General features: G+C 34.4%; 1 protein-coding gene across 6 annotated transcripts; it reads right to left on the bottom strand.

Moving 5' to 3' along the window:
- Positions 1 to 27,133: 27,133 nt before the first annotated feature.
- Positions 27,134 to 136,578, bottom strand: LOC136033588 (uncharacterized). Of its 6 annotated transcripts, none has more exons than XM_065714357.1 (11): positions 91,602 to 91,732; positions 87,196 to 87,380; positions 79,015 to 79,221; positions 77,263 to 77,369; positions 75,602 to 75,807; positions 73,319 to 73,380; positions 68,553 to 68,754; positions 63,305 to 63,479; positions 45,645 to 45,768; positions 41,470 to 41,615; positions 27,134 to 27,274 (listed from the first exon to the last, which is right to left on the bottom strand). In XM_065714357.1, the coding sequence occupies exons 2-5, from the start codon at positions 87,346 to 87,348 to the stop codon at positions 75,687 to 75,689; spliced, it is 588 nt and encodes a 195-aa protein (XP_065570429.1). In that variant the 5' UTR covers positions 87,349 to 87,380; positions 91,602 to 91,732; the 3' UTR covers positions 27,134 to 27,274; positions 41,470 to 41,615; positions 45,645 to 45,768; positions 63,305 to 63,479; positions 68,553 to 68,754; positions 73,319 to 73,380; positions 75,602 to 75,686. The 6 variants fall into 6 exon arrangements, with proteins under 6 accessions (XP_065570429.1, XP_065570430.1, XP_065570433.1 ...); XM_065714358.1 differs by lacking the exons at positions 27,134 to 27,274; positions 41,470 to 41,615; positions 91,602 to 91,732 and adding exons at positions 35,674 to 36,293; positions 94,232 to 94,365; positions 100,849 to 101,255; XM_065714361.1 differs by lacking the exons at positions 27,134 to 27,274; positions 41,470 to 41,615; positions 91,602 to 91,732 and adding exons at positions 35,674 to 36,293; positions 136,349 to 136,578.
- Positions 136,579 to 144,179: the final 7,601 nt, after the last annotated feature.

Below are 144,179 nucleotides of genomic sequence, written 5' to 3'. Positions count from 1 at the left end.
TCCGGTTTCAAGGGATTTTTTGACTGAGTATCCTCCCTGTAACAAAATTTTGAAAAACTGCTATCAAGTAATGGCATAACTCCAGCTACAGTAAACGGAATATCGTAAGTTCCAGTCCCAACGTCAGTTCCAGTTCCAACATCAGTTCCAGGTTCCAGTTTCACCGTTCCATTTCCATATTCTCGCTCCAGGATCCAGTTTTAGAAAAGAAAAATTTTGGCAAGGACCACCGCTAAGCCGTCCTCATTGTTCAAACACGGAAAAATAAACTAGCCTATTGAAATGAACCCTAACAAAGCCTATATGTTTCAATTTTTATGTTTTGTCTAAGATAACCAGGACGATTTCAGCTAGTTGAAAAGACAGAAGCGAATATTTTGAAAAGATCTCCTTCAAGCCCTCCTCAGTGCTCAAACCCCAAAAAATCTAGCTTTTTCAAGTGAAATTTAACAAAATCTCTCTGTTTTTGTCTTTTCGCTTCGTTTTTTCAACTGGCAGGAAAATTACCCTGTTTTTTTTTTACTTTCTCAATTTTTTTCATGTTTGAATCGTTTTTCATCAAATGTAATTTTTTTATAATTGTTGCTTACATCTACAACAAGTGCAATCAGCCAAATTGTTGACTAAACTTGGTGCAAATGCATGATATGATGATTTGTTTATGTATTTGTTCTGAATATATATTCATCCTAAGTAGTTGACGATTACGCTGGCCGTAGACAAATATGCCCGTAGCTGAATATACGTAACTGTATTAATATTTTCTAATTAATCAGCTGAATACTAAGCTGGCTTTTACTAGATTAATTTAGGAAAAAAGACAGTTTTTGATGAAAATAAAGAGCGCAGTTTTTATAATAGATTTTTGAGAAAATGTTTCTAATTAACTGATTCGTGATATTTCTCTAAATTTATAAAATTCTGAAAACTTTTTCGCTTCTCAGTTCTTTTAAAGACGTATTTTTAAACTGTTGGTTACTTTGGGCCTTGGTTCGCTCTTTACTAGGTTGCCGCCATTGCGGTATCCATGATATGCAAATGCTTGCGGAATTCATGGATAAGATTAGAGTTGAGGCCAGCTTTTGTAGTTCTCTGGGAGGCTGGGAAAATTCACTTATGTGCCCCTTGTCTTTAAGACAGTCATTGGAACCTGAGGCTCGCAAAAGGATTTTTAAGGGATCGAATGGCCTTATCAGTTGTCAATCTGTCAGCTACCAATGCTCTATTGAACAGATCATTAGAATGGGGATGCATTTTTATCGTCAATTAGATGTGATTCAGAGTTAAGTAGGTTGTACGTTATGATTGTTTGTTGTTGAAATGTGATGTTATGAACCAAGTGATCGATAGGTTTTCAAGTGATCTCTGCTGACAATGATTAAACGTCAAAAATGAGTATAATCATTCTATTTATTATTGGTACATGTTATATGTTACAGCTCATCTTTAAACAAGAGAGAATAGTGGAGACTATTCTCCACTATTGGAGAATAGTGGAGAATTCCTAGCTCTTGAAAAGTTGAAAAATATTGGCCTTAAAATGTGAATCTTTTGTTTTGATCTTTTGTCTGCTTACTAATTTTTTTTTTACCAGAAAATGAATCCAGTTAAATTATTAAAGCTGTATAGTTGTTTATAAACGGCCATATAATGTATATATATGTTTTTCCAAGAATTGGAAGTATTTTCTTCTTAGATGGATATCGTTGAACAAATAAAAAAAAAATTCTGAATAAGCTTTCAGTTTCTTTTAGAAATTTTTTTGTGTTTTATTCAAAATATATAAGAATTTTTACTGATGAGCTCGGAAATTTTTCCAAGCATGCTTCTTTATCTTTGTTTTTATGGCACTTGGTATCTACCAAGTGACATATAGCGATCGCAAATTCTGTCGGTCTGTCTCTCTGTCCCGATTTTGCTAGTTTAGGCACTTTCAGGTAAGCTAGGACAATGAAATTTGGCAGGCGTATCAGGAACCAGACCAGATTAAATTAGAAATTATTGTTTCCTCAAAAAATTTAGAAAAAAATAGGTATTTTTAACTTACGAACGGGTGATCGGATCTTAATGAAATTTGATATTTAGATGAGCTCATAGCTCTTGTTTACTTTTATCAAAAAATAATATAGAAGAGTTTAGGAATTTAAAATTTTGTTTTTTTATCCTCGGTTAGCGTTATTGCTGCCTGGAAGCAGTTGCAGCTTTTTGATGTATTTTCTCACGATTTTTTTTATAGCTGATTTAATTGATTTATCAATAGGACTCATACTAGCGTTGTATACTAGCTAGTGTTTGACACTCTTCAACCGTCATGTTTGCCTTGACCGACATGATTCTTTTGGTCAGCTTTGGTTCAGGATGATCGATTCGGAGTGAACGTTTATCCTTCTCATCCCTGCCTTCGTTTGCATAGCAGTCCTTAGCGAGATGAATGAGAGACGATTCCAAGAATCAGTTTTGATGTTTTTTAGGACAATAAAAAAAGGTTCAACGACGGCGTATAAGAATGGTAGCGAAAGAAAATACCTAATCACGACCATGCCGTTTGCAAACCTTGGACTTCCATTGGGAGTATTGATATCGGAAATAGAAGGGATCTTAGAAGGGACGCAAGGGGCTCCTCTAGATTTTTTTTTCACTGAGAAAGTTAAGAAAAAGAGCAAATTGCTGTACGATTTAAAAATAAACCTTTTGTGGGGTTTTTGCATTGATAAATGCCTTTTTTGTGTATTTTCAATGAAAATTATTTTAAAAGATAAATTTACCCCCCCCCCCCGCTAAATTTCCAAAAACACATTTTCCTTTCATTTTCTCACAAAAACACAATCTCCCACCATCAGATTCAGCGTATTAGAGAAACCCTACAATACAAATTTCAAGCTCTTATCTACAAAAATGAGGAATTTTGTATTTAAGAAGGCAGATCCCGAATGCGTGTTTATTTTATTTTTTATTTTTTCAGTGTTGATCTTATCAACCCAATGGTCCTAGAATTTCGCGAGAGGGCTCATTCTAACGTCAATTAAAAGTTCTAGACCCTTTTTTAAGTGACCAAAAAATTGGAGGGTACCTAGGCCCCCTCCCACTCTCATTTTTTCCCCAAAGTCATTGGATGAAAATTTTGAGATAGACATTCTGTTCAACTTAGACGAAAACCTAACAACTATGTCTTTGGGGACGACTTCATCCCCCACAGTACCCGCGGGAGGGGCTGCAAGGTACAAACTTTGACCATTGTTTACTTACAGTAATGGTTATTATGAAGTGTACAGACGTTTCAGGGCTATTTTTCGTGTTGGATGGGGGTGGATCAGGGAAGGGGGTTACGTGGGAGGATATTTCCATGGAGGAATTCATCATGAGGGAAGATAATTTCCATGAAGGGGTGCAGGATTTTCTATCATTATTTTAAAAAAATATTTTTTTTCAACTGGAAGTAGTGAACAGTATTAAAACTTAAAGCGAACATAAAATATTACATATAAAGGGCTTTGTCTCCTCCACAATACCTTGCTCTTTACGCTAAAGTAATTTTAGTAATTTTAGATATTTATTGTACGGCCTTTGTGATTTGGGACAAAATTCAAGCTTTATTGTCAAGAGTGAGGTATTCGTGAGGGTGCAAACCCCCTCATATACGTAATAAAAATACACAAATATAGAAGTTTGTTACGTAAGTTAATTCATAAGGTACGTTTGTTTATTAATAACAAAAACGTTTGTACAAAAAAAACGATATATACTGTAAATACTAATATATAAAAAATCTAATTGCATTTTTAAGTAACAAAAAATTGGAGGGCAACTAGGCCTCCTCCCCTCTTTTGTTTATCAAATCGTCCTATCAAAACTATGAGAAAGTCACTTGGCAAAAAAAATAATATGCAAATTTCTATTTAAGTATTCATGTGTGGTGAGCCAAAATCAAAACATGCATTAATTGAAAAACGTTCAGAAATTAAATATTCAAAAACAAGTTTTTTTAACTGCAAGCACGGAGTGACATTAAAACTCAAAACGAACAGAAATTATTCCGTATATGAAAGGGGTTGTCTCATCCGTAACGCCTCGCTCTTTGAGTCAAGTTTTTTTTTATTGTTTTAAAAAGTAAGTTGTTACAAAAAGTCAAACTTTAGCGTAAAGAGCGGCACTAAGTTAGATATAGTTTAGTTCTGATCGTACATTTAGAAAATAAACTCATATGAAATATGTCAGGTACTATGAGCTCACCATAGAAGCTTACCCATGTTTTTTTTTTCAAAAATAGGTTTGTCAAAATCTAAGGAGGGTAATTTTGGTTATATTTTAATGAAAATACCAAAGCAATATTTTCTTTAATTTACGCAGGTGATTGCTTATAGCGAAAGAGGTGCAGAGACTGGATGAACAGTCTACCCCCCTCTTCCCTCCGCCATTGCTCATGCCGGACCTTCCGTAGATTTAGCTATTTTTCACTACATTTAGCCGGAGTTTCTTCCAGCCCCAATTAGTTTTCTGGGTTTTCATTCCTTTCATTTGGAGAAGTCAATAGATGGCTTAGGTGGAATAATGTACACAGGAATTTACTCATAACTATCAATTTTGTTAGTGTGTAAGTGGTTTTTAAGCTCTGATTCCATGTTTAGAAAATGAACTCAGATGAAATATGTGAAGCAGGAAGAATCATTTAATTTTATTAATCAACTTTCAGGGTATGGACTCTATAGCGGCTAGTGGCTTCTCAGCCATCATTACCTTATCAAATATTATTGGAAGTTATATGATTGGCCATTTGAAAGAATCAGCCTCTGTGAATATCATCCTGTTGACAGCTATTTGTAGGGCCTTGAGTGCCATATTCATTTTCTGGCTTGTCTACATCAATATCTATTCCGGAGTGTTTACACCTGCTGTCCTTTTTGGCATTTTTTCAGGTAAACTTGTTTTTTTATGTTTCTTCCTCAATTAGAGTTGGCAGGATGCCAGGGGTGATGGTGGTGGTCAGGTGCCAAGATGATACCAGGGCAAGCTGCCATTTTTTATGGCACTTGGTATTAACCAAGTGACATATAGCAATCGCAAATTCTGTCGGTCTGTCTGTCTGTCGGTCCCGGTTTCGCTGGGAGGGGAAACCTAAAATATTGGAAAACACTTAGAGTGGAGGGATCGGGATGAAACTTGGTGGGAAATATAAGCACTAGTCCTAGATACATGATTGATGTAACCGGAATGGATCCGCTCTCTTTGGGGTAGTTCGGGAAGGGGGTTAATTTTGAAAAATTAGAAAAAATGAGGTATTTCTAACTTACGAATGGGTGATCGCATCTAATTGAAATTTGATTTTTAGAAGGATATCGTGTCTCAAAGCTCTTATTTTAAATCCCGACCGGATCTGGTGACATTGGGTGGCGTTTGGGGTGGGGGAACCTAAAATCATGAAAAACGTTTTGATTTGAGGGATCGGGATGAAACTTGGTGGGAAAAATAAACAGAAGTCTTAGATACGTGATTTACATAATTGGAACGGATCCGCTCTATGGGGGGGGGGATAATTATGAAAATTAGAAAAAATGATGTATTTTTAACTTACGAAGGAGTGATCTTCATGAAACTTCATATTTAGAAGGACCTCGTAACTCAGATCTCTTATTTTATATCTCAACCGGATCCAGCGTCATTGGGGGGGGGGGACCGGAAATCTTAGAAAATACTTAAAGCGGAGAGATCATGATGAAACTGGATGGGAAGAATAAAAACCTGTCTAAGATACGTGACTGACATAACCGTACCGGATCTGCTCTCTTTGGTGGAGTTGGGGGGGGGATAATTTTGAAAATTGAGGTATTTATAACTTACTAAAGGGTGACCAGATCTTAATGAAATTTGATATTTAGAAGGATCTTCGGCTTTAAAGCTCTAATTTTAAATTCTGACCAGATCCTGTGACATTGGGGGGGGAGTTGGAGGGGGAAACCGGAATTCTTGGAAAACGTGAAAATCGGGGTATTTTTATCATACGAATAGGTGATCGGATCTTAATGAAATTTGGTATTTAGAAGAAATTCATGTCTCAGAGCTCTTATTTCAAATCCCAACCAGATCTTTTGACATTGGGGGGAGTTGGAGGAGGAAATCTCGGAAAACACTTGGAGTGGAGGAATCGGGATGAAGCTTGGTGGATAGAATAAGCAAATGTCCTTGATACGTGATTGACGTAATCGTACTGGCTTCGCTCTCTTTGCGGGAGTTGGGGGGAGGGGTTCAATGATTTGGTGAGTTTGGTGCTTCTGGACGTGCTAGGACGATGAAAATCGGTTGGCGTGTCAGGGAGCGGCACAAATTGACTTGATAAAGTCGTTTTCCCCGATTCAACCATCTGGGGGGCTAAAGGGAGAGGACAAATTAGAAAATATTAAGTATTTATAACTTAAGAGTGGGTTATCGGATCTCACTGAATTTAGCCTCTGATTTTCCTTTAAATCAGTCTATTGATTCTAAGAATTTTGTTAGAGTTCATGGCTCTTGGCTCTTAGCTCTTCTTGCCTTGTCACAAGAGCCATATGAGCTCTTAGCTCTTGTTCTTTTTGTATATGATTTTTTTTCAGGCGCTTTTAACACACTGACATGGGTTGTCATTTCCGACGTGTTTGATCCCGACAAATTAATAAGATGCCTGGGAATAAATAGCCTTTCACGTGGTTTCGCTTTCATAGTTGGACCACCTATAGCTCGTTTTCTATTCGACACAACGTTTTCATGTGATACTCCGTTTATTGTAGCAGGAATGATTTTAGTTTTGTCTGTGATATGTCATTGCTTCATAGAAGTTTTTCGATAAAATGTGAATTTTATGAAATGTGAAATGTGATTTTATGAACCAAGTGATTGATAGGTTTTCAAGTGATCTCTGCTGACAATGGTTAAATGTCAACAAACAAGTATGCATCATCTATTTATTATTGGTATATTTTATATGTTGCAGCTCATCTGTAAACAAGAGAGAATATTGGAGACTTCCCCTTTCCTTAGATTGGTCATAAGAGCCTAGCTCTTGAAAAGTTGAAATATATTTACCTTAAAATGTGAATCTTTTCTTTTGATCTTTTGTCTGCTTATTAATTTTTTTTGTTGTTGAAATGGGATTTTATACACCAAGTGATTGATAGTTTTTCAAGTGATATCTGCTGACAATAGTTAAACATTAAAAAATAAGTATGCATCTTCTATTTATTATTGATATATGTTATGTGGCTCATATAGTTAATTACATATATGCTCATATATTTTATATAGGCTCAGATTAGAAAATATTTTCGTAAATTCAATCAACATAAAGATTCCTTTTATCTCTTTATTGTTGCAAAATCTGAAAAAAAGAATTTTTATGTCGTTAGAAATAGGAGTAGAATCTATCCCGCTCAGAATGAACTGAATGGGAGGGGGAGATCCGCAAGGCCAGAGGAGAGTTGAGATTTTTGGTGGTTTTTATTTCTATATTAAAGTTTCAGAGCTGCCCATAGCATAAACATTATACAGTATAGAAAATTTTTGTATTCTCCATTAAAGATTTTTGAGACAGATCTGTTGCACCCATTTCTTTGTAACTCCGTTTTCGCATGTGCGCAATGACAAATTTTTAGCATATTGAGATGAAAATATAGGGGACCTGTTGTTTGGTATTCTCCGCATGTCTCAAATAGTAAAATTACAATTAAAATTTAATAACGAAAAATTTTGCAGCATTCTCCTGTTACCATTATTCACTAATTACAATCTAATAGCTATCTTTAAAATATTTAATTTTTATCTGATTCAAAGCGTATTTGCTATATGCAGTGTCTCAAAAGCTGCTATACTGAGCTTACCAAAGTTTTATTTAAAAACAAAACCAAGAAGGCAGCAGTTGTCACAACACACTTTTTCAATGGCTTCAAAACGGATTTGAAATTCAAATAGTATGGACACCAGGACATGTAGATATACAAGGCAACGGAATGGCTGATAAACATGTATAACTAGCTGCAGCACAGCCCTTGAATTGTGCAGAGGGAGAAGAATATAAGGAATTGAAAGCATTCAGAGTAGGATTGAGACAAAGGAAATTTAGAATTTGGAGGATATAATCCACAATCAGCTTGTAGCCCCGAAAAAACATAACCACTTTGAAAGTAAAATCTAAAGTAAGTTTGATAAAAGAAATTGTAAATTGTTATTCTGTTTTCTATCAGGTCCTGTAAGTACTAATATAAGACTATTTAGGATTGGGAAAATTGATAGCTCTATTTTTAAAGCTCGTAATTTGTAGAATGAGACTGTACATCACAATTACAATGATTACACAACAATGATTGTTAGCTTCCGTTTGACTATTAGAGACTTTATCCAATAATGGTGAAAGGTTGAAGATCCAATGAGCTAAGTATAATCGGAAAAAAAAATTTTATCTGTTGAGTCTACCGTTATATTCTTAGTGAATTTCAAACTTCGTGTTTTTTATACTTTCTTTATATTTGGGGAAGCCTTTTGTAGTTAATAGAGAAATGAAAATAATTTGCAAGTTTAAGGGATGATTTTGGGGGAAAGTTATAAAGATAAAAATAAAGCGAAAGAAGGATTTTAGGGAATTTTCTGAAGTTAGAAAAACTGCTAGGATTTGGGCTGAACCTTAGAGCTCTTTTTGTGAAGGTGGAGAATGGGAATAAGTAAAGTTGAAGAGGTTGTGCTGGGTAACGAGAAGATGGATCACTATTTGTCACTTGGTAGATACCAAGTGCCATAAAAATAAAACGCCACAAATTTGATAATGAAAGTGTAAAGTCTTACCCATCAAAATTAAGAATAAAATCTGGATAGCCGTTAGAAAATTTTTGAGTTTGATTGCACCAATTGTTCTTCTGAATGCAAAGATTTACAAACAGAATGGTAAAACTCTGAGAATAAAAAAAAAGAAAAATAGAGAATAAAAAAAGAAATAGCAAAATATAAAATATACAAAAGGAGGCTAAGACGATGCGGTATCTTAAAGAATCACCCTATCTCGTCCATCACAATTTTTGTTGGGTCGGTGTTGCCAAACTAATTAGAATTGATTGGGTGGTATGCCACAACTTGTAGAGCTTTGATCACGGAAAACTAAAAGCTTTACCTATAAAAAACTTTACCTATGGTATTATGGGAGGTGAGTAAGCAGTTTGGTAATTTCTAGCATGTTTGACGAGATTTGAGTTTAATCTAAAAGCAAACCTTTCATATATAGGAAAGATGAAACGTTATTAAATTTTAAAAGGTGACAATAACAAATTAAAGAATACTCTTTTGAACCTACGGTATTATGGAAGTTAAGTTAGCAGTTTGGCAATTTCGAGTATTTTTGCTAACAAAATAATGGGTTATACTACGATAGAAGATATGAAACTATGGTCTTTTTGACGAATAATTACCCGTTTTGATATTTGAATCAATATGAAAACACTAATTATTTCAAAATAAACATAAAAAGTGTAGCCATACCTGAAAAAAATATAATATATTTTAAGAGATATCTCCCCACTTTTTACGCTATTATACTCTACTGAAGACGTTTTTAAGTACGACAAATATACTAAGTGTGTAATTGCAAGTAGGGGGAGGGGGCTGGATGCCAAGATAATCCGAAAGCGTAAAACCACCTAAATTTGTTGGTTCTTCTTATTCAAATTATAAAATAAAACTTGTAGTTTAATATTGAACCCCCTCGCAAAAAATCCCTTAGTACCTGCTTATTTGCATGTGTCTTAATTACCAATTATAATTAAGTCTATTATTATAATTAAGTCTATTAAGTCTACCACCTATAGCTCGTTTTCTATTCGATACAACATTTTCATGCGATACTCCGTTTTATGTAGCAGGAGCGTTTTTAGTTTTGTCTGTGATATGTCATTGCTTCATAGAAGTTTTTCGATAATGTTTTAAAATTTGGGAAAAAGGTATGATTATTCTCAGACTCGAGCAGTCCCCGATGACAATAAAAAAAAATAAACTTTGGAAATAATACAGGAATACGAAAGTAATTAATACTGATAAATAATATAATCTAAACATTGACAAATTATATATATTTTTTTCTAAGAAGTTTCTGGTTTCAAGGGATTTTTTGACTGAGTATCATCACTGTAACAAAATTTTTGAAAAACTGCTATTAAGTAATGGTATAACTCCAGATACAGTAAACGGAATATTGTAAGTTCCAGTCCCAACGTCAGTTCCAGTTCCAACATCAGTTCCAGGTTCCAGTTTCACCGTTCCATTTCCATATTCTCGCTCCAGGATCCAGTTTTAGAAAAGAAAAATTTCAGCAAGGACCACCGCTAAGCCGTCCTCATTGCTCAAACACGGAAAAATAAACTAGCCTATTGAAATGAACCCTAACAAAGCCTATATGTTTAAATTTTTATGTTTTGTCTTAGATAACCAGGACGATTTCAGCTAGTTGAAAAGACAGAAACGAATATTTTGAAAAGATCTCCTTCAAGCCCTCCTCAGTGCTCAAATCCAAAAAAAATCGACCTTTTTCAAGTGAAATTTAACAAAATCTCTCTGTTTTTGTCTTTTCGCTTCGTTTTTTCAACTGGCAGGAAAATTACCCTGTTTTTTTTTACTTTCTTATTTTTTCATGTTTGAATCGTTTTTCATCAAATGTAATTTTTTTATAATTGTTGCTTACATCTACAACAAGTGCAATCAGCCAAATTGTTGACTAAACTTGGTGCAAATGCATGATATGATAATTTGTTTATGTATTTGTTCTGAATATATATATTCATCCTAAGTAGTTGACGATTACGCTGGCCGTAGACAAATATGCCCGTAGCTGAATATGCGTAACTCTATTAATATTTTCTAATTAATCAGCTGAATACTAAGCTGGCTTTTACTTGATTAATTTAGGAAAAAACAGTTTTTGATGAAAATAAAGAGCGCGGTTTTTATAATAGATTTTTGAGAAAATGTTTCTAATTAACTGATTCGTGATATTTCTCTAAATTTATAAAATTCTTAAAACTTTCTCGCTTGTCAGCTCTTTTAAAGACGTATTTTTAAACTGTTGGTTACTTTGGGCCTTGGTTCGCTCTTTACTAGGTTGCCGCCATTGCTGTATCCATGATATTCAAATGCTTGCGGAATTAATGGATAAAATTAGAGTTGAGGCCAACTTTTGTTGTTCTCTGGGAGGCTGGGAAAATTCACTTATGTGCCCCTTGTCTTTAAGACAGTCATTGGAACCTGAGACTCGCAAAAGGATTTTTAAGGGATCGAATATCAGTTGAATATCAGGGATCGCCTTATCAGTTGTCAATCTGTCAGCTACCAATGCTCTATTGAACAAATCATTAGAATGGGGATGCATTTTTATCGTCAATTAGATGAGATTCAGAGTTAAGTAGGTTGTATATGATGATTGTTTGTTGTTGAAATGTGATGTTATGAACCAAGTGATTGACAGGTTTTCAAGTGATCTCTGCTGACAATGATTAAACGTCAAAAATAAGTATAATCATTCTATTTATTATTGGTATATGTTATATGTTACAGCTCATCTGTAAACAAGAGAGAATAGTGGAGACTATTCTCCACTATTGGAGAATAGTCGAGAATTCCTAGCTCTTGAAAAGTTGAAAAATATTGGCCTTAAAATGTGAATCTTTTGTTTTGATCTTTTGTCTGCTTACTAATTTTTTTTTACCAGAAAATGACTCCAGTTAAATTATTAAAGCTGTATAGTTGTTTATAAACGGCCATATAATGTATATATATATTTTTCCAAGAATTGGAAGTATTTTCTTCTTAGATGGATATCTTTGAACAAATAAAAAAAAATTCTGAATAAGCTTTCAGTTTCTTAGAAATTTTTTAAGTGTTTTATTCAAAATATATAAAAATTTTTACTGATGAGCTCGGAAATTTTTCCAAGCATGCTTCTTTATCTTTGTTTTTATGGCACTTTGTATCTACCAAGTGACATATAGCGATCGCAAATTCTGTCGGTCTGTCTCTCTGTCCCGGATTTGCTAGTTTAGGCACTTTCAGGTAAGCTAAGAAGATGAAATTTGGCAGGCGTATCAGGAACCAAACCAGATTAAATTAGAAATTATTGTTTCCTCAAAAATTTAGAAAAAAAATAGGTACTTTTAACTTACGAACGGGTGAACGGATCTTAATGAAATTTGATATTTAGAAGGATATCGTGTCTCAGAGTTTTTATTTTAAATCCCGACCGGCATTAAGCCTCTGATTTTCCTTTTAAATCAATCCATTGATTCTTAAAATTTTGCTAGAGCTCATACCGTATGAGCTCTTGGCTCTTGGATCTTCCGGCTTCGTCACAAGTGCCATATGAGCCCATAGCTCTTGTTTACTTTTATCAAAAAATAATATAGAGAAGTTTAGGAATTTAAAATTTTTGTTTTTTTATCCGCGGTTAGCGTTATTGCTGCCTGGAAGCAGTAGCAGCTTTTTAATGTATTTTCTCACGATTTTTTATAGCTGATTTAATTGATTTATCAATAGGGCTCATACTAGCGTTGTATACTAGCTAGTGTTTGACACTCTTCAACCGTCATGTTTGCCTTGACCGACATGATACTTTTGGTCAGCTTTTGGTTCAGGATCATCGATTAAGAGTGAACGTTTATACTTCTCATCCCTGCCTTCGTTTGCATAGCAGTCCTTAGCGAGATGAATGAGAGACGATTCCAAGAATCAGTTTTGATGTTTCTTAGGACAATAAGAAAATGTTCAACGACGGCGTATAAGAATAGTAGCGAAAGAAAATACCTAATCACGACCATGCCGTTTGCAAACCTTGGACTTCCATTGGGAGTATTGATATCGGAAATCTTTTTCCAGAAGCCCAAAGTTTTTAGTACTTTTGGGGAGGTCTGAGACCAGCATTTCTCACCACTCGTCATGGAGGCTCTTAGCATTCCAGTTCAAGGCCTTGCAATAGGGACAAATTTTAGACATAATCCCGTTCTGAACACACTTACTCAAGCTATAATCATCGACTTGGCTGTACCTGAATGCCAGACGATAATTTTCACGTTGCTCTTGTAATTCCTCGGCATGCTTTCTTTTGGCATTATCTCTTAAAGCCACAAGCCTGTTTTCACGTTGCTCTTGTGATTCCTCCACATGCCTTCTTTTTTTACTTTCTCTTTCAGCTGCAAGTCTGGTTTCACGTTGCTCTGGTAGTTCCTGGACACGCCTTCGTTGACGTAAATTGCACATTCCTAATCTGGCCCTTTCTCTTTGAACCGCAAGCCTGGTTTTGCTATTTGGTAACATTCTGTCTTTTTCAAGGTTTTTCAATTTGTCAATGTCCATTCTAACATTGACAGTTGGAAAAATCTTTACGTGTCAAGCATGCTAAAGCTCAACAATCTATAATAAACCTTTAAATTTTGGGTATCTGTTTTAAGGTTTTCGAATTACTTTAATCTAATGTCAAAATATATTGAAATATTTGTGCAATTCCCAGTTTTTTACATTTTAAACAATTTAAAAAAATTAAAAGAGCCTTAATTTTTTTGAATACTTATTACTCAAAAGGTTTTTCATTTTTATTTTGATTCTTTTATAGTTTTTTTTAGTTTTTTATTTTTCTTTCTTTTACTTTAGTTTTTTCCTTTTTTTTATAGAAGACTAAACTTCAAACTTTTGGTTTTCCATTTTAAGGTTTTCGAATTGCTTTAATCCATTGTCGAAATATATTGCAATATTTGTGCAATCACCAGTTTTTTTACATTTCAAGCCCTTTAATAAAATTTAAAAAGAGCCTCAATTTTTGAGCTCGTATAACGGTAATAACGGTAATAACGTGTAACGGTGTAACAGTAAAGATAGTGTAACAGACAGACGGATGGACGGACGGACACTACATTCTTATGTATGTATAGATTTGTCTCAAGTGGTTTTAAAGGGTCATGAATAAATTATTATCATTACTAATATCATCTAAAATGTTAATAAAAATTTTTTTTTTCTTTTAGCATTACATACCAGAGTTGGACAGAAGAGATGTTCCACCATCTCTTAGAGGCCAAAAAAATGCAATGTTTGCTAATCTTGAGAAAATTCACACTTTTCATAGCCAATACTTTCTCATGGATTTAGAAAGTTGTGAAAAAACTCCCCTTTCAGTAGGGCAATGCTTTCTAAAACATGTGAGTACGAGTCAATTCCTTACAATTTATTTTTGATTTATGAGCCCTTGTCTTGTATCCTGTTACTGAAGAAGATTGGATGATCTAAAAAATAATAATATTTAAATGTATTTTGGGGTATTAGAATTTAGATCCAGGATTCATTTCTTATATCCAAGTGTAAATGAAGCAAAGACTCCAGAAAGTATAATATACCCCTTGGACTAGTATTATTTTTTTTTTGTAATACATCCTACAAATATTTCTAAGATCAGAGGTGTAAAAAGAATACAATAAAGGTTATGATTTTATATTTTGAATACCATTATTATGCATAGTCATCATATTAGTATCACCAAATTCAACCCGATGTAATTAAACTCGTAAGATTACGATTAAACCAAATAATTCTATAAAATTCGGCCTGCTTCGAAATAAGTATATTTTGTCATCCTATTATCAAACTTTGTATGAATAGAGAATCTCCTCTTTGAAGATTAAATCTTTAAATATAAATACTGATAACAGAAATAGGATTCGTCATGTACAGGTAATGCTATGGGTATTGGGGTTTGAAGGAGACGCAGGCGTAGTCTTTGTGTGAAGGGTTTAATGACCCTTTTTACGTATAATATTTCTTAGTAAATTTGAATCATTATGATTTAATATAAGAAAAAAACTTTTTTGTCCTAAAAGATTTACTAAGAACCCGAGCAAGTAATATTAACAATATTAAAAACATGAGAAAAGCCTTATCTCCAAATTCACTAAAAATTAAATGTTACCCGGAAAAATCAAACATTCGGAAGACCAAATATTAAGGCGTATGACGGTCACAACATGGAAAGTCATCCTCGTATAGTTCTAAAATATGTCATGATTGGTCCATGATTTCATTTTTGATTTCATTCAGTTTTTACCAATTAACAAGAAAATTTTGATATTCCTAATAAAAGTTATATCAAATTGTAGTAATATATGGATTTGCGGAAAAAAAGAGCTTAAATGTTTTTATTCATATTTTCTGCCGTTTTGCTGATAGCTCCATTAGTAAATTATAGACTAGGCAAAGTCAGAGCGTGTTTTAAAGAAGTTTTTCCATGTGGAAGTTGAAAAAACTAAGATTGTGTATTAATTGTTTTCATATTATTCCAGGAACAGAATTTCTACTTATACGGCTTTTACAACAAGAATAAGCCAAAAGCAGACAATTTAATGCAAGAACATGGACAAACCTTTTTCGAGGTATTTTTTATTTGGTTTTAATTTGCATATGATTTCGACTTGGTGTCTATGAGATTGTTTTGTGCGTTGGTGTTTATTTTTCATGTGAAAAATCAACGACAGTCAAGCAGTGGAATCATATCAGTGGATCAAGCAGTGGGAATTAGAGGAATTAGGAAGGTATCAATTAGGAAAGAATCAATTAGGAAGGAATCAATTAGGAAGGGAATTAAGAAGGAATCAAGCAGTGGGAATTGGAGAGAAGGACAAAAATAAGTTTTAAAATCTAGGTTGGGGGAGCGAATATTGCTCTTTTTGTCTATGGAGGCATTAAAACATACAATTTGTCAATAAAAATACTGAAAAATACAAAATTTAGGGGGGGGGCGCAATATATCCTCGGGACCAATTCTGCCCTAACTGACGCCTTGACAGCTCATTGTTAATGATGATTATATTCAAAACATATCCACAATGTAAAAACCTCTATATAAAAAAAACACACACAAATGAAAATCACCCCTTTGCAAGAGAATGGTTTTAAATTGGACCAATCCAAAGTTTTGAAGACTCATTCTTCAGCAAAAAAGCGGTGTGGAAAGATTTTGTGATTAAAATTAGAGAAAGCCTTTGAACTCAGCTTAGCATTCGGTCAATATATTTTTTGTTTAATGCTGCAATCCATACCGCGACTGCACATAGAATCGTGCTCTCTATAACCGACAGGTACATATTTTTAATAGTACGAGGTTTTAGCCCTCAAATACATGTTGCTGCGCGCATCAATTTTGTAGAATATTGTTTTGCAGAATTTATTCAGTTTCTAATATATTCCGTCCATAATAACATCCTGTCTAAGGTAACTCCCAAATATTTAGCTTTTTCTTTTATTTCAGTTACATTACCATAAAAAAACAAGGTCAGGTTCGAGAAATATTTGTTTACTAGTGAAAATAACTGCTTCTGTTTTCTTTGAATCAAAAACTAATTTATTATTACTCGCCCAACGATCAAAGATTTGAAAAACCTCAGATGTTGTAAACTCTAAGTCACTTTTAGTCTTGCCCGCAATGATAAAACATACATCGTCAGCATACGCTTGTATGTAATAATTATTGGGAAATTTAAATGTAATAAGTCATTAATACTCCATAAAAATGGTGATAATATTCCACCTTGTGGACAGGATTTCTCAATATTTAAAGAAAACTCATTATTATATGATACAACTCTGTATGATAGATAGCTATGCAACAACTTAACCATCCAAATTGGGCATCCGGAATATTTAATTTATTAACAATGCCAGGGTGCCAAGCGTTGTCAAATGCACCTCGAATGTCAAAAAATAGTCACAGTGTGAGAATTAATATGACATTCACCTTTTTCCAGGTTGACGGGAAATTCCGGAGTGTTATACATGCGTTAAATAATGATGGTGTTTTAAAGGACAAGGGGCTTTTACAGGACACTTGCTATTAAGTGCTTCGCTTAGTTCTTCTTCCGTGATGGTAATTTCATCGTTGTCCTCCATTGTCAAGACGTCTGTAGCTATACTTATTAATTTTATGTGATATTGGGTATCACTATGTACAGCATCTTTTCCAAACCACTGCTGGAAAAATACTTCGCCTGCCTCTCTAGTTGACGTTGTTATTGAACCATCGTCTTTAGTAACATGAATAGACCTAATCGGAGGTTTATTTGATTTTATTATCTTATGAATAGTATTCCAAGGGTCCAATGTTCCTCTATTCTCATAAAATTTCATCCAGTCATCCTGTTTTGATTTTAAAATTGTAGAAAAATCAATTAAATTAATGTAGCTTTCCTTTTTATAGATAAATCTGTATTCCACCATCTTACATATTTTTGGAATTAGGACCATGTTTTCGTGTTGGTATTGATTCTAACATTGCTTGTTTTGTTAAATCCGTAGAATTATCTAAAGCTACATCAATTTCAATTTTAGTAAAAAGCGGCATAGTATATACACTATCTATTCTATTCAAGAGAACTGAACTAAATTTATCCCAATCTGCCTTCCTGTAGTCAAATTTACAATCCTTATGATTATAACAAATATCACTACCTATGTTCTTTAGGACCACAATGGGGTTCTAGCATTATATTCACCACATATAACTAAGCGAGATATATTTTTCACATTGTCTAAGATATCCAACTGGTAAGCTAAGGAACTCACTGATGGAGGGCAATGTAAATGTGGAAGCACTAACTGCGGTAACGTCAGGACTTGTGTTACTACTTATGGCATGTGTAATTTTATTGGGGTCATTTAGAACTACTAGGTTTCTTCTAGCTAAAAAATCCTCTAATACTTTACTACGAATGCTTGTAGCTGTTCTTTAGGACCATAATGGGCTTCTAGCATTATATTCACGACATATAACTAAGCGAGATATATTTTTCACATTGTCTAAGATATCCATCTGGTAAGCTAAGGAACTCACTGATGGAGGACAATGTAAAGAGGACACGGGGATCAGCAGCAAAGCCGCTGGGACCCAGCTAGTAGGTAGATATTATCTTCACATTCGTGCAACATGAACCCTAATTTCAGACCACGGTGGTCTTTAATACATTTTTCGCATCTTTGAGGAAACTTCAACAACAGTATGGGTTTTATTTTCTCTTTAGTGAATAATTGTCACTATTTTGAATGCTTCTCCATTAACTGCTAGTTCTGACACATCTAAATTGTGATTCAAAAGGGATTCTCGTAGGTGTTTTTTTTTTCATTTGCCCTAGGTATGTTTTTAACAATAATCCTAGTATTTTTTTTGGTTGAGTGTTTATTGTTTGTCAAATCTGATTTTTCACTAAAAACTGTGACTGCATTTTGTGCATCTTCTTAAGATGGCAGTTCCAATATTAATTGTCCATTTCTTCCAGAAGTAGTATTTTTGACAGAGAATTTTTTAACGTGATCGATTGTCTTGTTGCCCAAATCTTGTACTATTTTCCTTAACTCATTCTGGGCGATCTTCTTACTAAGAGTACTTTGACTTTGGGGGAAGTTGATGGGTTCGAGGATCAAAGTATGTTTTCTTGGGCCTTTCACTTTGCTGGCATAGCTAGGAGTGGAATGACCGGAAGTAGAAGAGAAAGAAAAAGTAGACGGCTTGGATTCTAGTGAGATGGTTTCTTGATGTTAATTTAAAATCTCAGAAAGTCTTTCGTTTTCGCTTCTAAGCAATGTGGAATTTTTGTCCAGTAAACTAGAGCAAATAGAACCTATCCTATCGCACATTTGTGAGGCAGTTATTTTCCCGTCTGAAATTCTTTGGTCTTTAATTTACATCTTTGAGATAATTAGATGCAGTTTCGCTCACATCCACTCCGACATTTTGTAGTCCAGATGTATGAAGGGTTAAAGACCGCCTACTTTGAACAGAGCCAAAGGCTACACACAAATTTTGTGTTTATGCAATACGGCGGATAAAAAGTCTTTCATAATTAGAACATTATTTGGAAAAAAAAATTAAACAAAGAAAATAATAGTTAATCTTGTTCCTTTAATTTTCTGGAATTAAAGGATATTTTAATTGTTCATCTTCAAAATAAATCAAGGAGTATAAATTACAGTCAAAATTACACACCAATGCAAGCTATAGCACTTAGTATCCACTAAAAACGGGTTTATTCTCTGGCTCTTAGATGTTCACCCATTCACGTATCAAATGAGAATCCTCCCTAAGCTCATACAACTGCTTTTTTGCTTTTCAAAACATATCGGCTCTCACATGACCAATGCAGAAAAATTACTGAATTCTTCAAATGGAGTCAGTGCTGCTTCAAGTGGAAGCAGTGGGTCGGAGTAGAAAGACAAAATTTTAAGTTTATCAGACAGTTGGTGGTAACGAACTGTAGTAAGGAGCGACCCGGCTCAACAGTAACTGAAACTCTAAAAAATGAACTTTTGATACCAATAGTTGCATCAAAAGAATCGCATTTTAATGCTGATTTAAAAAAAAAGCTTCATCAAGATTAGTTATACTCATAAAAAGTTAAGAGCCTGTGAAAAAATAACCCATTTTAGAAAATAGGTGGAAACACCCCCTAAAAGTCATACAATCTTAGTAAAAATAACACCATCAGATTCGGTGTATCAGAGAATCTTATTGTAAAGGTTTCAAGCTTCTATCTAAAAAAATGGGAAATTTCGCATTTTTTTTTGCCAGAAGACAGATCACGGATGTGTCTTTATTTGTTTTTTTTCCAGGGATGATTAAACTCAGTGGTCCTAGAATGTCACAAGAGGGCTCATTCTAACGGAAATTAAAAGTTCTAGTGTCCTTTTTAAGTGACCAAAAAATTGGAGGGCATCTAGGCCCCCTATCTCAGAGAAAAGTACCATTATATTGTGGCTCAAAGAGAAAGTATCCCTAATGTCAAGGAGAATTTATCCGCTTTTAGAAATCACGGATGATTGCCAAGGATTGCATGAGATTGGCCGTTCACCTGGGGCCATAGGAAAATCAGGTTGCCCTCGAATAGAAAAAGGTTACAAGGATGAAGTACTTGGAGTGGCAGATGCTAATCAAAGTAGTAGTAGCAGAAGCATGTCTCCTTCATGTCTAATACCACGATAACTATTTTTCTTTTCGTATATGATTTTTTTAGGCGCTTTTATTGCACTAACACAAGTTGTCATTGTCGATGTGTTTGTCATTGAAAAATTGATGAGATGTTTTTGAATAAATAGTATTTTCCGTGGTTTTGCTACCATAGTCTGACCACTCATAGCTCGTATTCTCTACGACGCAACATTTTCATACGATAATCCGTTTACAGTTGCTGGGGTGTTTTTGATTTTGTCTGTGATGTGCAGTTACTTAATAGCAGTTGTTCAAAAATATTGTGAAAGTTATAATGCTCAATCGAAAATCCCGTGAAACCGGAAATTTTTCAGAAGAAATTATATAATTTGTCAATGTTTAGATTATATTATTTATCAGCATTATTGTTACCAGTATTATCAGTATTACGACACATAGTGTTCATGCGACATTCCGTTTAATGTAGCTGGAGAGTTTTTGTGTTGGTCTGTGATATGCAGTACTTGATATCAGTTGTTCAAATATGTTGTTCAAAAACACTCGATCAAAAAATCTCCTGAAACCAGAAATTTCTTAGAAAAAAATATACAGTTTGTCAATGTTTAGATTATATTATTTATCAGTATTAGTTAGCATAGTATTCCTGTATTATTTCCAAAGTTTAGTTTTTTTTTTATTGTGATCGGGATTGTGCTCAAGTCTGAGAACAATCACACCTTTTTGCCAATTTTAATCAAATTTGCAGCACTGTGATTTCAAAGGAAAGTGATAAGAATGACATCTAGTCTTAAATCTATTCACTTATGACTTAAAGTAATTCACGCCAAACCACCCTATCTCAGCTTAAAATCTTCTTTCTTTTGGCATGTCTTCTAGATAAACATAAAGATTCACTAGAGAAATCTTTCTAAACTTCAATAGAATATTTGAGGTATACTTTTTAATTTTGGCAGTGACGCTTTTGGTTTTGACATCTTTTTCATATTTTTAATTGAGAATCTTGTGAAAAGTTATATCACTATGATATAACTCATCCAGTCTTATTATATAGTCACTAAACTAATTGAGGAAGGTAAAGCAGTTGATGTCCTGTTACTCGACCCAGCCAAGGTCTTTGATAACGTTGTCCACGAATATCTTTTACACAAGTTCCATGCATATGGAGTTCATGCGGACACTGTGGAGTGGATAAGATCGTTTCTGATTGGCTAAATCCAGATTTTGAGACCAAATATTTTCAGAGCCTGCACCAGTTATAAGCGGGGTACCCCAGGGAATCATCCTTGGTCCCAATCTCTTCTGTATATATTAATGATTGTGAGGATATTCTACAAAATCCCATCACTCTCTACACTGATTACAGCAAACTAATTGGAATTGCCGATGTAACCCTGAAAAATGACTTGCATGGTCTCTCCTTATGGGTTTCCACCTGGATAATGGAGTTCAACCCATCAAAATATAAAGTCCTTCACATGGGTCCTCACAACAATCAGATTTCATATTTTATCTGGATAAATCTGGCACACGTATCCAAGTTAAGGCTTGAAAGAGACGTAAGGGTGATCGTTGACATGAAGTTGAAGTTCCATGAGCTACTATGCAATATGTTGCTAAGGCCAACAGAGTCCTTGGACTAATTAAACAAACCATATCATCGCGCCATCCTCTGATAATAAGAAAATTATATAATGCTCTTGTGAGACCATAGTTTGAGTTTGGCTGCGTACACATCCTCAATATAAGGAAGAGGTGGCAGCCCTAGAGAGCTTACAGAGTAGAGCGACTAGGCTTTTTGCCCCACACCAACAGCTTCCCTACCCTGAATATCTGCGTCACCTAAAAAAAACCGCATTGGTTTACCGGTGGCGCCGAGGAGATGTCATTTTTGTCAAGAAAATGCACCAAAATAACATGGCCAGCTCCAGTTTTACTCCCTCCCTTGCCACTATGAAAAAAAGTCACTCAATAAAGTTTCAAAAAGTGATCTCCAGACGCAGTGAGAGGACGAACATTTTCTCAGTATGTGGTGTCCCAACTTGGAACAGTATTTCCGACTGAAGAGTCAGTGTTTAACTACCTTTCATTCAATGCGGACTAACAAAAAAACAAACCTTTTCTGGATACTACCTTGTTCTTGAAGCGTAAACATAAGTTAAATTAATCGGATTATTTTTTTCAAGTTACAAGGATAAACTATTATGAAAGTGTAAAGATTGAATCGCATTAACTACTTAACTCGCTCAAATATTGATCTACCTGTGTGTGGTTTTGTGCCAAGTAAACAAAGGATTTGCTGTGGGGCTTATGACCGTTTAATGTAATTTAACCTTGGCAGCTATTATTTTGTTATTAAAGAATAATGTCGGTCACTCAGGTTACTCTGGAGGAAGCTCTTAAGAACTTGTCTTCAAAACTTGAAGCTAGGCTTGTGGCCATTTCTGCGTCACAATCAGAAATTGAAGTTCAGATATCTGCACAATTCTCTGAAATGATGTCTGAAATTCAGTTGCTGTATTCGAAGCTCTCAGAAAAGGACAAATTAATCTCTTAACTGAACTCGAGGATTGAATATCAGGAGCAACGATTAATGGAACTAGAAGTTAAAGACCGTAAGCTTAGTCTTGTTGTGCACGGTTTAAGGAAAGAAAAAATGGCGAAACCCTTGAGCAAAATCTTCAGGATATACTCAGAAGTTCTCTGGAGATAAAAGACAATATTCAAATTACTAGATCATTCAGAGTCAAGCAAAAACAAAGCAATGTTTCTGTTCGTGGCAATGCCAAGAAACCCAGTTTACCGCCTGTTGTCTTCTGTTGCAGCAAGGAGTCGGACATTCTTACTATCATGAAATCAGTGGGTAAACTAAAAGGCTAAGCACTGCGTTTTTGCACTGTTTTGCCACCCACCCTAAATGCAATTAGGGCCCAGCTGCTTTCCAAAGCTAAGGCTTTAAAAGACTCAAAAAAATACACGGATGTACGACTAAGGCAAATTGGCGCTAATCTTAAGTTGGAGACTCACAACGCATCAAATGAGCAGTGGTCGGACATTGATGACAGTGACTAATCTAATTATCACTGTGCGGGGTGTCGAAGGTTTTTTCTTTTTTTAAGATTGCACAACGTTCAATTATGTTTCTCATTTTCTTTCTTGTTACACTTTTGTATTTTGGTTTATTATTAAAAACATCAGTTAAAAAATCATATATACTTTTTAGTTATTATCGGTACTCAGTAGACTGAAGATCCAATATTCTGGGTTTTGCGGTTCAGCTGCACAGGGTGGGACGCATAATGGTAAGTTTATATGATTGACAATCATTTGGACGTGCTGGGGAGTGGCAGATTGATGTCTTTTGAGACGAGGTCACTTAATTTTGCTTCTTTTTGCGAATCTTTAAGTATTTTTGATAATGAAAAGAATAATTCAGTTGTAAACAATTCTCTATCAGCTTGTTATTCTCGTTTGCATGATGTTGCTAATACACCAATCCCGAATGATGTGATAATTGGATTTGTGAACACCCAAGGTCTTCTGAGTAGTATAAATGAAATAATTACTTTACTCCCTTCAAAATCTGTCAGTATTCTTGGTGTTTGCGAATATTTTTTGAATGAAATAACTGTACCGAATGTTGAAGTTCCTGGTTACGTTTTTACAGCAAAAAATCGGTCGACTAAGAGTAAGGGGGGTTAGGGATTTTGTATTAAAGAGGAAATTTCATTTCGTCGACTTTCTGATATTGAGCGACTTAGCACAGAAATGCTTTGTGAAATTATTGCAAATGAATTTAAATTAGGGCTACAAACTCTACAACCGTGTGTTGTATATAGGCCATTTTCGTCATCTGTTAATGATTTCCTAGTTATTTTTGAAAAGTTAGTAGAGTCATTGGCTGGTCGTGAGGTGAAGCTAGTGGGTGACTTTAATATTGACCTAATGGAATATGAAAATGATACACTTACATCTAATTTCCTTTCCCCTTTGTTTTCAAGGTTTCTTTCCCCTGTGTGTAATATTCCCAGTCGTGTGACTGCTTTTTCAGCAAAATTCATTGATAGAATTTTTCTTACGAGATCAGTTACGTCATCGAAAGTGGTATTGACCGATTTTTCTGACCATTTTTTAATTTTAGATGATGTAAATTACGCGGTACGGTCAGCTAAGTTTTTTGAAAATACCCGACGAATAGTTAATAAATCGAATTTAGATAAACTTAACGCTATTCCATCTCCTAAAGATTGATCTAATCTTCTTAATTGCGATAATATGATTGTTGTAACTGAATCTTTTTTTGAAAAATTCCACCTGGCTCTTGATGATAGTTGCCCTGAGGTTAAAATTCGTAGAAATAAATATAATGTCCCGAAGCAACCGTGGATAACACCAAGTCTACTCAAATCTATCCGGGTAAAAAATGAGCTGTTTAAGTTATTTTTGGCGGACCCATCTGAATCAAATAAATTCCAATTTAAGAAGTATAAGAATTGTCTAACTAAAATAATTCACGGAGCTAAGAAAAGATATTATTTTGAGGCATTTCGGGATGCTTCAAATTCACCTAAGAAAACTTGGCATCTAATTAATTCTTGTCTTGGTCAAAACCTGCCTTCAAAGAGTCCTATAAAAATAAATAATTTAGAGATTAATATATAGAGATTAATTAATCTCTTATAGAGATTAATTATTATTTATGTTGTAAATATTGATGGGGTCACCAAAATCACGAGCTCTGTCTCTTCGTGGTAACCCAGTGTATTTTATTTGTTTTGCGTATTATATTAATAAATTAATAATAAATTAAATTAATTGATTAATAAATTAATTTCCACATTCAGGTGCAGCACATTTCCAAGCAACACACGGGTACTGAAAATGCAATTATTACTTAAAACATTCGATCAATATGCTGCTAAAACCCACATTTCGTTTTTAGTCGACACGATGTGAATCGCTAGGAAGAAGGTAGAGGGAGTTTTTCCCATCCAGAGATTTGGAAAAATGACACATCTGTCTACACCACAGAAACCGAAGGAATGTTGCAGAGAACGTCAAGCCTCTTCAGAAAACCCTGAATTACCACGTTTTCATATAAAAGATATTAATCAAGTTCAGCTGTCTTCGAGCTGGCAACCCTAAGAAACCAAAGACTCTCCATGTATATTACGCTTGAAGCCATCTGTACTAAAAGAGATTCCTATAATAAGACTGCAGAATATCAGGCTCAAGGCTTTGATTATCTACCATTTGCAGACACATATTCTTGAATCATTCTAGAACTGAGACCAAGAAAGATATAAATACGAAGTTTATTGATTTAAAAAATTATTTTAAAAATCAAATTTTAAATTACTCTTTTTTAAATTACTTAAGATTTTTAAATTAGTAATAATTACTTCACCTATACAACGTAACGTTTAGAAACAATGAAGAACTCAAAAGTAGAATAAACCATGACAATAAACCATGAACAAATTTTAGATTAACCAAACCAAGAAGAGTCAATCTGAACAATAAGAGACATTAGTGAGAAGACAAAGTTAAGATATATAATAATCATTACAAAAAAAAAATTATTGAGTTTGTCTAGAGAACGAAACTTTTATTTGAAAATTACCAAACTGGAAAATAAAGGGAGAAGATCAATAAGAAGTCAAGAAGTGTTCAAGTAATTTATCCAGCAAATAAACTTAACTTCGAGAAGAGAAGAAATTTTGACTTTACCAATAACTGGCTAAACTACAAAATAAGGAAAATAGTTTTGCAATATGAAAGGACAAAATAAGAACAATCAATAATTTTTTGTTGTTTCAAAACAAGTCAAGTTTGATTAAACCAAAGACTAAGGGAATAAACAGGCGTAATGGTCTGTGACAAGAAAGATTATGAATTACTGATGAAATATAGGACAAAAATGATTGATTACAAACATCATGTCTCAAAGAGTGTCAGTTGGAGTATGCTTCAAATAGGTTAATTATTGCACTATTCATTGAACATTCTTCACCATTTAAGTTACAATGAACTATTTGTCCATCTTATTAACTGTTTCTAATCCAGTAATATCTAAGCCAATGAAGCTGAATAGTCAATTGAAAAAATTAAAGAAGTATAAAAGCAATTGATGAATTGTACATTTCGTATTTATTTGTAATACTTATTATTAAGATATTTAGTAAAATATGTGGTATATTAAGGGAGAATATAGTCTTATTAGATGAGAGGAAAAATAAATATCTAAAAGCCTCTGGATAAACTGTTTTCACTCAATTATTCTAAAGTACTAAAATTATAATAGTGTACATTGGATGCAATATTTACTCCATGTAATATATATTGAAAATGGACTACTAAAACATCTCTTAATTGCTGAAAATAAGAAGAACAAACAGCAATATTAATTTTAAAATATTGTTTTGATCTGAATTGCTTCTATAAAAACAACTTTTGTATACAGCCAATGTATTTTCAAATTATTTGAATATCTTAAAAATCTAATAAAAGACCGAAAGGTTTCTGGCAAAAAAAAAATACCTCACAAGTATATCACAGGATAGACCCTTTTTACTCCAGTCTATGGGAAGAAAATTTGATACTGCTTTAAAGACAAAATGAAATACTTTCTGAGATTTCAAACCTGCACCAAGACAATATAACTATAAACTTCAGATAGTATTCTTTTTCTTTCCCATTCTGTTTCATGTTATTCCACTCACACCTTTACCAGTAAAGTAAAAGGTCCTGAAAAACAAACTGTGATCCTTGAACCAATAAAATCTCCCTAATGTCAGAGTTTTATTAATAAAAACATTACCCCGAATGAACTAATGAAAATAGTCAGATTTAGGCAAGAAGACAGATGATGACGTTAAAAAATATTGTCAAAAATACCACGTTAAAAAATATTGTCAAAAATAGTCACAGTTTTTGATGACATATAACAGATGATGAACTATATGCTTAAATTTTCAACTAAAAATAATCCAGGAATGATGGTTAGAAACAACTCTTGGGAGGATGAAAAGGAACACAGAATCACAATGATATCTCAGAAATAGAAATTAAAGTGAAAGTATTTAACCAGTGACAATTATTTACAAAGGTGAAAATATAGCCCATACCGTTGTTGGAGTTTCCTCAAAGATCCGAAAATGTAGTAAAGACCAGCGAGGTGTGAAATTAGGAATCTTGCAGCAAAAATTGATCATCCACCACTTGATCATCTTGATCATCCATACCATGTATTATAAGCTGTGTTTGTTGGTGACAACTGCTAGCATGTATGTGTTGAAGACGTGGGAACTTCAAAAGTAAAAAAGTAAAAGCAAGTTAAAATACCCTTGGCGAATTTTTGGCTTAAAAGTTACGTTGGTGATTTGAGACGAAGTCGAGTGTGGAGGGAGAGCATAGAATAGTAAAGGGTTAATTCGATTGTAAATCAGAATTTCTAGTGCCATTCTCAAGAGTCAACAGGTTCCCACCCCCCAAGGCCAAAATCCCCAAATGCATCCAATCGAGTTTTGAGATATATATTTTGTTCAAAATTATTAAAAGATCAAAATCTGAGGTCAAATTATTAAAAGATCAAAATCCGGGGTCGATACCAACGTGGTCTGAAATTAGGAATTATGCTGTAAAAATTGATCATCTACCACTTGTTCATCTACCTGTAGGAGTACTGTACCATTCATAAGACAATTGATGTTGTATTGTTGTTCTCTTCAATCAACTACACATATAAGGACTATCAATCTAACCTAAAAAAAAGGCTTTTTTTATTAAAAAAAAAGTCATTTTCCCAACCTTTTTTCAGAAATTTTTAAGTTAAATGACCAGTCCTGATTAGGACAGATGGATACTTGATATGTGAGAAGTGCCATTATTGAACATAAGTCATAGGCAATAGGGACCAAAATCAATGCCAGGAAACTTGACCTACAAATTAGGAAACCAGGTTAAAACAGGAGAAGCAAAAATAAAAAAAATACATAAGAAAATATCAATATAATATGCTTAAACCTTCTGAGACTCAACATAAGAGAGAGAAAAAAGCTTTCATTGGCTTTAGATCATAAGTAGTATCTTGTAATTTCTAATATCTGTGACCAAAATTTGATCATCTGCATAATTATATTATGGCACTAACTAAGTAAATCTAGGTCGCCTTTAAGAACCAAACTACTTAAATTATTTTTCAAACCTATTGTTATTATAAAATGTGTAAACGGTGGAGACTCCAACTGTCTCACTATAGTCATCTCTTGGGATGGACAAGGAAAACCATGCATTCTCTAGAAATTTGGACTATACAAAACTACAAAAATTGAGACTATAAAAAGCATATTAAAATCCCCTGTTTGAAGTATTTCTACTTTAATTTGCTAATTTTTATCCTCTATTATGCCTACTTTACTATTGTACTGACTGCTAGAAATGGACTAGGTGGTGGTAATTTTTTCTTTTATAGATTTTAATTGTACCACCTATCTTATTACATGTAATCTGTTGCTTGAATTTCCAAATAATATATTTATTATCAATCAATATCTTTACTGGCCAAATAGACACAAGGATTCAATATGGAGTAGATGAGAAGACAAAAAAAAAGAAGAAGACACTCACAAAGATATCTATACTACAAAAAAATAAATTCAAATATTTCTACTAAAAAATAGCAGAATGGAGGCTGTTTGTCTAATCAAGCATAGAAAAATAGTGACCACGACACTCCATAGCCATGGATTGTGGCTCAGTGAACCAGTAAGCTGACGCTAGTCTTTTGTTTCTAGCCCATAGGGGTATACACAAGAGAAATTTCGCGAAACAAAAACATAGATCTAATAGACTTTTTATCAGTAGTCGTAAACACATTCCATAATGTAGTCAATGCAAAGACATGACGCATCGCAAAAGTATTGTAAACACGGACAAGAATACGCCTGCGGTAGCTAACTGTACAGCAAACTGTCACACTTAACGCTTTTCTAAGTTCCTTACTTAGAAGACAGATAAGGAGACCCCTTGTAATTTTTTACACTATCCCCTATCGGGAGACCGAGATACTTAATACAAGCAGATAACTGAAAACTCTGATTTCCTAACTTTACACATGTAACATCAGCAACAGATTTGCTGAAAGCAAGGACCCCACCCCTCGAAGCATTAGAATTGAGACCAAAATAATTTCTAAGACCACACTGCTTTTCCATTTACGAAAAAAAATTAATTGAAGAAAAAACGGGTTTAATTTCTTATAAAGCAGTGACAACCCTGCTGTGACAGAATTTAAAAAATAGGCTACAGCAACACAAAAATGCGATAGATTGCTTGCTAAGACAGAATAAAAAACCTGACACTTTTGAATCCGCCATAGCGGATCACATGTTTAATTTTCCTCATCATAGTATTTTATTTGATCAGACAAAATTGTTGATAAGTCTGTAGGACTTTTACAAATTTTCAGAGAAATTATAGAAATAAAAAAGATTATCTATGGGGGTATTAGTATCAATAGAGATGAAGGGGAATTTAAAATAAATTCAATTTATAATAGTTTAATTAAAGACCAGTCAAAAACTTCAATGAGTATTGAGTTGCATAATTGTCCTGAAACAAGTAATAACCTTTCAAACGGAGGTCAAAGCATGGTCAATGCTGTAAGAAGTCAACGGACGGCAGCTAAAATAGCAAATGAAAAAATCCATTCAATTTGTAATTCATAATTGTGTTTCATTAACCTGTAAGATTTCGGTTGGATTTGGGGTTGGGTGACCTCTTTTCGTATTGTTGCAAGTATTTATATTTTTCATTTTTAATAGATTCCCATTTAGACATCGATTGTGGCAGAGGAAAGTGCCAATATAAACAATTACTTCAGTTTTTTCTAAAGTTACAGCCAGTTGCGGGAGTGTTTGTTTTTAAGATGTGAGTTTTTGTTTCTTATATATTTGATTGTTTATATTTGTTATGTTGGATTAGTTGTCGTGGTATTTTTATAATGTCTTAAAAATAGTCTTAAATTGTTGTAATTTTCTCCTTTTTTGTTGTTTTTTTTTCGTTGAAAAGGGCTCCCGGACGTGGGGCCGAAATATTCGGAGTATTTTTTATTTTTTGGTTAGCTAAAGTGTAGTTTTTTATTTTATTTTGTTGTCACTACTTTATAAGAAATTAAACCCGTTTTTTCTTCAATTAATTTTTTTTTCGTAGAATTGAGACCAATTTGTATAGAAAAAATTTCATCTACAGACGATTCAGCTCGAGTTAAATTCAGGATGTCGTTAGCGTAATTGAGTTGCATGATTATGTGTCGTGCATGATTTTTTTTTCTGTAACAGAAAATTGATTTCCCGATCCTTCATTTAAATTAAGTCTAAATTAGGTGTTGTGGTGTGATATACCCCTTCTTTTCGCAGATTGATATTTCTGACTTATTTTGAAGCTCAATTTCACTAAAATGATTTGCAGCCTATCTCATAAAATTATATACAGTGATATGTAAGAGCACATCAGCTATTATAAAGGAGTGGTTGGTTAAATATTGACTAATCACTATTTCTTTTTACAACTAGTGTTTTAATAAACATTGTCAACTTTGACAAAATGTCAAAAATTTACTAATCGAAATTTCACTTTTCATCGCAATTTAGCGTATATTTTCACTTTTTAAACTTTGATATATTTTTATAATTTATAGAATTCACACTTCTATCAGAAAAAATCTATTTTCTCTTTTTATTCCCACTATATTCATTTATTACACGGTCAATGACTGATGGTGCTAATGACCTAAAGTTAAATCTCCTTTGTAGCTCCCTTAATTTAAAACATATAGTAAAATACCAACAACCAAAGGAAATACTACTCTTGATGTGATTGCAATCATGATCCTGAGACGCCTCAGTGAGTAAAATCTTATGTTCAAATTTTCTAACTCTCAAAATCACAAATCTCCCAAATTTCAAAACTCAACTTCAAATGAATATAGAATAAGTTTTGCGGAACGGGGTTGGGGGTTGCTGGATATATAATCCCTCTCGATTCAAGAGAATACTTTTCATTCAAAGATGAAATTTTCCAAGAATGGGGATCACTCTACTTAGTCGTGACTTTGAACACTATCTCTTGAAGCTTTGGTTATTATCCCAAATAATATGCTTTTTAAACTTAACAGAGATTTACCCTGCTATGTCCCTTTGTAAATTTCTACAAAACTGATATACGAAATCCCATTTTTCTCTCAAGAAGCCCATTTGGCTTCTATACATCTGTTCTCTGAAATTTCAGAATGTGGTACTTTATACCCAAATCGCTCAAACGCCTTCAAAAATATAATGCAAAATTCTTTATAATAATGCGCAATATTTACTATAATGCGCAAGAAACATTCTTACAAAAAATTCAAAGAATTCTGATCTTTGTGATAGACATGCGCAGGAAACAGATTCATTCTAGGTACCAATGAAATGGCTACAAGATACCAAGAAGCTATCCCAAAAGGAACAGTAAAATCAACAAAATATACGAAAAATTAGCGAAAAATCTCTTACGTCACGGATTCCCAGAGGAAGAAACAAATCAACGAGAAGTTAGAATATTTACAAAAATGACACTTACAACGAGTCAAAAACAAAATTGTAAAGGACTACGAACTATACCAGATAATTAGAACAGCAAAATGCGTGGTTAAGAGATAAGCGGTATCGAACGAAAGCGAAATCTGCTGTTAAAAGAAATGCCAAAGTGAGAATCAGAACAAGTCAAAAATAAAAGTGAAGAAGAAGGAAAAATTATGTTTTAACAACACCATCACAATCTTTGACACCAATAAAGTATGGCAAAAAACTTACTGTAAACCTATAAAGATGTTATAAACTACACAACTTTAAATTCCAAATCTTTGGGACCCTGCAACGTTGTATATATTCCCTGTGGAGTCATCCATTTTCTCGAGAAAAGAGTAGCTGACAAAAGATATTTCATTAGGAAGTTGCTTCTTGCTTTTTCAAATTGCCTTGTATGTCCAAAATATTTAAATGAATTCATTTGGCTTCTATACATGGTTTGGTCTTTTATTGGACGTCATTTCCTGTCTGAAGGATTCAAACAAATCCGACACTTGAATTCGTGATTTACTTTAGCTTCATTGAACGCAAGCAAAGATGAAACCATCAATAATCTTAATATTTTCAGATTCAAAACCACTGAAACATTTATCCAAAAATGATATTTAGACGGAAGTCAATCGCAAATCCTTGAATATGATTTTTAGCCACATTTACAAGGCTAAATGTGCTTTTAAGACCCTGATGAAGCTACTAAAGCCAACACTGTACATTCAATAATTAATCTAATGGAATTCTTTGATGAAAAATTGCAAGACAAAAAAAGGCTATGCCAAAAGTTACATGAAAATGCGACAAGGGGAGAATGATGTCAACCAGCCTGCAATTTCACTAAAGCAACCTCATTTATAAGCCATGAGGCTTTTTGGCAAACTTTCCTTTTATTGTATTGGTTTCTGTCTTTTTTTAAATAGATTTTCTCTATATGTAATGAATAAAAACCTGCCGTGTCACTGGGGGAGACCGCCGACAAAGCAGCTACCCAACGATAAATATTAACAAAAGGAAATATTCCTAAGACAATTCTGCACGAAAAATACATTCAAATTGTAATAGTCAATCAAAACCAACGTAGCTAAGCCTGTAAATTAGTTTCAAGGTCAATATTGCTGCAAAATAGTAGATAGTACATCTCCAAGTATATGAATTTTAAGCGAAGCCCAGAAAACGACAAGGATATACAATATAATTTAGGTAAGTTATTGTAAGGATTATGGCTTTGACCGTGTGTGGCATTGTGTCACTAGCCCCACAACTTATTTCCGCTAGAGTATGGTATTGTAGACGAGCGGTCTCAAGGGCTCTAACTGCTCCACCGCATTGATATTTACACCAGGGTGAGGGTGTACCATGTGTGCTACTTGTGAAGAGAAGTAAGGGCCGAACTATTTGGCTGGAATTACCAAGACTTTGTCACCAGTAACAAATATACCCTTGAAGGGGGACGGCTCCTCCGGTGGATACTACAATGACAATTCTTTCTTAACCCCACAAGGGTTCGTGGAAAAATAATCCCATACAGTAGTGGAGATTATCATACTTTTAGTTCCAATTTTCACTCCAAAAATCAATCTATTATCATATCTGATCATAAACTTGAACTAACATAATAATTATATATCTACATAAAACGTACAATTCCCTCTGATTTCACCTGAGTAAACACGGACCTATCAGACGTATCCAACCCGAAAATACAATTTGTCGGGTCCAAAAATTAAGAAACAATAATCCGGGATTTAGAAAGCCCGTCTGAGAACTCAATACAGAATTGACATACAGAGCCAACTTACTTTTCCTGCAAAACTATTGCCTTGACAACGAGATTTTCAATTTAGAATTAAGATTATATAGAAGTTATATCTAAGCAAAAATGAAAAAGGACAGTTATCAAATTAAATTTTTCTGATTTTCATACAACACAAAACCTTTGGGAGAAAAGTGGGGATCAATCTGCCGTTCAAGGGGACAACTAATCAACCATTCAAGGAAGAAAGGTTGAACGTGATATGGCACGTTATGCAGATTCAAGATGACAGATTGCCAAAAATTGTCCTTTTCGGCCAATCATCAAGGGCCAAACAGAAATTATGTCGTCTTCGGTTGATATGCGATGATGCCTTAATGAAAGATCTGAGGGAAATTGGAAGTCTCCTGGATGGTGCTAAGAGGGAGGCTTTGAATGGGCTGGTATGGAAGAGGAGCATTCGTTGCTGTGTTTGCCTTAAGTAGCTTTGTGTTTCGGTTAGTTGTTAGTAGTGGAAGTTGTAGTATATATAGTGGTAAAGGCATGTTCACAAAATGGGGTCTTTTAGCTCCGTGTCAGTCAATCCAAAATATCAGGGTTTTCCCTATTATTTCCTATTTATCTAAATAATTTATATGATTTGAACAATTTTCTCAACTGGACAATGTTGTACCTCACTTCACCTAGTGGTAGATGATCAGGATGATCAGGAAAAAATCAGTGAGTAATTATCTTAGACATATTTGATTGATTTTTTACTTCTTGTTTATCCAGCTCATTCTTTATTTGTTTTTTCTCTAGCAGTTCAATCTACTGAATGAAACATGTTTATTTACTAAAAATTGATTTTTATTCTAATATTACAAGCTTGTGTTTCAATTTTTCTTATGTGTAATTTTTTGTGTAGTTATTACCCTTATTTTCTTTACCCAATTAGCACTTTGATTGTTTTTACCGGATTCTAGAACTTGATTTAGCCTATTCCTGTACATTTGCTTTTTAAAAGCTCTTAATATTTTTGTGCACTTCAACGTTTAGAGTTAACTGTTTTTCGTTTTTGTGATTACCAGACATCTGCTATTCGTTCTTCTTTAAAAAAATCGCATCAATGGGAACCAAAGGTAAAAATTCAGAGAGCAGATCTATAGGAGCCAAATGTGATTCCGAAAATAAAAACGGAATTTCGACGATCAATTTTTTTCAAAGTTGACAAAGGGAAGACTTTTCTTCCCTTTGTCAACTTTCCTTGTATGAATATAATTGTCAACTTTCCTTGTAAAAATATATTTCCTTTTGGTATATATTCTTAAGCAGTTTTTTTACGCATACATTTTAATTTTTTACATATACATATACCTTTGAAACATACAAAAAAATAAGTTGCAAACTTTAGGAGTTTAAAAAGGATTTTGAGCTTCAGTATAAATTTTAACATGAGTTTAGATACTTAAAATAAAGATAAACAAAATTGTCTATTCAGTTTGAATAGACAATTTATTTTTTTGAAATATTTGAAATATTTTGACATTTTATTTGATACTTGGGTATATATGTTATCTGTTATAGTGCGTTATGATGTCTATTATAGTGTGTTATTTTTTACCCAAGTCATACTTGGGCATAATAAATGCCCAAGAAAATATGTGTAATATAGTCCATTTTCAATGTCAGCTAGATGTAGATCCATGTCCGAATGTCCTCGGAAGTGTTCCACGTTCGGGAAGAAAAAGAGACATTGTTATTGACGAGGCAAATGTCGGTTTTCTTTATTCGTAGGTTTCTCATTTTTCCATTTCCTGCTCATATTTCATACGTACCTGAGTATTGACCTCATGTGAAGATGATAGAAAATAATCAACCACTTAACACAGTTATGTTGCAATTCCAACTGGGTTATTTGAAACGCAAATAAATATAATTTTTTCAGTTGCTTTCCCATTTGGAATTTATTGTATCTCATAATGAAAGGTCACAATCAGATGTTTACGCAGCCTTACGGGGAAAAATAAGATGGATGTAGTACCCTAGAAGAAGAGCTCCAGCGTAAAAATGAAAAGGTATTAATTTTTAAGAGAAATTTAATATTTAGACCATGTGGTTTAATTGACTGTTGTCGAGCCAACTATGGTTCAGAGCGTTTTCCCCATTTGTGGGGATTTTTTTCCAAAAATTCACCTCCCCTACCCTAATGGATAGTTTTTCCTGCGGAAAAATCCGCTACGAGTTTCTCCTGCGGATTGTTTAAACATCGATCGTTTAATCCGCGTTTAAACGTTTAAATTAGCACCCATGTCCACCTAGCACGACCTGATGAACACATTAAATTAGCTAACAAAAAAATTCTAAAAGGGACTATTAACTTAATTTGTTTATCTTTATTTATTTTTGCTTTTCTTTGGGTGAAAGCTAAAAGAGGCACTTTTACCAAATTAACACATCAGGTAAGACTATGTTCATTTTTTAACCAGACGACTCAAAACCAATTTAAACTATTTCAAAGCCATTTTCTATACTTAAATGGTCTCTTTGTTTCTAGAGCTAAATAAAAAAAAGTTAAGTTAACAAGTATGTCATACGGTGTTATTTATATTCTTGTGCAATATGAAATCAAATTAAAGAAGGTTCTGCGCTTCAAAAAACAAACGTGTTTTGGAAGCAATGAAGGTAAAAAGGTCATGTGTTTAACAGCAACTTCATAAAAATATTTCTGAGAGTCAAACAACAAAACCACCAAAATTTGACGATATTGCTTCTAGCTGGGGACATAAAAAAAATTGTATGTTGACAAATGATCTGGATAGCACAGGTATCGATTTCCTGATCCTCAACCTTCGACCGGTACTATAATGCATGGTAGGGGGGAAATCACCCGACGCTTCTTGTATTTGTTCACTTGTTTTCGACAGTGGCTCAATATTTTTCCGGGAAAATTGGTACCCTTGGATTTTCTGACCTAAAAAACATCTATGTAGGTCAAAAGCTTGAGAAAATTTGTTAAGAGCCTTCATTTAGGAAAAAAAAATTATGTGAGTAATGTCAAATTTGTGAACACATTTCTAGAGCATACAAACGTCTTTTTTGCCTCAGTAGTGGTCTATTATGCGGGAAAAATTATTCAAGAATCACATGATTGACAGGGAAATTTTATTATTCACGTCATAATTATAAGTACATTTCAAGAAAATAAATTTCATTCCCCCCTCTCCCCCCAGGAGTGAAAGTTTTTGAAACCCACCATAATCACGTAAAATTGAAATAAAAAATAAATCATGTATATCACGAATGTCAATATTCTAAAAGTAACAAGGACAGTTGAAATTAAATCTGGTGTTTCTTATTCAATCTGGAGTCGTTTCTTTACTCATTTGTTTGCGGCGACTTTGCACCTTCCACACAATATCTACTAATATCTACCAGATGCGGCGAATCAAAACCTACCCAGCTAATGTTGGCCATAGGGATTGCTAACATTTTAAATGCAGTGTGGAAGGGAGTTTTCTTCTCATTTGATATTTTTACGTTGCCTTCCAGCTGGTCGCAGCCAAACTCGTTGATTCCTACTTGCCACGAGTATATAACCTTTCATTTCTCTTTCTGTTTAATTTTTAAAGGATTTAAAAAAATGGTAAAAAGAGCCTATAGCAAAAAAGTTTTAAAGTATTAAAAAAAATATAGTTCTTGTTTTTGAAGACGAAAATATAATGGGCTGGATGTCCAATATAGTGAGGGATGATAATAACCTGAATCTAAAACATGACTGGCTTAGACAGAGTGACCGCTTAAAATACAGTATAAAATTTTTTACTGATGGCTCAAAGTCGGGTAAGGCACTTAGAATGAATTGCAGTCTCAATGTCTATATTATAACGACAAGAAAAACCCCTTAATTTTGAGATAAAATTACTCAATTTCGAGCTCAAACCGGTCCATTTTTTTGGTTTTTCATCGTAAACAAATTTCTTTTTTCAATAATATCACCAGTTTCCACTCGTATGCGTTACCCATACTCTTTGGAATAAACAATTCAAATACTCACTACTAAGACATAGCTCCCACCATAACAAGGCAATTCACTTCTTTACTGATGTTCTGTACTTGCATCCTCGACTGAAGAGGATTTCGCAAAACTGTGTACACATTATTTGTGTGCAAGCCCCACACAAGCTGGATATCCCTGATTGGCAGATTAGGCCTGCCCAGCATTGGAGGTGAAATATACGGGGATCAAACAATCCTTTTGATTAGAAAAGTGCGATTATTTGATTAGACTAGTCTTGGAAAAATTGGAAGAAAATGTCTACCTTCTAAGATGCAACAGAAGCTGGTTGTATAATCAGAAATCCATTGATTGTAAAGGATTAGCTCATTGTCTATGTTGAACAGGAAAACATGTATATTAGTCGTGTACGTCTTCTAGGCCATCTTGACGCCCCTGACAATCATAAGGAGATAAAGGTACCATCAATTCCCTGTTTGACAAAATAACTGCTCTATCGACCATTCCCTATATGACAAATTAATTGTCATATCGCAAAAAGCAAACAATTTAATGAAAAGTACCATTAAGTACCATTTTGAGACAAGTTGTGATTTTGAGTTCCTGCAACTCGACAAATTCCATTAAATCAACTGGCAATGTGCATACAGTCCAAGGGTAACACTGGATAAGACCTTAGATGATCGTAAACCAGATGTGGCACTTCTACAAGAGGCCTATGCAAATACATCTGGAACAATATCATCAAATTATAATAATTTTTCGAATTTTGATCCTGATAAGAGGTTTTGCAGTAAAGAAATGGTGGTTAAAAGTGGTGTAAAAGCTAATAAACATCATAAAGTTTCTAGTAATGAGTTGCTAACGCTGAATCTGTACATCAAGTGTCGCACGGTCACTGTGTTCTCTTTATACTGGCTTCCACAAGCGAGTTTCTTACATTGCCAGTTAACAATGGTATGTCAAAAGGATGTCTACAGGAGTCAATAGTTGTCTAATACCCTAGAAAATGTGAAAAATACATCTTCTTATGTTGTACGTGATGAATTTCATGCTAGAAGCCAATTTTAAGACCGAAAGATGACTACAGACGCATAGTAACAAATTTTAAGATTTTATAGCTAGCAAAAATCAGGTAGATTGTATTACCCAAATAAAAGTACATATGACGTAAGTGGCAACACAAGTCCAGAAGTTAACGAAGTTAGTTCTTCCTCACTTTCATTCGTTGAAGAATTGGATGTCTCTTCTGACAAATAATCCAATGTCTTCTGGCAATGGTCTTTTCTTGTTCAAGTTAAAGTTCAAAATAGATTTTCATATTTATAGCAATCATATTTAGTGTAAATTTGAATGTATAAATGCGACGTTGGATAATTTTACTTCAGTTCTTTTGAATGGTATAGTCTTTATACTTTTCTTTAGATAATTTTACAAATTTAATAAAACAAGCAACATTAGAATCAACAGCTATATAAACTAATGACCCTTACTCTAAAAAGGGGGTGTGATTGCGGAATAAAGGTTGATCTGCCAAACGGAAAGCTTAGAAACATACATTACAAATTCAAAATTATTGAGATCATTGGAAAGTGACAAAAACATGAAGTATGGAAGAAACGGATATAAGAAATCAAAAGCAAAACAGAATGGCTGGAAGAACTTTAGTGAGAAGAGAGGAAGTTCAGACCCATTGAATACTATTCGTAAAATAATAAAGTTTGTTAAACCTGCAATTAGACCTAATCACATCACTAAAGACGATGGTTTAATAAGAACTTCAACTAAAGGAGCAGACAAAGTAATTTTATATAAGAGGTTGGGTAAAGTGATAATGTTATAAATGGTGATACCGAATATTAAAGAAACATAAGGACTGTAGTTACATGTATCCTGACAAGAGTTAAATAAATTGTTAAATATTATTCAACCTCTAATGAGTTTTCATTAATCGACAGAACAAGAGTTAACTTTTCAAAATGTTTAAACTATAACTAACAAAAAATGTTGTTGACTCGTAAACAAGGAATATCTGTTGAAACTTCATTTCTACTATAATCGTCAGCCAAAAAGTATAAAATTTTCACGGCATAAGCTTATCATTCAAAATTCTCCATGTAAACGATATGCAAAAGAAAGCAACAATCTGGGAAAGACTAGCGAAATAAAAGTTACAAGGCATGAATGTACACAGACAAGAAAAAATTGCATAAAGAAGTAATACTACATTGAAATATTGAACCCTTATTATTTTTATAAGATTTTGTTTTAATTTTCGTAAAATATTGATGTGGAAATGGTGATGGAAAATATATAAAAAAAACAACCATCATACGGTGAAAAATGGCTGTTGGGCCAAAATGGTAAATTTTTCTTGATGACATTTTGTATTGTTTAATGGTAATTTATTTTCGATATGACAAACTTGGCCTTCTCTGCCAGCCAGCCTACTTGTTAAAACAAAACTAGCAAGTACCAAAAATTGTGTAAAAATCCTCTGTAATTATTTCTCAATTCCCAGATCTATACATAAACAATTTGCAAATATCTGACCTCTGCGATGCAGACCTCTCTTGCCATGTCTTATCTCTTTAAATAATCAATACTAGTGAACATATTCATCAATTTTGCTCGAAAATGGTCTTGCCCTAGGAAACAAACTAGATAGATACTGAGTTCCATATAACTAGTTAATACTTTAAATACGTCATTTCCATCTCAGGACAGGATCTATCGTTTTTAGTATCAAAGACACATGCAAAATTGTATAACAATCATAGATAGGCGTTAAATATTATGTGTAATAATTCTATTGACAAATGGCGTTTTTAGCAGTTTCATAATACCTAGAGGACAACACATAAATATACAATAGCAAAGAAAACAACAATTACAACATGTCGAAAACGAAGGTGAAGAACAAAGAAATATACGGTTAAAAGATAAGTGGCAGCAAAAATTACAACGAATCAAAACGGCAATGAAGAACAAAGAAATGTGCAGCCACAAGATAAGCAACGAAGATGAGAAACATTCGAAAATGCTATTGAAAAGCAATGAATGCGTTTTACGTGGTTTTAAATCACCTGGAGGACAAAAACAAAAATTAACAATTGTTCAAAGTAAACAAACTGGACTATTAAATGAAACCAGGTCAAGAGAACTACCTGAGAATTATAAATCAAAGGGGGGGGGTGATGGGTGGATAGCCTGGAGCATAAAAAGTGAAGACTAATCCAAGCAGTTAAGGCAAGTGACATTGAAGAAATGCCTAATGTAATGAAAAAAGAATATGAAGAACAAATCAAAAAGTAGTTAGAGTACTTAATAAAATGACAGTTACAACAAGTTAAAAAAAATTGTAGAAGATTCGGAACTATACCAGATAATTTGAACAGAAAAATGCGTGGTTAAAACATAAGCGGTACCGAGCGAGATCAGAACGTGCCAAAAAAAACTTGAAGAACAAAGAATTTTGCCGTTAAAAGACATGCTAAGGTGAGAATCAGAACGAGTCAAACTGAAAGTGAAGAAGGACGAAAAATAACGTTTCAACAACGCCATCTCAATATTTGACACCAACAAGGTATGGAAAAAACGCACTGTAAACCTACAAAGATGCAGTAAACTACACAAGTTTAAATTACAGACCATTGGCACTTTTCAACGTTGTATGTATTCGCTGTGGAGTCCTCCATTTTCTCGGGAAAACAGTGGCCAACAAAGATAATTCATTGGGAAGACATTTGAACTCATCATTTATTATGAAATCAAGGCCCCCCATAGCACATTATAACAGATGGTTTCTAACCTAATCAAAATATTAACTAAAATATTTAATTAAAGTATACCTACCATTTATTGTATACATACTCTCTCACGCTAGGCAGAAAGAAACTGCAGAGAAACGCCAGTTTTGTCAGACCAAAGATTTGAGTGTTGGGGTTATAAGGGATGAGTGGCTAGAAATTTTAATGTTCCCTATAAGTTAAACTTGAATTTGACGTTGGCTATTAAGTATGTCTCATTTATTTAAGAGAACTAAAATGGGACTTTTATTAACTTTTCATTGGGTGATGATTCTAACTTTTTACCTGACAACACCTCATCGAAATATCCTGACAACACCTACCTTCACGCTACCAAAACCATATTGGATCCTTCTGCAGATTGAAAACTCTCTCAAAGTAGGCTCAATTATTTTGAAAGTGAAGGGTATTGACCAAGAAGATCTGGTGAATTTGAATGGTGGAGCAGGTGATTTCAAAATCAACGGACCTGTGAAGGACAAAATGGTTTTTCTGAGGAAGTGCTATTTAAGTTCTATAAGGGCTTGAAATCTCAACTTGACAGTTTGTAAATTGTCTGTTACTTTCAAGGTTTTATTTTTTTAAATCACGTTTTTGTTTTTTGTTTAACTGAAACGAAGATCCAAACCAGCATACCATTGATACTTTAGAACAGCACATATCAATGCTTTTAGAGCGATTGACTACTTCAGAACAAACAGTTCTTACGCCAATAAACCGAGGGAGCGTGGAACCCATTGCAGCCAGGAAATCAATTAATAATTCTCAAGGTGAGCCAACTATTTAAACTCTTACATTTATACAAGGTTGCTAATTCGGAGGGTAAATTGTCAGACCAACATAGATTCCATATTTGACTAAGTTCTGCTAATTGAACTGCGTGCCTAGTTTCGCAACGCTGCCTTGCAAGTTTCGCAAGCTAGTATCAAAAAGCTAGTGAGAATTTTTCAGTGTACAGTAAAAATCATTAACACATGTTGAAAATAAGGTAGTCTGTATAAGAAATTATAATCTTATATTCGTAGATTTAGGTTTATTTGTTGGCAATAAACCTAAATTAACCATTTTCAAATGACAGTTTTTTTGACAATAAGTAAAATGATAATAATTAAATTAGTTATTTCATATTGCCCTTCAGCAAAAACTGAAGCCGGGGAGTGAATACAGCTTAATAATCACGGCTCCTGGACCGGTATGTTCTGATATAAAATTATAAGAATGTACAAAAAAATGCAACGTATAAAAAGTCGTATAAGTTTGTTATTAAGGAGAAGATTTTGTGTTAATCTATAAGCTTTAGTAATAAACAAATAGAGGATATTAATTTATCTGGGATTTTAAAACCGTGGATAATAAATTGGCTTGGTCTTTTATTGGACGTCACTTCCTGTCTAAGAGTTCAAACAAATTCGACACTTGAACTCATGATTTATTATGAAATCAAGGCCCCCCCCCATAGCGCATTATAATAGATGGTTTCTAACCTAATCAAAATATTAACCAAAATATTTAATTAAAGTATACCTACCATTTGGTTTATACACACTCTCTCACGCTAGGCAGAAAGAAACTGCAGAGAAAAGCTAGTTTTGTCAGACCAAAGATTTGAGTGTTGGGGTTATAAGGGATGAGTGGCTAGAAATTTTAATGTTCCCTATAAGTTAAACTTGAATTTGACTTTGGTTATTAAGTATGTCTCATTTATTTCAGGGAACTAAAATGGGACTTTTATTCACTTTTCATTGGGTGATGATTCTAACTTTTTACCTGACAACTCCTCAGCGAAATATCCTGACAACACCTACCTTCACGCTACCAAAACCATATTGGATCCTTCTGCCGATTGAAAACTCTCTCGAAATGGGCTCAATTATTTTGAAAGTGAAAGGTATTGACCAAAAAGATCTGGTGAATTTGGATGGTGGAGTAGGTGATTTCAAAATCAACGGACCTGGGAAGGACAACTGGCATATTGTCCTTCAGCAAAAACTGAAGCTGGGGAGTGAATACAGCTTAATAATCACGGCTTCTGGACCGGTATGTTCTAATATAAAATTATAAGAATCTACAAAAAAAATCAATGTATAAAAAGTCGTATAAGTGTGTTATCGAGGAGAATATTTTACGTTAATCTATAAGCTATAGTAATAAACAGATAGAGGATATTAATTTATCTGGGATTTTAAACCCGTGGGTAATTAATTGGCTTGGTCTTTTATTGGACGTCACTTCCTGTTCTAAGATTTCAAACAAATTCGACACTTGAGCTCATAGTGTATTATGAAATCAAGCCCCCCCCCCCTTATAGCGCATTATAATAGATGGTTTCTAACCTAATCAAAATATTAACTATAATATTTAATTAAAGTATACCTACCATTTAGTGTATATACACTCTCTCACGCTAGGCAGAAAGAAACTGCAGAGAAAAGCCAGTTTTGTCAGACCAAGGATTTGAGTGTTGGGGTTATAAGAGATAAGCGCCTAGAATTTTTTATTTTGCCTATATGTTAATTAATGTTAATTAATTAAGCTAATTAATGTTCAGCCTATAATGTTAATTAATTGGCTTGATCTTTTATTGGACGTCACTTCCTGTTTAAGAGTTCAAATAAATTCAAAACTTGAACACATGATTTACGTTAGCTTCATTGAACGCAAGCAATGATGAAACCATCCATAATCTTAGTGCCTTCAGATTCAAAACCACTGGAAAAATTTTCAGAAAATAAAATTTAGAGGGAACTCAATCGTAAATCCTTGAATATGATTTTTAACCATCTTCACATGGCTAAATGTGCTTTTAAAACCCCGGTGAAGCTGCTAAAGATAACATTGCACATCCATTAATTTATGGAATCTCTCGTAACCTAATAGACCTCTTTACTGAAAAATTGTGAAACAAAAAACAGCTCTGCCAAAAGTTACATGAAAATGTGAAAAGTGAAAAAGGAATTGATAAAAAAGATGATGTCAACCAACCTGCTGTTTCACTGTTCATTTATAAGACAACCGACAATAAGGTTCAATTGCAACACAAGTGATAAGGCTTTTTGGCAAATTTTTCTTTTTTTTGTGTGTTTTTTTTAATAACGTCTCTCTATATATAATGAATAAAAGCCTGCCATATCACTGTGATGGAGACCGCCGGCAAAGCAACTACCCAACAATAAATATTAAAAAGAGGAAATATTCTTTAAAAAATTTGCGCGAGGAAAACATTCAAACAGCAACAGAGTCAATCAAAACCAACGTAGCTAAGCCTTAAATTAGTTTAGAGGTATATATTGCTGCGAAACAGTAAATAGTACATTTCCATCTATATGAATTTTAAGTGAAGCCCAAAAAACGACAAGGACAAACAAAAGAAAATTAAATAAGTTATTGTAAGGGATTCTGGCGGTGGCTGTGTATGCCATTATGTCACTAGTGCCACAACTGATCACCACTATAATATCGTATCATGGTCCAATGGTCTCAAGGGCTCTACAAGCTCTCCTGCATTGATATTTACACCAGGAGGGGTAGTATACCAAATGAACTACTTGTGGAGGGAAGTAAGGGCCGAACTATTTGGCCGGAGGTACCAAGACTTTGTCACCACTAGCAAATATACCCTTGGATGAGGGCGGCTCTTCCGGTAGATACTACGATGACAATTCTCTTCCAAACCCCACAAAGGTTCGTGGAAAAATAATCTCACGCAATAGTACAGATTAACTTACTTTTAGTTCAAATTTCCACTCCAAAAAGCAATCTATTATCAACATTGAACATGAGATTGAATTAACATAATAATTATATATACATATAAAACGTACGATTCCCTCTGAATTCGCCTGTGTAAACATTGGCCAATCAAGCGTATCCAACTGCAAAATTGAATTTTTCGTATCCAAAAATTAAGAATCAAATCCCGGGATTTAGCAAGCTCGTCTCATAGCTTAGACAGAATCGACATACAGAGCCAACTTACTTTTTCTTGCTATATTGTGGCCTTGACAACGATATTTTCAATTTGAAATTAAAATTATATAGAAAGTAAATCTAAGAAGAAATGAAAAGGGCCATTTTTCTGATAGAAAAGGGACACGGGTCCAAACAATTATGTTACATCAAATATCTCAATCAACAAGGTAGAATTCAAGACTCATAGAATTCAGGACAGCACAGCTCCAATAAAAATTCCTAATTTTATCTTTGATGAACAACAAGCTAGCAAATCTCCGAAATAAATACGAATATCATTAAAAGTTGGTACAGAATCTCAAAACAAGCTACCCATCAAAGATCCTTTTATGGGCCACAGCATGAATAACAAAGATCCTATATTACAATGAAAAAAGATTATACTAAAATTCTACATCAGACAAATAGAACAGACATCAGAAGCCGGCTCAGAATAAGTCGTCTATCAGAAAAATCAGAAAATATAGGAAATTATCTGAAAATATCGGAGTTACAAAGATTAGGAATTATCACAATGCATGTGCCATACCGAGCTTTTCTGAAGTCTTCATCGCTGAGTATTCTTGATGAAGTATGAAACAGATAACTTCCCTTATGAAAGTCATTCTTCTCCACAATATTGTCAAGTATATCCTATTCTGGTGGTTTACCACCTAGAAATAGTCATTAATTATATATCTAATCATACGTTTGGATAAAAGAATAAGTTATTGCTAATTTGACGAAGTTCAAGATCAGTAATAAACAGTAAATCCTTTTAAATTTCACTTCTAGAAAGATTTTCAAACAATTGAATTGCTTTGCTATTTTTTCAAATTTGAATCTTATCAAATTTTAGAGGGAGTGCTTCAAATTTTGAAGGTAAACCCCCTTTAAACACTTTGTAGGGGAGTAGAATTATTTTGTTAATATGACTATTTATTGTTTAGGTCATGAAAAATAAAAACTCACTCCTCAAAGTAAAACTCGTATTCAGGATTGAAAAATCGGCGTCCAGGTCTATTGCATTGATTCGTCATGTTAGTCTTACTGATTCCGTAATTTCTGTTCTTTTTAAGGTTGAATGGATTATTTATTTTAATGCAAAATTTACGGTTCCTATAAATGCTTGTTTTTAAGCTTGATTTAGCCACGTTGGATTATATTATATTCAATAAAACCCAGTAAAGTAATTATATTTCACATCAGCTATCATAGAAGAGATCATTGAGATGTGGCGGAGGAGGGGGTGGGTTGATAAATAAAATGAAAGGTCCTTGAAAATTGGAAAGAACATCACTAAAAAGAAAATTTTTCAGTAACCAAAAAGAATGGAGGGCAGCAAGCCCCTCTCCCATGCCTTTTTTTTCCTGGAGGCCGATAACCAAAATTCGTTAGCGTCATTATGTTTAACAGAATTGAAAGGAATTGAAATGCCTTTGGGTATAACATGACCCTCCGAAGCCCCTAGAGAAAAGGCAGAGACTATTGAAATTTGGGTATAGTCTACGAATAGTGTTTATTATTGCAAAGTGTACAGATTTATCAGGGGGGGACGTATGAATTTTAGGTTGGGGAATTATTCACAGGGAGAATTTTTCGCTGGGAAGAAAGTTTCTCGAAATTCAATTTCAGGGGTAAGTTTTATACTTCATTCATTTGCCAAAACTACTACTACTACTAACAACTCACCGCAACACCAAGCCAACTGAGGCCAACACAGCTGCGCACGCTCCTACTCCATCCCAGTTTATTCAAAGTTTCCCTGTTTACACCTTCTTAGGAAGTTACCATTTCCTTCAAATCTTTCTTTATGACATCCTCCAACCCCGACCTCAGGTGACCAGCTTTCACTTTAGACCTAGACTTTTAGCCAGAAAGGACAATCTTTGGCAATATAATATATATATATATATATATATATATATATATATATATATATATATATATATATATATATATATATATATATATATATATATATATATATATATATATATATATATATGTATATATATATATATATATATATATATATATATATATGCATAGTACATAAAATTACATCAAAATACAAACTTTAAAACAAAAGACGTTTTTTAAAGAGCCGTAGCATCCTTACTTCAGCAAAGCTTAACCAGGACCAGTACTGGTTGAAGTTCGTTGAAAAATTCTCAGTGGGGTTGAAATTTTCTTAAGAATTTTTTCTTCGGAAGGGGGATTTTACATGGAAAAAAAATCCTCCTTGAAGGAATCTTCCTTACGAAAAGTTTTCCATAACAAATGTTCAATGGGGAGAGAGGACTTTATAAGGAAAGTTGTACAATCCCACCTCTCTCCCTTTCAAAACTTTGGTCTTTACACTAAAAATTTGACTTTCTGTTGCAATTCTTCAAGAAGTATCCTGATAATGCAAAGTTTGATTTAAAATAGCAGGAAGCTTTTCATAAAAGTAATAAACCTATAGAAAAACAACGTGACCAGCTAGGTGTTGATAATGAAGCAACCACCCTAATATACGAGATTGTTCTTGTTTGTTTGAAGTTTTAATTTTGTTCCTTAATTTCGATGGAAAAATACATTTTTGAATTTAATCAGAGCATAAGGATGGTATACTATTAAGGAGTTTAGCATAATATGACTGAGAGAAACCACAAAAATGTAATAAGAGGACTTGTTTGTATGGACTGAGATCTGAAGTACTATTGTAGTTTCGAGGGAATGAAACTATCAATGAACAGCTAACAGTTTCTACTAGCCAGTTTAATGCCCTGAAGCAGAAAAATAAATTGCTTACTGCATCTTGTAACGAGAATTTCTTGAAAGACAAAATGAAAAGTCCCTTGAAAGAGTCTTTGGCAAAACAGATTAAGCTGACTGCAACTGAGATCCTTAGCTTAAAAGAAGATTGCCTTAAGTCTACAACTGAGCAGCTGGATGTTATCAAGCATGATGTATTTACTGCTGTCAAGCTTGATTTTGAAAATTTTGCCAAAAGGGCTTTGGCTGAACAGGTAAAAGGATTAAGAAGTTTGAAAACACTTTCAAGTTTTAAGTCCAGTCTCAGTTGAGGTCCAAGCAGACTGATATTACAAAGCTTAATGACTAGTTGGAGCAATAATCTATGGAAGACCAAGTTATTGTATATTTGGAGTTCCTGAATTTGGCACACCTGAAGTCACTGAAGCTATATTCCTAAGAGTCTGTGAAGAAAAATTTATTGGTATCCCAGTGGTAACTAAAATCTTTTAAAAGAACTGGTAAAAAGTTAAATTGTTCTCGACCTATTATAGAAGATTTCGCAAATCTCAAAATAAGACAATTAATTTTAAAGAATAAAAAAGATCTCAAGGGGTCAGGAATACTTTGTTCAGAAACTCTAACGAAGAAGTGAATATCACTTTTAAAGCATGCAAAAAGTAAACTGGGAATCCACTCGGTTTGGTCTGGCTATGACGATATCTTTTTCAAAGCTTAAACCAACAAAATTATGATGCTTTCTCCAGAGCTGTATATTGATAAGAAGAGGCAGGAATGAAGAGTGGAGATAACCAATACTACAATTATTTTGACATGTTTATTACATTTTGCTTGTGTGATTACTTCAACTCCATTAATATTCTTCCCACCTTCCTGCTAGCCAATTTTTCGGCATTTTTTTTTCAATATTTTCTGGCCTGTTCTTACCTTTATATGCAGCTTAATATATTTTTCATGAAAATCCTTGACACAATTGCCCCATGGTTAAGTGGTAATTAGAGACTTTGTGAGCCTGTTCTTCGAGACTTTATTATTAGACATTTATTAATGTATTCTAAATGTTTTTCAGTTTGTGACAACCTGTTCCCGTTACATATCACTGGTCTGTATTGTTCATCTAAAGTTAGTGCAATAGTTCATTTGTTTCCTTTAATCTTGCTTTTACTTCACTGTCTCTTTCTTTTCGGTGTGTCCTCCCATTTTTCACTATTTTCCCTTCTACCTGCCTCCCAAGCAGTTAGCTTTTTCAATCTTCTGTTTGAATTATCTTGGCTATCTCTTTGGATTTAAATGCAATATACGACTTTCATTTCTCATTAAGGCTATTTACCTTTGCATGTCATATTAGTTTTAATTTGCTTTTGTTTGGTTTTTTCAACCATCCCGTATTTATTATTCTTCTTTTTGTTCTTAATATTTCATTCTTGGTTACCTCTTGTTTCCCTATTCTTATTGTTTTTGAGGCTAGACTACTTTACTTTTTCTTTTACTGTAAAAAAGGGATCAACTGTAATAAATTCTTTCTCGGCGATAGATATGATATACCCAAAAATATGAATTTTGGTTTTCATTTTTCAGTTCCTTGCTTGACTGCAATCATTCGTATAGTTTTAACATTCTAATTTTGGTACACCGACTATTCCTCCTCTTCCTCCAAAAAATTATTCCAACATTAAGTAATCATCCAGGGCCTTCACTATTCTACTTCCAGCGTTTTTATACCATGTGGCATCTTCGCTAATAATACTATCTAGGTAAGAGAAACAGTCAACTTAATCAATCTTTTTGTTACCCGACATCACCTCTTTGATTTCACCTTTTCTCAATCGAGGCAACTTCGTCTTCTTGACATTAAATTTCAAGCCTAATTTTGCAACTCTGAAATCTCTAAAAAATCAGTGATTTAAATAAAATTTTCATTAAGTACACTCATATAGCCTTTGTCGCGTTTCTTAGGACCTAGCCCGTCAAAATTACCGATAGAACACAATCGTGTATAACTCATGATTTGATACAAAGTCAGCAACTAGCCACAAATCCCACCTGAGCAAAAGCAAATTTGTTTTTCGTAAAGAGCCTAGTTCTTTTGATTAATCGATCAGTAAATCGATTAATTAATTTGATTAATACAAGGATATAACCTTTGCTAAAGATCTTCTATTGGCTGAATAAAACACTTACTCATAATTTACAAAACTAAAAGATAAGGAGCCAGCTGAATTAGGAGCTACTTTTTTATTTATCAAAGAGTAAGAATGTGATCGAATCATCCTCTAACCAACGCAAAACCCAAACTTGTTTCTGTAGTCATTTTTGCTCGTTCAAGTTCGACATGAATTTTCATTTTAATTTCTAAATTACATATTGCAGAAGTGCTTCTTTGAGAACACATTTCTCAAAATACCTTTAAAGTTTCAACTAAGTACCATTAGCCGTTCTTCAGATATTTCTGTTGTCATTTTGCAAACCATCGTGGATAGAGTGTATTTTCTTTATGTTTTCGATCCCCCTCAAAAGTTTTACTTTAATAACCTTAGCTTTTTTTTAGACCTGTTTATAGGAACTGTGAGGGGTCATGTCATTACCAGTTTCAGAGTTATTGGACTTTTTTACTATTTTGAACAATATGATTGGTTCAAATGTAAATCAGAAGTTTTGGAGGAGTGCTGGCAAAAAGGGAAATTGGAAAGGGCCTTATTGTCCTCTGACCAACTTATTGACATTCCCCTCAACATTACATGAGGGGTTAAACTGTATATTGTCACTTGTTATCTACATATAACATATGACAGTATTGATTCAGGGTTCAAGGTGTGAGGACCTCTTTTGGATTGAACAAATCCCTAATATTTGGTAAAGGATTATCGTCAATACCTGACCCATAGCCAAATATTTTCATAATAATTAATTCAGTGACCAAAGAATTATGTATAAGCGGATTATTTTCAAACTTGAGTGAAAATTCCTTTGGGAACTGTGAATTCTCTAACTGATATTTTCATGACCTATATATGATATAGGTCAGGTTTAAGCAGTTGTGAAAATAATTATAATTTCTGATATTATACACAATTACGTTACGATAAAGGTGACTGGAGAGAAGTAAGAAGAAGGGTGGGGGAGAGCTGTTTGCAAGGTCTGTGGTACCCGCCGGGCCTGTCCCTTAAATTGCGGGGACAAGGTAGACAGCCTCAAACGCTTCCCTTACTTCTCTTGGAAGTGAACCTTCGATCCAGAGACAATGGGAACTGGTAATTGGTGGGAAGATGAACTTTTCTACAATCCTGTCCTGTGCTTTGTACAGAAAAATCTTACTAAAGGAGTTTCGCGCGATACGATAAAAGAGTACATGACCAATTTCTTCGAGGCTTCTTCTCTTTGTGAGACCCGTAAATTGATTTTTAAAGGTTTTTCCAAATGAAGTCCAACCGAAGCACATAGGTGCCAATGCTACATTGAACTGTGCTTCGGATATTATTTCTTCACTTGTAAGGTGCGACTCCCAGAACATGAAGCTTCTGGACTTTGTTATCAAATGTCCCAGCGAAGTGCCAATTATCCCTGTTGATACCTTCAGTACCCTCAGTGCCAAGGTGAACTCTTGTCTTGAACAACTACGCGACATTGCGTTCAAGGTTATTGAAGGACAGTCTAAGCCCGTAGCCCCTACTCAAAATACGAAAAAAACGACCTACGCTGTCGTTGTAAGAAACCCACCTACAGAGCTCAGTGACCCTATCCTTTGCATGAAGAAGCTCGAAACATTGAAAGGTCACGACGGGATCGTGACTCTGAAATCTAAGCCACACAGCAGAAGCTGGGTTGTGATGGTACGTGATAAGCGCTCAGCCGACACGCTGGCTGCAGCTGTTACTAGCTCCATTACAAACGTTGAAACCAAAGTAATTGATAAAAAAACCCTTAGCAGTTGTCCGTGAAATACCCCATAACTATTCAAGAGCTGATTTAGAGGATTCAGTAGAGGGACTTATTAGTGCTAATCAAATCGGCAATTCTCGTACTTTTCGCCTCGAGTTTATCGATAAAGCAACTCTGAACACGGTACTGGAGTCGGGAATCCGTATTGGGTACGAAATTTTTCGCGCTAAGCCCTTTCAATCAATTTCGCGTCGATGCTTTTGCTGTCAAAGTACTGATCACCTGATTGGAGCTTGCCCCCGCTCACAAGCACATCCCAAATGTTCCAGAAGTTCTGGCCCTCATGTGAATTCCAAAGAAAACCCTTGCCAAGCCGCGCCAAAATATGCAAATTGCACTATGGAACACGTAAGTTTTAGTCTGAAATGCAAAGTTCTCTGATCGGCTCTCAACAATGCAAATAAATGAATGCTCAAACTCCGTTTAGCTTTGTGTCCCTTAATATTAATTGTACAAAAGACAAGGATCTACTGATTAGTGAGCTGCTTGAAAATGGAATTGTGTTTTTTTTGTGGAGCACCTTCTCTCTAAAGTGAATGTTGATAGCCTAAAGCATTTTCGGACCAATTATATCTTCTTGGGAGCCGCCCAGAAAACCCAGTGTAGACCATCAGGAGGTCTGGCCATCTATTTCAGACATAAGGCTTTCTCCTATCCCGGGCTAATCTTGAATGTATGGTTATCCCCACTTTGTGATGCTCTCCTATCAATAACATTCAAAATCACCCACAAGCAATCTCGGAGTCTTTTACTTCTAATTGATTATACACTCACGCCTACAAATATTACACTAATGTTGATAGATGCGAGTAAAGACGACCAAAGCAAGAATTTCTTGCTCTTCTCCATGAGACTTCCAAAATTGGCATAAAATTTTCTCGAAATGCAGCTCCATAAGGGACGCGAAATTTGACTGCCTTTTAAACTTTCCTCTATTGTCTTTCCCATGCTGACAAAAAACTAAATATTTGTTATTAAAACATAGCACAGATTAGTTTTCTTTTATTTAATTTGGATGACTACTAGCTTTTATAAAATTTATATTAATTTACTCCTCAAAATAACATTTTGCTGCTAAAACTTGCCAAAAAATAGTTACCATTTCAGAATCAGCAAAAATGGTAATTTTTCTCACAAATACCTTTTGTTTATACATTTCCGAAATCCGGGACAATTTGGGCCAGATTTGTTTCTTATTAAGTAACACCTATTGTTTCAATCATAAGAACAAGTTTTAACAGAAAGAAGACTTCTGCCAGAATCGACAAACTTTCTGGCATTCCAAATTCAATTGGCTGATTTCCCATTACAATGCCAGAGTCTAAATTATAATTTTTCTATACAACATCTTCATTTTCCTATGGATTTTAAATTGGACAAGGATTAAGGGCAGCTTGAGCTTCGCTTAATTTTGAACTGAGTCTGTTCTTGGAACCGACGCAGGATGTAGATATTGTCCCGAGTCAATTTTCTGCGATATTACAAAATTTCAAAACATCAACTTGACTTGTTTTGGAACCCGTAAAAGACTTTTTTCGGCCTTGCAGTCTTCTATTAGAAAAACTGATTAGCATCTAATTAGGCTACAGCGTCAAAAAGAGCCTTACATATCTGATTGTATATGATCAGCCCTATATATAACCGATTTTCACTTAAATATAATGAAATCAAAGAAAATATCTAAAATAAAATAGGGGGTTTCAGTGTTTCCTTAAACCCCCAGCGTTTCCTACCAAATCGACACAAACATAGAGTTTTACTGAGCTATGTATACATATGAACACTATCAGTATCAGCTTCCAACATCTAATAATAATTTGGCTTTGGCAGATGCCGTTGCTCTGACTTTCTGCAGTGTACTTATTCTAAACAGAGAAAATATATTCGTCTTTCATATGATTTTCGCTAGAAAACCCAAATATTGAACAATTAGCCGTTCGCTTTTTCAAAACAAAAAAAAAATAATAGTAAAATGACTCACATTTTCATAGGCAAAAAAGACGGAAAAAACAATTGATCTATAAAACTGAATACTTAATTTTTGCCTAATTTTTGCATGATCCTTGATTTTAAATATTATTTTTTCGTTAAAATACCGCTTATTTCAAGGAGTGAGTTAAAGAAAAGGAAAAAGGAAAATTTTGATTATTTGCAATGATGTGAATGGTAAACACCTTAAAATATTCACCATTTTGTTGTCACATACGCCTCGAGCCCCCCTCCCCCAACGGCTCTCGAGCATTTACTTCTATGCGTTTATTTAAGAAACAAAGGAAGCATATGGGAGACGACTTGGATAATATTAATCTGACATATCGTAACTCTGCCTCCCCTCTTAATCTGTCCACTAAACAGATGGCGCTGGTCCTTATTCTTTTTGTTTTAACTTGGTAATACCTTGTTGTGTTCCTCCTATATCTGTTTCTCCAAACATCCCTTGAGCTAGTTACCCTGTTAACATAATGCTTTGATTGTTGTTGATTCCTCCGCTGCACTTTTTTTTTCTCAGTGCCCCAAAGCCCATTTAGGGTCAAGTTTCTCAAGTCATTTCAAATTCCCTAAAATCCTTATTACCAACTATGAAAGCCTATATTTTTCACAGGCAAGTGGAACTTGAGGTGTTATCGGAATTAAACCAAATAGAAGTTATAGCTGTTACAGAAAAACAGTCCCCACACCAGGGATCCCTACCTCTGATAAGTTCATCACAGTTTGTAAAATTATGTTATTCATATAAGGCTTCTGGAAGAAACGAAAGCCTTTATCACAAAATTATCGTGCCTCTTGTTTACCTGAGTATGCTGAAATCTATTTCCTTAAAATCAGGCCGAAAGGTCTCCTCCATCTTTTTAATCGTATTATAATCGTATATAATTCTTCTAATATTCACAAAATCAAAATGGTTAGGCTTTTGTCTCAAAAGAGTCTTTCTAAATTCTGACCAGTGATCATAAAATGGATTCAATTTATCTTCTTGTAATGTTAAAAAAATATTTTAAATTCCAACAACTAGGGAAAACATCTTTTTTATGTTATTCCTATTACCTTTTTTAAGCATTATCTCCCACAGAGTTTTGCTACGTGGCTGAATGCCGAAGACTGGTCAAATATTTTAATGTTATAAAATCTTGATGCATAATTATTGTTTTCCATAAGTAGCTGAATGATCGTTTCCCAGAAAAAAAATAAATCAAAATGTGCTCCAGTGATAAAGAGACCAATCAATCCAATTAAACACTACTTAGAAAGAAATTAAAATTTTTAGGAAATAGAAATTGATTAAGTTAACAGAATATAAAAATTTAAGAATTTAATTCATATATTGAGCCGATTTTAAAATAAAAAAAAAGACCTTTAATTGGCCAACAGAGCAGCAAAAATTAATTGATATTCGGAGGATAAGAAGTTGTGTGGTAGGAAACCAAACCAGCCTAATTTTAATCTACCTAAACAACTTTTTAACAAGACTCTTTTTATTCCCTTATTACCAGCCCTCCTTCAAAACTTCTGATTGAGATTTGAAACAACCATCTTGTTCAAAATGGTCGAAAAGTCCAATAACTATGCAATTGTTGATGACATAACCCCTCAAAGTACCTGGGAGAGTTCTTTAAAAAGCCTGAAGGCATCAAAGTAAAATTTTATAAATAAGGTAATAGAAGGTAGAACCGGATTTTTGGCTCCCAAATTACCTCAGGCTTGTATGAAGAAAGATTATTTCCTTCAGAATATCAGCAGCAAATCCTTCATGTAGTTTTAAGAATAGTTTTAACGTTCTCTAAGCAAATTTTTAACATCCCCCTCAACATGCATCCAGGGTTTGAACTTAATACTGTTAATGACAGCTTACACACACACACCTTTCTGATAAGCTGGGTGCACGTAGAATCTTCTAAATCAATTTGACATATCCTTCAATATTCCAAATATTTTTACCTTCAAATACCCTCAACTATTCCGAACACACCAATAATCAGTTGATTATCGTCGGAATGTTCCACCAAAGATGTGAGGGGTTTCGTCACCCCTAGCTAGTTATTTGTCGCCTAGTTATTTGATCTTTCGACTATTTTCACATTAATTTTCATGAGCCTTTCAGGTACACACAGAACAAACATAGTTCCAACAAACATATCTCCTTTTCTTAATGATAAATCCTATACATATACACTCGGCAAATTGGAAAATTTACAATCTTTTCCCCAGAGTTGAGAGGATATGGCAACCCTGAAACCATAGCTATTAGATCTTCAGACTAATTTAAACACATTGAAAATTAAATGAGAAATGATCATTGTAGAGGAGAAAGGCACCTAAAAAGGGCAAGGAAGGGGGGGGGGGGCGGCTGGTTACCTTCCAATCTCTCTTCAACATCCCCTCAACATATCTTGAGAGTTTCAACCTATAATACCCAAATTCATTCATATAATACCCCGAGTCAATCATAGGAAATTAATTCCTTTGGATATCACAAAATTAATTCCTATGGATCTGACGATTCTTTTCTGTCAAGAAAATTTAAATTTACAAAATCTATTGGTTTTAGCCTAAAATCCATAGAATATTAAGATATACCTAGCTAAGAAATAGACACAATTGTAAAGTCAGAATTCCATTGTGAATCCAAATATAATATTAATTTTATCAAAACTCCCTCTCCCTAAGGTGGGGGTCCAACTGCGACATGAAATTGCTATTTTAAGAGTGACTAAATAGCTTAACACAAAGAAGGAAGTCGTATGTCCAAAACTACTCCGTAAATGGTCAAATATTGCCTAAAACTAAATTAGGTCATATATACGATCCACAAGAAAATCATTAAATTTATCGTTTGTTATCGAAATCAAACAGTTCGTGGTAACGAACTGTAGTAAGGAGCGACCCGGCTCAATAGTAACCAAAACTCTAAAAAATGGAATTTTGATACCAATAGCTACATCAAAAGAATCGCATTTAAATGCTGGTTTTAAATATATAAGTTTCATCAAGTTTAGTCTTACTGATCAAAAGGTACGAGCCTGAGAAAATTTGCTTTATTTTAGAAAATAGGGGGAAACGCCCCCTAAAAGTCCTAGAATCTTAACGAAAATCACACCATCAGATTCAGCGTATCAGAGAACCCTACTTTAGAAGTTTCGAGCTCCTATCTAGAAAAATGTGGAATTTTGCATTTTTTGCCAGAAGGCAGATCACGGATGCGTGTTTATTTGTTTTTTTGTTTTTTTTTTTTTGTTTTTTTTTCCAGGGGTGATCGTATCGACCCAGTTGTACTAGAATGTTGCAAGAGGGCTCATTCTAACGGAAATGAAAAGTTCTAGTGCCCTTTTTAAGTGACCAAAAAAATTGGAGGGCGCCTAGGCCCCCTCCCACGCTAATTATTTTCCCAAAGTCAGCGGATAAAAATTCTGAGATAGCCATTTTATTCAGCGTAGTCGAAAAACCTTATAACTATGTCTTTGGGGACGACTTACTCTCCCACAGTCCCCGTGGGAGGGGCAACAAGTTACAAACTTTGACCTGTGCTTACATATAGTAATGGTTATTGGGAAGTATACAGGCGTTTTCAGGAGGATTTTTTGGGTTTGGGGGAGGGGTTGAGAAGAGGGGGATATGCTGGGGGAACTTTCTTTCGAGAATTTGTAATGGGAGAAGAAAATTTCCATGAAGGGAGAGCAGGATTTACTAGCATTATTTAAAAAAAAAAGCTTTTTCAGCTGGAAGTAAGGAACAGCAATAAAACTTAAAACAAACAGAAATTATTACCCATATGAGGGGCTCACCTCCTTCTAATACCTCGCTCTTTACGCTAAAGTATTTTCAGTAATTTCAACTACTTATTCTACGGCTTTTGTGGTTCAGGGGGTCATTCTTAATGAATTGGGATAAAATTTAAGCTTTAGTGTAAAGAGCGAGGTACTGACGATGGGGCGAATCCCCTCATATATGTAATAAAAACATGAGAATACAAAAGTTCTTTACGTAAGCTAATTTATAAGTTACGTAAATCTTTTACCAATAAAAAGATTCGTAAAAAATTAAAAGTTCTAGTTGCCTTTTTAATTAACCAAAAAATCGGGGGGGCAACTAGGCTTGTCCCCTGCTCTTTTTTTCTCAAAATCATTCTATCAAAATTATGAGTAAGCCATTGAGCCAAAAAAAATAATATGCAAATTTCGTTTTGATTATTCCTCTGCGGAGAGCCAAAATCAAAACATGCATTGATTCAAAAACGTTCAGAAATTAAATAAAAAAAACAAGTTTTTTTAACTGAAAGTAAGGAGCGACATTAAAACTTAAAACGCACAGAAATTACTTCGTATACGAAAGAGGCTGCTTCCTCATCAACGCCCCGCTCTTTACGCTAAAGGTTTTTACTGTTTTAAAAAGAAGAATTGAGAGAAAGAGTCAAACTTTAGCGTAAAGAGCGGGGCGTTGATGAGGAAGCAGCCTCTTTCATATACGAAGTAATTTCTGTGCGTTTTAAGTTTTAATGTCGCTCCTTACTTTCAGTTAAAAAAACTTGTTTGTTTTATTTAATTTATCGATAAAAATTATCGTTTAATAGCGCTTGCCCCTGCTTTAAGTCAGGTTTTGGAGAAAATATTCGATACTAGGCTTTCCAATCGGTTAAATGAAAATAATTTAATACATGAGGAACAAGGAGGTTTCAGGACAGGGTATGGGACGACAGATAGTGTGCTTATGTTAAAGGCATTAATAGATAAATATGGAAAGGGTAAAACTTGTCTTTATGTGGGATTTCTGGATCTCCATAAGGCTTTTGATAGTGTCGACAGAGAGTTATTGAATGATGCCATGCTAAATATTGGCCTACCCCATTGATTTTTTGGATTTCAACGACTACGTTGAATAAAATAGCTATCTCAGAATTTTGATCCGTTGACTTTGGGAAAATAATTAGCGTGGGAGGGGGCCTAGGTGCCCTCCAATTTTTTTGGTCACTTAAAAAGGGCACTAGAACTTTTCATTTCCGTTAGAATGAGCCCTCTTGCAACATTCTAGGACAACTGGGTCGATACGATCACCCCTGGGAAAAAGAAACAAAAAAAACAAAAAAACAAATAAACACGCATCCGTGATCTGCCTTCTGGCAAAAAATGCAAAATTCCACATTTTTGTAGATAGGAGCTCGAAACTTCTAAAGTAGGGTTCTCTGATACGTTGAATCTGATGGTGTGATTTTCGTTAAGATTCTATGACTTTTAGGGGGGTGTTTCCCCCTATTTTCTAAAATAATGCAAATTTTCTCAGGCTCGTAACTTTTGATGGGTAAGACTAAACTTGATGAAACTTATATATTTAAAACCAGCATTAAAATGCAATTCTTTTGATGTAGCTATTGGTATCAAACTTCCATTTTTTAGAGTTTTGGTTACTATTGAGCCGGGTCGCTCCTTACTACAGTTCGTTACCACGAACTGTTTGATAGTGAGCATGTATACTTGTGTGAGTGGAATCAGACAAGTTGGTAATAGGTTTTTGAAGCTTGTTGATATTAAGCGGGGAGTAAAACAGGGCAGCAACTTTTCACCTAAGTTGTTTAATATTTTTATTAATGATGTTGTTAACTTTCTAGAGAATAGATGGGCTCCAAAAGTTAGCCTAGGGACTCAAAAACTATCTCTCTTATTATTTGCAGATGATATTGCTTTGGTGGCTAATAAACCGCAAGATCTACAGATACTTTTGAATCTAATAGAAGAATATTTGCAGATAAAAAAATTAAGGCTGAACACTGAAAAGAACGAAGTTGTTATTTAAAAAAAAAGAAGTGTTGAGGGCGATGAAAAATATACATTTAAATTTAATAATAAGGAACTACTTAAAAGTAAAAGAATAAAATATTTAGGCTTTATGTTATCGGAAAATGGAAGCCTAAGGAGTCATGTTGATGAAATAATTAAGAGAGATAGGGTGGCCATGTCAGCAATATTTAGAAAACCGACGATAATGGGGATTAAAAACCTAAAAATGCATAAAAGAATATTTAACACAAAAATTTTACCCGTGACAGAATATGGAGTAGAGATATGGGGTGGAGAAACGGTGCAGCAACTGGAGTCCCTTCATCTCCAATACTATAAAAATGTGTTTGGTCTACATCAGACAACTCATTCACAGATTCTGAAAGGTGATTTGGGCCTGTTTTCTTTAAAGCAACGTAGGTATATTTTAATGCTTAGATTCTGGCTGAAGTTAGCTAAGAGTAATAAAGATAGACTGGTAAGAGTGGCATATGAACAGATGTTGAAATGTGGTTTAAAAACCTCATGGCCATCCCAAATTAAATCATTACTAGATAAAGTAGGAATGCCTTATTTATGGAATAATTGTCTTTGCTCTAGTGATGTACCAACAAATTTAGAAGGCCAGGTACGATTTATGTTAGAGAGTCAGGAAATTCAGCATTGGTAAGGGCTGGTTTTAGATTCTACAACCCTACAACATTATAATCAGGCAAAACCTAATTTTGGAAAGGAAGTTTATTTTAAATTTAATTTACCGGCTATGACTCTACGGCGTTGGATTTAGCTTAGGGCGAATTGTCTTCCAATCCAGAACAGACAAAAAAATTTCGACAAAAATAAAATGATAGTTGGTCCTGATAGGCGGTGTTTGTTGCCTTTGTAAAGATGATGATGAAGACTTGGATCATTTTCTCCGGAAATGCCCGTTGCTCTTGGATTTACGGGAAATTTACTTGCATGGGATTAATTTGATGCTTCCGGGTATTCTGCAAAATAGTAACCCAACCACAATATTTCGAGTGGGAGTGTATATAGATAAATCCTTAATAAGAAAAAAAAGTTTTATATAACTAATTTTTGTTGTTGTTAGATTAGGCACTTTTCGCGTTGAATTCTGTTTTTTGTGCGTGTTTGTAATTCGTACTGTTGTTAATTTCCTTGCTTGTTTGTTATTTATTTATAATTTTGTCTGTATATGGCCCATGGGTTTTTGAAATACAGTTATCTATCTATTTATCTATTCTATCAAACCCACACACAACTTCTCACACATTTTGACTCTTTTTCACAACTATACTTTTAAAACAATAAAAAACTTTTGCGTAAAGAGCAATGCATTGAGGAGGGGCAACCCCTTTCATATACGGAACACTATCTGTTCGTTTTAAGTTTTAATGTCGCTCCTTACTTGCAATTATAAAAAGATTTTTTTACTTAATTTCTGAACATTTTTGAATTATTGCGTGTTTTGATTTTGGTTCATCGCACATGAATAATTAAAACGAAATTTGAAAATTTTTTTTTTTTGGCTGAAAAGCTTTCTCATAGTTTTTATCGGACGATTTTGGTAAGACAAAGGGGCGGGAAGAAGGCCTAGTTGCCCTCCAATTATGGTTACTTAAAAATGCAAATAAAATCTAATATTTTTTACGAACGTTTTTGTTAGTAATAAATATATATAACTTACGAATTAACTTACGCAATAAGCTTCTATATTTTTGTATTTTTATTACGTATTTGAGGAGGTTCGCCTCCTCGTCAATAACTCAGTCTTTACACTAAAGCTTGAGTTTTGTCCCAATTCTTTAAGAATGACCCCTGAATCACAAAGGCCGTAGAATAAATAGTTGAAATTACTAAAAATACTTTAGTGTAAAGAACAAGGTACTGTGGAGGAGACAAACTCCCTTACATACATAATATTTTCAGTTTGTTTTAAATTCTAATGCTACTCATTACTTCCAGTTGAAAAAAATATTTATTTTTTCATTGTTTTTTAAATAATACTAGAAAATCCAGCGCCTCCTTCATCGAAATTCTCTTCCCTCATGATAAATTACTCCATGGAAAGGCCCTCACACGTAACCCCCTCCCCTCCACGAACCACCCCAACCCTAACACGAAAAATTCCCCTGAAAACGCCTGCACACTTCATAATAACCATTACTGTATGTAAACAACGGTCAATGTTTGTAACTAGCAGCCCCTCCCCTAAAGTCGTCCTCAAAGACATAATTATTAAGTTTTCGACTAAGTCGAACAGAACGGCTATTTAAAAATTTTGTGCCGGTGACTATGAGGAAAAAATGAACGTGGTAGGGGGACTAGGTACCATCTAATTTTTTAGGTCACTTAATAAGGGCACTAAAACTTTTTATGTCCATTATAACGAACGCTCCAGCGACATTCTAGGACCACTGGGTTGATACGATCACCCCTAGCGAAAAAAATTGAAGAAAATAAAGATGTATCCGTGGTATTTTGGCAAAAACAAAAAATTCCACATTTTTATAGATAGGAGCTTGAAGTTTCTACAGTAGGGTTCTCTAATACGTTGTATCTGATAGTGTGATTTTTGATAAGATTCTATGACTTTTAGGGGGTGTTTCCCCCTATTTTCTAAAATAAGGCAATTTCGTTAGGCTCCTAACTTTTGATGGGTACGACTAAACTTGATGAAACTTATATATTTAAAACCAGCATTAAAATTCGATTCTTTTGATGTAACTACTGGTATCAAAATTCCGTTTTTTAGGGTTTTGGTTACTATTGAGCCGGGTCGCTTCTTACTACAGTTGGTTACCACGAACTGTTTGAAAAGGTTCTACAGAGAAAAATTTTCTTAAAAATAGAAAATCTTGATTTTAAAAATTTTATTGGGTAAATCTAGTAACTTTAAAATATTAGACAAGTGAGGAACAAAAACCTTGCTTGTTTTAGTGAGTTCAATATTGTAGAAAACCAAAGAAATGCTAAAGAGCTTTTATTTACCATTCGCTAACAAGAGGTGCAAGAAATTAGTAAGTTTGTTTATGCTATTTTTTTCCAAAGACCTTAACCTTTTAATATAAAACAATTGCTGTTGTTTTCAACTTTAAATTTTCATGAATATAAAAAATTATTGTTGCACAGAAACAGTATCTAAGCCTACAAGAAATATGGAATTTGTTTTTAATAAATAATTTAACAAACAGTAATAACTGAGAAATAATTGATTAAAATAAATAGCTGAACAAACAAGGGTATAAAGAAGGAGGGAAGGAGGGGGGAATGTTATTCTTTTCATCCTTTTGTTGAAACAAGTATTTTATAAACTCTAGAGATGGGGGTAATCGGGAATGTCTTTTATTCAATGAACTTTGATGAGCTAATCTCTCACCGGGTTTTAAAAAACTGGAACTTTCAATTGGTTACGACAAAACTAACATACGTGGGTTTGCATTATAAAGGTAAACTACAAGGAGAATCAGAATCAAGAAGTGTTACAGATGGGAACTGAAGGGGGGGGAGGGTTCCAGTATCTATATTAAGGAGGAATTTCTTGTGAATGTGTATATTTATTTCAACCGCCGTTCTCAATATTTGTGTAGTACATAATCCTTTTATCTAATTACCCTAAGAAAATGAGACATCTAGCGAATTCACTAATATCAGTGATTCATAAAGTGTGACTGACAGCCATACTTCATATCAATACTTTTGACTTTTATTGAAGAAACAGAAATAAGAAAGAATACTTTACCTGTTTCATTTTCATCCTTTTATTTTTAAGTATCACAAGCATTCAGGGTCCTCAGTATCTCGAACGATTTGATCAAAAATTAAATGAATGGCCAAATACGATACGAGTTCGGAGAGAACACCAATAAAATAAATCTTTTTTGTAGGCTTCATCTGGGTGTCAGAATCAGACAACACTGAAATTGAAGGATTTAATAATAATAAAAAACGAGATCATATCCAGCAAATTGACTTTGATCAAAATATTGAAGCACTTTATAAAAGAAAGAAAAAAAAGATATAACCCTTTGCTCCAGTAAATTTGGAGATGATCCATCACTTAAGTAGGGACAAGGTAGACACACTATCGATTGCATTTGTATGCTCTCTCAAATATGATAATCGTTTCAATTGCAAATACAATTCAAAGACCTTAAATGGACCCTAAATTGACACATAATTCCAGTTATTGCCTTTAGATCAGTTAAGCGGAGTGGTTTTCACGATTAAAAAATTCTGCAGGCCCATTTTAACAAAGACAACATTACGCGCAACGAAATGATAAGCAACGCATAAATATTTAATATTTATTAAGAAAAAATAAATAAACTTAAATAGATTTAATCACAAATGAATAATTTTAATTATTTATATTGTGTTATATTACTTTAATATTTAAATTTGGAATTTAAATTAGTAAAAATTTAATTAAATTAAAGTTGATTTAAATAGATTTTTGATAAAATTTTATAGTAATAATTTTATATTATATTATACATATGACAAGATTTTATATTGTATAAATAAATTTTAATAAAAATCGATTTAAATAATTTTTATTAAATTCATATGTTAATTTTATATTTTAGTTATTTAAATAATGGATTCCTGGGCTTTGCCCAAGCCTCGGCACGCGGTAGACTTGTATATTTGATTCAGTAATTACGCACTAGCTTAATCATCGCGTTATTCTTCAGTTTTGAATCATGAGGTGTTCAATCAGCAATTTCAAATAAATTAAGAAACTCTGGTGTGATTTCCTCCTTCCTGTTAACTCATCAAGAAATCATCCATTTTATAGGATTTTTTTTATCTTGGAACATGTTGTGATTCTCACTGTTGCTTCTCTTCTAATCGCAGATTTTGCTAACGATTTGATGTGATCATCCCTGTCGCTTTTCTTATAACCAAAGATTTCTTTGTCTATTATTTTCATTTGGTATTTGCTTCCTTGCTTGATGACCCATGTCTTCTAGACATAGATCTCATTGCACTTCATCTTCCTGCATCAGTACCTCACAGATTTTTCTGTGGTTTTTGCTTTAGCTGTTCGGATTCATTCAAATTAATGCGTAGTTTCGTAAGACATCATAAATATTAAAAAACTTCTTCCTCGAGTCGTTATATTTTTGCTGTAATTTTATTTTTTTTTTATAATTCAGTAACAACAAGAAATGTTCCAATACCTTTGCTCTCTGAAATATCTAAATTGTGTATTTGGCATAATCGTTTTATTCTTTGGTGTCAAGTCATATAGTGGCTAATCAGAAAATGTCAGTTGAATTAAGATATTCAGGCACGAGTTCAGTTCATCTTTCCAGTTTATCCTTCGCAGACACTAAAATAACGCGTCCTGTATTTTATTGTAATTTCTGAAATATATAAATTGCGCAATAGCATGATTATCGGGTTATTTCTTTACCCATACAAAGTAATTAATCATATTGTGAAATTTTTGCATGTCAAAACCATACGGACACTCCTAAGGAAAAACCAAATAATTTTGGCTCTTGAAATGTACATAAATACGGCATCACTCACATGAAATCTTAGCAAATATTCAGGCTCTGAGCAAATTTTATCAAACTTGTGACTTTTCTAGACCTTTTTTCAGGCCAGAAATTGCCAGACCCCACCATCTCAATTTTTTTTCGTTGTATTTGGTAAATATATTAATATGAAATATCAGTATAATTTGTTAGTCAAACACCTTTACGTAGATCAGAATTCTAAGATTGTGCTATGAATCTGAATTATTCAGCAAGGGACAGGGGGGAGGACAAGGTTTTTTTCAAATTTCTTTTAATTAAGATAAAAGCAGATATAAATATCTAGAGAGGGGGGTGTCTTGTGACTTTTCTAGACCTTTTTTCAGGCCAGAAATTCCCAGACCACACCATCTCAATTTTTTTTCGTTGTATTTGGTAAATATATTGATATGAAATATCAGTGTAATTTGTTAGTCAAACACCTTTACGTAGATCAAATTCTAAGATTCAGCTATGAATCTGAATTATTCAGACAAGGTTTTTTCAAATTTCTTTTAATTAAGATAAAAAGCAGATATAAATATCGAGAAGGGGGGGGGTCAATAAAAACACCAAAAAGGCATTTTACAAAATATAGGGAGGGGAAGGGGTAATTGCAAGAATATATTTCGGGAATAAACACAATTACATTGGAAAAGAAGGATTAAGAAAGAAGATATTTTTTTTCTAACGGCTAGATTTGGATGCTACGGCTGTCTCCAGCTGTATAATTGTAGTTGCATAATTATTTCATGGTTGCATTGAACGATTGTAGTTAGTGCTAAAGGTGTTTTCAGTCAGAACTTTAAATTTATCGCCTGCAGGTTCAACTTAGAAAGACCTTAAAAATACTCTTCATTCTAACTCTTTTGCTGTATTAAAGCAACTTTCAGGCTAGACAGGTCTTTGCATTTCAGGGTGTAAACTTACAATCTCCTATTAGGTGGGTGCATCCCCCCAGTCGTATTCTTTATCCATAAAGAGAAACATTCGCCACCTCCCACTCCCCCTTGAGCTTAAAAAGGCTGGCCCTGACACTTTAACTTCATTCCCTCCTCCATTAGACAAAACAGAACAGATTTGGCGAAGCTATGACCTTGAAAGACGTACTTAAGAGAAAAAAAAACACACCTCCCCTTTAGTCAAATTCCATCCATCTATCTGCACCTACTATGTAGCCTAATTTCGATTTTTGTTCTCCACAAATGCAACTATAGCCCAAAACAACATTAAAAATCACCATCTTCAAGCTCAAACTCATGGCGTCAAGATTTGACTTCTATTGTTCTAAATTATGAGCCAGCTACAATTGACATTTGTACGACCTCAACGCGTTAATGTACACAAATATTTAGGTTTGCATATACGATTTTTCTCTATGGTCACGGAGGCTGCTAATTATATATAGTCAATTATTAATGACAATGACCTTGCAAAGCCACCTTTTTAGGTAAACAAAAAAAAATTCTTTTTAGAAAAGAAGATTTTAAACAAAAGAAGACAATTCATAGTCTATAAAATCTAATTATAGGTCGATCATAGGTCGGTTGATGATCATAAAGCTGAAACTCCACTTTTTTAAGGCAATGCTAGCAAAAAATGTTCATATAAGAAAACTGTTTTTTGTTGTTGTTTTTTTAAGAAAAGAAAGCTACTCAAGGACTATACAATCTGATTATAGATTGATAAAGACCGAAATAAACAGATCATAGGTGGATCATTGATGTTTTTAAGGCAAAACTAGCAAAAAATGTTCTTAAATTTTTTTTTTCAAACAGTTCGTGGAAACGAACTGTAGTAAGCAGCGACCCGGCTCAATAGTAGCTGAAACTCTAAAAAATGGAATTTTGATAGCAATAGTTACATCAAAAGAATTGCATTTTAATGCTGATTTTAAATATATAAGTTTCATCAAGATCAGTTACACCCATCAAAAGTTACGAGCCTAAAAAACTTTACCTCATTTTAGAAAATAGGGGAAAACACACCCCCTAAAAGTCATACAATCTTAACGAAAATCACACCATGATATTCAACGTATCAGAAAACCTAATTGTAGAGGTTTCAAGCTCCTATCTACAAAAATGTGGAATTTCGCATTTTTTGCGAGAAGACAGATCACGGATGCGTGTCTATTTGTTTTTTTGTTTGTTTTTTTTTCCAGGGGTGATCGTATCGATTCAGTGGTTGTAGAATATCGCGAGAGGGCTCATTCTAACGGAAACTAAAAGTTCTAGTGCCCTTTTCAAGTGACCAAAAAATTAGAAGGCCTCCAGGACCCCTCCCACGCTCATTTTTCCCCAAAGTCACCGGATCAAAATTCTGAAATAGTTATTTTATTCACCATAGTCGAAAAACCAAATAACTATGTCTTTAGGGACGACTTACTCCCCCGAAGTTCCCATGGGAGGGGCTGGAAGTTACAAACTTTGACCTGTGTTTACATATAGTAATGGTTGCTTGGAAGTGTACAGATGTTTTCAGGGGGATTTTTTTTGGTTTAGGGGGGAGAATTGAGAGGGGAGTACGTGGGAGGATATTTCCATGGAGAAACTTCTCATGAGGGAAGAGAATTTCAACAAGGGGGCGCAGGATTTTTTTGAATTATTTGAAAAAACAATGAAAAATAAATATGAAAAGTTTTTTCTACTGAAAGTAAGGAGCAGCATCAAAACTTAAAAAAGACAAAACTTATTACGCATATGAAGGGTTTACTTCCTCGTTATACCTCACTCTTATTGCTAAAGTATTTTTAGTAATTTCAACTATTTATTCTACGGCCTTTGTGATTCAGAGGTCATTCTTAAGGAGTTGGGACAAAATTTAAGCTTCAGTGTAAAGAGCGAGGTATCGACGAGGGTTGAACCCGCTCATATACGCTATAAAAACTTACGAATATAGAAGTTCGTTATGTAAGTTAATTTGTAAGTTACGTTTATTTTTTACCAATGAAAACGTTTGTAAAAAATTAAAAGTTATAGTTGCTTTTTTAAGTAATCAAAAAATCGGAGGGCAACTAGGCCTCCTCCCTCGCTCTTTTTTTCCAAAATCTTCCGATTAATTACAAATAATTAATATACGAAATTTTTTTAATTATTTATGTGCGGAGAGCCAAGATCAATACATGCATTAATTAAAAAACGTCCAGAAATTAAATAAAAAAACAAGTTTTTTTAAATGAAAGTAAGGAGCAACATTAAAACAAAACGAACAGAAATTACTCCGTATATAAAAGGGGCTTTTCCTTCTCAACGCCCCGCTCTTTACGCTAACGTTTCTTATTGTTTTAAAAATAGAGCTAAGAGAAAGAGTCAAACTTTAGCGTAAAGAGTGGGGCGTTGAGGAGGAAAAGCCCCTTTCATATACGGAGTAATTTTTGTTCGTTTTCAGTTTTAATGTTGCTCCTTACTTTCATTTAAAAAAACTTTTTTTTTATTTAATTATGAAAAGAAAGCAACTTACGGCTTATAAAATTTGATTTATCAATAAGCTGTGACTGGGACGAAAATTTTCTGCTCATATAGCTTTCAGATATCTTCCTTGCTTCCAAGTTTGGAGTTGTGCTAGGGCTATAGTAGCTATTTGGCGGAGATGAAGATGATCTAGGTCGCTGATCTAGTATTTGATGCGCTGACACACGGCGAACACGATCCGTCTCATCCTCCTATAACAATCAAAAATAGATCACTAGCTTATCAAGACAGCCTTTTAGCAATGAGCTAAAAAGATGATTTGTAATTCTCTTACAAGACAATAACAACTCATAACAACCAAAGATAGAATATTAGGCTGTCTAATTATACTTTAGATGATAAGCAAAAATGACATAACGAGGTCACAACGAGAAAATAATAGCCAAAAACAGAATATAAAATTTTTCAATTAGCCTTTGGTGAAAACCCAAAAAAAAACTCCTAAGCACATGTAATAAGAAAATATAACAACCAAAAACAGACTATTCAGTTGTTTGATTATCCCTTTGGCAACGAGCAAAGAAGATTTCATGAGTATCTGACAAGAAAATAGCAACCAAAAATATATCATTAAAATATTTATTGAGAAAAAAGCTTTCACGAATCTTTATCAAGAAGTTAAAAACCTATTACAACCGAAAACAGAATATTAAATTATTCAACACTCTTTTTGTAATGAGCAAAAAAGATTTCACGAACCTCTAGCAAAAATATTGCAACAAAATAAAATATTTAATTGTCCAGCTTGCAGCGAGCCTATAACAAGAAGATTATAAATGATTATAAATTAGAATATTAAATTGTTCAGTTTTTTTTTCTTCTAATGAATAAAGAAGATTTTACAAGCCACTAACAAGAAAATAACAATCGAAGGCAGAACATAAAATTGTTTAATTAGCATTTTGGCAATGAGAAAGTAAGAGTTCAGAACCATTAACAAAAAGACGACAAACTATAACAGCCAAACACAGAATATTAAATTGTCCAATTACCCGTTTCGTAACGAACAAAAAAGCTTTCACGAGCCTCTAAAAAAAATTATAATAGCCTATAACAACCAAAAGCACAATATTGAATTGTTCAATCGCTTTTTGGACATGAGCAAAGAGTACCTCAAAATCCACTAACAAAAAATAGCAACCGAAAATAAAACAAGTAATTGTTTAATTATCCTTTTGGGAATTAAATTTTTTTTTAAGAAATAAAAGTAAAACAGCCTATAGCTGCCGAAAGCTGAATATTAAATTGTTTAATCAATTTTTGGCAACCAGCAAAGAAGATTTTACAGATCTTAACAAGAAAATACCAAAAAAAAGGGAAGATTAAATCGTTCAATTAGCCTTTCAGCAATAAGCAAAAATACTTTCATGAACCTTTCAACAACCGAAAACAGAATATTAAACTGTTCTTTGGCAATGAGCGAATATCCTTTACCGAATAAGAAAATATCAACCAAAAATGAAAATTAAATGGTGCAATTAGCCTTTTGGCAATGATCCAAAAAGCTTTCGAGAGCCTTTAAAAAGAAGATAAAAACATCTAGCAACGAAATCACAGCATAAAATTGCTCAATAGCCTTATCACAATGAGTAACGAAGATTTTTCTCACCCCTAATAAGAAGATAGGGATGTCAGCTGTGCAGACCTAAGTAGAAAAATTTGATTAGAAATTTGTAAAAGAAAATAATGGAAAATGTTACAAGCAAAAGTTTTTCGAAAACACAAAGGATATTACTTTCCTTAGAATTAGGACTTCCTACGTCGGTCGGAGCAAAAGGTGGCAACGATGCCTTCCATGATAACCTCTCCGATGTCTTCAGCCAAAGATCATCAAGGGCTGTTCTTGAGAGTACTTCGTCTTTTCTAGGCATCGTCCAAGTATAACCTTCTGTTGCCCAAGAAGTCAAACTCCAGGATGAGTCCAACAACAAACATCATTAGGAATGCGATTGCTACCCATTCTAACCAAATACCCCCGCTATAGCTACAAACGGCTTATGACTTTATCAATAAAGACTTTAAAGAGTGGCTGTTTAGTCTTCTCTCTAATGGATGAGTTGGTAATTTTGTCCATCTAGGTGATTCCAGAATTCGTCAAAGACAATTATATTTAAAACTTCAGACTCTTTTTTCTAGCAGTTTTTTCAGCGCCAACCTTTCAGAACCATGCAATAGTACTTAGAGAGCATCACTATTGAAGAATATACTACAACTAATATTAACAAATCGTTTCTGCTCCAAGCCAGCCAGAGCTGTGGATACTCATCTTCAATTTCACTCCTGAGATTTCTGCCTTTTTTGAATACGTACTTATAATATCTTTTCATATAATCCGAGAAAATTTGCTTTACGCTTGGAACTCACTGATATATCCAGACATAATTTTGCCAAGTGATCAACCTTTTATCTGTAAGGTACTTTCTAACAATCTTCATTTTTTTTCTAAATTGACTAGGACGATCAGTCAAACCAAAATTGTCTCACAGCTTCTCCTTAAATGTACAGTTGCTTAAGTGAGTACACAAAACTACTTTGAAAATAGTAATGAAAAAATTTAGATTATCTTCCTTAACTTTTCGAAGCCCCGTGTTTCAGAATTATACCTAACGACTGTCTAACATAGAAAATTCCTATTCATAGAATAAAATAATGTATAAACTTGTCAATTTATGTACAAAAACGTAGTAAATTCGTGTCTTAGTAAAAGTTCGTTCTTAACGTAAAAATTAAATAAAATTTGTTTATTTAAACCGCGACATATTGTAATGCGGCAAGCATTGATTAAAAATTAATTAGAAGCCTCGAATGAGTTCAAATAGGAATGATTTCTTGATTAATTCAAATGGACTAAATTAACAAAAGCAAAAATTCTTCCTTCAACATCTGAATTTACAGACCTGACCAAAACTTCATATTCTTATCGCTAAATAGCTTGGGTTAGCAGGAGAAAAATATGAATTTTTGAGCGAAAAAAAAAATCAAAGAATAAAAACCAAAATATATAATTTAAGAAATAACTGTAGTTTACTTCTATATTGGACACTTCGAACTACTTTTTTTAATTTATATGTACGCGGGAAGGTCCCATTTTGAAATTATTCTCCCGCAGATAGCAGAAAGAGAAAGCACCAAATTTCCTTTTTCCTCCTACTTTAATACCGATTACCCCTTATCTACCTGAACTAACTTATAACTTCTATAACCGAATTAGAATAAAAGATTTGCAATATTTCACTACAGTTTTCTGCGAAAGTATTACTGGTTCTATGCTATTCAATTGGTTTTGAAGAAAAGAAGAAAAAATAAATAAATAAAAATGAGGTAGTAATATACACCCAGCACTGTAAAGCTATGAAATGATTATGTAGAAAAAAGGAAAGAAAGAGAGAATGAGAAAAATAGCCTTGATCAAGTCTATATGAATTGATTTTATAGAGGAGGAAATAAAACGAAAGTGAGGTTGACGAGGGAATTTGAAGGTAAACCAAAAATATTTCAAACTAAAAAAAATCTCTTGCCATTCTGTATCTATTTTAAGCAAAATAGAAATAAGGATAGTCCAGGTGTTTTGATTGTAAATATTATTACTTACTCACCTGGAGCCATACCTTTATTCGTTTAATCTTTTTTTGACGTTTATAGCGTTAAAACTTATAATTATGACGTTTAGGACACTGAAAATCACATTTATAACGTTAGGGTGTAAATTTACTAACTCTATTCATTGTGACTATTGTGATGTAATTATTTATATCAGTTTGGGATAGAGAGGGGATGGAGTAGAACTTATTCCTCTGTCCACCAAACTCATGGACACTAAATTGAGCTTGGCACTTGTAGATTGAGAGGGTTTTGCCGAATAAAAAAAAATCAAATATATCTCAACAAAGCCAAAAAAGAGAAAGTCATTTTTTTTACAATTCTCTGAAATCACGAGACCGAGATCTACTAAGTTCACAGTGCTCTGATACAAAATCGACTATTAACTCTGTTAAGTAAAAATACTTAAACTAAACCTGCTAAAGAGAGACTTCGTCCCCCCTGAAATTCCTTTCCCTGTTGTGCGTGAGATGAAAATACTAGGTATCATTTTCTCAAATGATAGCACCTTTACTACCCATATTAATAGTGTGACCTGTAAATGAAACACATCTCTGCAAACCCTTTGAAAAACGCGCCGCTTCGGGTGCAACGCCCACAGTCTTCTACGGGCATACCTGTGCTACGTACGCCACATACTTGAATACGCCTGTCCCGTCTAGGGCCCGTCAGTATTAAGAACCACCTATCTATTGCAGGAACTAGAGTCAGTCTAAAAGGGCGACCAGGAACATCCTGAGTAATAGAGACATTTCCCACCATGATTCTCTGCTAACCCTTGAGCACCAGAGTTTGGAACTCCGTTTGGGTAGCCTTATCCAGAGGTTTGGTAAAATGCTGCTGTCTAACCCTGCTCACCGTGACATTGTACCACCAGCTGCCCTGACAGTCAGCCGCACGAGACAGAAGCTAAAACTTGTGCCAGTGTGTGCTCAGACAAATCGCTACCAGAACGCTTTCGTCCCTTTTTTTACGTCAGTCAATATATGATAGTGCCTAATAACATGTTTTGTATTTCAACATCAAATTAGTCATTTGAGCTACGATTGTTGTTTAAATAAATCTCTCTCTCTCTCTCTCTCTCTCTCTCTCTCTCTCTCTCTCTCTCTCTCTTAGTGAAGATCAAAGATCAGCATTTGAAACTTTTCAGCTTACATTTTCACTTCTAATCCGTGTGATAATTTCAATCTCTTCAACACTCTGCCATCTTCATCCATCTGAAAAGAAAAAGAAATTTATAAAAAAAACAAGGTCAAAATTTTCTTTTTTGTTGAAGTTTGTAATTGGCTAGAACCTTCAAAATAGTGACAACACTGTAGAATTGGATGATTTCACCAAAATAGAATCAATTTTGTCCCTATTTGTTAGCCTGTAAAGTTTATGCCTCGTATTGTAACTTACTTGAATTACAAAGAACAAACAATAAACACTAGAAAAACATTTTTTCACATTTTGCCAAAAAGATTTTGTAAGGAGATAAAAATGCTGTTGCCAAAAAAAGGGGCTGCCGGGATCATCACGCTTGAAGTTATACTCCTTGCCTTTTCTTTTTACCTTACCATACATTTACCTTCTTCCACATTAATTAATTTTTATCTTACCTTACTTACTATTTTTTTTACCTTACCTCACTTTTAAAAATAATTTACCTGTTTTCAAAGAACCTTCCAAGAGTTCTATAAGAAAATTTAGGCTATTCTAAAAGATCACTTCAACCTCATTCCTTTAACTTTTCACCCCCTACTTCCATTAGTTATTAGAAGTATTGGTTCCAATAAATGTTTCAAGATATTAAAATGACTTTTCTCCCAATTTTATCACTTAATTTATTTAAAACCCAGATCAACATTAAATTCAAAGTCGAAAAAACAAAAACAAAGAAAAATGGAATGTGAAAAAAGAAAGAAAAGTAGCCTCTAGGTATCTCCTGCTTCAAATGTACGTACTTACGAATACCCAAAGAGGAAGAAGAAGAAATAGTAATGAAATTTAATGGCGTAAGAAGAATGCCAATAAAGCAAAGGCAGCTATTCAACTTAGAGCAATGTAGAATGCTACAAATAAAGCCAGTTGGCAACTAAAGGTGTTGTATTTACCTATTACCATAAAAAGTGATTAAATTAAAAGATAATGTTTAAAGCAAATGTGAGTGCATAAACTCTTCTATTCTCATGCCTCTTTGAAAATTGGTACATACTTGAGACATAGGTGGAAAAGAAAAAGACTTAGGATAAAGAACAAGTAATTGAGAGCCCCCCTCGCAATCATGGTATTTTATTTTCGTTTTGAGTTATATGTCGCTCTTTATTTGAATTGTGCGTACAAATTTTATTCGTTGGATATTATGCAAAAAGTTGTAATCGAACATGTTATATCGCTTTCATACTGTGTCTTTTATAACGTTCAACACTTTGAAACCGATCAGGGACAAAAGTTTTAAAACGATGTTCGAGCCCCCTGAATGCCCACTGCCAACAAATCGTGCTTTTTACTGCCAGGGAAGAATCCCTGACAGTTTCATGCCAAATAGAAACTCATGATCAAACATTCCCACCTCCTTTTCTAATATAATACCTATCAGTGAACAAACGATAAATTTCATAAATTGTGGGCCTTAGCCTAGGGGCTGATTTATTAATAAAAAGTCTTCGTATGCTAACGTTGTCCTGTTTGCTGATTCAATTAGACCCTTTTTAAGATGGTGAGTTTTTTTTTTTGCTGAGCAAACCTATCTAATATTTATTTTTCCATTTATTTAAATTCCAACAGACTAAATCAAAACGCAGATTCTGAAGTGAAGACTTGACAGTTATAAATTTTAGGCTACAAAGGAATTGGCTTCATTCTTTACTAGGATATAGAGCCTTCTGCGGCGATAGTAAGGATCATCGCAAAGGCTATAATAAAATTACAAATAACATATTTTGTCTAGTCTTATTCCATAATTCGAAGTCACCATGTCCTACTATATATTATCAGTCACCTAACAAGGTATTGGTATAAGATGATAAAACAGGCCACACCTTCCCTCAGACCCAATAGTCATTCCAAATCTGTAACCAGTTAAGGCTTCACTACTAAGATGAATAGAAAATAGACAAATATTATAATTTAGCATTGTTTGCGCATTCACACTATTTATACTATTATCGTTAGTCACTGATTAAGAAAAGCCGATACATCAATTATAAAAGGAGAGCAAATCGCGTGCGGTTGGAGCGGGAGGATGTCATAAAGAAGACTTAAGGGAAATTGGAACTTCCTGAGAAGGTGTAAAGAGGCTTTGAATAGACTAAGATGGGGGAGGAGCGTGCGTAGCTGTGTTGGCCTTGGGAGGCTTGGTGCTGCTCTGAGTTGCTAGTAGCATTAGTAGTAGTAGGAATACAGCAATTAGCACATGGCTTAAAAAGTACTTTGCTACATCCATGGAAAACTTATAGAGTTGTTTTTCAAGCAGCAGTTTTCTATGTTCAGAGAGCTTTATGACGGAACCTTGAGAACTATCTTCTTCGGTGCTTCCTTCTTATCCCACTTGTTTCTGCTTTGAGTTTTTCTTAGAATGTGCCATTTCCAGTTTTGATCTAAGCTCTCCAGAAAGCTTCAGCTTTCTTATTAAACCTGGCGTGCTGTGTTTCTCTTCTTGTCTAAAAAAGAGAAAATTAATGGTAAAAAGATATGACATATGAGAAGCATATAGATCACCTCAATTTTCTATAAAAAAAATACCGTAGCAGCTACTGACACCTAAAAACATGGTTCTGAGCTCAAGAAAAGAATTTGACTCAAGCCATAAGAAATTCAAGAAGTGTACAATTGTAAAAATCCCGCAGTGGAGACTTTGAAATATCATAATTTAAAAAACCATAGGTAGTTTCTGCATTCAACGTTAGTAAAACACGTTCTCTCAATGGCGTCAATCTATGAAATTTTAAGTGGGGGGGGGGGACAAAGTGTGTTTTTCACAATCTAGACGGGGATTTGGTCACTTCTCAAATTCAGTAAAGGAATTTTACAAAATTTGCGGGGGAGATGGGGTGCATACCTCCCCCAGCAAAAAAATGACGACGTATTCTGTCTCCACGCAGCACAATTTTTGTTCCAATTTTTTTTTCTCCATCCGCGTACTGCATAGTTGAATGAGTTCTAAGTAAATTCACGTATTTATCCAATTAATAAATAATTGTTTTCAAGTGAAATCACGATGAAAGCACGTATTCTAGTGTTGCTCCCATAATTGAATTTTGATGACTAGCACATCATCTACTGATTATGTGCTATAATAAGTTAAGTAAAATGACAAAAAAAATAATACTATTCTGGTTCGGAACACGAATTTTTGAGTGGCATACCCCCCCCCACCTCCCCCTCCCAAACAAAAAAATTAATCTTGACGGTTTCTTGTTGGCTAGTAGGACAATAAGATAGTGCCAGTTAGAAGGTAGCAAGCCGATAAAATATATATCACCTTATTTGAGGCTTTGGTATATGCACTGTCTACAGTCAATACACCATATGCACTGCTTATATATATATATCATATATACTAATTTTAGCTGCTACCAGTTAAAATGAATCACACCAGTAAAAGATATATCACCTTATTTAAAGCTTTGTTCTGCACTATATACACACAATACATCCTATACGTTGCATATATACACCATATATACTGATTTTAAGTGCTATCAGTTAAAACGTAGCATGGCAGTAAAAAATATATCACCTTGTTAGAGACTTGGTATATACACCGTATACGGTCATTTATGTTCCATGATTTAATCCAAAAAAGAAGAATTTGTACAATATGTTACTTTTGGGTAGCATTTTTTTCCCAAAAACTATTAAATGCTACGTGGTTTTTTTTTCCGGCATATGAAAAAAAACACAAAGAAATACAGAAAACCTTACAAACACATGATTTGAGGAAAAAACAAGAAATACATCAATTATATGGCAAATATAATAAATGCGGAGAACTAGTGAAGCAATATTGGGCTGTTTCCAGATAATTGATAATCTTGAAAATTTGTAATCTGGAACTGGGATTTCAATATAAGAAACTAAGAAAATTTTGAGATTTGAATAAAGTGTACAATTACCTTTTTTCCTCTTTCCCTGCCTTGTTTGACCTTTTCATATCTTCTTCTGTAAATTCAAAAGAGTCAAAATGAATATCAAAGTCGTTGCTGCTTTTTTCTTCTATGGACTGAAATAATAAAAATATTTAGTTGCGTATTGATAAGACATGAATACTAAGATTAGAAAAAGCTATAACAAAAAGAAGAAAAATATGGATCACACTGAAAGTATTTTTATGCAACTTAGCAGTAGTTTGAACATTAAACTGTAATCAACATCAAATTGCACAGAGGTATATAAACAACTCTTGCAAACTTTGAAGCGAGTCTTGTTGGCGGTGGGTGCATCAAATCCGAAAAAAAGTAAAATAAGTGAAGCTTATTCAAAAGACTAACAAACCGAGCACCCACCCCCATTTCTAGAGCTTGGAAACAACTTTTTGATATTTCCATATGAAAAAAATCAAAAAAAAGAAAACACTCCTCTGCCATCCTAGTTTTAGAAAATGATTGTTTTCTTGTATCTTCATTAAAAAGAAGAGCTAACAGCTCATATGGAACTTGTGACGAGAGATCGGATCCGGTCCGGTTATATCAATAGCGCATCTAGAACTTGTGCTTATTCTCGAACTCGCCATAGCGCTAGAAATTCCTTAAACTCCCCCAAAGAGATCGGATCTGGTCCAGTTATATTAATCATTTATCTAGAACTTGTGCTTATTCTTCCCATCAAGTTTTATCCCAATCAAACTACTCTAAGCGTTTTCCAAGATTTCCAGTCTCCAAGATTTCCGTTTCCCCACACCACCCCCAATATCCCCAGATCCAATCCAAGTTAAAACTGGAGTATTTGAGATATTATATATTTCTATATATCAAGTCTCATTAAGATCTGATCACCCATTGGCGAGAAAAACATACCTCAATTTTCACGATTTTCCCTCCCTCCAGATGGTCGAATCGGAGAAACGACTGTTAGCAAGTCAATTTTTGCAGGTCCCTGACACGCCTACAATTTTTCATCGTCCTAGAACGACCAGAAGCACCGAACTTGCCAAAGCACTAGAAACCGGACAGACAGACAGACGGAGAGAAAATGCGATCGCCATATGTCACTTGGTACATACCAAGTGCCATAAAAATCAGTGGCCTTACTCAAGATTTTTTTTTTAAATAGGAACCTTACAGAAAGTGGTACGAACTCTAAGAAATTAAAATAAAAATATTTTAATGGTATATTCAATGGTTTTATCAACAGAAAATTAAGAGCAGTCGTTTTTGTTACGTGAAATCTGTGGAAGCAAACACATCAAAGTACCCTATAAATGGCCATAGAACAAAAGAAATTTGGTCCTTAGGAATATAGATATTAAACGGTTAACAGACCAATATTTATGTCACAGCAAATGTGTAAAATAGGCAGAAAAGGTACAATGGGCGAGGGGGAAGGGGTCGAGTCTTGACTCGTGTAACCCCTTAGATTTGATGTTAAAAGATAAAAATAATTAGCACAGAGAAAAATAACTTTTAGCAGTGAAATTATTGTCATTTGATTCAATTATTAACTTTGAAAACGTATTTTGTTGTATCAGTGGTTTGACTGTTCTCTATTACAGCGTGTTTGTAAAAAATATTCACAGACTGGAACCATACTTTAGGCGTAAAGAAGAAGTTGAAATACTTGAGGCCTATCTCAAACTGGTTTACGGGGCTCTTATATGGTTACAGGTATAGTTGCACAGAAGAGATAAATAAATAAATAAAAACGGATACTCTGTGAGATGCAAGCTTCTTATGAGCTTGTTTTTGAAGATTTAATTCGAAGAAGTTAGCAGCTAACTCATCACCATCATCCTTTTCAGGCGGCCATCTCCATTTCCCTGTTCTAACAGTCTTAGCACGACCGAATTGATCCAGGTACGGCTGATCACCGGAGAAAAGTGGCTCCATTGGAAGTGGAGGAAAGGGTAGAACTCCAGACTGAAATTTAACAATTTTAAGAATGTTTAGAAAAATAAAACAGGTTTAAAAGGTAATAAACACTTTTTGAATATAAAAGCTTTTTTTAACAATTCTATTTTAATTATTTTAGTATTTAGTAATTTTTTTGAGATAAGAAAGTAATTTTTTTTGTATTTCATCCAAAAGATGCATATTCAAACTTTAAGTTTATACGATATTAATCTGGCCCTGAATCATAAAGGAGAAGTAACTGGAAGAACTAAAACTTATCTTTGCAGGCTTAACTTATCATTACTCTACGGATTTGCTGAATGGCCATTACGACATTAAGCTGGCACAGCAAAATACAGAGGAAGTATCTGAAAAAAATAAGACTTACCTTTGCAGGTTGAATACTTTTTACTTCAGATGTTCTACGACTGGAAGCAGCTTGAATAGCAATTTAAGGAAAACACTATTTAAAACACTGGACATGAAAGGTGATAAGAGTGAGTGTGGTAATTACAGACATTAGCCTGGTTTCTCTAGGTTGCAAATTGCTTAGTATGATGATAGTTTTTAGACTTAGAGATTCTGTAAATAAAGATTTAGGAGAAGAACAGCGTGATTTTAAGAAGGGTAGAGAATGTATCGACCAAATTTTCAGTCTTAGGTTAATAATTGAGAAATGTCTGAGTTATCAAACACCTTTAGTTCTCAGTTTTATTAATTATCAACAAGCTTTCGATTCAGCTGATAGAAGGTCTTATCCTTGTAAATAGCGAAGAAGACCACACTGAATTTCCATGTCAATTATATACAAGATATACAAACACACACATATATATATATATATATATATATATATATATATATATATATATATATATATATATATATATATATATATATATATATATATATATATATATATATATATATATATATATATATATATATATATATATATATATATATATATATATATATATATATATATATATATATATATATATATATATATATACAAACTTACATTGAAACGTGAAAATAAAAACTAAAACTGTTTTTAAAAAGACTTTTTAAAACAGTCTTAGCATCCTTACTTCACCGAGGTTCAACCATGACTTTTTTTTCTGGTGTCGTCCTGAAGACGGCCCTTGGATATAGGGCCGAGATATTCACTGAATTGAATTCCACTGTCTTTGAAAAAAAAATCCTTATTGTTTCTAAGCTGTGTTTGTTTCTTATCCTTGTCCAATATACAAGACAAATGGTATGGTGTACCATTCGGCCGATCTAGGCTTGTGATACCTTAGTATGAAACTCTGGTACCATATCTTATCATATTCTTGAATATTTAAAGTCTAAAGAATGAATAAGATAAGAATGCATTAAAAAGCTTAGCTAGACCACTGATGTAGGAGGAAGGTCCATAATAGAATCTTTTTGCTGCGTCATATATATGGTCAATGATACCACTTGGCAGGAGCCATTTACGGGCTGGGCGTCCATGGACAATGTGCAGTTTTTCTTCTCAAGAAAAATAGACGATTTTGCATATTTGAAGATAAAAGGTTAAAGCTTTAACTATATATTTCTAGAGCATGTTATGTTGATTGATTTAATTTTCATCAGCGTAGAAAAAAGTTTCTAGGAGGTATTTGCTTGAATTCTATGAATTATCTTATGCCAACTACTTTGGATATATAAATTTAAACTTATCAGAGTCACCATTCCTGGTGACTCTTCTACACATATCTCTAAAACACCTTTTTTTATAGTTTTGGTTGCCATTGATACGAGTCGCTCCTTACATATTGTTCACTAGTATGAACAGTTTCACTTATTATGTTAAAATGTACCATTATTTCTTTAAATAGCAAAAGTAATTTGGCAAGAAAAGAGTTGAAGAAACTTTAAAACACAAATAATAGAACTTTAATTAATCGAAACTAATTACTCTAACATTGCCAAATCATCTGTAACAATCCGAAACGTGCTATTTACTATTGTTGGTCTACATAACATTCGTAACGATCGCCTGATCACACTAATATCAAGGGAAGATCACAATAGAAACATTTGATTCTTTTCAACTTAAACGATTAATAGTTATAATCGATTAAATTATAAATAAATAACGCAAAACGAAAAGGACAGTAATAGAAATAGAAAGCACTGGGAGGAGGGGATTCCAGTATTCAAATTATTTTGTTTAGGAATTCGGTTTCCATGGAAACTGACACTCCTTAAATCTTTGTTTTTGCTTTTGAATAAGTCTATTTTCCAACGGGAATTGAGAAACACAGTAAGGTACACTTTCCTTTTTTCTTATAAAAGGCAAAGAAAAAAAAATCTACGAAATTGAAAATAATTCTTTTGAGTTATTAAGTTTTATGGTGATTACACAGTAAGAGGACTTATGAATTGGGGAAATTGGAGGAAAGTTTTTGAGCTTTTTGCTTATTCAGAAATCTTTCAAATCCCACGTTTGAATCTAAAAAATCACTTTCATTGCCAAATAACAGTCTGCGTAATGAATGCATGTAATCAGTCAATACAACATACAGTTAAAAAATAACAGATAATAAATTTTAAATAAAAAAATATATATAATAAGGGTCAAATGAAAAAAAAAAGAAGATAAAATACAAAACAAAAATCATGGCAAAAAATACACAATTTACTAAAAGGTAATTTTGTGCTCATGAACGACACTCGGGAAAAACATTTTTTCATACTGCAAAGATTTTGTATTTATTTCTATCAGTTTTAGAACTGGTCTTTTAACAACCCTTGGAAGTTGCAACCCCGCACAAGTTTGGTTCTATGGATCAGATTTTATTTTATTTTCTGCTCATTTTTGTGCGTGATATATTTAGTATAAAATAAATGCTGATGATGACGATGATGTTGTTTCGGTATAAATTTTAAGGGAAAAATGTCACGATACTTATGGATATCTAGGTATTCCCCTCCCCCCCCCCAGAAAAAAGATAAATAAACTCAGCTTCAGTTTTCTTTGCTCCAATGCAACTGAATCAAATTTAACTAAAAATTCAGAAAATGGAACTTACAGGGTGACGAAAAATAACAACAAGAGTTTGTTTCAGCTGTTTCTTTTTTTCCACATTAACAAGAGTTAATACGGTTAATATGGCTAAATAATTCCAAAGTGAAACCAAAATGCCATAACAGGAGAGTCTACCTTAAAAGCAGTCATATCAAAACCCAATCAATTCTTTAAAGATGGGACGATGGGTTGCCTCTCTTCACTAACTCTGTGGTAAGCACATCCCACTAAAGATTTTGCTGCTATCTAGCCCTGCTTACCGTGAAATTTTACCCCCACAAGCCCTGAGAGTCAGCCGTACGAGACAAAAACTAAAAGTTGTGCCCGTGCTTGCTCGGATAATCACTACCAGAACTCTTTCGTCCCTTTTTTTACGTGAATATATAATAGTGTCTTTTTTATTCTTTATTTCTTATTTATTTATTCAGTTTGCTGACCAACTCTTGCAACATTTTACGCTTTTATACATTTTTTTTTCTAAGTTTTATTTCTAGCAGGATCAGAAGTTCCTCAAATGGATTAAAATATAGAATTCCCATGGACGCAGAAGTAGAAATCTCATGGATCTATGCTTTTCAGTATAATACTAAAGAGCCAAAGACAGTGAAAATATTACTGCTGCTCTTAAAAATTCACAGTTGCGCCAAGCAGTCTACATCCCAATAAATTCCAATCAATTGCGTGATGTCACTTTTTATGATATGACTGACTTTTTGTTTTTAAGAAAAGTTTATATTCTGTTTTTTTTTGGGATTTAATCAACTATGTGATTTCACGCTCCTCTTATGTTTTCGAATCCTACTCTTATTTTTATGGGATCCGTGTTACAAAGCAAAGTCAATCTGATATATCTAAAAAATGGCCTTGTTGTGAAGCACGGCTTGAAAAAAAACCATGACGGCCTCGTATGCCACGATGGTGTCTTTTGTAAATCAAATTGTGTTCGAGGTAGTTTTTTCATGCAGAATTCAAATATTGGGAATTATCGGCAAAAAAAATTTACCGATAATTATTTTTTGCCGACTTTATTTCTTATACTTCCAACTTTTTTTTCAACTGTGAAAGAACACCTTGGACCTTGGCTATCCTACTTTTAACTGAATAAAAGTTTTAAAATGAAATCTGATTTTTAAATTAACCAAGTGGAAACTTACACTGCCATAAATATGCATCTTAAAAATAAAAAAAAGGAATATATTTTTACTGAAAAAGACTTCCATATATAGTTTTGCAGCTTTTTACTTTAGCAGGTATCAGATAAAAAAAAAGCTACGAATGTATGATGCCTAACAGGTTTAGAAGTTGTTGCTTTTCTTTGAAGGTATAGTTGCCTTTGAGAATCAACAGATTGTTGGTGTTAGATTATTATAGAGGAAAACACTCTATGAATTTTAACTAATTAGACTTGCTTTTTTCTTTTCACATTCCAACATAACAACGATAGCAAGGATTTGATGCTGCTCTAAAATCTTAATTATTCTGAAACAACCAAAAGAAAAATTTAAGAAAATCGTAATTTTCAGGTATGAATAAACCTAAGATGGGCCCAAAGGGAGGGGGGCAAAAAAAGTTTCTATTTTTTGTCCTTGGCACCTGAAATTATGCATATCGTTTTTGATCTTTACTTATTTTCCTTTTTTCTTATTCTTTATTCTTCTTTTTGCTTTTTTCTAATTCACTATTTTTGAGTTTTCAGACATTCCACCGGGCTGTCTTTGTGAATCTGACAGTCATGTTTACTATCATATGTCTTGATACTTTAAAATTATTTTCTATAATACCGTAAATACCGACGGAAAATACGACCATCTTTTTCAATAATGAATCGAAAACATTTTGAAACTTTAGAAAACCTTCAAAAAAAAAATAAATTGGCAAAAATACTTAAAGAGAAGTTTCATAGCTTGCCACTTGTATACAAAACACCACAAGGTAACGAATCTCTCCAAAATGGAAGCTTGTTAAGACAGGGTCTATCATCCTAATCATGATTGCAAAATATATTGCAACCTAGTAAAGAATGAAATCTAGCCCATAGCAACAAAAAAGTTCATCATAAGTTTATCCATAGCCGAAAACCTTTCATAGAAAAATTTCTGTCCCTAATCCTAGGCTACAAAGAAAATAACCTCTACGTATAGAAAGCATGAGATGTCTTCCTTTTTTTACATCACTGCAAGTGGGGCTCTGAAACATCACCAAGAGATCTTTAAGAACTCATTTGATTGGAAATTGTTACATCTACTGCTTTTTATTATTAACAAGAGATAGGGGAGAGAGGGGTCAGGTCCGTCATAGGAGCTGGTCCGAACATCGGCTCTGCAAACCGCATTCTTAAGCTTTAAACTACGTGCTGTATATTTTCAGAACCCGTAAACATACAAAGATCTTCTGTAAACAAAATTCTAGCAGTTACAGTCAAGCATTTATAGTAAACAGAGCTAAGAGTCACTGTTTTGCATGAAAGTAAGTTTCACGGAATCTCTTTGACACCTTGTTTTCGTAATTTAGAAACCAATTACGCCGTCGTTGATTTTTCCGTAGATATTAAAACATTGAGGCTATCATGTCGTACAAAAATTTCAAAAGATCGGATCAGGAGCATGAGAGCTACAAATTTAATCCTGAAAAATGGCACAATAGGCAGGTTCCGACAAAAATGATTGGGGCAGGTTTGGACATGTCTGGACCTGCCCAAGTACTTTATGTTTCACTAAAATATGTTTGTATCTTTAAAGAAGCCATTATAACTGGAGTTTTTGGCTTTAAGTCTTGCAAACTTTTCCTACTTGTTAACGAAGTTATTTATCTTTCAGACATGCTTTAAACTTACAAGCCAAAACGCCAAACACCCACTGTTTAAGACAAAATTATATCAGCTACAGTCAGAGCTGTAAAGACAAAAGAAACACGATCAGAAGTGTATCCGCTACATTCAGAATTCCGCGGTCAACAATCGGTGACAATTTCGCCACAAGCGTTAAAAGGGTGCGTTTTCCATACAAAGTTGCAACAATATCAGAAAAAGAGGTTCCTTACATGGGAACATGAATCGACCGATTATCCTCACGCAAGATCTTAACAAATGAGCAAGAAGCCTCTCTTACATGCTACCTCTTAAGATCGTCACAGATACACTGTGGCTTAACTCAACTTGTCTTCCCACGCAAAATCTACAAGCCACACTTCCTCTTTGGAGCCCCCCGCCCCTTGGCAGCTTGGGTCTCGCCCAGACAACAGGATGGATGACAGTTAGCACTTTCATGGAGATTATCAAGCATTTCAAAAAGTAAAGGTGCACCAAGTAAGACCCTGCACTTCTGCTACTAGATAATCATGAAAGCCACATTAGCCTGGAGCTTGTTATTTTGCAGGATAAAGCAGCATTGTTAGCACTAAAGATCTTTCCGCAACCGGATGAACAGTCACCCGTTCCAGAGGATCAAAATTAACGACATAGGTCAGTTAGTCAGTAATGCATATCCAGTGGCTATTACCATGCAAAACATCACATCTGATTTCACTTAGCTGTTATTTGGCCGTTCAGTACAACTACATTTAGCGACGATGATTTCTATGCTGCATCAGTTAGTAACAGACCAGACTAGCTTTCATCACCAGTAGTGGCAACTGCGAGTCCTGACTCTTTTATTTCGACATCTGTGAGTGATATACTAGAACAGCTTTCAGCTAAAGGTCACAAAAATGACGATACAGACCAAACATCCATCTTATCTCTTGGATTAGTAGCTGAAAATGCTCCACATTTGCTCCTTGAAGACATTAGATCATATCTGAAAGCTCCATCCTGCAAGACCAATAGTAAAGGTGGCAAGAAAAGGACTCACAGATACTCCTGAAAAGGATACAATCGAAGCAGCTGCAAAAGCAAAGACAATCAAGCTAAAGTAGAAAGAAAAGAAGAAGAGAGCAGAGGAAGAAAGGGAAGGAAGAAAAAACCCAAGAAGTCCTTGAAACCTATTTTGGAGGAAAACGAATCCGATTCAGACCCAGCAGTAACCCAATATCAGGATGAAAGTGACTTGGACCGGAGTTTAAATTTGGAGCAGAGCCTGTTGATCTAGAAACAGCGCTTCCCGAGGATTTCGTCTTAATTAAGTTTGAGAACCAAAACTCCTTCATCTACAATGATGGAAAAGGATGAGCTCAAGATCAAGTTTACGAAGAAGAAATTAGGCACCAGCCTGAAGTTCATTTTTCCAGATGTGGATGACATTGCTCAAGTTAATATTAAAGACGTAAAGCTCAAACTACCCTGTCCAACAATTACTTGGGATCTACTATTGCAACAATTTACAACAGTTACTACTGGACTTACTCAGATTGCCTTAGCGATAACGTTTGGGTTAAATCTGGGCAGTATCCAGAACCTTCACTAGAAGGTTCAAGTTTTTTACCTTTTTTACATTTTTACTACAGAATGTTACTATATATCTGAAATAAAAGCAAAATGAAAATTTGATCCACTCCTGAGTATGGGAAATATAGGTGCCCAGAGCTGCCCCATCATGTCCAAATCTACTCTCGGTCTGAGGCAGGTCCGGAAAAAATAGTTCATGGGATCCTGGTATATGCGAAGAGAGGGATGAGGGTAATGGGATTCTACAAAGTAATAACTATAGCAGAGATATCATTCTAGATAATCGGACAAAAATGGATTCGGTTGCATTTCAAAAAAATTCTTAAGGTGCCAAAAAGCAAAAACGTAACGAACCTGCCCCCCTCTCCCCTGATATGAAATTCAAATTCTATTTTCGACGAAAATTCCATGATGACGTAACCTACTTGCTTTTGACTAGTAATTTAATACACATATCTTTTAAAAAGTTGCATCTCTAGGGTATAATGTCACATTTTAGCAACTCCACGGCCTGAATCCCTTTGGTGCGTTCCTTACAATTATTTTAAGGACTTACCGCACTCTGTTGAAGTAGCAATAGTTTCTGCAATAATTTCTGCTGGATCTGCATATTCTGAGCAACTGCCGATTGAAGGAAAAGTCGCTGCATAATTTGCTGCATAGCGGTGATGTTTTGCATTTCAAAGCCACCTGGAGTTTGCGACATCATTCCTGGTATTACTGACGGTGGAAATGGATATCCTATAAAAGTTTGTAATTTTTATTGAAATTTTTGGATATTCTATGGAACTACTAGTTATTAAATTAGATGAACTAAAAAGTGCTATAAAATACTAAATACTTAAAAATGAAAGGTAGAGGATCTTGGAAATTCTAAAGAACTTGGTGATAGCCTATATCACAAAGCGTTATAGGAGTTGATAACCGTCTTTACGACCGAACATAAACAACTTCTAAGACCATAATGGCTATACATGACAAGATAAAAATAAATAAAAAAATGGAGAAGAAAAAACAAGAATAATTCCTGACAGTGAAAAAAGGAGAGATAAATTGCTCAACAACCCTCAGACCAAAGGAAAATAAAATTAAAGAAATGTAAGATTAAAATTCCAATGACAAAATAAAACAAAACAAACCTTAAAATAAGCACTAAATTAAAAGAGGCTCTCTTGGAGTAACGGTGCAGTAAAAATAGAAATGCTGTTGTTTTTTTTTTACTTCGAATTCATTTTTTTTTCGTCTGACACGTAAAAAGTAACAAAAAATTCATGTAAACTAATTTTCAGTACATTTTTTAAAGTTTTTTGTATATCCCCCCTTTCTGATAAAATTCCTGAATACGCCTTTGAATATAAAAATGGTTAATCAAATCACAATTGGTCCATAAACACATAATTTAGACCCCCCCCCCCCCGTGCCCATTTAATTATCATATATATTTTTGAATATTATTTGGACTCTTCAGAGGCCAATTTAACCAAATCCAAAGAAACCCCCCCAAAAAACTAAAAAAGAACATTTAGTACCAATTCAAATTTTATTGCAACTAGATTTTCATGGTAAATTATTATTTGCTTATACCGCCCATTGATGTGCATCAACGAACGTCCATTGTGTTCATTAATGTTCATAATGTCCATCAATAGAAAGACCTTTTTAGCTGTTTCAAAAATGGTCCTTCAGGAAGTGCAATGAAAAGAGAAGAAATATCTATTTAAAAAGAAGAAAAAAGACGAAGAAATAATGTAGATTCCCACCGAAAAAGGAAAAAAAGAAAAAGAAACCGGTTTCAGTACCATTTGTTGCTAAAGTTCTTACAATGAGTTCTAGGGACTTTTTATGCCCCTGTAATGCCAACCCGAAATTTTTTTCTATAAGTCATAAAATGGCATAGTGTACTGGAAATATTTTTTTTTTACGGAACTTTTTTGTTCAGATTACATTTTGGAGCTTCACATACGCTTACGTTTAATATTCTACAAGAACTTCAGTTAAAATTTAGTAAAACCAGTAGGGTTTCAGGGACGTAGACCTTCCATTTACAGGATAAGTCTAGTTCGTTTGAAATAAGCTCCTGTTCGTTCATGCTGGAAATAGAAAGAAATGTCCAGAGATTTTGGTGTATTTTGTCTGCTCGAACATAAAAAAACGTCTTTAATATTTTTTAGACTCAAGTTAGTAAAGCATAGCTAATACCACTTGTAACAATTCACTGCACCATTAAGCCACCTGAGACTCCTCCTCCGTCCCAATCTATCGAAAGTCTCTGTCATGAATCACCTATGTAAATTATACTTTCAGCTAAATCCTTTTACATTTCAAGTCTTTTTCTGTGTGTTTTTGCGTAAGTGAGTGCCGAGATACTGAACTCGGGCGGTAATGAACTTTTATTTGATTCATTTTGTTAGTTGCGATTTGTCTGTTTAAGAATGAAGAAGGGATTTTTCGTATTTGGATACTTTATTGGAATAGGGAGAAATTAGTCGGCAGCAGCCTCCCTCTTTACACCCTCCAAAAAAGCTCCGATTTCCTTTAAATCTTTTCTTTGATCTCTTGCCATCCCATTTGTGAACGACCTGATATTTGTTTAGCCCTAGATGGATGACCAAAAAGGACAATCTTTGGCAATCTGTCATCCTTCATCTACAAAACGTGTCCTAAACATCTCAATTTTTTTATCTTTAGGGCCCAAACAAGCGGGATAGGACCACATTCTTTGAAGAACTTACTGTTTGAAATGTGGTTAGTCAGGCAGTTACCCAAAATAATCCAGAAAATTAGTAAAATTGTCTTCTAAATATGATTTGAGATTCAATAGCCAGATTATTTTTGGTATAAATCTTTATTTTGGGGAATATCCTTAAGACTGCAAAAACGCAAGGTCCAATTAGTACTAAGGCAATATCAAATACATTTTAAAAGTGGATTTTAACAGATTTGTATCTTAAATTTCATAACTAACCCATAATTCCCGTCAGTATTTTTTTTCTACAGCAACTCTTGTTCATTTGCTATTGAAATACAATTGTTTTAATTCCCATCCCCGAAGATCAGAGACGTATACAGGGGAGAAACTTCGGGTTCTGGCGCTTTCTCAACCCGCAATTAGAGTTTTTAACTGAAAGTAAGCAGCGACATTAAAACTTAAAACGAACAGAAATTACTCCGTATATAAAATGGGTTGTCCCCTCCGCAATCCCTCGCTCTTTACGCTAAAGTTTTTAATTGTTTTAAAAAGTAGAATTGAGGCAAAGAGTCAAACTTTAGCGTAAAGAGCGAGGGATTGCGGAGGAGACAACCCATTTCATATACGGAGTAATTTCTGTTCGTTTTAAGTTTTAATGTCGCTGCTTACTTTCAGTTAAAAAAACTAATTTTTTTATTTAATTTCTGAACGTTTTGAATTAATGCATTTTTGATTTTGGCTCACCGCACATAAATTATTAAAATGAAATTTGCAGATTAATTCTTTTTTTGGCTAAATGGCTTTCTTTTAGTTTTGATCAGACGATTTTGAGAAATAAGGGGTGGGGAAGAAGGCGTAGTTGCCCTCCAATTTTTCGGTTACTTAAAAATGCAACTAGAAGTTTTAATTTTTAACGAACGTTTTTATTAGTAAGAAATATACGTAACTTAAGAATTAACTTACGTAACAAACTTTTATATTCTTTTATTTTTATTATGTATATGAAGGGGTTTGTCCCCTCGTTAATACCTCGCTCTTTACACTAAATCTTAGGTTTCGTCCCAATTCTCTAAGAATAACCCCTGTATCAGAAAGGCCGTAGAATAAATAGTTGAAATTACTGAAAATACTTTAGCATAAAGAGTGAGTTATTTATCTCCTCCTAAATACCTCGCTCTTTATGCTAAAGTATTTTTAGAGCCCCTTATATGCGTAATAATCTCTGCTCCTTTTAAGTTTTAATGCCACTCCTTACTTTCAATTGAAAAAACTTTTTCATGCTAATTTGTTCATTGTTTTTTTTTTTTTTATAGTAATGCTAGAAAATCCTGCGCCCTTTTCATTGAATTTCTCTTCACCCATGACATATTCCTCCAAGGAAAGATCCTCCCACATAGCCTCCTCCACTCAACCCCATCCCCCAAACCAAAAAAATCCCCCTGAAAACGTCTGTACACTTCCCAATAGCCATTACTGTATGTAAACACTGGTCAAAGTTTGTAACTTGCAGCCCGTCCCCCAGGGACTCTGGGGGAGTAAGTCATCCCCAAAGACATAGTTATTATGGTTTTTAACTATAAGGAACAAAATGGCTATCTCAAAATTTTGATCCGTTGAATTTGCGAAAAAATGAGCGTGGGAGGGGGCCTGGGTGCCCTCCAATTTTTTTGGTCACTTAAAAAGGGCACTAGAACTTTTCATTTCCGTTAGAAAGATCCCTCTTTTGACATTCTAGGACCATTTGGTCGATACGATGACCCCTGGAGGAAAGAAAAAAAAACAAAAAAAAACAAATAAACACGCACCCGTGATCTGTCTTAAAAATACGAAATTCCACATTTTTATAGATAGGAGCTTGAAATTTTTGTAATAGGGTTCTCTGATACGCTGAATGCGATGGTGTGATTTTTGCTAAGATTCTATAACTTTTAGGGGGTGTTTCCCCCTATTTTCCAAAATAAGGCGTATTTTCTCAGCCTCGTAACTTTTGATGACAAGGACTAAATTGATGAAACTTATATATTTACAATCAGCATGAAAATCTGATTTTTTGTTATATTTCTTAGCATCAAAAGTCCGATTTTTAGAGTTTCGTTTACTATTGACCCGGGTCGCTCTTTACAACAGTTCGTTACCACGAACTGTTTGACAGAGCTATTATTGATTATTAATACTGGTTTAGCTCATGCTGAAATTTTAAATATCGGTTTAATTCGAAGCGTAGCTAAGGCACTCCATTTGGAGTAGAATCGATAAATTAAGCGAAAACTTACCAGGTATGAAGTTTGATTGTAATTCTACTCCAAAGAAGGAGTGCCAGCGTAGCTGAAAGTTCAACTGCCCTCCCTTTTCCCCTTCACTTTGAACAATCAGCACTTCATCATGAGCTTAACAACCGCATACTACAGGGCTTAAATTACTGATGTTGCTATCTTTTATTACTGATAAAATTTATTACTGATTTATTACTGATTTTATTTAATTACTGATGACGCTTCTTTTATTCGATTTACGTTGTAGGAGATAAGGAATTTGGTCTCGCTACAGAAATAATTTATGAGAGATATTCTAGTTGTTGTGAAAAGTTGCGAAGCTCACTTACCAGAATTCCTGGCAAAATATTAATCAAACAGTTCGTGGTAACGAACTGTGAGTACGGAGCGACCCGGCAAAATAGTAATTGAAACTCTAAGAAACAAAATTTTCATATCTATAGGTACCTCAGAGGGATTTCAAATATATACAATTCACTAAATTGCATGGTTTTTTCTGTATCAAACAACTGTTTTTTCTTATTTTGAAACAACGAAAAAATTTGAAAGAAAATTTCATCTTCATTAATCAACTTCACATTTAAGCAGTTCGGAGAATATACATATTTGTGATTTCTACAGTAGCAGATTTCTAGCTGAATAGTTGCCAGACAATCTTCTTTTCATAAATGATGTTTACTCAATCAAGAGTTGAAAGACCTTCATCCCCTCTACTCATTTTAAGAAAACACCTACCCTCCAACTTTCGGTTACTTAAAGGCAACTAGAACTTTTTACGAAAATTTTATACGATTTTTTTTTTTAGTTTTTTTTACAAACGTTTTTATTAGTAGTAAATATGCGCTAATTACAAATTAACAAACGTAACGAGCTACTATATTTGGATATTTTATTACGTATATGAAAGGGTTTGCTCCCTTGTTAATACCTATCTCTTTACACTAAAGCTTAAATTTTGTCCCAATTCCTTAAGAATAACCGCAGAATCATAAAGGCCGTAGGATAAATAATTGAAATTGCTAATAGTACTTTAGCGTAAAGAGCGAGGTATTTAGGAGAAGATGAACAACTCATGGGCATAATAATTTAGGTTCGTTTCATATTTTAATGCTGCTCCTTAGTTTCAGTTGAAAAAACTTTTTCATATTTATTTTTTCATTATTTTTTTAAATAATGCTAGGAAATCTTGCACCCTCTTCATGGAAATTCTCCTCCCCCATGAAAAATTCCTCAAAGAAAAGATCCTTCCACGTAGCTTCCTCCCCTCAAACCCCCCCCCAACTACAAAAATCCCCCTGAAACTAATAACCATTACTGTATGAAAACACTGGTCAAAGTTTGTAACTTGCAGCCCCTCCCCCGGGGATTGTGGGGGAGTAAATCGTTGCCAAAGACCTAGTTATTATGTTGTTTGACTATGCTGAACAACAAAATTTTAATCCGTTGACTTTGGGAAAAAATGAGCGTGGGAGGACACCTAGGTGCCCTCCTTTTTTTGTCACTTAAAAAGGGCACTAGAACTTTTAATTTCCGTTAGAATGAGCCCTCTTGAGATAATCTAGGACTAGTGGGTCGATACGATCATCCCTGGGGAAAAGAAAAAAACAGGTAAAATTCTAGTTAATTGACTTCTTGCTATCTTGGAAAGGGTTTAGGTTAGGAAAATGAAACTTTTAGGGATGGGTCTACAGGCTCAATTATGTCCCAGGAAAGTATTTTCAAGTACCCACCTCCACTCCTTCTCCCTCTAGAGGGCCCTGAAATTTGCCTACATGACAGGTCTATACCTATTGAAATTTGACAAAACAACATTTTACATTAATATTCAGTTACTAGTTGCTTTTTCTCTGTCGTTAGCTCTGAAAATGCAATTCCTGTTATTTGAGCAAAATCAATGTTTTTTTTTCAAAATTTATGAAATATATTTGCATATCTTTAAAACCTTGTAAAATGGAATTGAGCAAAGTTATGAAGCTGAAAACAATTTTGTTGTACTTCAATTAAGCAGAAGACCTATTTTGCAAGGTTTCACTTTTGTAACACACATATTTTTAAAGGACATTAAAGGTCAAGCCCCTCTAGAGGGAGAAGGAGTGGAGGTAGTTGTTTCGAAATACCTTTCCGGGACATACTTTAGTCTGTAGATTCATCCCTGAAAGTTTCATTTTCCTAACCTAAACCCTTTCTGAGATAGCAAGAAGTCAATTAACTAGAATCTTACCAAAAAAATAAAAAGTTTCACATTTTTGTAGCTAAGAGATTGAAACTTCTAAATTGAGTTTCTCAGATACGCTGAATCCGATGGTTTGATTTTCGTTAAAACTTATGACAATTAGGGGGGGGGGTGTTTCCGCCTATTTTCCAAAATAAGATACATTTTCTGAGGCTTGTATCTTTTCATGGGTGACACTAAATTTGATGAAACTTATATATTTAAAATCAGCATACCAATCCAATTCTTTTGATGTATCTATTAGTATCAAAATAAAGTTTCTTAGACTTTCGTTTACTGTCGAGCCGGGTTGCTCCTTACTGCAGTTCGTTACCACAAACTGTTTGATAAATGCTACAAAATAAAACCATCGAAAAAAAAATAAAAGTAACAAAATAAAAAATGTGATTCCAATTACCTTTCAATCCTTCTTAAAATCCCTTCCCATGCAACTTGGGGAAAACCTGCCCTTCATTTGGTCTTTTGGGTGGATATAATGATAGCACGGTCTTTGGATAGAGATTTTGATGGTGGGAGGAAAAACTTTTATAGCTGTAAAAAGAATTCAAATATCATAAATGGTAGTAAATCATCAAACTGGGCTCTTTTGAAAGTCAAACACCTGGAAATCCCCCTCCACTTCCAATACCCATTCTCATCACCCATTCCATTATATGTCCATCATTCAACATGGGAGGGACTCTGCCGTCCATGTAAAAATTCATAAGCAAAATAGGCCCAGGTGCTTGAAAAAAAAAGAAAGATATTTAAACTGAAATTATGGAGCAGCGTAAGACCTTAAGACGAACAGAAGCTAATCTGTACATGAACAGCGTTGTCCCCTACTCAATATCACGCTCTTTGCGCTAAAGTTTGACGTTTTGTTCCAATTATTTAAGAATGACTCCTGAAACACGAGGGCCATTTACTACGAATAATTCATGAAATAAACAAATTTTCTTATAAGTGAAAGTAAAGAGCCGCATTAAAACTCAAAATAAACGCAAATCGTTTCGTATAAGAGTTGGAGGAATAAATATTCGTACATGTGTATTAAACTGACAATCCACGGTATTTTATTTTATTTTTTTCAGTAAAGTGCAAATTATGTTCTTGTCCTGAGAAAGCGAAGGCATGGGGGTTTTAAGTATTCATGTTATTATTTATATGAGGAGGGTTGCTCCTCCCCAACACCTCGCTTTTTACGCTAGAGTTTTTTTTTAGTACTTAAAAAAAAACTTCTTATTATTCTAATTAAAAGAACATAGTGTTTAAGAGTCATTCTTAAAGAATTAAATAGAAAAAAACAAGTTTTTGTAACGGAAAGTAAGGAGCGACATTAAAACTTAAAACGAACATAAATTACTCCGTATATGAAAGGGGCTTTTCCTCCTCAACGCCTCGCTCTTTACGCTAAAGTTTGACCCTTTCTCTTAACTCTACTTTTTAAAACAGGAAGAAACTTTACCGTATAGAGCAAGGTATAACGGTATAACGAGGAGTTAAACCCCTCATATGCGTAATAATTTTTGTTCGTTTTAAGTTTTAATGCTGCTCCTTACTTTCAGTAGAAAAACTTTTCATATTTATTTTTTCATTGTTTTTTCAAATAAAGCTAGAAAAGCCATCGCCCACTTCATTGAAATTCTCTTTTCCCATGATTAGTCTCTCCATGTAAATATCATCCCACGTACCCCCCCCCCTCAACCCTCTCCCCTAAACCAAAAAATCCCCCTGAAAACGTCTGTACACTTCCCAGTAACCATTATTATATGTTAACACAGGTTTAAGTTTTCAACTTGCAGCCCCTCCCACGGGGACTGCGGGGGAGTAAGTCGTCCCTAAAGACATATTTATTAGGTTTTTGGACTATGGTGAATAAAATGACTGTGGGAGAGTAAGTCGTCCCCAAAGACATAGTTATAAGGTTTTTCGACTACGCTGAATAAAATGGCTATCTCAGAATTTTGATTTGGTGACTTTGTGAAATAAATGAGCGTAGAAGGGGGCCTAGGTGCCCTCCAATTTTTTTAGTCACTTAAAAAGGGCACTAGAACTTTTAATTTCCGTTATAATGTGCCCTCTCGCAAGAATATAGGACCACTCGGTCGATACGATCACCCCTGGGAAAAAACAAAAACAAAAAAACAAACAAATAAACACGCATCCGTGATCTGTCTTCTGGCAAAAAATGTCAATTTCCACATTTTTGTAGATAGGAGCTTGAAACTTCTACAATAAGGTTTTCTAATACGTTGAATCTGATGGTGTGATTTTCGTTAAGATTGTTTGACTTTTAGGGGGTGTTACCCCCTATTTTCTAAAATGAGGCAAATTTTCTCAGGCTTGTAACTTTTGATGGGTATAACTGATCTTGATGAAACTTGTATATTTAAAATCAGCATTAAAATGCGATTCTTTTGATGTAAATATTGGTATCAAAATTATTCCATTTTTTAATCCATTTAATCCATTTTTTAGAGTTTCGGTTACTATTGAGCCGGGTCGCTCCTTACTACGGTTCGTTACCACAAACTGTTTGATTGGGATAGAATTCAAACTCTAGCGTAAAGACCAAAGTATAGAGGAGGAGCAACCATCCTCGTATATGATATACTCTGTGTTCATTTTAAATTTTAATGTGGCTCCTTACTTTCAGTTAAAAAAAATTAATTTTATTTCTGGTCTTTTTTTTTAGATAATGCCAGAAAATCTGGCCAAACCTCTATGGAAAAATCCCTCCTCCTGACTGATTTATTCACTGGACCAGTTTTCCCACATTGTGGTACGCGTACTCCTTGGGGGTACACAAAATTTTTTAAGGGGTAAACAACCAGCCATCAACAAAATAAAATAAAAAGGCCCTTTAACTCTAGGACTGGCAATTTTATTTATATTTTAGCAATAGTTTACTTAGTACCGGTAGCTGAGAACGGTTACCTAAAATGGTTTGTGGGTAAAAAAAGGTACAGTGTCTAAATAAGTTTGAGAACCACTGCTCTAGACAATCCAATACTGTTGAAAATTTACCCCAGACGTGTACTGTTAACATCTCCATGCGTAAAATTTAAGAAAGCAAGACACAAGAAGAATATCGTATAGGAATTCCTGCAAATCTCACCAGTGTAAGAAATTCCCTGAAAAATTCACCCCTGAAAACTTCTCCCCACGACAGATTGTCCCCGTAGAAAACTCCACCTGTAGAAAATTCGCTCCACTCACCCGAAAAATTTATGCATACTTCCCAAAAGCAAATACTACATGCAAACAATGGACACATTTTGTAACTTTAAGACCTTTCCCCAGGGGCTGTGCAGGGGGTCGTCTCTCGATATTGTAGGACCACTGAGTCGATACGATCACCCAAGGAAAAAAACAAAAAACACGCATCCGTGATCTTTCTTATGGCAAAAAATACAAAATTCCAAATTTTTACAGGTAGGAGCTTGAAACCTCTACAGTAGGGTTTTCTGATACGCTGAATCTGATAATGTGACTTTCATAAGGATTCTGCCACTTTTATGGGGTGTTTCCACCTTTTTTCTAAAATCAGGCAGATTTTCTCAAGCTCGTAACCTTTGATGATTAATACTAAACTTGACGGAACTTATACATTTGAAATTAGCACAAAAATGCAATTCTTATGATATATCTATTGGTATCAAAATTCTGCTTTTTAGAGTTTCGGTTACTATTGAGCCTGGTTGCTCCATATTCGTTACCACGAACTGTTTGATAGGAAAATTCAACTCGATCTGTTGTGCAAATGTTTTATTTTTGTTAATTATAATTACTTTAAACTTAGCCTTCTTAAGAAAATAATTAAGGCAATAAAAATACTTAAAAAGCGTGAGTTACAAATTCGTCTGTCTCTTCTTCAAAGCTCACCTCTGGTTAATGTTTCATTATGGGATTGTTTTCTAAATTATTAAATTTTCTGAGAGAGCTGAATGTATAGCCATAATTATTTTCCATAATGATGTTACTCTCGAGGAAACAGGAAAGAAAGCACAAAAAGCTTCATGCACTGGCTAATTCACGATATTCTTCGAAAGCAGTCTCTTTCTAGGAAGTTTTTAAATGAGCTGCATAGTTCGAATTTATAATACAGATGCTCCAATTTGGGATTTATTGCAAAATGGATCGTTGCTAAAAACATTTCCATCGTTGCTATAAAAAAAAACAACTAAGGAATTGACTGAAATAATAACTAATAACTGAAATAACCCATTTTTATGCTGATTCCAAATATATAACTTTCATTAAGTTTAGTATTACCCATCAAAGGTTACGAGCCTGAGAAAATTTGCCCGATTTTCAAAAAAAGTGTGAAAAACACACCCTAAAATTCATAGAATCTTAATGAAAATCACATCATCAGATTCAACATATCAGAGAACCCTACTGTAGAGGTTTCAAGCTCCTACCTGGAAAAATGTGGAATTTCGTATTTTTTGCCATAATAAAGATCACAGATGCGTTTTTTTTCCAGGGGTGATCGTATCGACTCAGTGGTCCTACAATATCGGGAGAGGCCATACCTTTTGAGATTTCATGACCCCCCCCCCACAGCCCTTCGGGAAAGGTCTTTAAGTTACAAAATGTATCCATTGTTTACTTGTAGTATTTGCTATTGGGAAGTATGCATACATTTTTCAGGTGAGTTTGGCGAATTTTCAACAGGTGAGATTTTCCACGGGGACAATTTGTCGTGGGGAGGGAAGTTTTCAGAGGATTGATTTTTCAGGAAAATTTTGACACTGGTGAGATTTGCCAGAATTCCTATACGAGATTCTTCTTGCGTCTTGCTTTCTCTTTGTCGATTCAATTTTACGCGTGGAGATGTTAAGCATACATGCCTGGGTAAATTTTCAACATAATTGTTCAGCCCTACCGTAGAGGTCTCAAGCTCCTACCTGCGAACTAGTGGAATTTTGTATTTTTAGCCATAAGAAAGATCACGGATACGTGTTTCTTTTTGATTGTTTGTTTTTCCCAGGGGTAATCATATCGACCCAGTCGTCTTACAATATCGAGAGAGGGTTCATTCAAGCTGAAACTAAAAGTTCTAGTTCTCTTTTTCAGTGATCCAAAAAATAAAAGGGCAACTAGGGCTCTTTCACGGCCCTTTTTCTCAATTACATAAAAAAACTATTTTTTTTAACTGAAAGTAAGGAGCGACATTAAAACTTAAAACGAACAGAAATTACTCCGTATATGAAATGGGTTGTCCCCTCCGCAATCCCTCGCTCTTTACGCTAAAGCTTTTAATTGTTTTAAGAAGCAGAATTATGGCAAAGAGTCAAACTTTTTTGAGTTGGTTAAGTAAAAATTTACAAACCATATTTGAAGTTTGAAAATTAAGCGGTGCTCAAATTTGAAAAGAAGAACTTGGGTGAAAAAAGCAGAAACTAAGCTAAAAATATGTGGTACTAATCAGATTAAGAAGATATAGTTTTTCTTTGAAGGCACGCCTTTGCGAATACACATATTATTAATGTTTGAATTTTTGTGGAGAAGAAGCGTACTGAATTTAACTAACTGTTTTTTTTTTTTTTTTTATAAACTGCTTAATTTTGAAACAGCCAAAGGAAAATCTCAGATGAAAGAATAGGCCTAAGATGAGTCCAGGTTTTTTTTTGTTTTTTTTTTTTTGACGTCCTCGGTAGTTGAATAAACTAAAAACTAATGTTAAGTGTCTTACATTTTTAAATTTTTCCTACTTAATTTTTTCCATCTTTGCAAATATACATATTATTAATGTTTGAATTTTTGCGGAGAAGAAGCGTTCCGAATTTAACTAACTTTTTTTTTTTTTTTTTTTTTTTTTTTTTTTTTTTTTTTTTTTTTTTTTTTTTTTTTTGATGCAACGTGGAAGCATTGATAAAAATGTGATAATACCCTAGAAACTTCTTAATTTTGAAACAGCCAAAAGAAAATCTCAGATGAATGAATAGACCTAAGATGAGTCCAGGTTTTTTTTTATGTCCTCGGTAGTTGAATAAACTAAAAACTAACATTAAGTATCTTCCAGGTTTAAATTTTTCCTACTTTAGGGAACCCCAATTTCAAATTCATGGAGCAATGTAGCTTGAAAAATCTAGAAGACTCAAAATTCCCCCCGCCCTCTTCTCCCAGTAGTGAAGAAGAGTAAACTAGCATATATGTTTGCTTAGGTACTATATAATACAATCAAAAATACTAGGAGAATATTTGATAACATTTCCTACGCTATTCCTGTAACCAAGGTCGTATCCAGGGAAGGGGATTTACCCGGCAGGTTTGAAACGACTAACCTCCCAAAAAATATTTTCTCCAACTCGTAAACACTTAAAAACATACATACATGCACATTTTGATTCGTCTTAAAAATCTTGTACCCCCCCCACCCTGAAAACAAAATACTGGATACGCCTTTGCGCATAATGCTTCAATGATCTAGTAAGACAACTTTCGTAATTATAAGTAAACCTGAATTTCAAATGGAGCCGCTGTTGTAGTTTCCTAATTTCTGTTAAATTTTTAATCTAACTAATGTCAGTCAGGTTTTACCTATGAGGAGGAAATATTTTGGACCTATTTTCATTTTCTAGGGTACCTTGGATGACCTTTTGCTTTATTAACGCTTGAGATATATCAAATGAACCAAGAAATAGGCTCTTTCAGCGGTTACTAAACATGGAACATAACGTCCTGCAATATTGAATTTTTATAAGGGATAGAAAAATCCATCATTCATGCATCTGTTGAACTAAAGTTTTGGCTTTTCTATAAGATATTGCAATATAAAAGGATACCAATATAGAATAACAAGAGCTAAGAGCTCATATGGCACTTGTGACGAGGTCGGAAGAGCCGAGAGCTCATATGGTACGAGGTCGGAAGAGCCAAGAGCCAAGAGCTCATTTGGCACTTGTGAGAAGGTCAGAACCTAAAGTTAGACTCGGTACTAGAGTTATCGAATTTGCTGTACTTTGTTTATTGGCAATTATTATAAACCAGACTTTAGAATAACATCAAAAATTATTACCTTACCCTTTTGTATTATCGACACCGTTCTTTATAGGTAGGAATTTTTTCATACACTTCAGTTACAATTTTATCCTTATCTTTTGACATAGATTCTTGAATGACTTCCATTTCTGCTCATCAAATTCATGGAAAACGTTTTAAATACGTATTTAAATTGCGCATTAAAACCCGCGTTGTCTGTGCCCAAAGGACTGGGAACTAATTAAAAGTCAATAGCTAAAGTTCATGAATGTGAAATCATCATTGATGACTGTCACAGTGTAAAAATATTTTCGCTTTACTGTGCTGACTGCATAGATGACTGGAACAGTTACATCCGCAGGACTTTGCTTCTTAGGGAATTCCAATTTCGTCAGCAATAGTTACAGCTTAGGGGTATAAGCCTAGAGAAGGAAACATGTTAAGAAAACATTTCATAATAAGCACAATAGCTGTAGCAAACACCTTTTGCATGGATCTCCCCTATACTTTACCGCCAACCCCCCTTCCCCTAAAAAGCAAATATATAGTCCAAATTATATAAAACCAATGCATTCTGTCACCCATCACTTGTTTTCCGGTTGTTCTTTTAAACAGTTAATTCAATTAATAAGTACAAGGTATGAAACAAGAGAGACGCATTGGGGGAATAGAGGGGAAATATATAATTTCGACTGTATATTTACACATTAAGGGGGGGGAGGTAAAATATAGGGGGTTCCATGCAAAACCTGTTTGCTACAATTGTTATGCATATTGTAAATTGTTTTCATATCATGCTTCCTTCTCAAACATGTTTCCTTCTTAAATCGTAAGTTAAAAATACCTCATTTTTATAATCTTTCAGAATTAACCCTCGCCCCCACTCCCCCAAAGAGAGCGGATCCGCCCTTCCAACTCCCCAGAATGTCACAGGATCTGGTCGGAATTTGAAATTAGAACTTTATAGCACAAGATCCTTCTAAATATCAAATTTCATTAAGATCTGGTCACCCTTTCGTAAGTTACAAATACCTCAATTTTCAAAATTACCTCCCCCCTCCCAATTCCACCAAAGAGAGCAGATCTCGTCCAGTTATGTCAGTCACGTATCTTAGACAGGTTTCTATTCTTCCCATCCAGTTTCATCCTGATCTCACCGCTTTAAGTATTTTCTAAGATTTCTGGTCCCCCCAACTGCCCCCCCCCAAATACGTTTGATCCGGTCGAGATTTAAAATAAGATATCGGAGTTACGAGGTCCTTCTAAATATGAAGTTTCATGAAGATCCGATCACTCCTTCGTAAGTTAAAAATACGTCATTTTTCTTATTTTTCAGAATTACCTCCCCCCCCCCGCAATTGAGCGGATCCGTTCCAGTTATATAAATTACGTATGCAAGACTTTTGCTTATTTTTCCAATCAAGTTTCATCCCAATCCCTCCAATCTAAGCGTTTCCCATCATTTTAGGTCTCCCCACCCCAAACTTCCCCCAATGTCACCAGATCCGGTCAGGATTTAAAATAAGAGCTTTGAGACACGATATCCTTCTAAAAATCACATTTCATGGAGATCCAATGACCCGTTCGTAAGTTAAAAATACCTCATTTTTTCTAATTTTTCAGAATTAACCCCCCCCCCCCAACTACCCCAAAGAGAGCGGATCCGTTCTGGTTATATCAATCATGTATCAAGGACTCGTGTTTTTTTCCACCAAGTTTTATCCCGATCCCTCCACTCTAAGTGTTTTCCAATTTTTAGGTTTCTCCCTCCCAACTCCCCCCCCCCCCCAATGTCAACAGATCTGGTCGGGTTTAAAATAAGAGCTCTGAGCCACGATATCGTTCTAAATATCAAATTTCATTGAGATCCGATCACCCGTTCGTAAGTTAAAAATACCTCATTTTTTTATTTTTTCAGAAATACCCCCCCCCCCAACTACCCAAAAGAGAGCGGATCCTTTCCGTTTATGTCAATCATCTATCTAGGACTTGTGTTTATTTTTCCCACCATGTTTCATCCCGATCCCTCCACTCTAAGTGTTTTCCAAGTTTTAGGTTTCCCCCTCCCAACTCCCCGCCCCCATCACCAGATCCGGTCGGGATTTAAAATAAGAGCTCTAAGACACGATATCCTTCTAAATATCAAATTTCATTGAGATCCGATCACCCGTTCGTAAGTTGAAAATACCTCATTTTTCTAATTTTTAAGACTTACTCCCCCCCCAACTACCCCAAAGAGAGCAAATAAGTTCCGATTATGTCAATCATGTATCTGGGACTTGCGCTTATTTTTCCCATCAAGTTTCATCCCGATCCCTCTACTCTAAGTGTTTTCCAAGATTTTAGGTTTCCCCCCTCTTTACGCTAAAGTTTGACTCGTTCTCACAACTTTACTTTTTAAAACCATAAAAAACTTTAGCTTTAAGAGCGAGGTGTTGAGGAGGGGATAACCCCTTTCATACTCGGAATAATTTCTGTTCGTTTTAAGTTTTACTGTCGTTCCTTACTTGCAGTTAAAAAAAAAACTGGTATTTTTTATCTAGCTACTATCAGCGGTAATAATTAGGTTTGTGTGATATTGTAAGCGATTCTCGGTAATTGCTAAGCGTGTGTCAGAGGGCAGAGGAAGGGAGGAATGCCAAAGGGAAAGGGAAGAAGGGAGGCAGCCAAGGGGAAGTAAGGGGGAAGCGAATAACCCGACACTTTTGCCCCTTTCCGTGTTTATCCGCTGGTGTGTTAACTTGTTCTTATTATGTCAAATTTTGAGCCACCATTATAAAGGAGAGTCTACCTTAAAAGCAGTCATATCAAAACCCAATCAATTCTTTAAAGATGGGACGATGGGTTGCCTCTCTTCACTAACTCTGTGGTAAGCACATCCCACTAAAGATTTTGCTGCTATCTAGCCCTGCTTACCGTAAAATTTTACCCCCAGAAGCCCTGAGAGTCAGCCGTACGAGACAAAAACTAAAAGTTGTGCCTGTGCTTGCTCGGACAATCACTACCAGAACTCTTTCGTCCCTTTTTTTTACGTCAATATATAATAGTGCCTTTTTTATTCTTTATTTCTTATTTATTTCCACATTTATTTATTCAGTTTGCTGACCAGCTCTTGCAACATTTTACGGTTTTATACATTTTTTCTACTAAGTTTTATTTCTAGCACGATCAAAAGTTCCTCAAATGGATTAAAATATAGAATTCCCATGGACGCAGAAGTAGAAATCACATGCTTCTATGCTTATCAGTATAATCCTAAAGTGCCAAAGACAGTGAAAATATTACTGCTGCTTTTAACAATTCACAGCTGCGCCAAGCAGTCTACATCCCAATCAATTCCAATCAATTGCGTGATGTCACTTTTTATGATATGACTGACTTTTTGTTTTAAGAAAAGTTTATATTCTGTTTCTTTTGGGATTTAATCAACTATGTGATTTCACGCTCCTCTTATGTTTTCGAATCCTACTCTTATTTTTATGGGATCCGTGTTACAAAGCAAGGTCAATCTGATATATCTAAAAAATGGCCTAGCACGGCTTGAAAAAAAACCATGACGGCCTCGTATGCCACGATGGTGTCTTTTGTAAACCAAATTGTGTTCGAGGTAGTTTTTTCATGTAGAATTCATATTTTGGGGATTATCGGCAAAAAAATTTTACCGATAATTATTTTTTGCTGAATTTTTTTCTTATACTTCCAACTTTTTTTTCAACTGTGAAAGAACACCTTTAACTGAATAAAAGTTTTAAAATGAAATCTGATTTTTAAATTAACCAAGTGGAAACTTACACTGCCATAAATATGCATCTTAAAAATCAGAAAAAATATAATTTTACTGAAAAAGACTTCCATATATAGTTTCGCAGCTTTTTACTTTAGCAGGTATCAGATAAAAAAAAAGAATGTAAGTGAAAAATCAATAAAAAAAAAGCTACGAATGTATGATGCCTAACAGGTTTAGAAGTTGTTGCTTTTCTTTGAAGGTATAGTTGTCTTTGAGAATCAACAGATTGTTGGTGTCAGATTATTATAGAGGAGAACACTCTATGAATTTTAACTAATTAGACTTGCTTTTTTCTTTTCACATTCCAACATAACAACGATAGCAAGGATTTGATGCTGCTCTAAAATCTTAATTATTCTGAAACAACCAAAAGAAAAATTAATGAAAATCGTAATTTTCAGGTACGAATAAACCTAAGATGGGCCCAAAGGGAGGGGGGCAAAAAAAGTTTCTATTTTTTGTCCTTGGCACCTGAAATTACGCATATCGTTTTTGATCTTTACTTATTTTCCTTTTTTCTTATTCTTTATTCTTCTTTTTGCTTTTTTCTATTTCACTATTTTTGAATTTTCAGGCATTCCACCGGGCTGTCTTTGTGAATATGACAGTCAGGTATACTATCATATGTCTTGATACTTTAAAATTGTTTTCTATAATACCGTAAATACCGACAGAAAATACGACCATCTTTTTCAATAATAAATCGGAAACATTTTGAAACTTTAGAAAACCTTCAAAAAAGAAATAAATTAGCAAAAATACTTAAAGGGAAGTTACATAGCTTGCCACTTGTATACAAAACACCACAAGGTAACGAATCTCTCCAAAATGGAAGCTTGTTAAGACAGGGTCCATCATCCTAATCATGATTGCAAAATATACTGCAACCTAGTAAAGAATGAAATCTAGCCCATAGTAACAAAAAAGTTCATCATAGGAATATCCATAGCCAAAAACCTTTCATAGAAAAATTTCTGTCCCTAATCCTAGGCAACAAAGAAAATATCTTCTACGTATAGAAAGCATGATATGTCTTCTTTTTTTACATCACTGCAAGTGGGGCTCTGAAACATCACCAAGAGATCTTTAAAAACTCATTTGATTGGAAATTGTTACATCTACTGCTTTTTATTATTAACAAGAGATAGGGGTGAGAGGGGTCAGGTCCGTCATAGGAGCTGGTCCGAACATCGGCTCTGCAAACCGCATTCTTGAGCTTTAAACTACGTGCCGTTTATTTTCAGAACCCGTAAACATACAAGGATCTTCTGTAAACAAAATTCTAGCAGTTACAGTCAAGCATTTAAAGTAAACGGAGCTAAGAGTCACTGTTTTGCATGAAAGTAAGTTTCACGGAATCTCTTTGACACCTTGTTTTCGTAATTTAGAAACCAATTACACCGTCGTTGATTTTTCCGTAGATATTAAAACATTGAGGCTATCATGTGGCACAAAAATATCAAAAGATCGGATCAGGAGCATGAGAGCTACAAATTTAATTCTGAAAAATGGCACTATAGGCAGGTTCGAACAAAAATGATTGGGGCAGGTTTGGACATGTCTGGACCTGAGTACCCTATCTTTCACTAAAATATATTTGTATCTTTTAAGAAGCCATTATAACTGGAGTTTTTGGTTTTAAGTCTTGCAAACTTGTCCTACTTGTTAACGAAGTCACTTTTCTTTCAGACATGCTTTAAACTTACAAGCCAAAACGCGAAACACCCACTGTTTAAGACAAAATTATATCAGCTACAGTCAGAGCTGTAGAGACAAAAGAAAGACGATCAGAAGTGTATCTGCTACATTCAGAATTCCGTGGTCAACAATCGGTGACAATTTCGCCACAAGCGTTAGAAGGGTGCGTTTTCCATACAAAGTTGCAACAATATCAGAAAAAGAGGTTCCTAACATGGGAACATGAATCGAGGGATTATCCTCACGCAAGATCTTAACAAATGAGCAAGAAGCCTCTCTTAAATGCTACCTCTTAAGATCGTCACAGATACACTGTGGCTTAACTCAACTTGTCTTCCCACGCAAAATCTACAAGCCACCCTTCCTCTTTGGAGCCCCCCGCCCCTTGGCAGCTTGGGTCTAGCCCAGACAACAGGATGGATGACAGTTAGCACTTTCATGGAGATTATCAAGCATTTCAAAAAGCATTTCAAGCAGGTGCACCAAGTAAGTCCCTGCACTTCTGCTACTAGATAATCATGAAAGCCACATTAGCCTGGAGATCGTTATTTTGCAGTATAAAGCAGTATTGTTATACTTTTATTCCAAGCTCACTACAGCCATTGACTCCAACCACTAAATGTTGCCGTGTTTGGCCCCCTGAAAGTGGCACTAAAGATCTTTCCGCAACCGGATGAACAGTCACCCGTTCCAGAGGATCCAAATTACCGACATAGGTCAGTTAGTCGGTAATGCATATCCAGTGGCTATTACCATGGAAAATATCACATCTGATTTCACTTAGCTGGTATTTGGCCGTTCACTACAACTACATTTAGCGACGATGATTTCTATGCTGCATCAGTTAGTAACAGACCAGAGCAGCTTTCATCACCAGTAGTGGCAACTGCGAGTCCAGAATCTTTTTTTTCGACATCTGTGAGTGATATACTAGAACAGCCTTCAGCTAAAGGTCACAAAAATGACGATACAGACCAAACATCCATCTTATCTCTTGGATCAGCAGCTGAAAATGCTCCACATCTGCTCCCTGAAGACATTAGATCATATCCAAAAGCTCCATCCTGCAAGACCAATGGTAAAGGTGGCAAGAAAAGGGCTTCAAAGGCACTCACGGATACTCCTGAAAAGGATACAATCGAAGCAGCTTCAAAAGCAAAGACAATCAAGCTAAAGGAGAAAGAAAAGAAGAAGAGAGCAGAGGAAGAAAGGGAAGGAAGAAAAAACCCAAGAAGTCCTTGAAACCTATTCTGGAGGAAAACGAATCCTATTCAGACCCAGCAGTAACTCAATATCAGGATGAAAGTGACTTGGACCAGAGTTTAAATTTGGAGCAGAGCCTGGTGATCTAGAGACAGTGCTTCCCGAGGATTTCGTCTTAATTAAGTTTGAGAACCAAAACTCCTTCATCTACAATGATGGAGAAGGATGAGCTCAAGATCAAGCTTACGAAGAAGAAATTAGGCACCAGCCTGAAGTTCATTTTTCCAGATGTGGATGACATTGCTCAAGTTAATATTAAAGACGTAAAGCTCAAACTACCCTGTCCAACAATTACTAGGGATCTACTACTACAACCATTTACAACAGTTACCACTGGAGTTACTCAGATTGCCTCAGCAATAACGTTTGGGTTAAATCTGGGCAGTATCCAGAACCTTCACTAGAAGGTTCAAGTTTTTTACCTTTTTTACATTTTTACTACAGAATGTTACTATATATCTGAAATAAAAGCAAAATGAAAATTTGACCCACTCCTGAGTATGGGAAAAATAGGTGCCCAGAGCTCCCCCATCATGTCCAAATCTACTCCCGGTCTGAGGCAGGTCAGGAAAAAATAGTTCATGGGAACCTGGTATATGCGAAGAGAGGGATGAGGGTAACGGGATTCATATCATTCTATCTAATATCATTCTAGATAATCGGACAAAAATGGATTCGGTTGCATTTCAAAAAATTCTTAAGGTGCCAAAAAGAAAAAAACGTAACGAACCTGCCCCCCTCTCCCCTGATATGAAATTCAAATGCTATTTTCGACGAAAATTGCATGATGACGTAACCTACTTGCTTTTGACTAGTAATTTAATACACATATCTTTTGAAAAGTTGCATCTCTAAGGTATAATGTCACATTTTAGCAACTCCACGGCCTGAATCCCTTTGGTGCGTTCCTTACAATTTTTTTAAGGACTTACCGCACTCTCTTGAAGTAGCTGTTGTAGTGCTTCATTTTGTGCAATAATTTCTGTTGTATCTGTATATTCTGAGCAACTGCCGATTGAAGGAAAAGTCGCTGCATAATTTACTGCATAGCGGTGATGTTTTGCATTTCAAAGCCACCTGGAGTTGGCGACATCATTCCTGGTATTACTGACGGTGGAAACGGATATCCTATAAAAGTTTGTAATTTTTATTGAAATTTTTGGATATTCTATGGAACTAATAGTTATTAAACTAGATGAACTTAAAAATGCTATAAAATACTTCATACTTAAAAATGAAAGGTAGAGGATCTTGGAAATTCTAAAGAACTTGGTGATAGCCTATATCACAAAGCGTTATAGGAGTTGATAACCGTCTTTACGACCGAACATAAACAACTTCTAAGACCATAATGGCTATACATGGCAAGATAAAAATAAATAAAAAAGAATGGAGAAGAAAAAACAAGAATAATTCCTGACAGTGAAAAAAGGAGAGATAAATTGCTCAACAACCCTCAGACCAAAGGAAAATAAAATTAAAAAAATGTAAGACAAAATAAAACAAAACAAACCTTAAAATAAGCACTAAATTAAAAGAGGCTCTCTTGGAGTAACGGTGAAGTAAAAATAGAAATGCTGTTGTTTTTTTTTGTTTTTTTTACTTCGAGTTAATTTTTTTTTCCATTTTGATCAGTTGAATATAGGCTGTGAAAGAAAATAAATATATATAGTAATACAAAAACAATCCATGTAAAACAATAAAAAATATGTCAAAAGCGAAGACTTGACTACACAATGACAAATGGCATTATCATTTCAGGCCCCTCCTCCCTCTCATATGAGTTGCCCATTCACCTCGGCTACAAATTCAGTTGTTATGCCTTTAAGTTCAACTCCAATTTGTTCATTTGAAGTCTTTTATGTAGTTCAATAAATTTAATTTTTATTTTATTTTAGTAGTTCTTCCTTTTTTCTCTTTTCTTCCTAAAATGTTGTTGTATACTACAATAGTTGTTTATACTTTTATAATTTTTGTGTTTTTTACTTTTTCTTATTTTTTATTTACAATTTTCAGTTTTTCATTTTCATTGTTTACTTTCTCATTTGTCGGTATTTTTCCGTCCATCAAGGCCGTGTCCAGGAATTTTGTTCAGGAGGGGGGGAGGAGAAGGAGTTAAAAAGTTTTAAAAAGGCATCAAAATTGGTTCATGTGGAATTTTCTTACGTTTTTAAGAGTCAGACAGAAACTTCGGGGGAGGGGGGTCAAACCTATACCACTACCCCACCCCCCAGGGTAAAGCCTTGCCTTCCATTATAAATAAATTAAACATAAGGCTACAACAGGCCAAAGAGCCTGGTTTATCCACCCTTCAATACCACCCAAAAATGGTAAAGCATAAAGGAGAGGCATAGGCTGTGATAAAAACCTTTACCTGTACTGATAAAAAAAAAAGAAGCTATAAGCAATGCAATTCACCAGGCATCATAGAAAAGGCTATAATTGGTGAAAGGGATGCTTCTGGTGTATTCACTCTCGAATCACAACCAAAAAATGGAGCAGCATATGGAAAGGGCATTGGCTGTGATGATGTTAAGTTTAGGTAATCTGATCCAGAGTAGCCGAAAGCAGTAGAAGCCCTCGAGTACCCAAAAGATCTTTCGTTTAGTGACGACAACGGGGCATGGAATGGCGGTGAGCCAGGTGCATTTTTTGTCTAACCAAATCAGGAGTTGGTGCTGTTGGTAAAGCGTCAGTGACAAGCAAAGCAAGCGTGCAACACACACAAAGATATATTCAAATAAGTATACAAAGAGCGCGAAACGAAGGATTTTATACTTTTTGTGGGTATAATGATGGCAGTATTCAGGGGGAGGGGCCACCCAGTTGGAGCCCCCAAATTTTTTTTCGTCTGACACGTAAAAAGTAACAAAAAATTCATGTAAACTAATTTTCAGTACATTTTTTTAAGTTTTTTTTTGTATATCCCCCCTTGCTGATAAAATTCCTGAATACGCCTTTGAAAATAAAAATGGTTAATCAAATCACAATTGGTCCATAAACACATAATTTAGACCCCCCCCCGTGCCCATTTAATTATCATATATATTTTTGAATATTATTTGGACTCTTCAGAGGCCAATTTAACCAAATCCAAAGAAACCCTCCAAAAAAACTAAAAAAGAACATTTAGTACCAATTCAAATTTTATTGCAACTAGATTTTCATGGTAAATTATTATTTGCTTATACCACCCATTGATGTGCATCAACGAACGTCCATAATGTTCATTAATGTTCATAATGTCCATCAATAGAAAGACCTTTTTAGCTGTTTCAAAAATGGTCCTTCAGGAAGTGCAATGAAAAGAGAAGAAATATCTATCTAAAAAGAAGAAAAAAGACGAAGAAATAATGTAGATTCTCACCGAAAAAGGAAAAAAAGAAAAAGAAACCGGTTTCAGTACCATTTGTTGCTAAAGTTCTTACAATGAGTTCTAGGGACTTTTTATGCCCCTGTAATGCCAACCCGAAATTTTTTTCTATAAGTCATAAAATGGCATAGTGTACTGGAAATATTTTTTTTTACGAAACTTTTTTGTTCAGATTACATTTTGGAGCTTCACATACGCTTACGTTTAATATTCTACAAGAACTTCAGTTAAAATTTAGCAAAACCAGTAGGGTTTCAGGGACGTAGACCTTCCATTTACAGGATAATTCTAGTTCGTTTGAAATAAGCTCCTGTTCGTTCATGCTGGAAATAGAAAGAAATGTCCAAAGATTTTGGTGTATTTTTGTCTGCTCGAACATAAGAAAAAGTCTTTAATATGTTTTAGACTCAAGTTAGTAAAGCATAGCTAATACCACTTGTAACAATTCTCTGCACCATTAAGCCATCTGAGACTCGTCCTCCGTCCCAATCTATCAAAAGTCTCTGTCATGAATCACCTATGTAAATTATACTTTCAGCTAAATCCTTTTACATTTCAAGTCTTTGTCTGTGTGTTTTTGCGTAAGTGAGTGCCGAGATACTGAACTCGGATGGTAATGAACTTTTATTTGATTCATTTTGTTAGTTGCGATTTGTCTGTTTAAGAATGAAGAAGGGATTTTTCGTATTTTGGAATAGGGAGAAATTAGTCGGCAGCAGCCTCCCTCTTTACACCCTCCAATAAAGTTCCGATTTCCTTTAAATCTTTTCTTAGATCTCTTGCCACCCCATTTGTGAACGACCTGTTATTTGTTTAGCCCTAGATGGATGGCCAAAAAGGACAATCTTTGGCAATCTGTCATCCTTCATCTACAAAACGTGTCCTAAACATCTCAATTTTTTTATCTTTAGGGCCCAAACAAGCAGGATAGGACCACAACTGAAAGTAAGCAGCGACATTAAAACTTAAAACGAACAGAATTTACTCCGTATATGAAATGGGTTTTCCCCTCCGCAATCCCTCTCTCTTTACGCTAAAGTTTTTAATTGTTTTAAAAAGTAGAATTGAGGCAAAGAGTCAAATTTTAGCGTAAAGAGCGAGGGATTGCAGAGGGGACAACCCATTTCATATACGGAGTAATTTCTGTTCGTTTGAAGTTTTAATGTCGCTGCTTACTTTCAGTAAAAAAAAACTAGTTTTTTTATTTAATTTCTGAACGTTTTGAATCAATACATTTTTGATTTTGGCTCACCGCACATAAATTATTAAAATGAAATTTGCAGATTAATTCTTTTTTTGGCTAAATGGCTTTCTTTTAGTTTTGAACAGACGATTTTGAGAAATAAGGGGTGAGGAAGAAGGCGTAGTTGCCCTCCAATTTTTCGGTTACTTAAAAATGCAACTAGAAGTTTTAATTTTTAACGAACATTTTTATTAGTAAAAAATATACGTAACTTAAGAATTAACTTACGTAACAAACTGTTATATTCTTTTATTTTTATTATGTATATGAAGGGGTTTGTCCCCTCGTTAATACCTCGTTCTTTACAATAAATCTTAAGTTTCGTCCCAATTCTCTAAGAATAACCCCTGAATCAGAAAGGCCGTAGAATAAATAGTTGAAATTACTGACAATACTTTAGCATAAAGAGCAAGGTATTTATCTCCTCCTAAATACCTCGCTCTTTATTCTAAAGTATTTTTAGAGCCCCTTATATGCGTAATAATCTCTGTTCCTTTTAAGTTTTAATGCCACTCCTTACTTTCAATTGAAAAAAACTTTTTCATGCTAATTGTTTCATTGTTTTGTTTTTTTTATAGTAATGCTAGAAAATCCTGCGTCCTTTTCATTGAATTTCTCTTCACCCATGACATATTCCTCAAAGGAAAGATCCTCCCACATAGCCCCCTCCACTTAACCCCATCTCCCAAACCAAAAAAAAAATCCCCCTGAAAACGTCTGTACACTTTCCAATAACCATTACTGTATGTAAACACTGGTCATAGTTTGTAACTTGCAGCCCCTCCGCCAGGGACTCTGGGGGAGTAAGTCATCCCCAAAGACATAGTTGTTATGGTTTTTGACTATGAGGAACAAAATGGCTATCTCAAAATTTTGATCCGTTGAATTTGGGAAAAAATGAGCGTGGGAGGGGGCCTGGGTGCCCTCCAATTTTTTTGGTCACTTAAAAAGGGCACTATAACTTTTCATTTCCGTTAGAATTAGCCCTCTTGCAACATTCTACGACCACTTGGTCGATACGATGACCCCTGGGGAAAAGAAAAAAAAAACAAAAAAAAAAAAATAAACACGCACCCGTGATCTGTCTTCTGGCAAAAAATACGAAATTCCACATTTTTATGGATAGGAGCTTGAAATTTTTGGAATAGGGTTCTCTGATACACTGAATGCGATGGTGTGATTTTTGTTAAGATTCTATAAGTTTTAGGGGGTGTTTCCCCCTATTTTCCAAAATAAGGCGTATTTTCTAAGCCTCGTAACTTTTGATGACAAGCACTAAATTTGATGAAACTTATATATTTACAATCAGCATAAAAACCCGATTATTTTTTATATCTTATAGCATCAAAAGTCCGATTTTTAGAGTTTCGTTTACTATTGAGCCGGTTCGCTCCTTACAACAATTCGTTACCACGAACTGTTTGAGAGAGCTATTATTGATTATTAATGGTGGTTTAGCTCATGCTGAAATTTTAAATCTCGGTTTAATTCGAAGCGTAGCTAAGGCACTCCATTTGGAGTAGAATCGATAAATTAAACGAAAACTTACCAGGTATGAAGTTTGATTGTAATTCTACTCCAAAGAAGGAGTGCCAGCGTAGCTGAAAGTTCAACTACCCTCCCTTTTCCCCTTCACTTTGAACAATCAGCACTTCATCATGAGCTTAACAGCCGCCTACTACAGGACTTAAATTACTGATGTGGCTATTGAACTATCAGCTATGCTGGCGCTCCTTCTTCGGAGTAGAATTACAATCAGACTTCAAACTTGGTTTAATTTATGAATTAAAACAACTTTGCATTTAAATCACTTGAATTAAATGAATTGACATTGAATTGAATTATTGACATTTAATAGCCTTGAAGTATCAAAAAAATCAACAAAAGTAATGCTTTGACAGCGAACGAAATGGTTCATTTTCACAATCTGTGTCATAATCAAAGATCCTTGTTTTATTTCAATTCCTAAATCCTCAGACAATTTTTCTACTGAGTTTCTGGCAGAATTTGAAATTTACTACAAGCCACTGTAAGGACAGTTACCGGCCAAGACGTGTTTTGAAACCTTGGTGCTTCGACAGGAACAAAAAAAAGACATTAAGCAGACGCTTCTTTTATTCGATTTACGTTGTAGGAGATAAGGAATTTGGTCTCGCTACAGAAATAATTTATGAGAGGAATTCTAGTTGTTGTGAAAAGTTGTGAAGCTCATTTACCAGAATTCCTGGCAAAATATTAATCAGACAGTTCGTGGTAACGAACTGTGAGTACGGAGCGACCCGGCAAAATAGTAATTGAAACTCTAAGAAACAAAAAGGTACCTCAGAGGGATTTCAAATATATACAATTCACTAAATTGCATGTTTTTTTTGTATCAAATAATATTTTTTCTTATGTTGAAACAACGAATAAATTTGAAATAAAATTTCACCTTCATTAATCAACTTCGCATTTAAGCAGTTGGAGAATAACTTTGAATTACAGAAAACTATAAAAGTAGTGCTTAAATAGTAAATAAATGAATTTTCTATTTTTGATTTCTACAGTAGCAGATTTCTAGCTGAATAGTTGCCAGACAATCCTCTTTTCATAAATGATGTTTACTCAATCAAGAGTTGAAAGACGTTTAACCCCTCTCCTCATTTTAAGAAAACACGTGCCCTCCAATTTTTGGTTACTTAAAGGCAACTAGAACTTTTTACGAACATTTTATACGAATATTTTTTTTAGTTTTTTTACGAACGTTTTTATTAGTAGTAAATATGCGTTAATTACGAATTAACAAACGTAAAGAGCTACTATATTCGGATATTTTATTACGTATATGAAAGGGTTTGCTCCCTTGTTAATACCTATCTCTTTACACTAAAGCTTAAATTTTGTCCCAATTCTTTAAGAATAACCGCAGAATCATAAAGGCCGTAGAATAAATAATTGAAGTTGCTAATAGTACTTTAGCGTAAAGAGCGAGGTATTTAGGAGAAGATGAACAACTCATGGGCGTAATAATTTAGGTTCGTTACAAATTTTAATGCTGCTCCTTAGTTTTAGTTGAAAAAACTTTTTCATATTTATTTTTTCATTATTTTTTTAAATAATGCCAGGAAATCTTGCACCCTCTTCATGGAAATTCTCCTCCCCATGAAAAATTCCTCAAAGAAAGGATCCTTCCACGTAGCTTCCTCCCCTCAACCCCCCACCCCCCGAACTACAAAAATCCCCCTGAAACCAATAACCATTACTGTATGAAAACACTGGTCAAAGTTTTTAACTTGCAGCCCCCCCTGGGGATTGCGGGGAGTAAATCATCGCCCAAAGACCTAGTTATTATGTTGTTTGACTATGCTGAACAACAAAATTTTGATCCGTTGACTTTAGGAAAAAATGAGCGTGGGAGGACGCCTAGGTACCCTCCTATTTTTTTGGTCCCTTAAAAAGGGCACTAGAACTTTTAATTTCCGTTAGAATGAGCCCTCTTGTAATAATCTAGGACCAGTGGGTCGATACGATCATCCCTGGGGTAAAGAAAAAAAAAACAATAAACATGCACCCGCGATCGGTCTACTGGCAGAAAAGAAGTTCCACATTTTTGTAGATAAGAGCTTGAAACTTCTAAATTGCGTTTCTCAGATACGCTGGATACGATGGTTTGATTTTCGTTAAAATTCTATGACAATTGGGGGGTGTTTCCGCCTATTTTCCAAAATAAGACAAATTTTCTGAGGCTCGTATCTTTTCACGGGTGACACTAAATTTGATGAAACTTATATATTTAAAATCAGCATACCAATCCAATTCCTTTCATGTATCTATTAGTATCAAAATTAAGTTTCTTAGACTTTCGTTTACTGTTAAGCCAGGTTGCTCCTTACTGCAGTTCGTTACCACGAACTGTTTGATAAATGCTACAAAATAAAACAATCGAAAAAAATAAAAGTAACAAAATAAAAAAGGGGATTCCAATTACCTGTCAATCCTTCTTAAGATCCCTTCCCAGGCAACTTGGGGAAAACATGCCCTTCAGCTGGTCCTTTGGGTGGATATAATGATAGCATGGTAGTTGGATAGAGATTTTGATGGTGGGAGGAAAAACTTTTATAGCTGTAAAAAGAATTCAAATATCATAAATGGTAGTAAATCATCAAACTGGGCTCTTTTGAAAGTCAAACACCTGGAAATCCCCCTCCACTTCCAATACCCATTCTCATCACCCATTCCATTATATGTCCATCATTCAACATGGGAGGGACTGTGCCGTCCATGTAAAAATTCATAAGCAAAATAGGCCCAGGTGCTTGAAAAAAAAAAGAAAAAAAAGAAAGATATTTAAACTGAAATTATGGAGCAGCGTAAGACCTTAAGGCGAACAGAAGCTAATCTGTACATGAACAGCGTTGTCCCCTACTCAATATCACGCTCTTTGCGCTAAAGTTTGACGTTTTGTTCCAATTATTTAAGAATGACTCCTGAAACACGAGGGCCATTTACTACGAATAATTCATGAAATAAACAAATTTTCTTATAAGTGAAAGTAAACAGCCGCATTAAAACTCAAAATAAACACAAATCGTTTCGTATAAGAGTTGGAGGAATAAATATCCGTACATGTGTATTAAACTGACAATCCACAGTATTTTTTTTTTCAGTAAAGTGCAAATTATGTTCTTATCCTGAGAAAGCGAAGCCATGGGGGTTGTAAGTATTCATGTTATTATTTATATGAGGAGAGTTGCTCCTCCCCAACACCTCGCTCTTTACGCTAGAGTTTTTTTTAGTTCTTAAAAAAAAACTTCTTATTGTTCTAATTAAAAGAACATAGTGTTTACGAGTCATTCTTAAAGAATTAAATAAAAAAAAACAAGTTTTTGTAATGGAAAGTAAGGAGCGACATTAAAACTTAAAACGAACATAAATTAGTCCGTATATGAAAGGGGCTTTTCCTCCTCAACGCCTCGCTCTTTACGCGAAAGTTTGACCCTTTCTCTTAACTCTACTTTTTAAAACAGGAAGAAACTTTAGCGTAAAGAGCAAGGCGTTGAGGAGGAAAAGCCCCTTTCATATACGGAGTAATTTCTGTTCGTTTTAAGTTTTAATGTCGCTCCTTACTTTCCGTTACAAAAACTTGTTTTTTTATTTAGTTTCTGGACGTTTTTGAATTAATGCATGTTTTGATCTCGGTTCTCCGCAAATAAATAATTAAAACTAAATTTGCATATTAATTAATTGCAATTAATCGGAATATTTTGAGAAAAAAGAAGCGAAGGAGGAGGCCTAGTTGCCCTCCAAGTTTTTGATTACTTAAAAAAGCAGCTAGAACTTTTAATATTTTACAAATGGTAAAAAATATACGTAACTTACGAATTAACTGAGGTAACGAATTTCTATATTCGTATGTTTTTATTGCGTATATGAGGGGGTTCAACCGTCATCGATACCTCGCTCTTTACACTAAAGCTTAGATTGTGTCCCAATTCCTTAAGAATGACCTCTGAATCACAAAGGCCGTAGAATAAATAGTTGAAATTACTAAAAATACCATAGCGTAAAGAGTGAGGTATAACGAGGAGTTAAACCCCTCATATGCGTAATAATTTTTGTTCGTTTTAAGTTTTAATGCTGCTCCTTACTTTCAGTAGAAAAAACTTTTCATATTTATTTTTTCATTGTTTATTCAAATAAAACTAGAAAAGCCTTCGCCCACTTCATTGAAATTCTCTTTTCCCATGATTAGTCTCTCCATGTAAATATCCTCCCACGTACCCCCCCCCCCTCAACCCTCTCCCCTAAGCCAAAAAATCCCCCTGAAAACGTCTGTACACTTCCCTCTAACCATTACTATATGTTAACACAGGTTTAAGTTTTCAACTTGCAGCCCCTCCCACGGGGACTGCGGGGGAGTAAGTCGTCCCTAAAGACATATTTATTAGGTTTTTGGACTATGGTGAATAAAATGGCTATCTCAGAATTTTGATCTGGTGACTTTGTGAAATAAATGAGCGTAGGAGGGGGCCTAGGTGCCCTCCAATTTTTTTAGTCACTTAAAAAGGGTACTAGAACTTTTAATTTCCGTTAGAATGAGCCCTCCCACAAGAATATAGGACCACTCGGTCGATACGATCACCCCTGGGAAAAAAAACAAAAACAAACAAATAAACACGCATCCGTGATCTGTCTTCTGGCAAAAAATGTCAAATTCCACATTTTGGTAGATAGGAGCTTGAAACTTCTACAATAAGGTTCTCTAATACGTTGAATCTGATGGTGTGATTTTCGTTAAGATTGTTTGACTTTTAGGGGGTGTTACCCCCTATTTTCTAAAATGAGGCAAATTTTCTCAGGCTTGTAACTTTTGATGGGTATAACTGATCTTGATGAAACTTCTATATTTAAAATCAGCATTAAAATGCGATTCATTTGATGTAAATATTGGTATCAAAATTATTCCATTTTTTAATCCATTTAATCCATTTTTTAGAGTTTCGGTTACTATTGAGCCGGGTCGCTCCTTACTACGGTTCGTTACCACGAACTGTTTGATTGGGATAGAATTCAAACTCTAGCGTAAAGACCAAAGTATAGAGGAGGAGCAACCATCCTCGTATATGAAATACTCTGTGTTCATTTTAAATTTTAATGTGGCTCCTTACTTTCAGTTAAAAAAAATTAATTTTATTTCTGGTCGTTTTTTTTTTAAGATAATGCCAGAAAATCTGGCCAAACCTCTATGGAAAAATCCCTCCTCCTGACTGATTTATTCTCTGGACCAGTTTTTCCACATTGTGGTACGCGTACTCCTGGGGGTACGCAAAACTTTTTAAGGGGTAAACAACCAGCCATCAACAAAATAAAATAAAAAGGCCCTTTAACTCTAGGACTGGCAATTTTATTTATATTTTAGCAATAGTTTACTTGGTACCGGTAGCTGAGAACGGGTACTTAAAATGGTTTGTGGGTAAAAAAAAGGTACAGTGTCTAAATAAGTTTGAGAACCACTGCTCTAGACAATCCAATACTGTTGAAAATTTACCCCAGACGTGTACTGTTAACATCTCCATGCGTAAAATTGAAGAAAGCAAGACACAAGAAGAATATCGTATAGGAATTCCTGCAAATCTCACCAGTGTAAGAAATTCCCTGAAAAATTCACCCCCTGAAAACTTCTGTCCCCGTGGAAAACTCCACCTGTAGAAAATTCGCTCCACTCACCCGAAAAATTTATGCATACTTCCCAAAAGCAAATACTACATGTAAACAATGGACACACTTTGTAACTTTAAGACCTTTCCCCAGGGGCTGTGTGGGGGGTCGTCTCTCGATATTGTAGGACCACTGAGTCGATACGATCACCCAAGGAAAAAAAAACAAAAAACACACATCCGTGATCTTTCTTATGGCAAAAAATACAAAATTCCAAATTTTTGCAGGTAGGAGCTTGAAACCTCTACAGTAGGGTTTTCTGATACGCTGAATCTGATAATGTGACTTTCATAAGGATTCTGCCACTTTTATGGGGTGTTTCCACCTTTTTTCTAAGACCAGGCAGATTTTGTCAAGCTCGTAACCTATGATGGTTAATACTAAACTTGACGGAACTTACACATTTGAAATTAGCATAAAAATGCAATTCTTATGACATATCTATTGGTATCAAAATTCTGCTTTTTAGAGTTTCGGTTACTATTGAGCCTGGCTGCTCCATATTCGTTACCACGAACTGTTTGATAGGAAAATTCAACTCGATATGTTGTGCAAATGTTTTATTTTTGTTAATTATAATTACTTTAAACTTAGTCTTCTTAAGAAAATAATTAAGGCAATAAGAATACTTAAAAAGCGTGAGTTACAAATTCGTCTGTCTTTTCTTCAAAGCTCCCCTCTGGTTAGTTTCATTACGGGATTGTTTTCTAAATTATTAAATTTTCTGAGAGAGCTGAATGTATAGCCATAATTATTTTCCATAATGTTGTTACTCCCGAGGAAACAGGAAAGAAAGCACAAAAAGCTTCATGCACTGGCTAATTCACGATATTCTTAGAAAGCAGTCTCTTTCTAGAAAGTTTTCAAATGAGCTGCATAGTTCAAATTTTATAATAAAGATGCTCCAATTTGGGATTTATTGCAAAATGGATCGTTGCTAAAAACATTTCCATCGTTGCTATAAAAAAAAAAAAACTAAGGCAATAACTGAAATAATAACTAATAACTGAAATAATCCATTTTTATGCTGATTCCAAATATATAACTTTCATTAAGTTTAGTATTACCCATCAAAGGTTACGAGCCTGAGAAAATTTTTCAGGAAAATTTTTACACTGGTGAGATTTGCCAGAATTCCTATACGAGATTCTTCTTGCGTCTTGCTTTCTCTTTGTCGATTCAATTTTACGCGTGTAGATGTTAAGGATACATGCCTGGGTAAATTTTCAACATAATTTTCCAACCCTACTGTAGAGGTCTCAAGCTCCTACCTGCGAAAATGTGGAATTTTGTATTTTTAGCCATAAGAAAGATCACGGATACGTGTTTGTTTTTGATTGTTTGTTTTTCCCAGGGGTAATCATATCGACCCAGTTGTCTTACAATATCGAGAGAGGGTTCATTCAAGCTGAAAATAAAAGTTCTAGTTCTCTTTTTCAGTGATCCAAAAAATAAAAGGGCAACTAGGCCTCTTTCACGGCCCTTTTTCTCAAAATCCAGCGATCAAAACTTAGAGATGGCCATTTTATTCAGCATAGTTGCAAGGCTAAATAAATATATGTTTGGAGATTTCATAACCCCCAGTGCCCCTAGGGAAAGGTTTGTAAGTTGTGAAATTTGCCCATTGTTTCGTGCAGTATTTGTTATTGGGAAGTATGCATTCAATTTTTGGGTGAAGGGGGCGAATTTTCTTCAGGTGGGATTTTCCACGGGGACAATTTGTCGTGGTGTAGTAAATCCATTTTTTAGAATATGCGTCTTCAAAATACGAAGAACAGTGAAAATATAACCTGTTTTTTGAGTTGGTTAAGTAAAAATTTACAAACCATATTTGAAATTTGAAAATTAAGCGGTGCTCAAATTTGAAAAGAAGAACTTGGGTGAAAAAAGCAGAAACTAAGCTAAATATATGTGGCACAAATCAGATTAAGAAGGTATAGTTTTTCTTTGAAGGCACGCCTTTGTGAATATACATATTATTAATGTTTGAATTTTTGTGGAGAAGAAGCGTACTGAATTTAACTAACTGCTTTTTTTTTTTTTTTTTTTTTTTTTTTTTTTTTTTTTTTTTTTTTTTTTTTTTTTTGATGCAGCGTAGAAGCATTGATAAAAATGTGATATTACCCTAGAAACTTCTTAATTTTGAAACAGCCAAAGGAAAATCTCATATGAATGAATAGGCCTGAGATGAGTCCAGGTTTTTTTTGTTTTTTTTTACGTCCTCGGTAGTTGAGTAAACTAAAAACTAACATTAAGTGTCTTGCATGTTTAAATTTTTCCTACGTAATTTTTTCCATCTTGGCAAATATACATGTTATTAATGTTTGAATTTTTGCGGAGAAGAAGCGTTCCGAATTTAACTAACTGTTTTTTTTTTTTTTTTTTTTTTTTTTTTTTTTTTTTTTTTTTTTTTTTTTTTTTTTTTTTTTTTTTTTTGATGCAACGTGGAAGCATTGATAAATATGTGATATTACCCTAGAAACTTCTTAATTTTGAAACAGCCAAAAGAAAATCTCAGATGAATGAATAGACCTAAGATGAGTCCAGGTTTTTTTGTTTTTTTTTTTTACGTCCTCGGTAGTTGAATAAACTAAAAACTAACATTAAGTATCTTCCAGGTTTAAATTTTTCCTACTTTAGGGAACCCCAATTTCAAATTTATGGAGCAATGTAGCTTGAAAAATCCGGAAGACTCAAAATTTTGCCCCCTCCCTCTTCTCCCAGTAGCGAAGAAGAGTAAACTAGCATATATGTTTGCTTAAGTACTATATAATACAATCAAAAATACTAGGAGAATATTTGATAACATTTCCTACGCTAATCCTGTAACCAAGGTCGTATCCAGAGAAGGGGATTTACCAGGCAGGTTTGAAACCACTAACCTCCCAAAAAATATTTTCTCCAACTCGTAAACACTTAAAAACATACATACATGCACATTTTGATTCGTCTTAAAAATCTTGTATCCCCCCCCCACCCTGAAAATAAAATCCTGGATACGCCTTTGCGCATAATGCTTCAATGATCTAGTAAGACAACTTTCGTAATTATAAGTAAACCTAAATTTCAAATGGAGCCGCTGTTGTAGTTTCCTAATTTCTGTTAAATTTTTAATCAAACTAATGTCAGTCAGGTTTTAACTATGAGGAGGAAATATTTTGGACCTATTTTCATTTTCTAAGGTACCTTGGATGACCTTTTGCTTTATTTACGCTTGAGATATATCAAATGAACCAAGAAATAGGCTCTTTCAGCGGTTACTAAACTTGAAACATAACGGCTTGCAATATTGAATTTTTATAAGGGATAGAAAAAGCCATCATTCATGCATCTGTTGAACTAAAGTTTTGGCTTTTCTATAGGATATTGCAATATAAAAGGATACCAATATAGAATAAAAATGGATAAAAATCTAAAATTCAAGAACAAATATTGTGTGATAGAGCAAAACCTAATTCTATGGGAAAGAAATTAAATTAAAAAAAGTTCCACAGGGGGTGCATAGGGGCGTCAATTCAAGAAAATGTAGGGAGGGGCGTGTTTTAAAAAATATTGACAGGCATTTTGTCATTTTTCAACTTCGCTCAATGAAAATACAAACACGGAGTATTTTTTAATGAAAATGTACAAACTAAGATGTTTTCAAACTCTAGGGGACAATGACTTTCAGTCACTGATGTGCCTGAGAGTGGACCTAGTTTTTAAATATTTTTTTAGCTCAAAAACTCCCTATTTTTATGGCCCCTGATTTTAACCAAGTGACATATAGCGATCGCAAATTCTATTGGTCTGTCGGTCTGTCCGGTTTTGCTACTTTAGGTTCTTCCAGGTAAGCTAGGACGATGAAATTCGGCAGGCGTATCAGAGACCAAACTATATTAAATTAGAAATAGTCATTTTCCTGCTTTGACCATCTGGAGGGGGGAGTGGGGGGCTGGTTAATTCGGAAAAAAGTGAAAAAATAGAAAAAAAAGTATTTTTAACTTAAAAACAGGTAATGGGATCTTAATAAAAATTGATATTTGGAAGGATATCATGGTTCAAATATCTTAAATTAAATCCTGACAAGATCTGGTGACGTTGGGGGGAGTTGAAGGGGGGAAACCTAAAATCTAAGAAAACGCTTAGAGTAAAGGGATCGGGATGAAACTTGGTGGGAAAATTAAGCAGAAGTCCTAGATACGTGATTGACATAACCGGAACGGATCTACTCTGTTTGGGGTAGTTGGGGGGAGGGTTAATTCTGAAAAATTAGAAAAAATGAGGTATTTTTAATTTACGAAGGAGTGATCGGATCCTTATAAAATTTGAAGTTTGGAAGGATATCGTGTCTCAAAGCTCTTATTTTAAATACCGACCGGATCTGGTGACATTGGGGGGAGTTTGGGGGGAACCTAAAATCTTGGAAAACGCTTAGAGTGGAGGAATCGGGATGAAACTTGATGGGAAAAAAAGCAGAAGTCCTAGATGCGTGATTGACAAAATCGGAACGGATCCGCTCTATTTGGAGGAGTTGGGAGGGGAGGATAATTCGGAAAAATTTGAAAAAATGAGGTATTTGTAACTTACGAACGGGTGATTAGATTTTAATGAAATTTGATATTAAGAAGGATCTTGTGCTTTAGAGCTCTTATTTTAAATTTCAACTAGATCCTTTGACACTGGGGGGAGTTGGAGGGGGAAACCGGAATTCTTGGAAAACGTGAAAATTGGGGTATCTTTATCTTACGAATAGGAGATCGGATCTTAATGAAACTTGTTATATAGAAGAATTTTATGTCTCGGATGCTCCATTTTTGACATAAATTGGATGCGGGAACATAGGGGGTTGGAGGGGGGAAACAGAAATCTTGGAAAACGCTTAGAGTGGAAAGATCGGGATGAAACTTGATGTGAAGCATAAGCATAAGTTCTAGATACATGATTGACATAATTGGAACGGATCCGTTCTCTTTGGGTTAGCTTGGGGGTGTTAATTTGGAAAAATTAGGAAAATTGAGGTATTTTTAGCTTAAGAATTGGTGACCAGATCTTAATGAAATTTGATATTTAGAAGAAAATAATGTTTGAGAGCGCTTATTTCAAATCCATACCAGATCTGTTGACACTGGGGGGAGTTAGAGGGAGAAATCTGAAATCTTGGAAAACGCTTAGATTGGAGGAATTAGGATGAAGCTTGGTGGGTAAAATAAGCAAATTGCTTTGACACGTGATTGACGCAACCGTACTGGATTCGCTCTCTTTGGGGAGTTAGGGGTGGGGTTCAGTGCTTTGGCAAGTTTGGTGCTTCTGGACGTAATAGGACGATGAAAATTTGTAGGCGTGTCAGGGAGCTGCACAAATTGACTTGATAAAGTCGTTTTCCTTGATTTGACCATCTGGGGGGCTGAAGGGACAAGAAAAATTAGAAAAAATGAGGTATTTATAACTTACGAGTGGGTGATCGGATCTTAATGAATTTTGATATTTTGAAGGACATCGTGACTCGAACTCTTATTTTAAATCCCGACCGGCATTAAGCCTCTGATTTTCCTTTTAAATCAATCTATTGATTCTTAAAATTTTGTTAGAGCTCATAGTATATGAGCTCTTGGCTCTTGGCTCTTCTGGCCTCGTCACAAGTGTCATATGAGCTCTTAGCTCTTGTTATTCATTTCAACCGCTCTTCTTCTATATTTCCCTAGATAGGAACATGCAAACACCAAATAATTTGCTGGGGAGGGAGGGGAGTGGGATAACATAAAACGGAACATATAAGTTATTTAGCAAATATAGCAAATATGAACAAAATAGTGCGACCACAGTACTCCAGGCACCATACAGGGAAACCTAGCGGGAGGGTTCATTTATCAGCCCTGCAAGATTCTTACTGGAAATAGGAATGAAATGTTCAAAAAAATTCCTTTTCGAATATCAAACTCGGAAACAAGCATCAGCATGGAAACCAACCCATAACACTGAATTCCGATAATTTCAAATATAATCCCCCCATCCTACTAAGGGCAATTATCTGGATTTCCAAAAGCAGAGATTAATTTCTAATAGTTTGCATCAAAATTTTTCTTGGGAAAAGTAGATGCACCAAACAGATATAGTCCTAAAATTTTGCAGCTGATTAGATATTCCTAAACCACCTTTAGAAGGGTGGTTATGTTGTGGCTCGCTTTTCTCAGAATCTTCATTTAATAGTTTTTTCCCGATTCTCGTGGGATGAAAGAGCTTTGTTTGAGATCCTTGTCTGAACTGGGGATTTTTCTGGTGAGCACATCCCTAAGGGTTTCCCGTGAAGTCTGTCTATCTCATAAATAAATGAGAAAAAATCGATTTTTATTTCTTTCAAAGCTAAAATCACTGCCCAACATAAATAAGATAAAGTAGAGATTCCAGCACGGAACCTTGAGGCACTGAACACTTAACACCAAACTCTGTGCTTAATATATCTGATAAAGCAACTTTGATAGTGTGGCCATGCAAGTACGATGAAAAATACTTTACGCAAGTACTACCTAATCCAAGCCCACTTAGTCTATTTAGAAAAGTATTAAATTCAACAGTATCAAAAGCCTTACGGAAATCTACAAAAGCAGTTAAAGGCACCATATTATTTTCGATTATATTATCAACAAAACTTAAAATATTTACTGAATAATATATTAATTATTTTTATTTAAATATTTTATTGAATAAAGATATTTAAAAAAAATATCATTCTCACATTTGATTTGTTTCAGTACTGGTTGTTAACTTTATTCAGCAAATAATCTACATAAACCTAGCTCTTAAACTATATTCCAGCAAATAAATAATTACGCATATTCTTTGTTGCCATATATAACAAAATAACACATCAAGTATGCTAGGAAACTAACAGATCAAATTCGAATATACAGCAAAATATTCGAAATAGATGTCGAGTGTCTGTGTTGTCATGTATAAAGAAAAATTCGTTTGCGTATCATCATAAATTGTGAGAATGCCAGATCAAAGTCGAATTTCTAAGAGGAAAAACTAAATAGAGATTTGGTTACTTCGAAACGTTAGTTTTTTATTTCAAAGAAAAGCTGACGCTAGATATTTGGAACTGAAACGCTTGTTGTTGCAAAAATATTATGCATTAGGATTAAAATTCGTCAGCAGTTTTTTGAGACTAGTAGACTTAAATGCAACAAAAGTGACTTATTTTATTAAGAGGGGTTCTTAGTAGAGATACCTTAGTTCTACTGCCTTAGGAATGACATATGGACGGATAATAGAGAGAAATATATATTAACAAATGAACTAACATCCTTTTTACACATTCCTAATAAGGGGGATTAATGCAAGAATTATTTTCCACAAAATTTGCCTATCTGTCTTGGCTTTTTCTACAATTAGCCATGACTTGATACCCACAAATATTTGATTTTAGTTCAAAATTATTAAATAATTAGTTAATCTACTGTTGTAAGAAAATGAATCGATTAAAAACATTATAGGACCATTGTTTCCATTTTTTTTTCTAAATTAGACTGTATACCCTTTGAATGAAGCCTATGATGACGACATGTTTCTAAGATGTGTAAGGTAAATATTTCTGTAAAAGGCTTTTATCAATAACAGAAGACAAACACCTTTTTTCTGCTCTCCTAGAATAAAACTGCCCTGTAATCTAAAACCTTATAGTTACTAAAAATAGACGAGCGTTAAGGAGCGCCAATCGGTAGAAAGGAGAGGCAATTTCTCCCTTATGTTTGGAAAACAAACTTTGTTTTTGTTTATGAAAAAAAAAACATTCTGCCCCCCTTCCGTGAATTGGTAACCCCTGTCAGCAGCATGGCTTAGGAAAAAAATATATCGAATATCCAAAAAGGGAGCCACGTGCCAATTAAATCACTTTTATTACCATCCAATCACCTTCCATTAAAACATAAAATTCTATTTACAAAGTATTTATCGAAATCCTATATATCCCTCCAATTACTCAAGTTTACATCCAGCGGCAGGTCTAAGGCTCGATTATGGACAAGATTTCACGACATAATTACTTTATTGAGGGCACTCGTAAGTTATTTAATAGTGGGGACAAAGGAGAAAAAAAAACACTTTGGCTATTTGGAGGGACAGGACTTCAGGTTTTATACAATGAAGAATATGTTTTTCCGGTATACTAAAACTGAAATTAGTTTCGATAATATTTTAAGTTAGACATTCCAAAGGAAACCGGAGACAAATTTTGGGTGTATAGTTAATATTTAACGCCTTATAGCTACTTTCAGACATATTTCCAACTCATTAATGATTAATGTGAATATAATGTACCGATTTTTGGTGGTAATCCTAAATCTGATGTTTTTTTGTTTTTTGTTTGTTTGTTTTTTTTAGAACAAAACTTCGATTTCTCTCCGAGGAACCTGTCTAGAGAAAGAATTTGAAATTAACGCTAAGTAGATATAGAAGTTTTATTTACAATATTAAACGCTGGAAACATAATAGTATACTGATAGTTGAGAATCAACGCAAAAGCTATTAACTTTATGAATCGTGTTTAACAATGGCAAATTAAAATGAACCATTATCCTATTATTCTTCTCCCCCAACAACCTCCCCCGAAAAATGTGTGGCAGGAAACCGTACTTCCTCCATTGTCAGCCCCACTAGGAAAATTCCAGATTTTGGAAACTAGTTGAGTTCAGTAAACAATACTTTCAGAAATAAATCCATAGGCTAAGTTATGTACCGGGAACGTCGTTTGAAATATTTGCGTCCACTTCTATCCTCTACAGGGGAGAAGTAACCTCTTATGCACTAGCCTCTTATGAACTTGAAACAGTACTGAGCACCACATCTTTGCTAAATCCTTAACTTGCAGGATTTTAAAGAATTGGAAAAGTATCTCTTAAATTAAAAAAGAAATCCCATTATGGCTTAAGATCCTGCTCAAAGGATTGGAATTATGCTTTCAAATATTGAGTAGCAGAAAACTTTATTAAAACCAAAATTCAGGAAAAAACACATTTCCCAGAGTAAAAAATGTATTGCCCAGAGTTGAAGCATGTCTTCTATGCCATCTTCTAGGCCTTAGAAATGAGAAAAACTAGATAGAAGTTTGAAAATCCTGCCTGGACATAGTTTAGAGTTAAAATTCATTTCTGAAAGTTTCCCTCTCCTAACCTACTTTCCAAGGTACCAAAAAACCTTTCACGTAAAATTTTACTCAATTTCTCTTATACCCATCTTAAGAATCAGGCCTGTATGCAACTCAAGTCTGTATGTAAGTTATTTTGGCAATGGGAGATTGGTTGTCAGCCCCTCAACTGGTGTAAACAAGAAAACACTCGTAGGCTTAGCAATCTCTTTAATAAAACACTTTTATTGTTACCACAACTGCAGCACCAGACCGCTTGGGGCGTATGATCCTATTTCACCTCTTTAATGCGTTTATTTATTCGCATGAGTTTACATTTTATATCAAAAGCCGGCACTTAGAAATAGCTACTAAACCTAAACAACTGTCAATAAATTTCACGTCTTACTAACGGCGTCTTCTCAGACATACTTCACTGCTATCAACTTACACAAACTCGCCCTCTGGCTTATTAAAAATCATTCTACAAGCCCTATCTCTTTTTATGACATATCAACCTTCATAATTATATCTCGGAAAAGAACTTATATCACAATCTTAATTATCTGAGATTTTGCAAATCGATTATCTGTAAATCTGTAAATTCTGTATTATCTGTAAATCGATAAATGTCAGACGTCTACCGCACTGGACATACGCAGACTAGGATTTACATCTCAATATGCTTTTCAAAAGGAATTCCTGAAAAGGATTAAGGTATGACTGAAGCACAAGTATTTCTAAATATAAAAAGATTTTGAGCGATATATGTTAACGTCTTAATTAGTTAAAATTTTACTTTACAACACGCTGAAATACCATTTTAGGTAGTATAATGTCAAGTGTTTTATTATATTCAAACAGTAAAAATTTACAATAAGCCATAATACACATATCCAGGGTAAAAAAAAAAGTGAACGTAAGAACTAGGTACAATTACATTTAAGTTGGTCAGATCTGAAATTAATATCATTGATAAACTAGACTAATAAAGAAAATAAATATGAAACCGATTTTAACTACAGGATGAAGAGCTGTTGGGAGGGGGGAGGGTCTTTTGGTTTAAAGTATTCTTGTTTTTCAGAGGAACCATCACCACTGGTGGCATCCAAGGGACTGATTGAGATCCATTGCTTGTAGCCTACATTTGCGTTCTTTTTAAGAACTCCTAGAAAAAGGTTCGTAATTTGCTACTAGAAGAGTATGAAATATTACTTTACAACAGTAATCCCCGAAATTCGTGAACAGACCACACATATGGTGTAAATTACAGCAATTTTACAGATAAGAGGTGTTGATAGACTATGTAGGTAAAGCAGGGACTGAAAAGGTTTGTGAAATGCTGATTGTCCCTTAAAAATCAGAGCTTACGTGTCTATCCCATAAATTGGTCTAGTATAAAAAGGAACCCTTTCCGACGAGGGGGATGTTTCTTTAATTAAAAACTTTAAACTCATACAACAGGCTGAAGAAACGAAATGGGAAACAAATTTACACCTCTCAATACCATAGTTTCAAATATTCACTGAAACTACACAAATAAGATTTCTAGAAAACAAAATTCTATTTAGTTGACATATAAGTCTAAATTGTACCTATATATAAGGCTCTGGTCAGGGGGTAAACGGGTTTGACATTCTCAAAAAAGTGTCCAACTTGAAAGTAGCAAAATGCATATAGAACACATTTTTGAAACACTATATTTTTTTTGCAGCCACCCCTGGAAAAAAAAATCATGGAGTTGTTTTTTTTACACTACACTTACTACGAAATTCCCCTGCCTAGATTAAATAGAAATTTTACCCTCCCACCCCCCATTTCGTGTACCACTGGTCTTCCTAATTTTTGCCAGCTAACATTTCGACTGCAGTAATCCAAAATGCATTATGTTACGTAGCATAATTTCATAAAATTACGGAAAAATTAAAAAATTATCACTTTTTTTTAATGTTAAACTACTGCGGCAACTTGCTATACAATGGAGCATTACATCGGTATCCAGAATATGGCCAAAATATTTTCAATACTCACACTCAAATTCCCAAAAATTTCCGTGGGCGAGAAATGAGAAAAACACATTTTAACAGAAAGAAAGAAATCAAGATATCATAGGGGCCAGATAAGACGAAATACAACGGATAGAACGTTTTTTTAAACATTTTCACATAAGCAAGTATTTTGTTTTTAAGTGTTAGTCTTTTTTCGATTATTGCAATTCGATCTTGGTACCGAACATAAATTTTTATCAAAGTGTTTGTTATGTTTTAAACTGTTATGCTTTGCTTTTACTGTCTTTTGTTTATCCTCCGTCTTTTCCCCTTCTTTGGTGACGGGCCTTGCTATAAATAACAACTCCTGAATTGCCACAGCCTATTTCTACTGGGGAAATTAACCGAGAATTGTTACTGATAACAGGATTCTGCGTAGAGAAAAAAAATCTACCACAGACTGTAAATATATAACTTGCAAGTGGTTTATTGTCTGGCCTCGTCCCCTCCTTTAACTATTACGGTACTTGTCTAGTATATAAAACACACTCGAGAAGTGAAGTTTGGTGACAATAAAATAATGAAAACAGAATACTTTATTAGCAAAATTGTGAATGCATTTTTGAATTATCAAATTGTGAGCTTTGGCGTCGGCTGACCATCTCAAAGACAAAAAAAGTGTATTATTAACGTGATTCTTGACCTAGTTCATTTTAGTTCATTATTAAGGCGATTCTCGAGGACAAGGGTTAGTTTGCTTTTGACTATTAATAGAATATAGTGTCTCACCATGGATGTTCAAATTAAGATTTGGGATTTGCCAAGGACTGACAATTATGTTGTTTAAGGATAAGGGGCTGTTGCCCAAAACACTGCGTCAATGGACACACCATGACTCGTAACTCTTACTAAAAGCAACAAAAGTGTTGCACTGCGTTCTTGGAGCATATTTCCAAGTTGTAGTTTTCACAATTTTGCTAATAAAGTATTCTATTTTCGTCATATTTTTTTTCATTAGCATTAACCAAACTTCACTTCTCGAGTGTGTTTTATATAACAGAAAAGCGCCACTATTACTTGCTTGAAATCGTTATACAAACCGTAAAATTTTCAATAGAGCTGGTAAAAATCATTGAATTCCAAAGATCAACGGTCCCAGTACGAAAGTTTCAACGTTTATATTGAACGTAATTGAAAGACTTATACGGTCTAAGACATGAAAACCATCTCAAAGCATTGCGATTACGTTACTTAGGTCACAGGCGGCTTTCTAATAAAAAAAAAATAGGATTCTTTTTCAATTGGACCAATTGGATTCTCCAATTGACTCGGTCTCATTATGATACCTGGAGTCGAATATTAAAATTCAGACGCCCAACAGGAAATAATTCTAAGCCTACTGGTTTTATTTTCACTCTTCGTTTCTATGCACCAAAATGCCACCTAAATTATAAGGAAAACACAAGCTTGCCTGTGCTTGGAGTGGAAAATTGCAGTGAAGTTTGATTTAATATATATATATATATATATATATATATATATATATATATATATATATATATATATATATATATATATATATATATACATATATATATATATATATATATATATATATATATATATATATATATATATATATATATATATATATATATTGTATATATATATATATATATATATATATATATATATATATATATATATATATATATATATATATATATATATATTGTATATATATATATATATATATATATATATATTATATATATATATATATATATATATATATATATATATATATATATATATATATATATATTTTGTATATATATATATATATATATATATATATATATATATATATATATATATATATATATATATATATATATATATATATATATATATATATATATATATATATATATATATATATATATATATATATGCGTGTTTGACATTTTTTTTTAACTACCACAACTACTAGAAATCAAAAAAATATTATGCACTTACGCTGGATCGTATCTAGCATTCCTTGGGAGGGAGTTCAAAAATATTTTTAAACCTCATCCCCCCCCCGGGAGGGGAGTTTACAAAAAACTTTAAAAAAACATCAAAATTTCTTATATTCATCTTTATTACGTTTTTAAATGTCGGACACACATTTCCAGAAGCGGGAAACCACCTACCCCCCCCCCCGCACTGAATACGATCCTCTGCGTGCACGAATTACAGCCTCATGAGATTCTGAAGATTCGTCAAAACGAGATATAGGCTAAAGTAGATTCCTGAACAAAATTATCCCGAGCACAGATCATCTGGACCAAATTGGGACCCCATATGTGTGGGCTCAGCAAGGCGCCACCCTCTGGAGGAAGTGGAAGAAATTTTCCCAAGGAGAAGAGGTACGATTGAAAACAGATCATTATTTTCCACAGAGAAGAGCTCTTTAGCTGATTTCTGGAAGGTCCTGTCTTCTATGAAATCCTGTAGGAAAGGCAAATGATATCTAAGGGACTGCCCTCTTTATTTCTCTACAGTTATGAAAAGTCTGTGAAAGATATTACTCTGAATAAAAATAATTATTGTGCAGTTCCTAATAGCATAAACTGCTGTAACGATTATTCAGCAGCTTGTCGAACCGCTGCTTTTAATATCCCTCCAGTCCATAAATAAGACATTTGGGTAGAATTTGTATATTCTGTTCGTATTATCTTTTGATAGTTCAAACTTATATTTTTCTTCAATCACTATCCGTCGCAGTCCTTAGTCTGCTACGAAATAACCAATTGATTTATATTGTTTTCTAACAATTCAAAATTGACAATAATCACTTTTTCCAAGAAAATTCGCTTAATCGCTAACAGCTTGAAAAGATTAACATCATAAATTATCGACGACAAATATAATTGGAAATCGATTTTATTACTGTTGCATGGAAAGATTTTGCCAATAAGCTATATTTGATAACTTGTCAATAAGTTGTATTTAATAACTGTTAAGATAACTGAAAGCTTATGACAGCAGACCTGCAAATTGAGCAAAGCGAAATTGCAACATGAGATTACTAAACAGATATACAAGAGCCAACATAATAAAAACATGAAATAATGACAATAAACAGAAATCAAGAGATATAGATATCCAGGTAAACAAAAACAAATGGAAATTTAAAAAAAACACAAAAAGAAAATCCCAACTAGTAGATTTGATAAGAGCCTTAAAAGGTCCATCGAGTGGTATTTGTTTGTTTTTTAGCCAGCAAATTTCATCGACAAATTTGGAGAAACATCGAGAAATTTACCTTAATTTTCTCATTGTTTCATTTACGTGATATCTTAGGTCTTCGAGGAGAAGTGGGGAGGGGGGAATTGCCGATGTCCTCATGTTTTCCATTACATTTTGGCCAAACTTTTGTTTATTTTCAAATTAACACTAAGAAGGAAAACTCAACTAAATCGGAAAATTCGTTCAATTTACTTTCCAGCTTGTGGAAAATTACCATAGCAATGTCTTCGTTTTTTTTTGTTTTTTTTACTGCTGTTAAGCCTGTTTCAGCAGATATTGACGTCAGAACTGAAGGTGGATACACCTTGAGGGGGGGGGGGCAAAACTTCAAAAGCCAAGAAAATAGGCGGTACTTATGTTAGCCAATACACTCCCAAGAATTTGGATCTATAAAATCTGACAGTAACCGGCTACAATAACATCCTAGCTATATTTTTTATAAATATTTAGCTGGTATTTCGGTTAGATTAGGTTACATTTTGCATCTAACCCCGCTATACTTAGCACACACACACACCCCAGTTTGCAAATATATAGCCCAGATATATATATATATATATATATATATATATATATATATATATATATATATATATATATATATATATATATATATATATATATACATATCCCAAGCGTCTCAGTTATTTCGACCCCATACTTGTAGATCCAAATTCTCGAGTGTTTAGGCCTAAAAGATAAGTGCCAAATAGGCAAATCGTCATCAAAACTTACAGCAATTTCCAGAATTTTTAGGGTCAACATTTTCAAAAACATTTGTTCTTCTATGTGTGTACGTAATTTGGCTGTTATGAGGGTGTAAGTATCTTTTCCCGGGGGAATGACAAAGTAAACGGATTAGCACTGTAAAAGAGTGGCTTTTCGCTATCTTAGAAAGAAATTTTTTAGCTAGGCAAATATCTGCCTCTATCCTTCCTTTCCAAAAGGACACTGCGATGTAGGCTACTTGGACACTATTTGAATTATAAAAGTGAAACTTTCAGAAAGAGCGGTAAAGGACAAAGACACACTTAAATGAAACCCGAAAAGAATTTGAACACTATTTGAATAAAACTTATTTTTATATTTTGAATTGGGGAGGGGGGAATCAGATAGGACAATAGCTGGTTAGTTTGCAATGAATAGTGACATAATATAGTGTCTCTCCATGGATGTTCAAATCAAGATTTGGGATTTACCAAGGACCGAAGAACAAGTAATTGTATTTTTCCAGGACAAGGGGTTGTTGCCCAATACAAAACAGAGCGTCAATTGACACACCATGACGATGTACTCTTATGAGAAGCAACATCTTTTGATGTTTAACCTAACCTTACCTTAACCAAACTTCACTTCTTGCGTGTTTCTCGTATAATACATAAGTACCCTTATTTTACTTGCTCATAAGGCGTATTGCTTCACCACCCCCCTCTCTCTCTCCCACACCCCCTATAAACAAATCTACAGCACACAACGTTTATATTAAAAGACTATTTAGATAGCTAAGAAACAAACTTATCTCCATAATCAGAATTGCATCCTGAACGATATCGACGGACGATAAGTCCGTCAACTTAAGTGCTCTTTATATATTCTAATCTTGTTTTACAGTAGCGAACGGCGAACGCCAACACTTTGCAGAACGCTGCCCGAACGACCTAAGAAAGAGTAGCGCTGTTTTAAAGGGTATGTAAAGTGACCCGTGATTTATGTATTGGGGGTGGGGGAGTCCAGGTAAAAGAGGTAATGTGTCTTTACAAATGAGGTAGCCTAAGTAATTATTTATGATCGTTTAAAGTAGTTTTTAGAATTTTTAGTTTCCTTCTAACATGTCCCTATTCTTGAGGTTTGCCAATAGATATACAATACACCTGAAGCCCTAACAAAATTGTTTTGAATCTCTGAGGCAACAACGATATCCTATTAGTGGCTGCCCACTTCTATAGGAAATAGGACTAAGCCAATAGGCTTCTAATAAAATAAAATTATTACCATTATATTCACTTTTTTTATACTCTCTTCGAAAATCATGGTTGCTATTCTGACAATGATATCCTGCCCCCCTTCTGGTTGTACAATATACAGTCTTATTAATATATATCTCCATAAAATCTAGTGATAGGCATACGTCATAAATTCTTTGATAAAATGGATTTTCTGCAGTCTCGACTCGCCATTGATCTGTGACTGATTAGCCTATAATATTTAGCGTAGTCTTCCAAAATATTTTTTGAAATGATTTTTAAAAGGATAGGAATGGAAGGAACATGATAATTTGATTTTTTGGAAAAATACTACTTGCTATAAAGTAAAAATTTACTGTTTCAGTGTTTTCTTTTAGTTTGTACATCATATGCCTCTGAAATTTTAATAAATGGAATTTTCTGAACGTAGGCTAATGAAGCAAGTATAGCCTAGCGTTTAGTTCAGGAGAGTGGATAAACTGCATTGTTACCAAATAAGCCAACGACTTTCCCAGGTGGTAAATAGTCGGCGTTACTGAATCGTAATTCTATCGCGTTTCAAAACTATCCTAGGTCTAGTAAAAAAGTACAGAGCAAGAATATAGCATATACCCACGAAATGAATAAATTACCTGTATTTCTTTTAACAAGTAATCCGATTTTTATAGATATAATCCTTAATATTGACTTAGTATCCACATCTGATCACTTTTAAATATTACCCGACTCAAATAAACCACTCCGAGGAGAACGCGCTTCTCCGGAGAGCCGCCCCATTAACACACGTTTAACAACCGCGTATAAGGAATTTGTAGTATTTTATCTGGCTATAAAAAAGCCATATCTTCGATTTGGAAAGGTAAGTTGGTTATTATTGTCAGTGTAAAATGATTGTAAATAGTTTTATTTACAATGTTTACATAGGCTACATTGATGACAAATTTCAAAATTAAATATCGGATCAAAATTTCGATGATTTTCAAGTGAGTTCTTCGAAAAACCTATCCGAAATAAGAAACACTGAATAAAAAAATACCGTACATATGAAATTTAAAGTTTTTTATCTGGCTATACACAATGACGTATCTTCGGTTTGGAATGGTTAGTTGACTATAGGTGTCAGCCCAAAATGGTTATAAAAGCTATTATTTGCATTATTTATGTCCATAGTGACCAAATTTAAAAAACTAATGATAGGGATTCACTTCCAGGCTTGTCAAGGTGACGTCTTCGAATATCTGGGAAAAAGAAAGACTAAATATCAAAATATCCGAACATATGGTATTTATAGTCTTTTACCAGGCTATCAAGTTTTTAGCACTTTTAAAAAAGCTTCCTATTCCAATTAAACGGCCTTTGTCTTTATCAAGTCATTCTTAAGAAATTGGAACAAACAGTCAAACTTTAACGCAAAGAGCAAGGTTCTGAGGAAGGGGACAACCTCTTCATATACGTAATAATTTCTGTTTGTTTTGAGGTTTGATGTTGCTCCTTAATTTCAGTTGAAACAACTTGTTTTCTTATATTTAATTTATAATCATCTTTCAAATAGTGCTGGTGAAATCTATCTCATCCTCCATAAAATATTCCCTCCTTCATTGGAAACTCCTCCGTAGAAGGCTCCTCCCACGTAAAATACAACCCCTCCCTTTAAAATCCCCTACGGACTATTCCGTCCTCGCTGAAAATCCCCCCCAGTAAAGTTTCTTGTGGACGATTCAGCCTGAAAAATTATCCTTAGCATACTTTCATTTGAAAAAGACTAAGTTCTAGTTGTTTTTTCGATGAATCTGGAAATCCCCTACTCCATGGAAATTTCCCTGAAATCAAAAGACGCTGAAAATTTTGCATAACAATTTCCCTGGAACATCCCCACATTCGAAATTGAGTAGGCAAAGAGAAAGTATGACAAATAAAAAGAATTTCATACAGAAATTCTGCCCAATCCCCCCAGTGTGAAATTTACCCTGGAACCGGGAAATCCCCCTCGACACGGAAAATTATGTCCCTGGAAACTTACCTCAAGCCAGTAATACCAAGAAACAGGACCATCCGATACAAGGAACCTTGTGACATCTGAAGGTGTGTAAGCTGAGGGAAAGCTATACCAATTCGAGAAGAAATAAAAAAATGTGATTTACCAACATTCAAGACCAAGTAATTGGCATTAAACTACGAAATAACTCTCTCGAATAATGCTACAAGGTTAGACTTGATATCACATTCCGTCTTCCCATGGGTCCCAAGATTGGTATCATCAGCAAAAGCAACAAGAAAATCTTCATTAGAAGAAGTATTGGAACACGACTGAGCATCAGAATGACATAGTTTGCAGCATGCCAGAGGCCTGGTATTTTTTACTGCCGAAATCAGATCATTAACATAAATCAGAAATAAAATGGGACCAAGAACAGATCCCTGAGGGATGCCATAATATACTTCAGAAGGGCTCCGGAAAATCGGATCAGTTGAAATAAGCCTACCAGAAATATGAATCAAACCAAGAATAATCGTTTGATCATATACCAATATGTGATAGTTTCCAAAGAAGAATCCGATGAATCAAGGAATCAAAGGCTTTACGAACATCCAAAAATAAAGCTGCCGGGATATGACCAGAATCTATTGCCGAATGAATGAAATTAGATAAAGCTGCGCAAGTATGCTCCATAGAGTGACTCGCTCGGAATCCAAACTGGAAATCATGCAAAAATTCCTTTGCATCCAGAAAACTAAGAAGTCTGGATAGCAGAGCCTTCTCAAAAATTTTGCTGAAAACAGATAGGAGAGAAATTGGCCTATAATTAGCAGGATCACTCCGAGAACCACCTTTATAGAGTATTATAACCTTAACTCACTTGAGAGATTTAGGAAAAATTCCTTTCTCGAAAGACAGATTGACGAGCTTATTCAATGGTGACAGAATAGCAGGCAGAATGGCACGGATAACCCTTGTAGGAATTTTGTCTGGTCCTGAAGAGGATGATCCTTTAAGAGCATTCACGATACAAGCTACCGCTAATTCAGAAACATAATTCAAGACCATCGACTTCAAACATGAGGGTCCAAGAAAGGCTCTGAAATCGCAACAAGAAGTTGCAGAGCTTGCAGAGGAAGCAGTTACCTTTCCCATATTAGCAAAATGAGAGGTAAGCTCTAGCTGAACATCTACATCTCCTTGGACGGTTTTACCATCGATTATCAGCATTGATGGAACTGAAGGCAGAGGGGGAGTAGGTCTAAGAACTGAATTAATTAAATACCATGTCTTCCTAACATCCTTCCCACATTCAGAAAATTTCCTATGATAATACTGAGACTTTGCCTTCCGACACAGATAATTAAATATACTCCTTTAGGCCTTGAATCGTTTGTGATGAGCTACAGATGATGAAGCCTTGTAAAGCTTCCGCAAATAATTTTTCTTTTCCAGCTTTTATGGAGACCAAGTCATCTATGGATTCAGTGGTGCTATCCTTTTCAAAGTATGGGGCGCTGGACCCCGATGGTCCATTTCCAGGATTCCTTCTTTCACTAAATCATAAAAGGAATCAAAAGAGTAGTTAAAATCTGAATCAGAAATCAAACTACCCCATGGTACATCAGCCAGACGAGAATTAAGTAGACTTAGCTCAGTATCACCAGATCGGAAAAATGGGAGATTAGATGGTGATGCTATACGCTGCGCTTGATCAGCACCCTTATATCGGGAAATAGCGGGAAAATGATCAGAAATATCATTAACCAGCACCAAATTATCTAAGACGTCTAGTGACGAAAAAATATTATCAATAAGAGACGCTTGTGTTTCAGTAACTCGGGTTGGTATACAAACTGAAGGTAGAGTTCCCGAAGAGAGCATCATCGATAAGAAATCAATAGCTGAAGCAGAATTTTGATCCAGCAGGTTGAGGTTAAAATCACCCATAAGGATTAGTTCATAGGGATGTTTTTGGACTGAGTCCAAAACTTCTTCCAGAATTTTCAAAAACGAAGGAATAGATCCACTGGGGGACCTATAAATCAAACCCACAACTAAATACTTACGCGTTGATTTATTCTCAATAAAAAGGGATTCAAAGATTCCTTCCTCATTTCTGCTCAAATTAATTCGGACATTATATGCAAGACGATCAGCAATATAAAGCACAAGGCCACCTCTCACCATCTGTTTCCTATTCAGCCTCTCCATCCTATATCCTGGAGTATCTAAAAGGTTATCCTTTTTTGAATCCGGGAAAGTTTCACATAATCCTATAACATCAGGAGCTCCTTCACTAACGATCCGTTTCAGCCTCTCAAAAGACGACCAAAGTCCCTGAATGTTAAGATGGAACACAAAGAAAATATCATCTCATTTAGAGGAGGCAGAACCATTTAATTGCGAAACATACTTACTTTTAAAAGTCGAATTAGAATCATTATTCTTCTGATTTCTACTTCCAATTGAATTATTAATTATATTTTCAATATCAAAAGGATTATTTTGTAATTCAAGTAAGTGTTCCCCCAAAGAGTTGATACCAACCTGGCCACTAACAGAAATTGTCGATTTACTCATGGTGGAGGGCAGTTCCACCCCACGACCAAACCCGCCAGACCACAGGCATAAGGAAAAAATATAAGGAAAGAAGAGTAAAAAATAATATAATCAAGGTATGGATAAATAATGATAATATAATCAAGGTAAGGATAAATAAGAAAAAGCAGGGAAAGAGAAAAAAAGAAACAAGGAAAAACTAAGAAATAAACAAATAATCAGCACTGGTAATATAAACCATTCGATCATAATCATAATAATAATATCACCCAAACACATCAGACCACATAGGACCCACACAATAGTTTATTCAACTTCAATACATACCAAACAAACATACTATCTAATAAACTAGTCATACATATAAACACAACACTATCAAACTGATCTATTATCATATAAGCATAATTAATTTTATGAGATCATATACTCATTTTGGCAATTTCACCGTCATGTTTTTTTTTCAAGATTAGTAATTAAACTGAATGCTTCACTGATTGTTAGTTTTAATTTGAGCCATTTTGCCGTTTGATGATTAGGCAGGGGTGTAGACCTTTGGACAGTCAAGAGTCAATTTAAATTTCACACTAAGCAATTTCTTGCGAACGTCACGAATAGACTTAGGTGCGTCGTCTGTCAAAAATATTTTCTCAAATCCTCCAATATTTTTTGTTTTTCAGTTTCTTAGCGTTCGACAAAATTTCATTTCTGATTAACTTTGACGGCACTTCAAATTTCAAAAAATTCACATTTTCCCTGAAATTACCAACTTAGCTGAGTTCGGGGCTGGTAGATCAAGGCCCTCAGTAACAACTTTGGACAGTAGTTCATGTGCTTTTACTTCATCTTGAACTTTCACATTCCACATCACAAAATGTTTATCGTTTTCTTTACTTTCTAATTTCATCAGAGTAAGTGACATATTGCTCATATGGGACTTAAGCGCTATATTTTCCTCCACCACCCCAGAAATTTGGTTTTTGACGCTAGTGATCTATATTTCAACATACTTAACACGAGGTGTCAACTGCGCAACTTCTTTACTTGATTCAGAAACAATTTCCTCCAATCTTTTTACATTATTTAAACATTTTTTTGATATTAGATTTTAATGCTTCCAACGTGGCAGTATTTCCTGTAACTGTGTCGAAAATCAAGCTAATATTTTCTGCTAAAGACCTTATAGAAAGTTCATCACCTTGGCTCGTTGCCGTAGATGCAGACAAGTTTAGAGATTCTTCCATTTTTTTCTTTTTGTCTTCCCCATACTTGAGAAAATTATGAAAAATAAGATATCAAAGCTTGACTCAAGGCAATAAGATTAATCACGGCTAGTCTTAACTGTTCAAGTTGACCAATTCATTCCACTTGTAATAGGTCCTGGTGTGAAGAGATTTTACTCGGCTGAATGCATTCAGGTGTTTAGCATTTTCTGGAACCTAATAACACATTGATTTCCAGTTTACTAATTGACTCGCTATATGGGGACAATTATTTTTATGCTTCTTTATTAGAACTTGACGACAGGCTTTTATTATTTAAAAGTTATCCCAGTCAACTTAGATCCAAAAGATAATTATCCAAAACTTAGTGAACAGGTTGATTAAAGAGTTCAAGAATCTTAACTCAAATAAACAATATTCTGTTGCAATATCTAGATTGAATAAAAACCAGTCAAACCAGTCTAATTAGTTTTATCCTTTCAGACTAAATGGTCTTCACACCACAAACACGAATGAAAGACTGAGTCAAAGTAGTAGTATCGATATTACTTGTGATAGTATTGAATACTGGTAGTACTACTAGCAACAGTAGTATTAAACTATTGCCTTTTATTCAGTAGAACACCCCTCTCATCATGTCCTGGAAGTTTCAACTTAATACAATTAACCATTGCTATGACATTGCTGATATATCTTTTTGGTGACTTGTATGCTCATGCACATCTTGAAATGTCAATCTCAATGTTCCTATCCCCACAGGTAGTTGCAATAGAAGTTGAAGTAGCAGTTGTATTAGCAGTAGTAAATGTAGCAGTAACAGTAGCATTAGCAGTAGTAGGCATGTATTGTCTTTTGGCGAGATGATCTTCCCCTTTAAATATTCTTTGAAAGTTCCAAATTAATGCCCAAATCAATTCTTGAGTTCTTCAATTCAATACCAAATCAATTCTTGATCATTCAATTACCTTCCTCAATGGTGGCAGGCTTTTACCCCCCCTGGAAATTATCCCTCTCCCTTGCGGAGAACACCCTCCTGGAAAAAACCTCCTTTCCGGAAAATAGTCCCGCCCATGAGGAAAATACCCCTTCGCAGAAAATACCCCTGGAAAATCCCCCTGTGGAAAGTACCCGTCCCCTCGCGGAAAATACTTCCGTAAAACACCCCCACCCCCTATCCCCCCATGGAAAATACCTCCCACCCATGAAAAATAAGGCTTTACGAATTTAGAATTTTATTGGAGTTTTGTTTTTCTATTTTTCGTAGGGGAAAGAAATTTTAGTACTTGTATAATATACCCCATTAACTCAAGCTTACGAGTAAAACCCAAGAATAAATCGGTTTCTTTGTTAGTTTCTGTCAGCTTGGCGTGAGACTATACAAAGACAAGTGACATAATAGATATGAAATATATCATTTGGGCTATATATTTGCAGACAATGTGGAGGGGGGTAGAGCATTTCGATAGTTTGAAGTCAGAAGACAATTCTTACTTCATAATATGTAGAATAATTGTACCAAACACATTTTGCATGCAGATCCGCCATACTCTACTCCCCCTCCCTAATGTGCAAATATAGAGCCAAAATTTGTTTCTAAAGTAATGAAGAAACTACCAAAGAAACCGGTTTCTTTTCCAATTTTACACCTCGTAAACCTGAGTGAGTGACGTATAATACACAAGTACTGGAATTTTTCATGAAGAGAGAGTCCGATTTCCCGGTATTTAAAAACAATCAGAAATCAAAATTTTTAAAAATTAAAGAAAATCATCAAAACTTAAAACGAAAAGTAATTATTACGCATATGAAAGGAGTTGTCCCTTCCACAAGATTTTGCTCTTTAGGCCAAATTTTTACTTTGTATTCTATATCTTTAAGAACTATTCCTGAAACCCAACGGCCGTTTGATTAGAATGATGAGCTTTATTTTAACATTCTATAAAAAAAACTTTTTTGCGTAAAGAGCAAGGTCTTAAAGAGGATGCAACCTCTTTCGTATACATAATAATTTCTGTTTGTTTTAAGGTTTGATGCTGCTCCTTACTTTCAGTTGAAAAAACTTGTCGATTTATCTAATTCCTGATCGTTTCTTAAATAATTAAATAAAAAAAAACAAGTTTTTTTTAAGATGAAAGTAAGAGCGACATTAAAACTTAGATCGAACAGAGGCTACTCCGTATATGAAAAGGGCTTTTCCTCTTCAACGCCTCGCTCTTTACGCTAAAGTTCTACTCTTTCTCTTAACTCTACTTCTTAAAACAGTAAAAAACTTTAGCGTAAAGAGCTGGGTGTTGAGGAGAAAAAGCCCCTTTCATATACAGAGTAATTTCTGTTCGTTTTAAGTTTTAATGTCACTCCTTACTTTCATTTAAAAACACTTGTTTTTTTTATTTAATTTCTGGACGTTTTTTAATAAATGTATGTTTTGATCTTGGCTCTCCGCACATAAATAATTAAAACAAAGTTTGCATATTAATTTTTTTTTTGGCTAAATGGCTTTCTCATAGTTATAATCGGAAGATCTTGAGAAAAAAGGAGTGAGGGAGGAAGCCTAGTTGCCCTCCAATTTTTTGATAACTTAAAAAGGCAACTAGAACTTTTAATTTTTTACGAACAATTTCAATAGTAAGAAATATACGTAATTTACGAATTAACTTACGTTACGAACTTCTCTATTCGTATGTTTTTACTGCGTATATG

This window comes from Artemia franciscana, chromosome 12 (assembly GCF_032884065.1).
Source record: "Artemia franciscana chromosome 12, ASM3288406v1, whole genome shotgun sequence".
NCBI classification, from domain to species: Eukaryota; Metazoa; Arthropoda; class Branchiopoda; order Anostraca; family Artemiidae; genus Artemia; species Artemia franciscana.
Note: the sequence above shows the minus strand (reverse complement) of the source record. Positions and strands in the feature narration are given on the sequence as shown.

Coding starts and splice junctions, on each gene's coding strand:
- LOC136033588 (XM_065714361.1), bottom strand. CDS start 87,348: ATGATGTCGCAAACTCCAGGTGGCTTTGAAATGCAAAACATCACCGCT. Junction 79,222..87,195: donor TGCTACTTCAACAGAGTGCG/GTAAGTCCTTAA, acceptor GTTAAATTTCAG/TCTGGAGTTCTACCCTTTCC. Junction 77,370..79,014: donor AGAAGCTTGCATCTCACAGA/GTATCCGTTTTT, acceptor TTATTATTTCAG/TCCATAGAAGAAAAAAGCAG.